Source organism: Pholcus phalangioides, unplaced genomic scaffold (assembly GCF_987345545.1).
Source record: "Pholcus phalangioides strain wild (caught in Gottingen) unplaced genomic scaffold, Ppha-v1.0 ptg000012l_1, whole genome shotgun sequence".
Taxonomy (NCBI): domain Eukaryota; kingdom Metazoa; phylum Arthropoda; class Arachnida; order Araneae; family Pholcidae; genus Pholcus; species Pholcus phalangioides.
In genome coordinates this window covers 9,286,754-9,429,113 of record NW_028301605.1, presented here as the reverse complement: position 1 = coordinate 9,429,113, position 142,360 = coordinate 9,286,754, and the positions used below count along the sequence as shown (strand labels likewise).

Here is a 142,360-nt window from a genome sequence, read left to right as displayed (position 1 = left end):
CGGACAGAGTTTCAATAATGTTCTGGCCCCCTCCCCCCATCCTTAGCTGCTGTATCAGCTTACATATTTGTGCACGTAAACTCAAAAATCATAGCACCAGATTTCATCATGTAGGCCCCTATGGACATGAGGCCCTCGGATATGGGCCCATGGGTTAAGATGGCCCTGGTTCCATTGACAACACTGCTACACTCTTAGTCACATTTTTGCCCTACATATTTCACTTGAAAGCTTTATTCCTTCACAGTTCTCTGTGGCTCCCTTTTGCCACTTGTCGTGGCTCCTTTCATCTGATTTCCTCCCCAGAATATCCCAAGACCACAAGGGGGGCTATATGACCCAAGGTTGAGAAAGTCTATATATAGAACAGCGTGTTCTTCATCCCTTTTCTACATGAGGCCCGGTGAGATTAATAAGAGCAATTTCGTGGACAGGCATAAACGAGAGAAATAATCTGCATATCGGCGAAAATAATAATAGGAAAAAAATTCATAACATGCCAGTTATTGTATTTTATCATTGCGAGAAACATAGATGATTTACGACCCATGCTGCCACCTATTGAAGAAAAACGAAACTGTTTCTTATGATTCTACAAATAAAATTGGTTGTTAGTTTTAACTAGCGAAAAATCTTGGTCAATTAATTTATTCTTTCCCCCCTTTTTGAATGTTTGAAGCTAATAAAACATATTTCCCTGATTAATTTTTTTTTATAAACACAGTCAACCTTCGGTTTGCGTACGATCCGGTTTACGAACAACAAAATTTGATTTCGAACTTGTCTTGGCTTACGAACATGCAAGCCGGAAAAAATTTGACCGAATCCGAAGGAACGATAGAGAAATTGAGATTTCTATATATATATATATGGCAACATGATGATATTTTTTTCAGAAATTCCTTTTTCCAAATACGTCTCCTTTCAAGGGGGGGAGGGGAGAAATTTTTCAGAGATGTTTTGCAACAATCTCTGGCAAATGGTGTACGCGGGGAGTGGGGGGCATTTGGGCCGTGCCATGAAAAAGGAAGATAATTTTGAAGCCCTGGGGCATGGTTCCCCACATGCTATTACAGACCGTCCTTCACGCTGCGATCTTTTGCGGAACCCTTGCCAGATTTTCCACGAACCTCTCCTTAGTATTTATAGTGTAAAAAAGCTAAAAATTATTGATAATCGTTCTGGCTCCCCTGGCTGGAGCCCTGTCAGCCAGTGGCATCTTAAGAGCCCAACTTCCCGAGGGCCTCAAGAGAAGAGAGGCCTCAGAAAAATGAGAAATAGTTGCAAAATCCGAAAAGAATTTTTCGGAAATTTGCCAGGTAGGGAGGGCCAAAAAAAATCACTTGGCCCAAGGGTCCTTGATGCTCTGAAGATGGCCCTGCTGCCATAACCTCACTTGCCCTATGGGCACGTGTTCCATTTGCCCATGTGAGGCCGTGGCACCATGGTTCCTTCCCTATGCATATAGATATTTTCAGAGAAACACTTCACTTAATTTTTCTTCACAAACTTACGCGATCAACCATATTTATCAATGCTGCCCGCTATGGTTCCCAACTTCAAGGCGCGAATGTGAGACGATCTCCCCAGTAAAGAATTTCGACAACGGTACAACTATTCGATCATAACACTTCACTCACAATTTGAGATATAGATGGCGGCACTGAAAAAAAATTATACATGACACTAGATACGAACTAAGATTGCCAAGTCAAAGCCGACTCAAGACAAGGACAATAAGTGATGTGACTTTATCTGTACGAACTCAGGGAATATACTGGGGATACTATATGATCAAGGCTGTAACTGGGGTGAGGCAACTGGGACAGTGTCCCGAGGTCCCAAGCCGAATGGGACCACGACTTCACAAATAATGTACATTTATTTTGCATAATGTTTCCCTTTTATCGGCCTCCAAAACCTGTCTGCCCCGGGGCCCCGAGAAGGCACGCTACGGTCCTGCCTTTGATTGAATATCAGCTCTACATTATATTCTGGTCTGGTCTGGCCTACAACCACACTTATAGTTAGAAAAAGTGATTGCAAATGGCAGCACTGCACATAACAAGCATTACACAGAAACCCACTTAACGTTAGGTTAACAATGCACACATGCACAGCTTCCAGCATGGCCCAACAGCTCTTCTTCTACCACTTACTCTTTATTGAGACAGACCAGCGGGCTATGACTACTGAGCTCAGTGGCTATGACCTGGTTAGGAGGCCTGAAAGAATGAAAGTGCTGCCCGATACATCTTTAGTTAACGTTTCTTGAGAAAAATGTGTCCCGTTCACTGAGCTCTGATAAGTAAAGCTTTCCTTATAGCTCAGTGGTCCCGTATTGGCGAAACGAATATTTCAAACTTATAACAGCAATAAAAGCTAAAAATAGCTGTATAAGAATAGTTAATTGTGTTCATAAAGAATTTAAAATTGCATACAGATACAAAGCTCTCAAAAATTCAAATTTCAAAAAAAAAAAATCTCGGTTACGGATACATTTCTTTACGTCAAATAAATTAAAAAAATACACTGTTTAGTAATTTTTAGTAATAAGAAAAATTACAATTATCTTTTTTAAGTATAAAAATTTAGAAATATTTTATTAAAAATACTAAGCAAAATAAATAAGATTTTTTTTTTAATATTTCCGATGCGGCGGAATGACCACGGATGACGTGTCTGCCAGAAACATTCCCATAAAGTCGGGAGGTCGCGGTGTAAAGCTCGTCGTTCTCACTTCTCGCTAAACAAATTAAGTTGTTGTTTATCCCCCCTTTTTTTTTTTCATTATCAACAGTTTTGGCGTTATCAGTGGCGTAGTAGCTGGCAGTAAATAGCTGTGTTCAGACGAAAGAAAACAACAAGTGTCTTGTTATCGTGCTTCATATACAGTCGTCTACGCCACTGCGAGGGGGAAAAAATAGCCATGTCTAGCTACTACGGTTTGAGATTATTCACCCCGGGTAGATCGTCACTGGGGCACCTAATTAAGAGCAACAACAACAAGTTTTCCTGTTGCTCGAGGCTCTTCGCGACCCAGGATGTCAGGGAACCCGGGACGCCGATCGGCAACAAGCCGCACAAGCTCATGTCCGTCGAGGAGGCGCTGTCCGCAGTCAAGTCAGGGGACACCGTGTTCGTCCAGGGTGCCGCGGCGACGCCCCGAGTCCTAGTCCCGGCGCTGGCCGAGCACGGCAAGAAGGCCGGCCTGAAGAACGTCACCGTGTGCCACATCCACACGGAGGGCGCGGCGGAGTACAACAAGCCTGAGTACCAGGGGATATTCCGCAGCAACTCCTTCTTCGTGGGAGCCAACTGCAGGGAGCCGATCAACTCCGGCCGGGCCGATTTCCTGCCGATATTCTTGAGCGAGATACCGCTGCTGTTCCACCGGAAAATCATACCCGTCGACGTCGCCCTCTTCCAGGTCACCCCGGCTGACAGCCACGGGTACTGCAGTTTGGGCACAAGTGTGGACTGCACTCGTGCTGCGTTGATGCATGCCAAGTACGCCATCGGGCAGGTGAACCCTCGCTTGCCGAGGACCTTTGGGGATGCTAGTGTGCATGTCTCTCATTTTGATGCGCTTGTCGAGGGCGAGATGGATCTCCCCGAGCATAAACCAGACATACTCACTGACGTGGAGATCAGCATCGGCAAGTTGATAGCCGAGAACCTTGTAGAGAACGGCGCAACTATGCAGATGGGTATCGGATCGATCCCGGATGCCGTCCTGGCGAGTCTGAAGAACCACAAGGACTTGGGGATCCATTCTGAGATGTTCAGCGACGGGGTCGTCGATCTCGTCAACATAGGCTGCATCAACAACAAGTACAAGACCCTACACACTGGGAAGATCGTCGGTAGCTTCACCATCGGGACCCGTAAACTCTTCGATTTCATGGACAATAACCCGTTCGTAGTCATGTTGAACGTAGACTATGTCAATCACACCGACAACATCGCCATCCAGCCGAAGATGACTGCTATCAATTCTTGCATCGAGGTCGATTTGACTGGGCAGGTTTGTTCCGATTCCATTGGCACTAGGATCTATTCCGGAGTCGGAGGGCAGATAGATTTCCTCAGAGGTGCTGCCATGGGCAAGGATGGTAAAGGTAAAGCCATCCTCGCCATGCCGTCGTGCACTGGCAAAGGCGAGTCCAAGATCGTGCCTTTCATCAAACAAGGTGGCGGGGTTGTCACCTCTCGAAACCACATCCACTATCTCGTAACGGAACATGGCATCGCCTACCTGTTCGGCAAGAACATTCGCCAGAGGGCCTACGCTCTAATACAAATCGCTCATCCTAAACACAGAGAAGCATTGGAAAAGGCTGCATTCGAGAGGTTGAAGTGCATGCCTTCACCATAATCGCTAGAAAGACACTAACCTTTTATATGTACGTACTACATCCAGGCATATATATACCAGTATTTGGAATAATTGCAGTCGATACCGCAACGAGTTTAGTATGAATTTTTTTTCCCGAAATTAGTTTTAATTACAATTTGATGAAGTTATAATTTTTTTATAAGAATCCCAGTGTCTATTTTATGGCGTCTAGTTTTTAAGGTTGCGAGTGAGCTGTACATGCATTATTTACATTATACGAATGTAGCAGTCGAAATTCTTTTTATTTTATGTAAAACATGCAAAAAGATTATACTGTGTCGTTTATACTTACCATGTGCACATATGTTAGAATCGTCGAATGCGAGCTATATCGTAGCTCTTACTTAGTAAGAAAGATGCCAACACACACACCCGTGACATGATTTAGATCATTTTTTTATCTCGCTGATATGAGTGTAACGAAAATGTGATAAGGCTGTATTAATTTCTTAAAATATTAAATTTTTGGTTTTTTGATTTAGTATTTCATGATTTGCATTTCGTTTTTGAGTTACGTTTTTGGTGTTTCTTTAGAATTGTAGTAGGCGTTATTTTATAGCATAAATAATGATTACTGGTATTTTATACTGTTGGCAGAAAATTTATCGGGGCTTGATAGCGACTGTGGTGTGTGACTGATTGATTGGAGTGAAGGACTTAAACGGCGAAGACTCGGGTTAAAACCCAGCCACCGCTGCCATGATGGTGGTCAGCTGAAGTGGGTTTTCTGTGGTTCTGAACTTTGAGACATGAATGCGAGCCGATCTTCCAATTAAAAAGTCTTGTCACAGGGAGCAACAGGCTTATGACACTGCAAATATTCAAACATCATGCTTCACTCAACAATTTGTAATATAGATGGCTCCACTAAAAATTCACACTATATGCTTTCAGACTGTTAGGTGCACACACTTACACTTCTGGCACAACTCAATCGGTAGTATATTGCCCATGATGATAGACCAGAGTTGTGCTCGGGTTGGATGGAAGGGTTTCATAAATCGGAGAAAATTAATACAGTCCATGCTGCTTGATGTGATCGCATACTGTCGCTAGGTTTCTGATAACGGAATGACAACTGTATCAGAAGTCATGTTTGTAAGTATATCATTTCTTTTTTTTTTTTTAGCAAAACTCAGGTATGTCGCCATGGGCAATTTACTATCTAGTGAGTTGTGTGTGCCGGAAGTGTAAGTGTGTGTACCTAACAAGTCTGATTATATATAGGTGCATCTGATTTTTCAGTGCTGCCATCTATGTTTTAGAAAATTAAGTGTAATGATTGAATATTTGTACCATTTGTCAGCTTGTTGCTCTCTATGGTGCAAAATTTTAACGGGGAGATTGACTTTCATTCTAGTCTCGAACTAGGGAACCACTGTGGAACCGGTGGGTTTTCCTTTTTATATAATTGGTTGCAAAATGCTCAACGATTTCCAATTTTTACTTTATTCTGTTCTGAAATGACCTTCCCTCCCCCCTTTAAGCTAAAATTATGCATTTTTGTTATTCTGTCATTGTGAGGTGTTAGAATGGGAGCTGTCTAATGTATATCATCCCCAAAGCAGAATATGCCAAAATCTGCGACGCACATCACAGAACAAGCAGTGCTGCTGCTGCTACTACTATTATTACTTTTAACCAAACTTTTTTTTTTGAATCCGAGCACAACTCAGGTCTATCGCCATAGGCAATTTACTACCTAGTGAATTGTGCCGGAAGTGTGTGTACCTAATAATCTCAGTGCATATCTAGTATTGTGTATGATTTTTCAGTGCTGCCATCTATATCTTAGAAGTGAAGTGAGTGATGTGTAGTGACTGAATATTTGTACTGTTTGTAGGACTGTTGCTCTCTGTGGCGAGACTTTTTAATGGGGAGATCGGCTCGTATTTGTGCCTCAAAGTTGGGAACCACAGAAAACCAACTTCAGCCGACCACCACTGTGGCGACGGTGGGGCTCGAACCCGGGTCCCCGCGATGCGAGTCCGTCACTATGACCACTCGACCACCACAGCGGCTTTTAACCTGCACCTCTTATACATTCCTCCAAGGAATTTCTCTAGCGAATCAGTACACGGTGCAACACATTGTGCGAGTGTATGTATGTACTTGGCCCCCAACGTATTTATGTTGTTACAGTTGTGTTTGTTTCATGTTCTTTCTAGTGCTGCCATCTGTGTTGCAATCAGTGCTACTGTAGAACAATCTGGAAGAATTTTAAGAAAAGTGTAGAAAACAGTATTATGGGAATTTTTAACGCAGAACATCTCCAGTCAGCCGAGGGCTTGCAGTTTAACAGTGTTAAAACATTCTGCTTTGGGGTATATCACAAATTATAATATTTTATAATTTCATCTCAAAAACAGCTCCACGCGTATGTGGATCACAGCAAATACTACAGACCGATATGTTTTTACGTACAGAAATATTTATCTACATGGGAGGCAGGAGCGAACGCTATCTAGCCTCCTATATAGTCATGCAGCCTGATAACAATAACTTATAGAAAAGCAAGAATGTTTGGTTAAACCTTAGCTTTCAGAATGCGCAAAAGAAAACATTTTTGACTGAAAAAAAAATTTAAAGCATTATCCAAAGTCCCAATAAAACTGTTAACAATTTTTTCCCTATTCCTTACAAAAGTGATAATACCCTAATAATGACATTTTGTGATTTTAATAAGCAGCGTTGGCTGTATTTAGGTCTGCTCCAAAGAAAAGCGGTTTTGAATATTTATTTCCGACTTTTTTGAGACTGTGTGCCTTTATGTTGGGAGACACGTTTGCTGTGGAATCTGAAGAGATTTTGCATCTTCCTTTCTCTCTATAATTTACAAGGTTAAGATTTCATAAGGGAGGTTGCCACCAAATTGGCAATTTTTGATTGCACAATGGTTATTATCCATCTGTGACTCACAATTTTCGAATCATTAGATATGTTCAGCCAGGTCTGTCTCTCTCTCTCTCACACACACACACCCACAGGGCCGTCATTTCAACTTTTTCCGGGGGGGGGGGGCGCAAACGCTTTCCAGGGGGGACAAACATGTACTCAATGTATTTATATAATTTCATGACAAGTGTCAGAAACTGGTTTAAACCGTCAAAACTATCAAAAACCTAAATAAATGCTTTTCGATAATGTTTTGAACGTAATAGGTACATAGCATGATGAAAAACTTACCTTTTTTGCATAGTACAATGTTTTATTTTTAATCATTAATTTATTGCAATAATTAAAATAAAATATTAATTGTAATTTACAATTTTTTGAATCTTTTGACATAAAAGGAGTCTAGAACAGATAACATAGACTTTTATGGTTTATTTATCTTAGCTACTCGTTACCTGTGTTCAATTTGCTAAGCGGAATAGAGCTGCTTATTCGAAATATGTATGATCATCAGAGCATCATTAGGTTTTCAACTTCAGAAACTAAATCAGTATTAAAACAGTTAAAAATTTGTTGTTAATGTTGTCAAATAGTTTTTTTTAACCTAATAGATATGTAAAATAACAAAACACTTAGGCCTACTTTTATGTAGATTAAAGGGTTTTATATTCGGAATTATAATCACTGAGAAAAATATCTATTTTGATATTTTAAATTTTCTGAAATGTCTACAATTTTATTCCATATGAAAATTCTAATGCAGCATCTGTTAATACATTAAACTCATTTATTCTCACCTAAGTTTCTTAGAGCTCAGGGTGTATAAATTCGCAGAGTTTTAAAGAATACTTGCAACCAAAGCAGAGCCGACGGGATTTGATACTCGAAGCATTTGTTTTACACATTTAAATACAGCTTCAATTGGAAAACCATTGCATTATAAATACTAGTAAATGTACCATATCATACTGCAAAAATAAGAATAATCTATTTTTGATTAAGGATAAGTTACGGGAGTTTCTTAAGCTTCATGTACAAGCTAGCATTGCCAAATTAAATAACATTTTAGTCCTACAACTAAGTATTTTGATCTCTTGATATATTTCAATGTTATGCACAATAAGAGTATCATTTTAAGTATCGGTGTTTATCTAAATAATTTAATAACAGAAATCAACATTACATATATGATTATAATAAATTTTTTTAAACACTTATCTGTTGTAAAAAGAGTACATCAGGTGGTTTATATCAATACACATACAATATATGTGTATTGATATAATTTCTTCAACTGCTTATATTATAAGCAGTTGAAGAAATTTTGGAAGGTCAAGAACCATCTTGAATCAGGGAATGTCAAATAATTCCATAGTTTTCCCTCCAGTGTTTGTTATGCTTTATTCAAATTGTATATTTTATAAGAAAAAAATATATTGTCCGAAATAATTCTGTAGAGAGTAGAAAATTATTTTACAATCATATTCAGTATTTATTCTTTGTAAAACATAGTCACTTTAAACATTACATGCAATTACTGTGTGTATTTCCAATGGGAATTTTTATATTGAAAAGCATTATTTGAGGTTTTTGATAGTTTTTAAACCGTCAAAAACCTACCAACCCTACAATGTGCTAATCACACATTAAAACCAGTTTTTCTGTGGGTAAGCTGTGTATTGCTGAGGGTGATGATCCAGCATTAAACAGAGTAGAAATTAAAGACGGTTGTAAAAAAAAACAAAATACTTATTCATATTGAATAAATTTAATTCTAATTCAGAAGATATAGATTGCAGCATTTCCTGAACACGGCATACACAAACCAAGGCATGCGTCACAGGCTCCCCAGTTGAACACTATCTTAAAAATACCTACAATTGTTAGGTATTCCTCAGAGAATGTTGACGAGTTGCATGTGCAATCATTGGGGGGGGGGGCTGTGTCACAAAATCCCAGAAATATATAAAACTAGCCATTGTGAAATACTTTTATTTATATCATAGGTACCTTGGTCACCTTAACCATATAACAACATGCATGCCACTACGTAATTATCTTTTGTACAACAAAATGAATTTAAAAATGCCAGAATTTGGGAAAGTCTGTGCTGGATTTGCCTTTCTGTCAGACAAGATTTTATTCTACTTTGGTTGCCACAACACTAAGTCAATGATGATGATGCCAAAAATAATTTAGTGCTGCATAATAGAAATTATCATTTTTTTTTTATTCGTATTTGGCCTTTGAAGTGATCCAACGCTTATAAAACAATTGTGTGAGAATGAAGTAGGATTCTTGAGCACACACACAGGAAGGTTTATATACCCATGGTATAAGCGCTGTTGATGATGTGTGTATGTTTCTTTTGCTGACCCTTCCACAACTATGACGTGTTGCAATTTTGCAACTTCCTATTGTTTTACCCTAGAGAAGTGATCAAATTATGATGGAAAAATCAAACGATGTGATGTGAATGTTAAATGAGACAATGAGTAGGCATACTCTCAGTGTCGTCTTGATGCGTGGACAAACAGGGTCTCCAAATTTTTATGGCATTAATTGTGTAGTTATATCCTATTCATTGTTCCGGAATGTATTTATTTCATTAATCTTGAATTTCCATTGATTATGAATTTATCCCTTCTATAAATTCTAAATTAGTCCAATTTTATTGATTCTGGATTTATTCCTTTCCAAAAATTAGAAAATTATTTTTTTCATCAATTATATGATTTACTTTATTTCAAATTAGTTTCCTTGATTAATTTTGGACTCATTTTTGTTATTCTAAATTTATTCAGGCTATTGCATTAATTGTGAAATTTATTTATTTAAATTCTGAATTTAGTCCTTCTTTTTATCATCTGAATTTATTCTTTTCATTAAATGGCAAAATTATTTTTTTTCCATTTATTCTAGATTTATTTCATTCATTCTGAATTGATTCTAGACTTATTTTAATAATTATAAATTTATTTCAAGAAATGCAAAATTTATTTAGGCTATTGCAATTATTGTGAAATTACATTGAAACCTCTCCTTTGCGGGCACCGATGGGACCAAAACAAATTGTCCGTTAAAGAGGGGGTTTGAAATGCATACTTTTATTATACGAGGGGAATTATTATTTAAGCAGAAGCGTATTTATAATTTTACCGCCTGTGGGTTATAAAAAGTTTGCTGCCCTTCTCCCATTCTATATTTTTGTTAGGGGAGGCAAGCAGGATTTTACTGCGAACCTAGGTGAGGTTTGCTTCTCTCTCTCTCCCTCTCTCCCCGTGTAATGCTTGTTATAGTGATGCCATCTGTATTTCGAACTACGAGTGAACTGCAATGACTAAATATTTGTACTGCTGTAGGCCTGTTGCTCTCTGTGGTGAGACTTTTTAAAGGGGGAGATCGGCTCGAATCCGCTCCTCGAAGTTGGGAAGCACAGAAAACCCAATTCACGATCACTGTGGTGACAAGTGTTTGGGTCTGCGTGACCAGATCTGGTCAAGCTGAAAGTCTAAAAGCTTGAGCTTATAATCCTTTCAGACCCTGCATGTACAAATGTGTGGGTTTTCCTTTTTCTCACTGAAGAATTTTTTTCTTTTGACTTCAGGGAGTTCAGCCCTTACTTAAAGGATTGTGTGCGTTTTGAGTTAGAAATATATGAACTTTGGGGGGGGGGGAGAGGGGGTGGGCTTTTATCAGAGGGCACTACTTAAAGTTGAACTTTCAGGAGGTTTTTAAGATGGCTTCCCGGAGAAAGTGCCTCCAGGAAAAAGTGTGATTTAGTGATTTATTACATAAAATTGTGGTGAATATAAAAAACCCTGCATCATCTCGGCTGAAAAAATTCGAACAATTTCTTCACAAAAAAAAAAAAAAATTGCTGTCATATTTTATGTTCTTACTGTAATTTTTAAGCATTAAATATTCGAGAAAATCCTGAAATCCTGAAAATTACAAAAAATGAATGCTCGGGTCTGAACGCAGTAATGCTGCCGGGGGAGGGGGGGGGGACACTATAACCTTTGAATTGCAAGGAGATTTTTTTTCTTCAAAGTTCTACCAGCTCGCACGTCAGGCCCGTAGCCAGAAATTTCGTTTGGGGGGGGGGTGGAAGTGATAGGAAGCATTTGGTTACATCACCACCTGTGGACCAGAGTGATAGACCAATAGATTTGGCCATCTTTTTCCCTTTTTTCGGTAATTTTCTCACATTTTGAGGGGGGGGGACCAGACTCCCACCCCCCGCTAAGGCCTTGTCGCACGTGTCCCTTAGTTGGGAAGCCGCGGAAAAACATAAACAAGGAATTATTTCGTGTGGAACAATTCAAACGAATAAAATTATACGGAGGAGAGATTTAATCTCATTATAAACACATCTCTTTCCTCCGTATTTACACAGCGAACAGTTGCGAGGTTCTGGCAAAGAATTTTTACTTTGTACAGCACAGTTCACGTATTGCAGCAGCTGTTTCCAGTAACGAACGCGAAAAAAAAAGCGTCTGATGCCTGAATAAATCAAATAAAGACGATATAGTTTTGTTAACAAAACCGACATATTGTTAGGCATGGGCGGAGATGCCCCCAGCGTCAAAGGTGGAGTCGACTGATCTAATGTATAAATGTATATGACATCATCATCATTGTGCCCCCCCCCCAGACTTCCAAGTCTATCTTCGCGCCTATGTTGTTAGGTAATGCGTTCTTAATTGAAGTTCTTTGTGAACAGAAGCGGATTTATACATATTTTTGCCGCCCTTTTCTAATTCTCGTCTAATCTTCTTGACTATTCGTTCTTCACATTTGCCGCCCTAGGCTATAGCCCGTTTAGCCCCCCGCTCCCAGTGAATAGGCCTTTGCCTCTAAGGCACTCTTATGACTACTCACATGCTTTGATCCCTCACTGACTTGGTCCTTTGCTCTCTAGGTGGCTTGTTTGATCATTTACATCAGTGATTCCCAACGTGGGCGTTAACGCCCCCTTGGGGGCGATTGAATGTTCCGGGGGAGGGGTTGGTGGTAGATGCTACGGGTATAGCATATGATCCTATGGGTTGGGGGGCGGTGGGAGAAAAAAAAATTCTGTAGGAGGGGGCGATGGGACGAAAAAGGTTGGGAAAATATGATTTACATGCTTAAAGGTGTTTAACATTATCACGTGTTTGACATGATGGAGGACAGGGCTGGAACTAGTAAGGGCGCGCGGGGGGGGGGGGAGAACAAAGAACACCATTATAAAATTGCAGAATTGTGAAGTTGTGGGGCGGCAAAAATCCTAGTTACGGCCCTGCCGATGTGGGTGATATTAAAATACACTCCTTTTATTTAAACTGATACAATCTGATTTACATCTTAATCTTAAATTTCACTCCCTCGCTTGTGATTTGCAACCTCACTGTCATTGCGATGCAATTCAAGAAGTAAATAATATTAAATACTTGGGTTTTTAAATGTAGACAGCAATTTAAAATGGAAATCTCATGTTCATGAACTACTTAAAAAACTTCGTTTTGTTTTATATAATTTTTATTATATAAGTAAGAAAGTTTCCGCTAATTTCTTAAAAGACCTATACTAGGCTTGGTTTTATTCACTTATAAATTATGGTACAACTATATGGGGGTGGTGATTATAAAACTAATTTATTGCCTTTATTTTCAATACAAAAAAGGATTTTCAAAATTTTGAATCGGGGTCAGTCTCAATCTTCTACAATTTTTAGAAATCTCAATCTACTTCCTTTACGCCATAATGCTCTTTTTCGTATTATTCTGTTCTTAAACCGTAATAAAGGCTTATGCAGTTTAAAAAGATAATGTTTACGAGCGAAGACCTCATATGATTTATCTTATTCCTACTTTTAGGAAAGAAATTTTTCGTAAACATTTTTATTATTTATCTCCGAAATTATATAATTCACTACTAGAAATACAAAATATCCAATACAAAAATCCAAAATATACCCACACACGCGGCATTTAAAAAAATCATTATTCAATGTCTTTTTTTTATGTTTCTTGCCGTTGCTAGTTGATGCGAAGTACCGAGCACTGAGCTCTCGTCTTCTTCGTCTTGGTTTCTCTACTTAGGTAGAGGATATTGAACAGTCAATGGCAAAATGGTTGCTTAAAAACAACCACCGGTGATTCCTTTTTTAAAAATTATATATAACCCTTTATATATAAAATATTCTCACTACTACAAAACAATATTAATATACTGTTAACAGTTTTCAGGGTTACAACATCTTCTATCCCAGTGGTTCTCACCCTTTTTTTGTCCACGGTCCCCTTTCAACCATTTTTCATTCCTATGCCCCCCCCCCCTCTTGCGAACATGAATAATTTTCTAACCCTTCCCCCGTTTTTCCATTAGAATACTAAAATACGTATGAAAAAATTTTGAATATTTGTTTGAAACATTCATTCCAGAGAAATCACGTGCGCAGTCACAGGGCCGGATTAACCATTAAGCAAAATAAGCACGTGCTTAGGGCATCAGTACTAAAGGGGCACCACCAAAAAGATATCATATGGCATTTTTTTTAATGCGCAATTTTTTTTTCAACATCGATCATCCGATAGAAGATCCTAAAATTTTAAGAATACTTGATTGTAATAGTTGAAGATCATTATCACAAGGATGGCACGAAAGATGAGAATCTAATAATATTGCAAACTAGACTTCACATTATTGCCAAGTTTTTCGATTAGCTTTTCGCAATTTTCATAAAGTATGCCTAGGGCTGTCTTAACATCATCATACGCCCACATACAAAGCGACTTTTCTGAAAGAGGCACTACTACCTATTTGCATATTTACTCTTGAAAATCGGGACCAGATCTGATTGTCACTTGGTTGCCAGAAGTGCCCAGGTTGATCCATGCAGTAAACCAAGTTCTACAGAATAAGGACATGATTTTTGTGGGTCATTAGTGGATCAACTGTGTAGTTTGATCCATAGAAGTAAAAGAAATGCTACCAGGTGTAAATTACGAACTTGAGAATGTATCTAAAAATAAAAAATACCCAATATATAACGGTGATTCGTCAGAAATAAGATACCTACTGGCAGGGCCGCAACTGGATACTTGGTTAGCCGGGGCAACCACTCATTTAGGCAACCCCCTCCCGTAATGCTGAAGGATAGGTTGAATGGTTAAATCTGCGCCCCCTTTTTAATGCACCCGGGGCACCAGACTCACCTGCTCCCCCCTTCCCCCCCTGCTCCCCCCTCCCCCCAACTACTTGCGGCCCTGTCTATTGGTAATATTGTGGCCATTCTAAGATTCAATGGTTTCTTCTTGGAGTGTTGTTACAGCCTTTATCTCATCAACCGTTCGTCGTAGTGGTGTGGTTCTAATTTTAAAAATTTTAAAAATATGTGACCAGAAATTAGCCTGTACGAGTTTTGAGGATGAAAATACAGTGTACACAAAATAAAAATGAAATTTTGTATACGATAATTACAGCATTGATAAAAGTGATAATTCCAAAATTAGTGAAAGAGATAATAAAATTAATGAAAGATAATTTCAGAATGAAGGAAAGAGATAATTCCAAAATTAATGAGATATAATTTCAGAATCAATGACAGAAATAATTCCAGCATTAATAAAAGAAATAATTCCAGCATTAATGAAAGAAACAAATCCAGAATTGATGAAAGCAATTATTTCAGAAGTAATGAAAGAAATAAAATAATTAATAAAGGAAATAATTCCCGAATTAATGAAAGAATATTCAAGAAATAATGAAAGTAATGGGATTCCGGTATTGAATGAAAATAATTTTAATCTTTTTTTCATCTCTCTTTAGATGAGTTCTTCTCTATCTTTTTTTTAAATCTTTAAAACCCAATATTTAGAGACCGAACTGTACATTTCTATGGAAAAATTGCCAGGCGGGAAGTTTGTTTTCACCGAGTCCCGTAATTTCCTTGCATTTGATGTCGCTGCAGTCGCGGTGGCTGGATGCTCCCTCCTGTAATATATAATCTCTGTCGTCTGCTTCTCTCCAGGTTACTTGTTTTGGGCGTCTCCTTGTGTCCTGCAAAAATAACTGAACTGGCAGTTCGAACTTCCAGTTCTGTTTGTGAGCTTAGCTTGCAGGGAACCGACTTCTTCTCTGTCGTCTGCTCATTAAGAGGCTCTTCGTTTTGGACGTATCCTTATGCTCAAATAAAATAACCGAACTTATAGTTTAAATTTCCAGTTCAGTTCACGAGCTTTGTTTATAAGGAACTGAGCGGAATAAAGAATATAGTTTTTTTCACTCTGAACTTCATCATCACCACATGAGTCACTTTTAAATTTGACATTAGATGGCAGCACATTACTATAAAGTGGAGCGTGAAAATTCACTTTTTACGATCTTACCTGTCGTCTGCTTGTGTGGAGGTCCTTCGTTTTGGATGTCTCCTTGGGTCTTGAAATTACTGAACTGGAAGTTTGATTTTTCAGGTCAGTTTATAAGCTTCGTTTATAAGGAGCAGAGCTGAATGAAGAATTTAGTTTTTTATACCTGAGCTTCTCGCCATCACCACATAAGGCACTTCTAATTTTGAAAGTAGGTAGCAGCACCAACAATATTTTTAAAAATCAATTTCTTAAAGTACTCTAGAGTATTAAATTAATTTTAATTCCCTTTTAAAATTGTTAGTGCCATTGTGAATTCGCGGCAAATGCTACAAGGCAAAAAAAAAAAAAAAAAACTGCTATTGGCGGACGGCGTAACAGTTCGAGTCACCCGGTATATACGGATTTTGTCATTGACACGCAGTGTCAATACAACGTACTCTATGCACGTAGGCCAATGGTCTGCGGCCCGAAGAAGAAGGGCTGCTGAACATCGAGATTGGGAGCAACATGATTGGAGCCAAGTGCTGTTTACACACAAGTCTCAATTCAGTCTGGAGTGTGACACCCGCCGTGTTCTGGTATGGAGGGACAGGGGCACTCGAAATAACCCCGCATTCGTTCGTGAAAGGTCACTATACAGACGAGCTGGTTGGATGGTATGGGGTGGAATCAGCATAAGCGGGCGTACGGACCTGCATATCATTCGGAATGGCAGTTTGACGGCCCGAAGGTATGCAGACGAGATACTGCGACCTCATGTCATCCCTTACGCTGGAGCCATTGGAGATTTCTTTGTTTTCCAGGATCATAATGCCCGACCGCATAGAGCTCGTCTGGTGGAGAACATGCTTGAAGCTGAAACAATACAGCGTATGGCAGAGGCGTAGCCAGAAATTTCGTTCGGGGGGGGGACCACTTTCATTTCGGGGGGGGGGACCAAAGTGACAGAACAATAGATTTGGCCATCTTTTTCCCTTTTTTCGGTCATTTTCTCACATTTCGGGGGGGGGGGGACCAGACCCCCAAGTCCCCCCCCCCCCGGCTACGCCCTTGGCGTATGGAATGGCCATCGTGACCTGAATCCAATCGAGCATGTTTGGGACATGCTCGGACGACGCATTGCTGCGCGACCAAGGCCGCCTGTTACTATCCGAGACTTGCAGATTGCACTTCTTGAGGAGTGGAACAGTATTCCCCGAAGTCTGATCGATAACCTCATCGCATCCATGGCAAACAGGTGTGCAGCAGTCTTAGCTGTTCGAGGAGACCACACGCGCTATTAAAACTCATGCATCATGTCTAAACAGTACTTTTTTTTATCGTTTACATGTAACCAAATTGTTGCCCTAAATCATCTTTTCATGTTTTTTCCATATTTTCAAAGAATTAAAGCTTAATTCCAAATTTTTTTACGTCTTTTTTCTGTATTGCGCATTGATACGCGCGTACTATCCATTGTATGTCAATACGTGGCTGTCTCGCACGGTTTTCTTCACTTTTTTGCTTGCTCCTCTAATTGTTTTGAGCAGTGTATATAGATTATCATGTAAATTTTCAATCATCCGTAAAGGAATCACAACCTCTGGATGATAAATATGTTTTTTTAAACTAATCTAAATCTCTGTATGCTGGAAATGAATAAATTTGATTTGATTATTTCAGTCTTTAAAAGATTGTTTCTCGTTGCTATAAATACACGTAGATGGCAGCACCACATTTTCCATGTTTCATTAAAAAAATCCCAGAATCTAATCTAATCTAAAATCCAAGGGATTTCTAAATTGAGGAAAATAATTTATCTTTGAATAGGGTTACCATATCCGAAAACTGAGAAAAGTGGACGCTTACGCGCGCACCCTCGATGACGTCATTTTTCATTTTTCCCCAATCTACACGACAGATGACGCCACTTTTTGCAGCAGCAGCCCACCACTACAATAGTTTTTCCCAACTAAAACAGAACCGTTAAATATGTTCCGGGAATCTGATAAATCCGGTTATTATGCATTATCACCGGCCAGGGCCATAACTACGGGGGGGGGGGGGAGCGAGCGGGTCTCGTGCCCTTGACGCTAGACCCGAGGGGACGCAATTTTCATTCTGAAACCTCTCCTTCAACATTACAAGGGGTCGTCAAAATGCCCGCATGCCCCGGGTGACTAAGCATCTAGTTGCGGCCCTGGAGGCAGGAGTCAACTGGATGGCTAAAGCATCAGACAGAGCAAAATAGAAAAATTTAGAGACCTCCATCCCAGCCGTGGATTGAAAAATGGTTTGTTCTTGATGATAATGATGATACATGTCCTTTTCGGCATGATGGGAATTCATCTTAGGGATCATTCAAGTATTACGTCAGCATCGATGGAGGAGGGGGGGGGGTTCCAATTTGTTGACTTTTTATGACAAGGGGAGGGGGGGAGCGCCAAAAACGAAAATAAAAAACAACCTTTCGATAGTTATTGGGCACCTGAACTAACATTCCACCTATTGATAAGTCCCCTACAGAGCCACTTTAATGATCTCTAAATGTTTCACGGATCCTTCAAGTGCTCCGGAAACGTGTCTGGTGTGCATAAGTGCTATGGGAATGTTTTCGGGCCGCTTATATATATGAGTGCTCTGGAACTGTGCAACGCATCACTCAAGTGATCCGTACTTATGCCACGGATCACTTAAATAATCTGGGGAATGTTCCGCGGGTAACTTGAGTGATGTAGAACCGCACTGGGGGCCGTTTAAGTGCTCTAAAATTGTGCTACATGTCACTCGAGGGATCTCTAAATGTGCCACGGATCGCTTAAGTGTTCTGGAACTGTATCGCGGGTTACTTAAGTGATCTTTGAATGTGCCACGGCCCACTTAAATGCTCTGGATTTGTGCCACTGGTCATTTAAGCGATCTGTAAATGTGCCGCTTAGTTAATATTTACAAAATCTGGTTTGTGGGGGTGGGGGTGTGCAAGCCACATCAGATAATCTTCAGGGCTACATGTGGTCCGCGGGTCAAGGGTTTACCATATATGGCTTAAATTGTGGGTCGCAATGAATTTCTTAACGGGTGGTTCACCACACACACACACACACATGTACCAATTCATTAGAGGTTCCGCAGAGGAATATGGATGAAGTGCATGTCCGGTTTAGTAGTAGTAGCAGCAGCATTGAAATTAACAGAAATCCATTATAACAACATATAATGGTTGTTATTATATATAATGTAATATAAAAATATAATTAACAACAAATATAAAGAAATATCTGTTTTTTCACTGGGGGGGGGCGCATGAGCCCCTATGCCCCTTCCCCCGTACGTTTCTGATCCCATCAACATGCGTTAGGAGGTAGGGGACAGTGCTGACGAAATTGTGCTGACAAGGGGAGGGAGGGGGGTCAAAAATTGCTAAAATTTTGCTGACGTAATACTTGAACGGCCAATTAGATGAAGACATGATAAAACATGTTTTTAACCTTGAAATACTTTCCCGCTGAAATTGTAATATTTCTGTTTGCTCGTTTTAACATAGTCGTGAATAGAGTCCAGATAACATGGACTAAAAAGTGGCGAAATATGCTCCAAAATTATGCAAATACGCCCTGAAAAATGTCGAAATATGCACCAAAAAATGGTTAAAAATTCCAAAATATGTACTAAAACTCAGAAAATATGCATTTGAATAAGTAATTAAATTCAAAGAAGCAAACATGTTTTTAAAATATATATTTTCAATTTCTCAGTGCATAATCATTAAAAAGAATCCTCATACAAATAATTTCTATACGTTTTTAGATTGGAAATTTCTTAGTTTCTAGTGATGGAGGAGTTGGTTACTCTAATAGTGATATATGTCAGGGCCACAACTAGATACTTTTTTAGCTGGGGCAAGACGCATTTTGGTTCCCGCATGTAATGTAGAAGAAGCAGTTAAAGGGTGCATTCCGTGCTCCCGTCCGTGCAGTGCCACAAGACCCGCTGCCCCCCCCCCCTCGAAGTTGCGGCCCTGTGAGTGATGCTCACTATAATTTAATTTTTCTTTACAGAGCGATTGGTCCGTCTCACATTTTTGGATGAAATGAGTAATTTTTAAGGGGATTGAGCAACTGATACCATCAAAGCTCGGTAATTCGCAAAAAAATCCTCTCTCTAAACGGTTATCTTTTACGTAAGATACGAACACTTTTTGCCAATTGCTTATTATTCATGCGCATTTTTAAAAGCAACACTCATTCGGAAAATTATGAAAATGTGATTGAAATTTCGTTAAACTTCAGAAACATGCGCTTATTCTAGAATTTTATACATTTGTACGCATTAACACTGAAAAAGGTCAAAATTTGTAAATGCATGTGCACGTATGCATTTGCATATAATTAGTTAGGGGTCATTCAAGTATTACATCAGCATCGAGGGAGGGAGGGAGGGGGGGGGGGTTTCGGACTTGCTGACGTTTGATGACAAGAGGGGGGGGGGTTTGAAGGTTGCTTACGTCATCAACCACGCCTTTTTGAAGATATGAAATATTCTAAGCTGCCGACGAAGTTTTGCTGACAGGAGGGTCAGTGTTTTGCTGACTTTTGCTGACAAGGGGGTGGGGGTCAAAAATGGCTGAAAATCTGCTTACGTAATACTTGAATGGCCCCTTATGAAAAAAAAGTTATTCGGACTCACCCGATAAGTTGCCAACAAACAGAGGAACAAATATTAATGGTGTAGTAGCTGTTTGTGAAGTAGAACCGTCATGATCTGCAAAAAAGCGATACGTCGCTCCTACAGTTGTCAAGCTTATTTAAGGTTACTGTCCATTGGTTAATTTTTTTTCTCTTCAGAATTTCAGACCAGGCTTAAAGCGGGGGAGTAGGACGATGATGGTCAAAGCTATACAATAGTCTTGGACTTGAAACGTTTTGACATTTTGACACTCATGTGCAGGGCCGTCTTAAAGAGTATCATGGTGGGCCCATGCGTTAATGGGCCACTGCTCATGTGTAGTACAGATATTAGGAGTTGGTGCGAAAAAAAAAAAATAATAACAATCCCGCTCTTCTCCTCGCTTTTAATGAATTGTACCCACGACCTGGTCAGTTTTATTATTTCGTGCCTGGAGCAAGGAGGGGGGTTCAAAAGGTTTTTTTTAAAATCTTATGGGAGCGTTTGCTTTTTTTCCCCCGCCAGAGGATAATAGGATAACTCCCCCCTAGGCTTTAAATGTGATAAATCGGTTATTATGCATACTATCGTCTTGGTAACTTTTGATAAATTTATCACTTTTACCGGCGAATATGCATAATAACCATGTGTTGTTGGTAAATTTGATAACTACTTGAAGTATATCGGCTTTTTCTGTGATTATGAATAATACTCTAGTATAATTTGATGAACATGAAAAAAAAAAAAAAACCAAGTAAGTATAGAATGTCTGATGAAAATAGTGGGACCCCCCCTTTCCCGGATATAACGATAACAAAATTTTACTATCTTACCCCGACATGATGATACAATACGTGTGTGAATTATCATACAAGACGATATATCATATCTACCAACGACGCGACGCTTGGGTGTTTATGCACAATCGGTAATAGAAGTGATTACAGTTTTACCGGTGATTATGCATAATCACCGGTAAAACAGTACTATGCACAATCACCGGTAAAAGTATAAGTACCGGTAAAGTTTAAATATGCATAATCACCAGTCCGTTAATTACTTATAGTATTTACGTTCTCTCATATTTGTTTTTCGCCGGTACATATAATGTTTATGTTTGCTATTTTTCACTGGTCAGCAAGTTTCTTCTACTTATTTTTCCTCCTATTTATGTATTTCCGAGGATGATGTCGGATAAGTCGCCATCTGGTGGCATTGTCAGCAATTCTGAGCTTTGCTCCGACCGTCCATGTACGGCCCCGTTCAGTGCACACGAGCTCCATGGAAAGATTGAGAAATTCGTTGCCTCTCTGTAGTCTAGCGGTCTAAGGTTTTGGAGACCAAATACCTACATAGACTTGGTTGAAGGGTTGCAGAGAAGAGCTACGCGTGTGTTCTTATTGGCCCACTAGGCTTGAGTTATGAAGATAGACTTCATTTTTTGAATATGTTTACATTTGAAGAACGTAGAATATGATCGAAGGGTTCAAAATTTTCAACGGGATGGATAGGATGGACCAACTAATTATTAATATGCTGTCAATCGACTGCTTTGACAAGGGGACACCAATATCGATTGGTAAGGGACAATTCTAGGTTGTGGTGTCGCAGGGAATTTTTCCTCTAATAGGGTTGTTAATAAATGGATTAGCTTATCCACGGAGGTAGTAATATAAAATAGAGGTAGTAAATTCTAACAAAATTGACACGTTTAAAAAGAAATATAGTCGAATCCCGTTATAACGAACTCTAAAAGACCAGGGTAAATCATTTCGTTATAACAAAATTTCGTTATAAAGGAATTCCAGGTCCCTGCATTTTTCCTATGTAAACTTATTTGGGGGATTAGAAAAGTGTTCGTTATAAAACAAAAATTTCGCTATAACGGTGTTCGTTAAAACGGGATTCGACTGTACTATAAATATGTAGGGGCAAATCGAGAAGCTATCCATATATGGATGAGACAACCATAATTTTTTATGGGCAGTATGTATACTTCTATTTCATCATAATTACTGTTTGTTTTTTATTGCTCTTATTGGGTTGCTGTATTTTTGATATACAGTCGAATCCCGTTATAACGAACTCCAAAAGACTGGGGAAATCCCTTCGTTATAACGAAATTTCGTTGTAAATGAATTCCAGGTTATTCCATTGTTCCTATGTAAACTTATGTGGGAGATTAGAGAAATGCTCGTTAAAACGAGATTTTCGTTATAACTGTATTCATTAAAATGGGATTCGACTGTAGTTTGGATATATATACAGTCCCGTTATAACGAACTCCAAGAGACTGGAGAAATCACTTCGTTATAACGAAATTTCGTTATAAAGGAATTCCGGGTTTTTGTATTGTTTCCTATGTGAATTTATCTGGTGGATTAGAAAAGTGTTCGTTAAAACGAGATTTTCGCTATAACGGTATTCGTTAAAAACGGGATTCGATTGCATTCGACATCCATATTTCTTATGGGCATCTTTTCTCAGCCAACTCGTTGGGCATTTTGTCTGGGCATCTTTTAACATTTTTAAGTGCATGTTTGGGCATCTATAAGTGCATGTTTGAGCATCTATAAATGCATGTTTGCGCATCTATAAGTGCATATTTGCGCATCTATAAGTGCATGTTTGCGCATCTATAAGTGCATGTCTTCGCATCTATAAGTGCATGTTTGGGCATCTATAAGAGCATGTTTGAGCATCTATAAGTGCATGTTTGAGCATCTATAAGTGCATGTTTGCGCATATATAAGTGCATGTTTGGGCATCTATGAATTCATGTTTGCGCATCTATAAGTGCATGTTTGCGCATCTATAAGTGCATGTTTGCGCATCTATAAGTGCATGTTTGCGCATCTATAAGTGCATGTTTGGACTTCTATAAGTGCATGTTTGGACTTCTATAAGTGCATGTTTGGACTTCTATAAGTGCATGTTTGGACTTCTATAAGTGCATGTTTGGACTTCTATAAGTGCATGTTTGGACTTCTATAAGTGCATGTTTGGACTTCTATAAGTGCATGTTTGGACTTCTATAAGTGCATGTTTGGACTTCTATAAGTGCATGTCTGCGCATCTATAAGTGCATCACTTCATGCATTTTCAAGTGCCTTTTTCGCATGTTTTCGGAGCATATTTCACCACATTTTTTTCAGTGCACACAATCCAGGCTCTAGTTATCACCAATTTCTAGCACATCTCGTAACGTCTTAAGGGTGGGGCTTTTCTCACTTCACCATTATCATCTTTGTTGCACTTTCTCCTCCTCGATTTCTACTGTATTTTCAGGTCAAGGATTATCAAGGCGTTGGTGGCCGTCGTCGTTGGTTGTTGCAGGACCTGAAATATTTCTCTCTTTTCATGGATTTAACTTCTTCCTTTTAAAGTGTTTCTTATGGAAAAATAAATGATTTCGCCTTTCTCTTTCCTGGGCTGTCTCAAAATATGTTACATCTATTCAATTTTTTAAAATTTAATATTAAGGGAAAAAATAGAGGTATATATAATAAAGGAAGAGAAGCATTGTGTCCATGTAACAACAAACCCCCCTTCAATTATTGCAATAGCCTTTTATTTCCCCCTCCCTTTCTATATTGGAGCATAAGATAGGCGCTTTTTTGGCGCCCGACCGTCAGTGGGTCAAGGCGTTAACTTGTAAAAGTGTTGAAACAAGGAATTTGTCCGCACTTTTTGGTTACGTGCGTGCGTGTTGAAAAATTGTTAATATTAAATTGGTTTTCTCTTCTCTTTTGTGGTTATTCTTCTATGAATGCATCTTGCGAATTAAAAGAGCAGTGACCGCATAACGCGAGGCGGTGATCGTCATATGACCGCCTTTTTCTTGACTGCGAATGTGTGTGTGTGTGTTTGCTTTGTCTGGACATGATAACACCTTTTTCATGCATTCTGTTAGATGCATTGATAGCCTCGTTAACGCAATGATGATGGTGATTGAATGTTGGACGTGAGCTTCCAATTTTTCTGGTCTGGTGCAGAGAACGTCCATGGTTGTTTGCCATTAGTAGAGCCCGGAAGTTTAGGCGCTAAAAATGATCAAAATAGGCAGTCAAAAAGGCACTGAAAATAATTTAAATACTCAGGAAAAAAGACACTAAAAATGCCAAAAATAGCCTATAAACTATAGCCACACTATAAAAATTAGGGCTGGTCCGATTAATCGATTAGTTAATCACAGTTAAATTTTTTTTTTCAATTAATCCACCCGACCAGGCAGGAAAAATTCAGGAAAAGCATTTTTACAGAAAAAAAGTTTGAAAATAGGCAAAAAAAGTCATTTACAGCATTTTGCCTGAACTTTCGATCTCTAATCATTAGACATTTGGGGATGATTGATTTACTAGAAAAAGGCGAAGCAATTAAAATGTTTACGCGACAAATGCAGTAGAATTGTGGCTTATTGGAGAAGAGACCTGCATATAGGTATTGAAAATTATTTATATATAGAGGGAGTTTTGTTTTATGGGAGGGGTGATCTCACTCCAGCATTCGAAAAAGGTATAATAAATCAATATTATAATATCCCTTAGGAAAGTGTTTTCTCATGGGAAATTTCCAAAATCTTAACAAAGCTTAACAGCACCTTATCCAATGTGTCTTACGAAACAAAGATGTTTAGTATGGATATGCCGCATCTATCTAACGTTCTTACAAGTCCAGTATTTACGCGCATGCTTATTAATCCTCATCATAGTTTCAGCATAAACGTCACATTCTCCTTTAACAGTGATAAAAATTTAAGCAAAAACGCACAATTCTTATTAAACGCATACTCAAAAATTATGCGTTTTGAGTGTGAAACGCTTGGTAAATTGACGTTTTCTTAGTAATTTAGCATAAATGGGAAATCCTTATTTGTGACTCCATCATCCATATTCTACGTGTTTATTCGCACAACATAAATGCATTAGTCCTCGTGAACGTCTTCATAGGCTCAGCATTATACAGGGTGTTTCAGAACTCATGGCAAATACGTTAAACGGTGATATAACACAACCAGGCAAGCACAAACAACCATACAACCCATGGTCGGAACTCAAGTGGTTAATCCCTCGAAGGTGGGGGTGCTTCTCAGCACTATATCGATGGTGTGAAGCTTGCGCCACTGTTGCTGACCGCGATTTTGAGCAGTTGCTGTGATGCCTCTGTATAATACAGAGGTCTTCAACCTTTTTCTTGTCATGAGTAATGCCTGCACCCATCATCAAAAGAAGAGCACCCTTAGCGAAAGTTTGACGTGCGGATGCATGAAATCAGGATGATTTCAATCCTTAAATGCGATTTGTGAAAGGTGTTTAATTGGAACGTTGACCAAGTGCTCGCAAGCACGGAATCGGACTCGAGCGCTCTGGATGTTTCAGGGAGCCCCGTGGTGCTCGCGAGCAACGGGGTGAAGATGTCTAGTGTAATGGGAACTATTCTTTGGGAAATTCATCGGTGTCCTTTCATTCTGTCTCTCCTGTCTTGTTCCTCTTCATTTCATAACACACACAGCACGTACCGCCCTCTATTGCTCAACCACTTGAGTTCCGACCATGGGCTTTATGATGATTTGTGCTTGTCTACTTATATTCTATCAACCCTCTCCCCCGTTTAACGCATTAACCATGAGTTCTGAAACACTCTGTATAAACGCATCATCCCCATTCAACATCTTCATAAACTCAGCATAACCTCATCATCTTTTATAAGGTAATCATATGCTCAACTTGAATACATCATTCACATTCTACGTATTCATTCACACAACATGAACGCATCATTCCTCGTGAACGTATTCATAAGCTAACCATAAACGCATCATTTCCATTAAGCGTCTTCATAAGCTAAACATATACGCATTATCCCCTTTCAATGTCTTGATAAGCTCAGTAGAAACGCCTTATCTCAATTTAATGTCATCACAAGTTCAGCATATACATGCGTCATCCCATAATCAACACCAATTTGACACCCATATTAACATACAATATTTTAGTTTAATAACACAAAATTAATGAATGGCCAAAGCCGTCTTAAGAGCATCATCGGCTCCCGGGACAAGTGATTTTTCTGAGGCCCTACCTAGAAAATTCTCGAAAAATTCAACTACTTCTCATTTTTCAGGAGCCCCCTCTTCCCCTGCCCGGGTGGTCCCATGTGTGAAGATACTATCACTCTAACTTAAAAGCTTTTTGTATGTATACGTTGCAGTGTTATCTGAAGAAAAAACAGTTCCCTGAAGAGTAATTTCACTTCTCTCCAAAATTTTAATGGGTCATTTTGTAAGAAAGGGAGTATTTTTTAAATAAAAAACAGAAAACTCTATTAAAAAAAATTACCTAAAATTTGAAGGAGTATTTTCACTCCTGGACGAAATTTAGAGGAGTGACATTGAATTTTATGCGTGAATCATCGAGATGCGTATTGGCGAACACTGATATATTGCTATATTTAAAACTGGCCAGTCCCGTCTTAACCTATTGCTCAGCTCAAACATGTTCAAAAGCACATAGATAGATATATTATGGTAACACTGTGCACAATGAAAATATGATAATATCTACAAAAATGTAATGTACTACATGTTTACTGCAAATTAAGATATGATGTAAATAAAAATGATGGCTGGGGGGTGTCCTCGGCACCCGTTTGGGCCTGTGGGTCTCTCCCGCCTGCCCGTGGGAGCTGCAGGTTGCTCCGGACAATGGGGGTAGGGGACCAGGCTTCTGGCCTGAAGCCTCAATCGTAGGGATCGAGGGCTCGGCGCTTCTGGCTCTCTCCAGCGTGGTCCAACTCTCTAGGGTAAAAGACTTATATCCCTTTTGGGACAGAGCCTGGATCACGTCTGGTCTTACAGTTACAGTACAGTACAGTCAGGGCCGTCTTAAGAGCATCATGGGCCCCCGGGCCAAGTGGTTTTTCTGAGGCCCTACCTGGTAAATCCTAGAAAATTTCAACCGGATCTCATTTTTGTGAGGCCCCTGTTCTCTTGAGGCCCCCGGGCCGTGGGGCCCCGGGTGGGCCCATGCGTTAAGACGGCACTGAGTACAGTACCGTCTTAACTAAACCGGGCTTAGCCAGAGGGGTGGGTTACTCAAGTACAGAGGGGACCTCATGAAAATGAGATCCGTTTAAGAATTTAGATATTAAACACGTGAATCGTTAAGCAGAGGTGTTTCTAGCCCGATGAGGGGCCTCAGAAAAAACAATTTTCCCAGGGGTCCATGACGCTCTTAATTAAGACGGTTCTGCACGTGGCAGGCGATTTTCATCAGCTCTGGTCGTTGAATTCCAAGTAAGAAAAATGCGAGTAAAGTGTCCTTCGTGCACACACAACATCTTGCAGATTTCACGTCACATACGTGAAAAAGAGAGAGAGAAAAAAGAAGCTCACGCGAACTTCAAAGGTAGTGTTTGTTGTTGCAGAGCTCGCGAAGGTCGGGAATTCAAAATAAGCTGAAGTGTCAGGTAGGGCAGAGGTAGAACGGCATCCTTACGGTTATCATTATAATTTTTATTTTATTTCAGGCGTCATCTTTGAGGGATTTTTGACTCTAGAAGAAGAAGAAGAAGAAGGCAAATCCTTGAAGCTCGACATGACAACTCTGTTCTTTATTCTCTGTTCATTCGCGCAATTTCAGATGCAGTGCCCGCGGGGGCGCCGATGGAATGACCTTGCCTACAGCTGTGCGTGTAGGTACAGAATTAAAAAAAAAAAAAAAAAAAGACGTTGTTTGCATGTGTTTATGCATAGTGAAATTATTATTATTATTATTTTAGTGGTTATCACGTAAAAACCCCGAATACTTATATACTTTACGAGGATGCGTAGGCCCGGTCACAGAAATCGAAGGTGTCTTATTAGAGGGGGTAAAGAAAGAGTAGACACATCTAGGCTTTTGTAGCCCTTTTCACGTGGGCAGACGGTGAGCAGAATCATTTCTCTCTCTCTCTCTCTCTTAATGTAACAATTACCTCGAGAACGGCCTCTTATAGAAGTGGGCTAAGTGATGACCAGTCCACGATCTAGTGCGGAAAGTGTTCACACCCTCGACCTTTGTGACTCGTCAGACAAAGACATGACTGACTCATGTGGATTTCCTGTGGGTATTTTAATAACTCTAACTTGCATAGGCCTATATATGATTCAAATTCAATGTGGGATATTCCAGATAGATTGAAATACTTATGACTAGAGGCCGGATGATATGCAAATGCATAAGTGCATATGCAATCGCGTATTTTTGCATTTTTATAGTTGCTGCGTATAAGTGAATAAAATCACCGAAATTATAGAATAAGAGCATATTTTTAGAATTTTATCTATTTAATCGCATTGTATACTTCTTCAAACGTAATCAAATATCTATTTTTTCCTATGAGTATTATTCATATTAAGGGATATTTTTTGGCATTTTTAAATGAATTTTTTGGCATTTTTAAATGAATTTTTTGGCATTTTTAAATGCATTTTTTGGCATTTTTAAATGCATATTTTTGCACTTTTAAATACATGCTTTCTTCATTTTTTGCGCATATTTTTCTTTTCTGCTAGTCCATACTTCAATGCTTTTAGCATGCATATTGTTTTCTTTTTTTTTCATTTTCGTGAGTGTGTGTGCATATTTTTCTTTCTTGAAAATAATTTTTCATTTTTAGGTCATATTTCTGCATTTTTTGATGAAATTTTTTGAATGCGTTTTTTGTGCATATTTTTCATCTTTAAGGAAACTTCACATTTTCAAATGCATAGTTTTTTCATTTTAAGTATACTTTTCAATATTCCCATGCGGGGGAATTGAAGAATTTTTAAAGCATATTTTTTATTTTATGCATATTTCGGAATTTTTTAACTGCATATATTCCGGTATTTCCAAATGAATATTTTGACATTTCCAAATGCATATTTTAGCATTTTTAAATGCATATTCTCTCTGTGCAGAGTGCACCATAAGTTCGTGAATAGTTAAAAAAAATCATAAAAATTGAAGGAATTGGCATATTTGAATGGGGTTTTGCGAAAAAGGAAAAAGTTTTTCCTTGACGGAGCGGGAGTTTTTCTTTCGGTGCAGAATATTTTTAGTTTAAATTTTTGTTCATAGAGGACGCTGCACAAAAGCAAATCTCTGGAAATATGCAAATCAGAGTCCTATAAAATGCAGGGTGCACGATTAACTGCTCATTTCTGGCCGCTTACATGAGGTTTTCGTTGTGATGTTGACATCGGTGAAGTTGTTTTGCCTCGGCCACGAATCGCCGGATGAAGCTTCACGGATACAGAAGAAAATTTCCTGTTCAATCATTCCTTATGGGCTGATTTACAGCGTGCCCTTTGTTGTCAAAAATTTTAACTAAACTTTTTTTTTTCTGTACCGAAGTTACCGGAGTTTCAAGTTGACACTTTATTCTCATACGATATTCCAATCCCAAAAAGTTTTGTTTCAGTTTGACATTTCTAATCCTGATGTCTTTAGGAACTTGTTACTCAATCACATTCCTAATTTGACGTCTTTAGATGTTTTACTCGAGTCAAGTTCTCATTATAACGTCATTTGAGACTTTGCATTCAAATCAAATCTGTATTATAAAGGCATTCGAAACTTAGTATTCAAGTTCGGTTTCTGTCAGTCATTCGAAGCTTTGTATTCAAGTCAAACTCCTATTTTAAAGTTTTATTTCATTTTAAAGCTTTGTATTCAAGTTAGATTTATATTTTTGATTAGTTATGAAGTCAAATTTCTATTTTATAGTCATTTGAAGTTTTGTATTTAAGTTAAATTTCCATTTCAAGACATTAGAACTTTAGTATTGCAGTCAAATTTCTATTTTAAAATCATTTGAAGTTTGTATTGAAGTCAAATTTGTATTTTTAAATCACTTAAAGTTTATCTACGCCACATTTCTGCTTTCAAGTCATTTGAAGCTTGGAATTCAGTAAGTGAAATTTCTATGATACTTATTTGAAGCTTTGTATCTGAGTCCAATTCCTATTTCAGCGTTATTTGAAACTTAGTATTACGGTAAAAATTTCTTTTCTAATTCATTTTTCTATCGAAAAGTCATTCGAAGCTTAACATTAAATTTTCATCCATAGTTATGTAGTAAAAATACATTTAAGAAAGAGAAAAAGAAGCAACACTCGTCGAAAAATTAAAAACATTTTTATTGGCATTTCACAATAATATACAAGAGGAAAAAAAAAGAAAAGGGGAGAAGAAAATACACATGTTCAAGAAGAAAAGAAGATAGATTCTGTTTTTTTCCGAAATTCCATAAGTCGTACGGTTTCGATTTTCACATAAAAACAATTTTTTTTTCTCTTGGAAGAAAAACGAAACCAAACGGTCGAATATGGAACCTAGAGGAAAGATTTCACGACGTCGCTCTTCAGCCAGGAAATTCGGAAGAAAACTTTGGAGTAGTTGTAGAAATGATCACAAGATGGCAGTCAAAGTAAATCTTGGAAACAACCATTGAAGGGGAATATTTCGTCACAGAATTGTAATAAGAACGTGATTCATTATCGGAAATTTCCTTTTTTTTCCAGTAGTAATTAGTATAAGTCTGCGTAAATGATTCAGCATCGAGAGAATAACAGTTTCAGAGCCTAATTTTTTGAGATTTATCGGCAAAAGTCGTGAAATCTTCCTCTTGGACGTAACCATATCAATAAGTTATGTCACCCACTTGGTACCAAAAAATATAGAAAATAAAGAAGACGTCTGATATAACGAAAAAAGAAAAGAAAGTGAACAAGAAGAGAAAACATAGCCGCGTGAACGCATCACTCTATGTCTTTTTTTTTTGTTGCTCAATACAAATATAATATGTACAGTTTTGATACATTCAACCTTCATCATCATCTTCCAGTCCGTGTTTTCGATTGCATCCATCATTTTGGCTTGGAGCTTGGTGCACGATCACCTCAAAAAATAAGTAGAAATAACCTTCGCTCCGTGGTTATCCCCCCTCCCCCCAAAAGTAAACTTCATCGATTCACCACCTTAATGTTATCTTGAAAAAAAAAATCCCAACTTAAAAACCATCACGTAACAATCCCCCAATTCAAAAAAGAAATCAATTATAAATTAACATTTACTATTAATATTGAAAATCCTAAATCAATGTGCGTTTTTCTTCGTTCTTGAACATAATTTTTGAAAAATAATTTATAATTTCTTAGGGCAGTTTTTCTTATCACAGCCGTAAACTCTCTTGAAATACGATAATTATTTTAGTGATTTAAAAAAAAAAAATCTTTCTTTTGGCTTAAGTTACGATTGTTATTAGGTTATTTATGATTATAAAAATTGTTTTCTTGGGTATAAGATGACACGTACAGGGGTTATTTTTTTTTTCCTATCAAGACTCGAATATCGAGTCCAAGGAGTGTTTCCCCCCCTTGAAATTAATTCCATTTCTCAGCATTAGAAGATAATAATAATGAATTCTGATGTCAAAATTATGTGTCATACATTGAAAAAGTCTGGTTAAGAGTTTCGTTTTCAGCATTTGGATACATCCTAAAAAATTCACGTGACGATAATAATTTCCCTAATCAGTGCCTGTATCACCTAATTTCGAAGACTTGGCGTCACTCGTGACTTCACTCCCTAACTTCTGTTCTTTGATTTCGGATGCGGCTGCTTCGTAGTTCGCTGGTGGCGGCGGGCGGTATGCGTTGGTGCCCTTTATGCTGGCGTTAGGGTGGTCTGGATTGTCCCTGTGTGGGAAAACCTGTCGTTGGCTGGCAGGCTGGTGTCCTGGCACTCTGGAGTGAGGATAGTCTGTTTGGGTACCGGTTCTTGAAGGGTATCTACCACCGTGAACTGCCGTCGAAGACGATCCGGGACTGCTTTCGGATAGCAGTTTGGTCTGGGATGCGGAACCTGTTTTGACTCCGCTTGGTCTGGACGGGGTCGAGACTGGATGGACTGATTGCTGGAATTCTGGTTTCGGATAGGATTCCTGCCCACGCTTGTAGCTGCCACCATTGCCGTAGTCGGGACCTGGCTGCTTGACTTTGATCCTTTGTTGGGACGGGGCTGGTTTCTTGACACCGCGGCTGATGGTTGGTTCTTTCGGGGGACCGGCAGCGACTATCGGAGGAGGGAGTTGTTTACGTTTTGGTTCGTACACTTCTTGTTTTACAAGTTCCTGTTCGTAGCGTTCGTCTTCTCCTACAGGTTTTTGTGGTCTTCGAGCTGGTTGCCCCCTTCCGGTTCCTCGTCCAACTGTTTGTTGTGATGGTGGTGTCTTTTTCTCGATTGATGTTGAAGGAGCAGCTGGAGGAGCTGGCGCTATCGGTTGGCTGGGTTGAGACACTCGTACCGGTTGGGGTCTAGGACGCCTGTATCCTGGTCCGCCCTTGACATTTGCGTTGGGATGATCGACCGGACGTGGACGTGGTGCCGGGAATGCCTGTGCTTGAGGTGGAACTCTCACACTTTGAACAGGAAGTTTCTGTTCTGTGGTTTGACTTGGAAGCTTAACTCGACCAGGTGCGGATGGCCTCTTTATTTCGTTGCCGGTTGAAGGTCTGGGAACTTTCACTCCCTGTGGCCTTTTAACTGAAGTCACGGCTGTGGCCGGTGAAATGACTCTGATGGGTTGGCGAGGTGCCGGTGGTTCAACGTATCCGGATCCTTTTATTCCGGAATCTGGATGGACGGGAGCTGGTGGGAGAGGTGGTGGAGGAATGTCCGCTGAACCGGATGATGGAGGTTTGTATCCAACACCGGTAGCGTGTGAAGCTGCAGGTGGCCTGTATCCGGGACTTAACACAGTTTGGGCTGGCCTTTTAACTGGTGGCGGCGGCGGGGGCTGGTAAATGTCTGTTTCTGGAGCTGGAGGTGGTCTCTGGTACCCAATTTGAGAAGTAGAGCCGCTGGGCCTGTGTGATATCCTAGTAGGTTCGTAACTAGGGAGTTGAGATGGAGGAGGCTGCCTGTATCCTGGCCCTCCTTTGATGTTAGCATTCGGGTGGTCTGGTGCTGGTGGGAAAACGGGCCTTCTCGGACGAGACACAGATTGAGGTCTTGCAGGGGGTGGGCTAGGTCTTCTTTGCTGAGTTGTGATGATTGAAGGAGCAGCAGGTGGAGATGGCTGCTTGGGGGCTACTGGTCTTCGAGGTGGAGGAGGTGGAACATATTCTCCGGTTGCCTGCGAAGGTGCTGGTGGCCTGACGTAATCTGGCTTGATATCGACGATTTCCTGTTCTTGTTGAACTGGTGGTGGTACGTATGGCCTCTGTGGAGGAGGTGGTGGTGGCAGTTTTGGTGCTGGTGGTGGAGGTGGTCGCCTAGGTGCTGGAGGTGGTGGTGGTCGCCTAGGTGCTGGAGGTGGTGGTGGTCGCCTAGATGCTGGAGGTGGTGGTGGTCGCCTAGATGCTGGAGGTGGTGGTGGTGGTCGTCTGGGTGCTGGAGGAGGAGGAGGGGGAGGTAGCTTGGGTGCTGGTGGCGGGGGTTGCCTAGGTGCAGGTGGTGGTACGTAGCTTACATCTACATGTTCTTGCTGAAGTTCTGGTGGTGGCTGTGGACGTCTTCCACCGACGTGCCTGACAGGTTCCTGAATGGTAGGTCTTGAGGGATACGATGGGAAGCCAACGTTAATTGGTCGACTTGGTTGAGGTATGCGTGGAGGCTCTGGCTGGGGCGGCCTGTAATCGCTACCTTTGAATTCAGAATCGGGGTGGATTGGTTCTTGCGGAATAATGGGTCTGGTGGGTCTTCTTGGTGGCGGTGCCGATTCAGCTGGTCTGCGCACAACTACTGGATGTTGGACTGGTGGACGAGTAACTCTAGGGGGCGAGACTACTGGTGGAAAAACTGGACGGGGTGATGTTGGAGGTGATGGCCTATAGGGTGTCTGTATAACGATAGGACGTTGAGGTTCATACCCAGAGTTGAGATTCTGTTCGATGGTCACGATTTGTGGTTCGGGCTCTTTCACCCTCGGTGGTTGAGATGGTTGCGGAATCCTGGGAGGCAATGGCTGTTGTGGGGGTGGTGGTGGTGGTGGGGGTCGACGACTAACCGGTGGTGGGGGTGGAGGAGGTTGGAAACTTATTGGAGGTGGTGGGGGAGGTTGGCGACTTATTGGTGGCGGTGGAGGAGGTTGACGACTTATTGGTGGCGGTGGAGGAGGTTGGCGACTTATTGGTGGTGGTGGAGGAGGTCTTCGAGCAACAGGTGGTTGGTATCCGCCACTAGAGATTGGTCTCTGCTGTTGTTGAGGATAGCTAGGGAAAGATGGCCTCTCAGTGTGCTGAGTTCCAATAACCGATGGTGCAGGTCGGTAAACACTACCTTCCGGTGTTTTTCCTATATCAGCATTAGCAGCGTAGAATGCGGCGCTGTCTTGGCAGTTGAAGTTGTACCAGAAATCACACGCAAGAATCTTCTGGTTGAAATTCGTCCCGGGTCCACAAAGGAAACTTTCTTTCTTGCCTTCGTGACAGTTATGGTAAACCTACATAAAAAAAAAATAATGCGTGTGATAATATTGAAATATACATGTGTATACATGAGTGACATAGAGCCTGAAAATATTTTCGGATGATTGACCAATCATATCGGCTAACTACCTGGCAGTTGGTCTCCATATCTGCGTAAAGTCCCGTGCTGTACGGCTGCGCACCACACGAGAAGCTAGTCTCTGGTATCGTCGGGGTCTCTCCTTTGACGTACCCATCGTGCCTTCTTAGTACGTCGTCGAAACCAAGATTAGCGTTGCCAGCTGGTTCGCTGTAGTCTGCTTCGTTGTCGCCTCTGGCGAACCCGTCGAATAAGTCAGCCTGACAGAGACATATATATATATATATATATGATGTCATTAAAATGCAATCTGAATGACACTAATATAAATGCAAAATATTATTCGGAAGAATCATTCAAACCACTTAGATAAAATGTCTACCTTTCATATAAAACTGTGGTACCCAGAATGTGGTAAACATACCTTCACGGGGGTGCTTCGTGAAAAATAGAAGTAGTAATGGTAAGGTAATAAAAAAAGAGCACAACATTAATCATAGCATGCTATATGAGGATGTAAGAGAACATTTTTCTGGGTATATACAAGTCTCCTGTGCATCACAGGGATATACAAGCTTTTACGAATGTCTAAAGGCGTGTATACATTAGCGAGTGGAGCAGCTTGCAAACAGGCTGTTGCAGTAATTTGTACTTTGTTAGACACAAAGGAAGTTTACGTACTCACGAACTTTGTGTGCCCTTTTTTCCCTCTGTATTCGTTGAAAAAACAACCGATTCCCGATAGTTCAATTCTAACGGCTTAAAAATATTTGTTCGCTGTTAACAAGAACGTATGCACCCAAATAAAGAAAAGGGGACACAAAGGAAAGGAATTCTTTTGTGTCCAACAAAGTACAAATTACTATAAGAACCTGTTTGCAAATTGCTCCGCTTGCTAATGTGTACATGCCTTTAGAAGGTCAGGAAATATACTCATTTCTAGAATGTAAGCAACCTCCTATGCTTTTTAATAACTAAGAATATCTTCATGGCATTCCTAGAGGTAAGCACAAGCCTCCTACGCTATTCAAGAGGTAAGTACGTCTTAAGCGCATTTCTAGAGATAAGCAGTGCCCACCTGTGATGTATATTTAGGGGTATCAAGACTCTTACTAATTTCCAGGGAATTTTTGAATCTTGTAAAGATATAGCGGCATATAACGTTCCCTCTCAGTTTTTGTTTAGCAATGCACACTCAATTTTTCTCCGTGCGGCAAGGCGATCTGCCATCATCTGTGCGTTACCACGCATGCGTTGGTCGGGGAGCGCTTAGAGAGAGAGTTGTAAAGAAAATTTCGATGTGGCTACCAGGACATCGTTCTTATTATTAGAAAGGAAAAGCATTTGGTATCAAGTTAAAAAAAAAAACATACAATATTTGTAAAAGAAATAACTTGTGAGTACAGTGAGAAAAATGAAAACTATCGATTATAACTAAAAATACGAAAATAAGACACTAAAACATCTGTTTCGAGGAGAATGTAAACCCTTCTTCGGTGGTAGAAAGTCTGCTGTGTATAGTGGAGACTATTCGCTTGACACATAACACGTGGTTGATATGAGGCGGACGTGCGATGGTGATGATGTCGATAGAGGAAGAGACTTAAAGTGATAATGATGCATACGATTACTGTTGTAGGACAGAGTGTATCGATGATGGAGTGGAAATAAAAATTCTTCTTTTTTAGTAACGATCCATATTTCTCCAATATTTTGGCCCAATTGTCAAAATCTCTCTATCATCGTCCATACACCTCTCGTCCTACAATAGTAATCATATGCATCATTATCACTATCAAGTCAAGTCTTTCCCTCTGCCATCATCATCATCATCACCATCTCGCGCCTGCCTAATATCAACCACTTGTTGTGTTCAAGCGAGTAGTCTGCGCTGTAACAGACTTTCCACCATTGAAGAGGGAGCTACATTAGCCTCGAAACAGTTGTTTGGTGTCTTATTTTCGTATTTTAAGTTATAACGGTTGGTTTTCATCTTCCATATATAGCATTTGGGTGATAGTCGCAAAGACTGTATCTTTGTCTATATCGGAATGTCTGGATGAGAGGAATGGTTACAAATGAGCGGCAACTGGACTTCAGGATCACAGTAGGTCGATACATTCCTGCTGGACCGTAGCGTGCCTTCTGCCCCCCCCCCCGAAAGTGTTTTTATTATGCAAAATAAATGTTTTGGTTGGGGTGGAGGGGGAGGGGATAATTCAGTTCGGGGCCCCAAAGCAGCACCCCGGTTGCCCAGCCTAGGTTACTGTCCTACATCAGCGTCTTTTAAAGTAAAAAAAAAGTATATCGAGATTCTAAATCTCTTGCAAAATCAAGCACTGTTTTGCCCGAGAAAAAAAAGGAAACGAATTGTCAGTAAGTAAAGAAACATTTGATCATTGAAAGCAGTGATTACCAACGTGGGCGTTAACGCCCCCTGGGAGGTGATGGAATAGTCTAAGGGGGCGATAGAACCTACGGATTTAACATGGGGTCTTATGGGTTTACTTGAGTTGAGTGGGGGACGATGAAAGAAAAAATTCCTGAAGAAGGGGGCGATGTAACAAAAAGTTTCGGAAACAATGGTCTATTATAGCATAGTTTCCCAAACTTTTTTGTTCCATCGCCCCGTTCTTCAGAAATCTTTTTTCTCCCATCGTCCCCCAACTCAAGTAAACCCATAAAATCCCATGTTAAATCCTTAGGTTCTATCGTCCCTCAGGGGGCGTTAACGCCCACGTTGGGAATCACTGATTTAAAGGAACATCAACTTCTTCTATAACTAACCTGGAATGCATTTAATCAGGTCGAGAAATAAGATTCGATTGAGGTGAGAGAATTTTGTTATTTTTAAACATATAACATATCACGACACATTTAAATTTTGAGGGCATGCGATGGCTTTATTTGATATCTTTCTGTTTACTTCAATGAGACGATTCTTTCCATTCAGTTTATTTCCTTTTAGTTTTCAAGTTTTAAACTGAACTCAAAATAATTACATCGATTATCTTCACACACACAAAAAAAAACAAACACATGGTATTCTATTTACCGAAATTAAACTTCCCCGATTCAGAGGATTATTGAGGGGGCGTTCTACCGGTCCAAATGAAACTAAATTTTCAAACAACCTACACTTTATACACATGTTCAAATGGGGTGCGTTGCGTGCCTGTAGAAATGCGTAAAACAAGAGCGCTCAACCTTTAGTAGACTGCGGGCCACTTCACTTGTTTGAAAACGTTTTGTGGGGCCACTTAAGGGAGCTGTACATATGCCGCGAACTGCTTAAGTGCCGCGGGTAACTTATGTGATGTAGACTTGCACCGAGGGCCGCTTAAGTGCTTCACAACTGTGCCGTTGGCCGCTTGAATGATCCGGAACTGTATCGCCGGTCACTCAAGTGATATGTATATATTCCGCGAGTACTGAAAAGTATATATGTGCCACGACTACTTAATTGAAGTGAGAATGTGCCGCAAGCCCACTTAAGTGATCTGGAACAGCGTCCCAGGTATACATATCTCGGGGATCTGGGAATGTGTCGTGGACAGCTTAAATAATCCACAAACATGTTGCGGGCCACTTACGTGTTCTGCAGCTGTGCCATCATTTAAGTAATTTTTCAATTTGTCACGAGGGATTTAAGTGATCTGAGTGCGTCACAGGTAACCGAAGTGATGTGGAACTGAAGTGCGGGTCACTTAAGTGATCTGCTAATGTGCCACTTATAGTTCATTTTTACAAATGTAAGTTTGAGGGTCACGGGCCGTGGGTCGAGCATGCATGCATGCTGTAAATTGTATCAGATAAAATGGCTGGTGCCATTTGATTGATTTTTTGATAATCCGAGCAATAATTTTAATGCAAAAAAAAAAATGCATTCCTGATTGCTTAGATCAGCGTTTCCACGGACCAGAGGTGACCTGTGACGATGGCATAGGTGGTCCGTAGGCAGACTTTATAAAATTATTCACCCGTTATAATATGGGTTCAAATAAAACTATTCCTTAAGGCCGGTGGATTTGCGCATACATGCGACTTATTTTCGCTCGTTGTAGCTTCCAGTGGACGACCGGTCTTGTATACTTAGGTTCAGCATACATCATCGAGGAGAATGTCGGAAAAAAATTGCGATTTTTAAATACTGGATGTATCACTGAATTTCGCCAAAAATTGCAATTTATTGCTTTGAATGCAACTTGCTAACTACTGCTAAAGTTGCTGGAGCGTGTGGAAGTAAAGGCCTGCAAAACATCACAGTTAACGAAAATGTGCAGTATTTAACGAGAAAAATATTCAAAGGATCTGATGACCATACGGTAGACTTGGATTTACACTTACACTTGGATTACACTGAAACGTATTAATCCGTAAAATACGGGACATCGTAAATTTTCATCAAGAAACATTACCAAAAGTAGGCACAATCACAGATCGTACTTAAAATTGTTGAAAAATTGCGAAAAAACCCCGTTAAACTTGACATATAGGCTGAATGAATGAACGCCAGGGTATCTGCCACCGGACTTATCCCGTTGCCGAGATCTCTTCCAGCCCAGCTTCGTGGCAGAGTTTGGAACAAAGTGAGTGCACCTAACAGTCTGAGTGTGTAGCTAGTGTTGTGTATGATATTTCAGTGCTGCCATCTATTGCCATTAAATTGTGAGTGAAGTGTAATGATTAATGATAATGTACCTCGCATCGCGAGTCCGTCACTATGACCACTCGACCACCAGAGCGGCTTGACATATAGGCTATGCGAGATGAATATTTATAGTTTTTTCCATAATAATCATATAATTTTATCTTATGAAAAGCTGTGTGTGTATTACACAACTTCGGTAATTACTACAAATTCAAATAAGTACCGGGGAGAAAACGGGACAAATGTTAAAAAAAAAACGGAACAACGCGCGTGAAAAAAGAAATTGCAGATATGTCCCGTAATACGGGACACATGGTCCGCTAAATTGTTCCAGGCATTTTAGTGGTCTTTGTTTTCAGAGAGGTTGGTGGAAACACTAACTTAGATAATAAAAGAAATGACAAAGTTCTTGACTTCAGTCAATTTGTGTACTCACGCATTGTGCGAGGGGTACTTGGAAATGTCCTGTAAAGAGATGGAGAAAAAAGAAAATACATTAGACAAGAATGAAAAGGTTTCACACAATGCAATAATACAAAAAATTACGGCAATAACACAATATATAATTTTTTGAAAATTTATATTTTCATTATAGAAAAGAAAAAAAAACCATTAATAAAAGAAAAATTAAATTATTTTTTCTGTCAAAGGTGCCACTTCTAATGACATATTCATGTTAATTGTACAAAATAGCAGGAGATATTAAAGATAAAACACATTAACCCTCTCACCGACATTGACGAGATATCTCGCCTTTCTTAAAAGCATTTTTTTTTCAGCAATGACAACAAGTCTAAGTGTTTTTAAAGCTGATTTCTTAATTGAACACATTTGTCGACCTGTTATTTTGCAATATCGGAAGAGAGCCTACTTAATTAAAGAAATAATATGACATTTTACAGGAGGTTTAGTGATTTCTGGTGCACCGGGGAAAGAGCTAAGCAATAACATGGGAACGTTTGATTCTCAGTCGGAATTTCAGATTCATTACATCCCTTTCAGAACCTGGTGCTCCAGAAGTAGTGTAAGTTGCTATTTCCTCACTGTAGAAATTTTCGTTTGACCTCAGGGAGTTAAGCACTAACTTCAAGGATTGCGTAAGTTCTGAGTTAGAAATATGAATATTAGGGGGCTTTCATCAGAGGGCAGCACTATAAGTTGAACTTCCGGAGGGTTTTTAAGGTGGCTTATATTTAGCAATAAATTTCTGGAAGAAATTGTATGTGAAGAGGAATACACCTTTCATTATCTTGGCTGAAAAAATTGAATGAAGTGAACTATTTCTCCACAACAAAAAAAAAGAAAAAACTTGAAAGTTTGAAATTTTTTTTTAACAAATAAAGATTTGCTAACGTTTGTGTTTTAATTCCGTTCTTTCAGTATCAAAAATGCAAAAATATTTTGCAAATTCCAAAAAATGAATGCTTTGGTCTGAAAGGGGTGTTTCTTCTTAAATGAGAAATTTAAATTTTTTTTTCTGTAAGCATTAGAACAAGTGTGTTCAAATTTTCAGGCATGGTGGGAAAAATTGAAACTACCCACGAAGCTCGCGGGCCACCAACTCACGTAATTCAGTGAAATCTCAATAAAAGGGGCCAATAGGGACCCCTAAGTTAAACAGCGACAAAAATAATTGAATACTTTTATTTATTCTGACCTTATATCTTTTTTATTAATTTTCAATTTTGATTAGTTCTGAAATAATTTTTTTCACTAATTCTCAAATGATAGATTAATTACTGATTAAATTAATTAATTTTGAGATTATTTTCCTTCTCAATACATCTTGAAATAGTTTCTTCCAATAATTATGCAATTATTCTTTTATTGATTGTGAAATATATTCCATCATCAGAAAATACGAAATTATTCCTCGCATTGATTTATATGTTTTTTTTTATCATTAATTATCAAATTATTTGTTTCAAAAATTCAAAATTTCTTTCATTAATTTTGATTTTCATCAATTTGTTCAGAATTATTTTTTTCATTTATTCTAGAACTATTTCTTTCATCTATTTTGAAAAATTATTTCTTCCATTTATATTCCCTTTATATTCTAGAATTATTTGTCCCGTTTATTCTAGAATTATCTCTTCCATTTATTCTAGAATTATCTCTTCCATTTATTCTAGAATTATCTCTTCCATTTATTCTAGAATTATCTCTTCCATTTATTCTACAACTATTCTCCATTTGTTCTAGAATTATTTGTCCCGTTTATTCTAGAATTATCTCTTCCATTTATTCTACAACTATTCTCCATTTGTTCTAGAATTATTCTTCATTTGTTCTAGAATTATTCTTCATTTGTTCTAGAATTATTCTTCATTTGTTCTAGAATTATTCTTCATTTGTTCTAGAATTATTCTTCATTTGTTCTAGAATTATTCTTCATTTGTTCTAGAACTATTTCTTTCATTGATTCCGACATCATTTTCCTCATTAATTCTAGAATAATCTCTTTTCAATATTTTCAAACCATTTTCTGAAAATGATTGATCGGCGGGCCACGACAAAAAAAGCTCGGGGAGAAAACGTGGCCCGTGGGCCTTGCGTTGAAGACCCCTTTTGTTACAATATTCATCCAGATACCACAAAAGAAAAAAAAAAAGCCAGTTCACACACTCAAAACAATCCATCATAAAAACAGAACAACAATCAACACTCGAAATTCCAGTAGAAAAACCTCAATAATTCAACACGTGATACGAATCACGTAGAAAAGACATCTCTTATATTTCCATATTCAAGAGATACGCCACTGAATTTCATTTCACGTATTCGAGTCTACGCTACTTGCTTAACAAGGAACACGGGACGTGTTTAGTTTAGTTTATTCAGTCCATTCTATTATCTCTTTTTATGCCTCGTCCTTGACATTCGTCTCGTTTTCGCGTGTAAAAGTGAGACAGACGCTATTGTGAAAATGGAAAGAAAAAGGATTCTTATCCTTCATAACTGTTCCTATAATGAGAACTTATCTCTCTTTCTCCACTGATCTCATTTTTTTTTTTAAATAATGATAATACGTGTAACGTCATGTCCACTCGAAAGTGTTAATATCTCGTAATCTCGAAGAAATGAAAAATGACTATATGTCTACGAACAAAAAAGCTTTCAATACGAAGAGATAATTTGAATAAATATATTTTTCAAATCCGATTTTGTAACGGAGCAAATGACAAGGACATGCCGCATGTCACAAAGTAATATAATCAAGGACACGCGTCCATACAATATGTGTAGTAAATACATTTCAATGACATAGATGTTCAAATGTGATAATACGGAAGAAAGAAGACTTTCGGAGAATATTAAAATATTAGAGGAGGAGGTGGTGGTTTTTTGCGTATGCTACGGTGAATGTGTTGAATCGGTTATTATGCATAATCGCCAATCGTCTCGGTAAGTTTGAAAAAATTATCACTTTTAACGGAGATTATGCACAATACACGAGCATCGTTGGTGAATTTGATAAATGATAAAAAATTATCACTTTTAGCAGAGATTATGCGTAATACCCAAGAGCCGTTGGTAAATTTGGTGAATACTAAAAAAATAATTATCACTTTTACCGGCACTCACGCGTAATATCTAAGCATAGTCGGGGAATTTGGACACAAATGCTGAAAAAAACGATCACTTTCACCGAGAATTATGCATAATATTAGTAGTCTGCGTGGTAAGTCTGATAAATGCTAAAATATTATCACTCTCATAGTGATTATTCATAATACGAAGCGTCGTCGGTAAATTTGGTAAAAGCTAACAAATTATCACTTTCATCGGTGATCATAGGCGTACGTAGAATTTTCTCAAGGGGGTTTCAATTTTTTTTTCTTCTCATGGGGCGGGGGGAGGGGTTACGTTTTTTCCTGCAAAATAACACTATAATCTCTGCTTGAGGGTGGGGGGTTAGAACCCCAAAACCCCCCTTTGCGTACGCCAATGTCGGTGATTATTCCTAATACCAAGCGTCGTCGGTAAATTTGGTAAAATCTCACAAATTATCACTTTCATCGGTGATTATTCATAATATTAAGCGTCGTCGGTAAATTTGGTAACAGCTAACAAATCATCACTTTTATCGGTGATTATTCATAATACCAAGCGTCGTCGGTAAATTTGGTAATAGCTAACAAATTATCACTTTCATCGGTGGTTATTCATAATACCAAGCGTCGTCGGTAAATTTGGTAAAAGCTAACAAATTATCACTTTCATCGGCGATTATTCATAATACCAAGCATCGTCGGTAAATTTGGTAAAAGCTAACAAATTATCACTTTCATCGGTGGTTATTCATAATACCAAGCATCGTCGGTAAATTTGGTAAAAGCTAACAAATTATCACTTTCATCGGTGATTACTCATAATACCAAGCATCGTCGGTAAATTTGGTAACAGCTAACAAATTACCACTTTCATCGGTAAATTTGATAAATGCTAAAAAAATTAACACTTTCTCCGGTGATTATGCATAACACCCATGCCTCGTTGCTAAATTCAATAAGCGATAAATTTAGGTAAATTTATCAAACCAACCAAAATATTCGGCGATTATGCATAATAACCGGATCACATTTATCACATCTACAGCAAGATATACACGAATAATGAAATCACGAATAATTGAGGCAACAAGAAAGGTACTAAAGAGGTTCGTGTAAATTATTAGCCTGTGGTTCTGCATCCGGAATATTAAGATGGCCAGGATTTATGACGACCACAAATGATCTGTTTTAACTGAGCTTAATTACTTCATTGACCTGCTTTACATAATATCCCCGCTCCGCATCGCGCGCTTTTCTACGCCGCTGTATTTTATTAGTTTTTTTTGTGGCCCCGATAATAAGAAGTTTCCAAACCACTTACGCAAAAATAAAATAATAAATCAATTGAATATGAATTCTCATTAATTTTTATATGAATTATTTACAAGTGTTGTGGGTGTCTTTAAAAAAAAAATGCGATCATATAATTACGGATATTAAAAATAGTTCCATTTTGCTGGTTATTATTATCAAGCCGAGAGGTGATCCAGATATTAGAATATTCCGCGGGATGGAAATTTTCTAAAAATATATAATATTTGAATCATATATGAAAGCTATTTTATTATGAGATAAAATATGGAGTAAAGTTCAAGTTATTATTTGGATCTGGCTCTATGAAAGGGTATTATTCATTATTTTTTGTTGTTATTATTTTTGGCATTTTTTTATTTTGCACTTTCCGGCATTTTCTTGTAAAAATTTTTTTTTTTGGAAAAATAGCTAGTTTTTTTTTTTTTGAATCAAGGGTGCTGAATTTTTTGGAGAGTGCGTGCCACTTCATTGGTTTGTAAACGTGTCGCGGGCCGCTTGAGTGATCAGGGAGTCTGCTGCGCGCCACTTAAATCATGTGGAAGGGCGCCGTGGACAGCTTGAGTGATCAGGAACTGTGCTGCGGACCATTTAATGATCTATAAGTATGCTACGGATCACTAAAGTAATCTGTAAATATGCCACTGGTCGCTTAAGTGATCTGCACCGAGGGCAACTTAAGTGATCAGTAAGCGTAACACGAATCACCAGAGTGATCTGTAAATATGGCGTGGGTCACTTGAGTTATCTGGAACTGTGCTGTGGGTAACTTGAGTAATGTAGAACTGCACCACGGGCCGCTTGAGTGATCTGTTATTATTCAATATTCCACGGGCCACTTAAGTGATCTGAGAGTGTGCTACGGGTAACTTGAGTGATCTTGAACAGTGCAGTGGATTGATTTGAGTGATGTGGTACTGCACTGCGGGCCGCTTAAGTGCATCTGGAACTGTGCGATACATCACTCAAGTGATCGGTAAATATATCTCGGGTCACTTCAGTGATCTGGAAATTTGTCGCGGGTCACTTGAGTGATCTGGTTACTTGAGTGCTCTAGAAATGTGAAGTTGCTATTTACAGCCGAAAAATTTGTCAAAGGCGAGAAAAGTAAAGTTGCCATTCATGCGGAAAAAAATTGTCAAAGGCAAAAAGGCAAGTGAAGTTGTCATTTACAGCCAAAAATTTTCAAAGGCAAAATGGGAATTGAAGTTGTCATTGTTTACAGCGGAAAAATTGTCAAAAGCAAAAAGGCAAGTGAAGTTACAAATAACATCCGAAAAAAATTGTCAAAGGCAAGAAAAATTAGCTGATTGCAGAAAAAAAAATAATTGAAAGCAAGAGAAGTTGCCAATTGCAGCCAAAAAAATTTCCAATGGCAAATAAAGTTGCGAACCATCGCTAAAATTTCTGAAAAATCACCAACGACAGGAATTAGAAGGCAAGTTGCTATGGGTAAAATTCGCTAAAAAAACGTGGATGTTTGGCAAAAATATGCGAGATAAATATTTTCATATATATATTACTATTTATTTTATAAATATTTTTATACTTTTGTATTTATACGACTACAATTAATTATGATATAGATTATATTATATGGTAATTATGACCAGTCAAAAGATGGCGGAATATTCAAGATGGGAATTTCTAACAATATGCCATATTGGAATTAAAAAGTGGATCAAACATATTTTACGCCGAGTCTAGCTCAAGTTGTTATTTGAATTTGGTTCTATGAAAAAGAACATTATATTATTACTATTATTATTGTTTTGGTCTCGTGACACGAGGTCATACTTTTTTGGAGATTAGTTGGCACGTGATATTTGGTACCTTGCACCGAACTGGGATTTAGAATCAGCTATTTTTGTATTCTTTTGTGGTTTATGAGAATGTAGGGATGACCATAAGAAGAGGAATATATGGTTTTTGAATTGGCTCTTGTAAATGACAATATAAGGCGGGAAATTGCATGGAAAAATAGATTACAACATTTTGATTTTATGGCAAGATTAACTTGGGGGGAAAGGAAAATTTCTCATAGTCTTTATTATAATGCCTGGATTAACAGGGATTACGGCCCATCTGAAGAAAATATAGAAAAGGAATATTTGATGGAAACGAACACACTCGTCACTCTGGATTATTTCTTTTTTCCTGAAAAGAGGTCACAGTGCAAAATGCTGAAATGTTTGGTTGAGTGATTGGCTCTTGTCATTTTAGATTCTGGAAGAATTCGTCTGAACAGACGTGAAAAGGTTTTTAACAGAGACGTTAGAGATTTTTCAGGTTCTTAGTGAAGTCTATCCTTTCAATTTGTTTTATGGGGGGATATTAGGCGGTTCCCGTTCTCTCTAACATTCCCAATAGTGAATTTCTAAGCATGTCGGATATGATGTCTGTTCAATTGTGGAAAGGGATTCACAAAGCTGATAAGTCAACTACAGTGTTTTCGTATGAAATATTTAATGATTCCATACATCACGTATATAAACTATAGACTTTGGTTTGTATGATTGCGTTTTGAATTGGGTTGCTGTATTTTTAGAAATATAAGACATCCATATTAAATAGTTGCATAACGCATTTTGTTATGGGCATCTTTTTTTCTCTCGGCCACTTTGTTGGGCATTTTGTGGCCTTGTATTCGTATTTGAATTTTAAAATTATTCCTGATGCAACTAGTCTCACTGATTCGGGAATCCTCACTGATGGACAACTTATGTTTTCTAAACAATGACATTGTGTCCGACATCAAAAATATACAATTCCGAATGGTTTTGATCAGCTGAACATGAATATAACCATGAAAAAAAATTACTGGCTCTTGGTTTGGAGATAAAACAATGATAAATGTTTAGAAAAAGTGCTTTACGAGTAGCATCGACGGACGACAATGAAACTGTTCATAAAAACATACAATTTCCAACTTTTTTACCCTGTCGTAAACAACCGGAAGAATAATACTAATGTTTTAGTATATACACTGACATATAGAATGATTATAATATTGTAACCATGAATATTTGTATGAGCATATAATGTTTGCTCCCAGTGTGTATTGTATTTATAGTAATGTTTATGTGCATTCCCAATTATGTAAAAAGGGAAATTTATGTTATGTAAATAATATATGTGAATAATATATGTGAATAATTCAAATGTGAATGCCCAGCAATGTGAATAATTCAAATGTGAATGCCCAGCAATGTGAACGGAGGCTCAGTTTGTTTATTCCCGTCACAGTGGAGGCTGTGTTTTCATCTGTGTGTGTATATATTGCATATTCTGTAAAAAACAAAGGGAAGCAAAACTGCTCAGCACTGTGGATGGAGACTTTGTTTCCTCGTTTCCCGTCACAGTGGAGGCGTTGTATATATTTTGTATGTATTGTGTATTTAGATCATTCGAATCTTCTACCTCAACATGTCATCTTCTTACTTGCCATACAAGTCTTCTCCTCACTTCTTTTGAAATCCCAAGCTGCGGTCTCCAGCCCTTATGTGCCACTGGGCGCACGTGCAATATTTCTCCCTGGTCATTGGGTTCAGCTATCAATTTTAGCCAAATGTCATTTCATATATGCGCGCAAGCTGTTTTTGATGTACTTTTTTTGAAAATTTTTCAAAAATTAAGTATAAAAGATATGTAAAATTTTATACCGGCATAGGATAGCATATATAATGAAAAATATGTGAAAAAAATTCTAATAAATTAATGGTTAAATTGTATTTTTAATTATATTTTAACTTTTTCCCATGTTAAGAGGTACGTGACCTCTTAAGTTTTTTCCTCAAGTTTTTTTTCATGTTTTACTCACATTCAACTTTTACCACAGCTTCCGAATAGGTAGTCGAATATTTCCAATAATATCTCAAAAAAATCTGGTTGTATATACATACTTAAAAAAAAAAAGACCCATTAATCTTTTATAGTGAAGACACGTGCGATGAGATGCCAAAATGTTTTCTACTTAGTATTAAATTATATTGTTTCGGATTATTGAGGATAATCAATTACGATACCCGAGCCTAGTCTCGTAAGGCCATATGGGTTCAGGATTATTGAGGATAAGTAATTTTGGGTTAAAAAGAACAAAAGGAAGTAAAATAGAGAAGAGATGCACCCACACGGATAGGATTGAAACTAACACCAGGAAATGCTGAAGGGGGTAGGAATGCCAAAAAATAAAAAATAAAATATGGGTTAAATTTTTATAATTTTTTCTCTGAACTTTAAGAGTGGGGACTAGCAATTTGTCTGAACTTTATCTTGATTTGTTGTTGCTGTACATGATGCTTGACCTTTCAACAAGGAAACTAACTTTAAAAGTTATTTCAGTTTTCTCTGATCGTAACTTGTCTACATGCACTTATATAATTGGACGATAATTCAGAATGTTATCAATTTGAACCGCAAAAGATAATTCCATTTTTGAGTAATATTCGGGGTCTTTGATACTTGGGAGATTAATAATATGAACCTCGATTGTCATTGGAATTCTCAGTCCCGAGTGAAATGAAATTGATGGAAAATATAATATAGCAGGCGCCGCTTATTAGAATTACGGATGATCTTATCGTTCGGATATCGTTATGATTTTCGCCAAGTACGGAACGGACCAATATCATAACAAGGGGGAAAAAATTCATTATGAGGACTTCGATTTATGCTATCAAGTTTTTTTTGTCGAAAGTTTTTTTCTTTTTCATATTTTGAACCACACCAATAAGTTATCGTTATCAATTTATAACTATAAACTGATAGAACGACATACAGCGTTCTCTGAATGTGATCAGCTCCATTCTTAGGAATTTTTTGGAGCTGATTAAAACGAAAAGTAACAAAAAAATTGTTGTTATATCCGAGGGCTGCTTTTTATCGACGTTACAAGCAAGGTTCATTATGGGGAATCAGTCCGGGCCGCCAATAATTGACGTTGTAGCCGAGATGTAGTTAAAACCGAGGTTGTTATAGCCAAGTTTCACAGCATTCAAGACACGTAATAAGGAACGGAAGCAAAAGCCATGAAAAATGTGTCGTTAAAACAGAGTTCGTGGTGATTTCATGGATGCATATAAGCAAGCTTTTCGCACAATGAGCTATGCGAGAAATAATATGAATTCCATTTATGGGAAGTCTTCCTTGCAAATGAATAAATTTTGACATTTATTCATTTGCAAGAAAGATAAAACATTAAGCAACTATGCAGCAAATACAGATGCTTGAGAGAAGCTGGAAACATTGGTGCAATGCATTGCATCAATTTATTCATATATATATTGCAATAAAGTTATATTGCAATAAATCATCATTTTGGAATTTTAACCGTTCTGCGTATAAATACTGAAGTCAATCTTTACAAACTATGCAAAGCGCTTTTTTCTATTGTTTTTGTTTTGCATATTCTTGCATGTGTCATACTTGAAAATTTATATGCTGATTTAAATTTGATTGAAAATATCAAAAATTTGATTGAAAATATCAAAAATTTGATAAAATATTGATTAAAAAGTGTACATATACAATATTGATCACACTAATAAGATAAAATGTAAATGTGTACATATAACTTGCTATTAACTAAATCATTGTATTATATTACATTAAAAAAATTTAAATAAATTCTATAAAACCGTAACTACAAATTAACTAATTTTTGAAAAAAAGTATCGACAGTTGCCGCATGACTAACAGATAATAGACTATGCTTATAGACCTGCTGGAAGAACACCTTAGTCTAGCGGTTCTCAACCGGTGCTTCGTGTGCACTTTTCCAGGAGCTGCGCGGCCACTGGAGGATAATAAAATAAATCAATAAATTTGATAAACAAACAAAAGAGGCCTAAAGGGTACCGGCATATAAATTATATACTAAAAAGGGCTCCTCGAGTTAAACAAGGCTCCGCCATAGAAATTTTACATTGAAAAGGGCTCCGCGCGTCGGAAAAATTGGGAACCACTGCCTTAGTCCATAGTTTCCCAAACTTTTTGTTCTTCACCCTCTTCATCAAAAATTGTTTCCTATCATCATCCCCCCCCCCCCAACTCAAGTGAACCCTTAGGATCCTATATTCAATCCGTAGCTTCCCTCGCCCCTCTGGACCATTCCATCGCCCACCAGGGGGCGATATTGCCCACTTTGGGAAACACTGCCTAGTCCCTTGGGAGTCACAGAGTGAATGTTCCTAATTTATGTTTATTTTTATTGTATGTACGTATTTTTGTTCTTGTCACAGTTTTTGTCTTTTTTGTACTAATTTGTCACGTTGATGTAACAATAAAAAAAAGAAGGTTAATTAACATTACTGCCGTTGTAGCCGAAGTGTCGTTACAACCGAGGTATTTATAACCGAGTTTGTGACGGAATTCCTCATCCTACCATCTTCAAGAGGCACACTTATTGGAGGAAAAAAATAGCGGAAAAACGAGGAAGTGTGCCGTGAAAGAAGAGTCCTAACTCGAGGTTCGAATGCCACCTTTCCACCGAAGCATACATTAATAAAACTGAGTCTTAAGTAGACCGGCCGATGCCCCGTGGGTAGGTTGTCTACCGAGAAGAGAAAACAAAACTTCTTCAACAGGTAAAAAGACTCATCATAGAGGCCAAATCGCGCACCTGCATCGGTTCGAACCAACAAGCCTCTTTCACTTATTATTTTTTACCATTCCCTGTGCAATTACTACGAAACGCATAGAAAAGAGACTTGTGGTCGTCCACACACGCTTCCTTCAAGGAGAGTGAGTAAAAGATGACCCAATGGGCTACTGTTTCGTGTCTGGGAACCATTAGGATGTGTGTAGTAGTATATTGCATCAATATTGCGGCTCTTTCTTCCCCCACCATAATAATTTTCGTCATTTTTCATCTATGGATGAGTCAGAATAATTTTGTATTTAGGTCGGAACTTTTCACTTAAACTAGAATTTTTTTTTTGATGAGATAAAGAGCACTTATGGTGTGAAAGTTACCATTAAATACCGATGTGAGGTCTAATAAGCAACACTGAGGTGGGTCTAGCCCAGGGGTGGTCTTCGAATTTTCTGACATTGCGGGTCAAATTGGAAAGTTCGATGAAGGCTGTGGAATTTAGATTAGTTAGATAGTATCTACATTTATGAAGACTTTAGGTAGGGGTTCTCTGAACCATTTTCACCCGCGACCCAAAACCAACAAAAAAACCAGCTTCGCGACCCACGGGACTGGGTTTTTTTTTTCGAAATGAGTGAAAATTTATAACAAGACTGTAATATTGGATTTGTACGACCCATCTAAAAAACCCCTGCGAATCTAGTTAGGGTCGTGACCCATAGCTCTACAATTCCTGGCTGTAAATGGATTTTTCACGACCCATCTTAGAAACCCGGTGAATCGAATTATTGTAGTGACATAACTCTAGAACTGTCTGTAAATGGATTCGTACAAAAAGATCCTGGGTAATAGTAGATTTGAACGACCCATCTCGGAAGACCTTGTGACCCATAAGTTTAAGAAACCCCGGCTTAAGAGGGTCTCATACCTTTAACATGGTAAAAACTATGCTCAAGTTAGAAATATCATTAGAAATACTAAATAATCACTGATTTATTTCAAACATTTTTACTAATTCTTTGATTTTATATGCTATCCTATGCCAATATAAAATTTTACGTGTCTCTAATATTCAGTTTTTTTGCAAATTTTTTGAAAAAACTGCATTGAATTTTTGAAAATCTGCATAGCTTACGCGCAAGATAAAATAGCACGACATCAATGACATTGAATAAAAATTGATTCAAAAATAAAGAAAACTGTTCAGCTCATGAAATGAAGCAAAAGGTTGAAATTTAATTCACATTATCTTGTTTGAAATTAAATTTTATGAATTTCGAATTTAAAAATTCAAAAAAAAATTACATTTATAATTTCACAAAAGATTGAGTCAATGAAATCTCAATCTTTTGCTTCATTTCATGAAATAAATCGTTTCATTTATATTTTGAATAAATTTCTATTCAATTACATTAATGTCACGCTATTTTGTCTTGCGCGTAAGCTGTATTAAATGCATTTTTTTTTTAAAATTTGCAAAAAATTGAATATTAGAGACACGTAAAATTTTATATTGGTATAGGAAATCAAAAATAATTGTAAAAAAAAACTAGAAATAAATCAATTTGTTAATTAGTATTTTTAATGATATTTCTACTATGCGTCTTGAAACGTGATCCAAGAATCGTGGGGTTCCTTGAATTATTGAAGAATTTTATTTATTCTGAAATTATTATTTTAAAATATTATATTAAAATTATTATTGTTTAATTGCTCTTGAGTTTTTACTTATTGTGAAAATTGATATTTTCAATTGAATTATACGTTTTCGTCAATTATGAAATAATTTCTTCAGCTACGTTTTGAAGTTTTTCTTTTATTAAGCTTTGAAATTATTGATTGATTTTGCGTAATTATTTCTAAAATTAATAAATGAGAAAAAAAATAACTCAATTGTGTTCTAAAAAGTTATTTCTAAAATTAATTATCCAAAAAAAATTATTTCTAAAATTAATTATCCAAAAAAAAATTATTTCTGATTAATTTATGTTTTAATTTTGTTATTCTGATTTTTTTTATATGAAAAAAATTATTTCCCATTTTTTTCTAAAAAAAATTGTTTCTCATCAATTCTGCAAACAAAAAAGAAAAAGAAAATTACTTCTTTTTTAATGATTCTGAAAAAAAATCTATTTCAAAGAAAAAATTCAATAATTAAAAATGAATAATCTTTCAATAATTAAAAATGAATAATCTTTCAATAATTAAAAATGAATAATCTTTCAATAATTAAAAATGAATAATCTTTCAATAATTAAAAATGAATAATCTTTCAATAATTAAAAATGAATAATCTTTCAATAATTAAAAATGAATAATCTTTCAATAATTCTAAAAATGTTTTCAGAGATGATTATGAAATGATTTCTTCATCAATTCTGAAACTTTTCTCTTTCATGAACTATGAGTGTTTACTAATATGAAATTACTTCTTTTACCAAGTTTTCTGAAATTATTCCTTTCATTAGTTCTGCAATTATTTCTAAAATTAATTACGGAGAAAAATATTTTTCTCATCAATTCTGAAAAAAAATTATTTTATCAATTCTGAAATGTTCTATGGAAGTGATTATGAAATGATATCTCTTCCATTAATTATGGAACTGTTTTTTTACATATGAATTATGAGTTTTATCAACTATTGAAATTATTTATTCGACTGATTTTCTAAGTTGTTTCTATCACAAATTCATATAATCTTATTTCTATCACAAATTCATATAATCTTATTTCTATCACAAATTCCTATAATCTTATTTTTTTCACTAATTTCTAAAATTATTTCTTTCATAACTTTCTAAAATTATTTCTTTCATAACTTTATTTCACTCTAATTTCTAAAACCTTCTCTAAGTTTTAAAATTATTTCTCCCTCTTTAACTAATCCTTAAATTTATTTTTTCCGAAAGTATTAAAGCATTGGCATTTTTATGTACGCCTTTCCATGAACGGGCCTCGTCAAGAAACTCGGGACACCACCTAGGGCCCACGGGCTGGTTTTTCAAGACTCCTAATCCAACCAAATCTGTATAAAACAATCTCTACAGAGCTCAAACCCGACTTTAGACTAAAAATACACAAGTGACTCTTCTGATATTAAAGGATCGGATAATGATCCGTGATGGCCAAACCATGGATTACATTAAAAAAAAAAAAATGGTCATAAAAACACGACAAGGACATCATTTGCGTGATATAGTCACATATAAAAAGAGAAATAAATACCTAAAATAGTATTCGTGTGGATAATAATGAGGACTAACAATATTCAAATGGAATCCCGGGATCACGAGATGCAGCTTTTTTTTTTCTTCTTCTCATTCTTCCCGTCTGGGACTTGCGACATCGTGAACATGGATCATGGATACATGGTATGAGAAAAAGAAATCCAAATTTCTGTTGTTATAGGCACAAGGACATTACTATACCGATAAAGGTTAGATGTTTGGGTGGACCCTTAACTTTCACACACACAAGAAAAATAAACTTTTCTAGGTTCTTATGGGTGTTGACAAGGTCGGGAATACAACATTTGCATATTTATCTGTGAATACAAGAGTGGGTGTACCTTCTCTTTGTAAAAAAAAAAACAACCAAACTTTGCATGATTCAGCGTATAATGCCCTGCTATAGGTCAGTTCTCTCACTCGATGTAGCTACTGTTGTTGTTTTTAAAGTGGAACAGTCACGTATGTGGTCTTGAAGAATTCTGAAAGTTGCGAAAGTGTTGGTGTTTTTTTTTGTCTTTGAACACGAGAATTTCGTCATTGGTTTCAATTCGAGACGAAAGTTTTGTTGTGAATTAAAAAAAAAAATAATAATAAAATTAAATTTAGGGCACATTCAGTTGTTTCTCAAAGGCCATTGCCGTTTTTTGAAAGGTGTTTAAAGCTCTGTTTCTTGTTTTTGAAAACTCAATGGAATTGAGAGAAAATTAAAATATTTGATTAAGGTTTTTTTTTTTTTGGGGGAAAATACTTGAATTTTGAGTGTTTTTATCTGAGCCAATGGAGAGATGAAAGCGCTTTCTACAATGACTTAGGTTTCTTTTTGGCTTTACTTTTGATTTTCAAAGATCTGAATATTGCAATATTGATGGAGAAACATGACAACGGATCGAACAGTGCTAAATTTACTTTCGTAGAAATAAAAAAGTAGACACACAGGGGGGGTGGGAAACGGGACGAAGTTGACATTTTCTGTAAAATGATGGGTTATGTTTTGTACATATGCTTCAATGGTTGTAAAATTCTTATTTATCAAAGTTTTCACCGACACGGTCCCGCCCCGCTTCTTTAACAGGAGGCTAAAATTGATTAAAGTTCATAGGCCGTGTTCGGTTTAAAAGAAAAAGAAAGTAACGGATGGGACGGATAGAAATACATATAAAGAAAGGTCAAATCGGAAAAATTTTTAACAGGTAGATGAAACGAATAAAATACGTAAAAAAGGTACAAAAGAATGGAAATTTTTCAACAGCACATTACGAAGTAGAAAAAAGATGAAAAAAAAGACAAATTAAATATTTTTAAAAACATGATCTCTGACGGACGAAATTATGTGAAAAAAAGGAAAGGCGTCTATATATTTTTAACATGTTGGGAAATGTTCAAAATAGGAAGAACGACGTGACAAAGTAGAAATTTCCAACTGCATGTTGGGGCGTACAAAATACAAGGAACGACGGGATAAAGGGACATTTCCAACTGCGTTGTGTGACTCACCAAAATTTGAAGAAGGACGGAACAAAGCACGCATTTTCAGCAGCATATTGGATGTACAAAATATAAGACACGACGATAGTAAGTGTTCATTTTTGAATAGCATGTTGGTATGTACTAAAATTTGAAGAACGACGGGACAAAATGGACATTTCCGACGATATGTGTTGGGACGTACCAAAATACAAAGAACGATGATACAAAGTGGACATTTTCAACAGTATGTTTCGACGTGCAGAATATAAAGAACGACGGAACAAATTGGATATTTTTGACAATTACTCCGCCACATACCAACTCCGGACATATCACCGTACAGAAATTTACTACCGAAGGAGTTCGGTTGGAAATGAAGGCGCCATCTATCTGCAGTCGCTTCGGGCTTGTTAGCGGAAAGAACTTGTTATTCGTGTTCCTCCCCGGGATTAAAAATGCAGACCTGACGTCAATAATTATGGTGGGAGACGAGCATCTTAACGCTACACCGCTCTGGCGCATGACATTTCTGACAGCACGGTGGGACGTATAACATATAAAGAACGACGAGATAAAATGGACATTTTAACAGCATGTTGTGACAGTCAACGTACGAAGAATGCTGGTACAAAGTGAAAATTTTCAACAATATGTTGTGACGTACCAAATTATGAACAACGATGGGACAAAGTGGACATTTTCAACGGCATTTTAACATGCAAAATCTGAAGAACGGCGGGATTTTCAACAGCACGTTGGGATGTACAAAATATGAAGAACAACGAGACGAAGTGGACAGGAGCACACAAAAAACATGAAAAAAACGATGGAGGTGTTGCAGCCAAATCTCAAACTAGTACCATTATACCATCGATCAGCAGCCATTTCTTTTAACATTCAAATCAATTAATACACACTTAAGTTCAATCGAAATTCGAATCGACATTCAATTCTCATGGTGGAAAAAACATGGCGCTATTTAATTATCATTCAAAACTAACGAGCTTCGGAATGATTATAAGAAAGAAAGGGGGGATATAACTTTCATTTCTCCTTGAAACTGATCATTCATAAAACATGGAAATTAACTTTCATTTGCCCAGAAGGGAAGCCACGAATGAAATAAATAAGAATAAAAAAGTAACATTTGATTCCATTTCACTAACGAACAAAAAAACAAAACCATAACAGATCCCTCGAAACCAGTGAAAGTTGACGTTTCCATACAATTAGCCTAGATTAATGTCTGCCCTCTCTTTCCCTCAGTATCAGATAGGCCTTGGGCAAGGCCTAGTTCGACCGTCACCTGCTATCGCGCGAGTCGTGACATACCCGCCGGGCATGTTTAACATGGTTCGTACCCCCGGAGCTATATACACGTCAAGCGTAATGTCTGGGACGCCGTGAGAGATGACATAATGATAAAAGTCGGATAATGAATTAGAATAATTTGCATATAAGTACTTATCTTTAAATTATTTTCTTAAAAGTTTTTTTTTTTTGTTTCTCGAGACAAAAGAGATTCTCCTTAACCTTATTTGGGTTTTGACAAGATTGGGAAGATGTTGAAGAATGTTTCTCCGTTGATACATATGTTGAAACTTCAACTCTAGTTTTCTCAGGAAAATAAATTGGAATTCATAGCGGGACTGATAACAATGTTATCTAAATTCATTCTGAGTGTTTCAGTCGAACTGGTCAAGGATACCTCCTGTCTATTTACATATGGTGGATAAATCATTGATATAAGTGTTGATTTTCCCGATAAGGTCGAAATGTGACAAAATGTTTGATTGTTATTTTTTTCAACAGTCTTCTCATGCAATCTATTAGATTAGGGGGAATGAGAATGAAATATGCATTATATATATTCAATGGAAATTGAAATCGATCAAATTCAAGTTTTTCGTCAAGCTGTGGTCAGCGACTGTCCAGGTAAAATTTCGAAGAATTTCTGAAAATATATTTTGAAAACATTACTCAGCAACAAGTTTTTTAAGCGCTATATTAATAAGAATTGTGTTTGTCGAGAGGCTGCGTGAAGATTTCGGAGGCTCAAGAAAGGGCACGTGTAGACTTTGAAGGCTGAAGAAAGTGCTATAGATGTAGGTTTTGGAACTTCAATAAAGGCACATGAAGATTTTCGTGTCTCAGAAAATCCTAAATATGCAGATTTTAGAGGTTGAGGAAAATATATATGCAGATATATATTTTCCTCAAGAAAATAGGACTAAGAAAATACATATGAAGAGTTTAGAGGCTCCGAAAATACATATGAAGAGTTTAGAAGCTTAGAAAATATGTGTGCAAATTTTATAGGCTTATAAAATAGATATGGGGATTTTAGAGGTTCAAAAATACCTATGCAGATTTAGAGACTGGAAACATATATGCAGAATTTAGAGGATCAAAAATGTCATGCAGATTTTAGAGGATGAAGAAATACACATACAGAATTTAGAGACAGACAAAGTACCTAGACGTATATCTAATTTCAGACGCTTGGTAAATACATATGCATATATATATATATATAATACAAATACAAATACAAATACAACGCCACAACAGGCAAATTGCCCAACGAGGTGGCTGACTTAAGAACATCTTGGATCCCCGAGCCCTACCTACTACTGCTACACCACACATGCACCCGCGGAACCCCCAACGAATCGGTACATGCGGGAATGTGCGTGAACGTGAAGTGAAACCTGACGTGAAGTTTTTTTTTGTTTGTTTCTCTGTAATGCTTGTTATGTGTAGTTCTGCCATCTGCCACCAGTTTTTTTTTTCTAACTATGAGTGAAGTTTTATGATTGAATGATTTATCGTTGTAGGACTGTTGCTCTCTGTGGCGAGACTTTTTAACGGGGAGATCGGCTCGCATTTGCGCCTTGAAGTTGGGAACCACAGAAAACCAACTTCAGCCGACCACCACTGTGGGGTTCGAACCCGGATCCTCGCATCGCGAGTCCGTAACTATAACCACTCGACCACCACAGCGGCAAATACACTATATTTGAAGGACTACCCTCTGGTGAAGGAAAAAATTAATAAATACTAACTATTTTTACTGGACACCAAACTACTCCGGTCATATCGCCATACAGAAATTTACTACCGATCAAGTTTGGTCAGAAATGAAGGCGCCATCTATCAGTGGTTGCCTCAGGTTAAGTAGAGAAATGTTATTTATACTCTTCCCTAGGATTGAACCCGCGGACCAGACGGCAACTTCATGGCGGTAGATGGCATCTTGCCTGTGCGACACTCGGGCGCAATTGATAAATAATGGGGTGGTTCGGAACTTATTGAAACGACAGAACGTCCTTTGATAAGTCGTCTCCAACCGATATAGGTTGAATTCCTAGAGGTATTTCTCTTATTCCCACTCTTTAAAGGGATACCACAGTCACCACAGAACCACGTCAGCCATTGTCACACCCCGCGTTTCTATCCTCATTTACTACATATATTAAAATGCTAATACGACTTTCCCAACAATCCTCACACACACACACAGTCATAGTCATTAAAACTTCAACAATAATTTGAATAATGAAGAAAAGAGCTAACTAACAATAGTTGTTGTGAACCTGGCGCTTAATAAGCACCGCTCGACAATAAACAACAACAATAAGATGGAGAGAGAGAGAGAGAGGGAGAAGACTCGGTATAATAACTAAGTAACGTCCTCATTAACCGAGGTGCACGACGTCACTTATTACTAATCCAACTGGAAATTACGAACCCACGAAAGAATAATAATGAAGATTTCACGAGAAATTATTCCCTTAAGAATAACTCCATAATAAGTTTCGATGTGGATGGAGAGAATATTACATTATTGAAGAGACAGAGAGAGAGAGAGAGAGAGAGAGGAAATAGAGAAGGGAGAAGTTAAGTGTTGAATTCTTCTCTAAATAATTTATCTCGTATAATTTCCTCATTCTCGAATCATCCTCATTTAAGGATGAGCTCTCTCCTTCTCTCTAGAATTCTCCGTTTTTAGGTCAGATAGAAGCACATTCGCATCCCCTCACGTTTTTTACTATAATTATATTAGATGATAATACGAGGGGATTTAAAATATTCTCCAAGGGAGGCATCTATTGTGTTTTGCAAGGTCATACGAAGTTGCTATGTCATAATAACTAGGAGAATCATACATGACCGGAGTATGTGATTATTGAGAAATATTGGCCTGTGAATGTTTTGAAACATTTTCAACATAGTTTGTTTTTTCTTTATGATATTAATATTAAAGTTATCACACTTCATGGAAATTACATTAACACAAAGTAATTGTTATTGTAATTACAAAATACGGGCCCTAATTTACGTGGAATGACTCGAAAGTTCTGGGACTTGGCATAAAATTTCTTACCTTGAATATTGTGGGGTGGGCTTGTGTATGAGTCAGTTTCCACGAGGAGAAAAAATTTCAACATGAGTTTGATCAACATCTCACATTCCCACAGCCAGGGGTGCTCTGATTCCGGCCCGCAAAGTGTGTTACACTCGGCCATCGGAAACAGAACCATCTTTACTGCATTATTTGGCCCTTTCTGGGCATAGCAATACATTGAGACCCTCATACAGGTGGAATACAATGAATGGTAATTGCTTTCAAAAGTCATTTAAAGGCCGCTACACACTACTATCGCCCCTGACCTGGGACAACGTTACATCACACTAGTGCGTATCGTCTTGTCAATAAATGTCACTCACACGTCACAGAATCCCCATTAATAAAAATTCCCCATGTCACTAATGTGACGTGTTCGCAAGTGACGTCAGAGTAGTGTGCAGTGGCCTTAAGGCTCTCGGCATTCACCAAAATACTCTCGGGCAGTGCCAAGGTGAGTTTATGAATTAAGACGAGCCTGAGCGTGAAGGCATTTCCAGATCCGCATGATTTCTTTACACACATATATATTTATCGCATTTTTCTTCTATTAAGACAGTGAAGAATGTGATTAATAAAGTTTATCCTTGGTAGTTTCAAAAATGCTGAAGTTCTCGTAGCTCCTCCTTCGATACCATCCCAAGGAAGCACCCCTCACGGTTTGACAATCCCTAGTGTAAGACCTTAAAATATGTCGACATTCGGACAGGAATCAGGATCTTCAAATTGTGGGTGCCTGGAAATATACCACCACGTGACTACTATTACTAACAAACCATCACCTGCAGTGAAAGAGAAGAAACCGCAATACTACTGTTGAGTCCTTGATACGTTTCAAGGGACCGCTGAGTGGTTGACCATCACTTGAAAATTTTTTTCAAATCCCTAGCATGAGAAAATTCTTTTACGTATAAGTGTCTTAATATGGACCGGATATTGAGAAATTAAGTAAACCGATTGGCAACAGCGTTTTACGAGGTTAGAAAACTCTCGTCACACGTAACCCATATTGACCTGTTGAAACGGTTCCAGGTTTAGGACTCTGGTGACGTTGCAATCGGACTGAGACCCTTCGGCGTGAGGAGCTGGCAGGCATGCGTCTGTACAGCGTAATTACCGAATAGTCGCCTCAGGTGCAGTTAGTATTTCACAAGATGACGAAACCCATCATATTTCGATTCAAAATTGGGAAGAGGAAATCGACATTGTCATTTAACCAGAGGCTAAAAACGACAAGGCCATTACAGTAAACGAGGAAAGTCGCGGTTCTCCTCGTATAAAACATCTACACATATTATCGTCAATGGGAAATAGTTCGCACCATGATGAACCTGAACTGATAACGTCGAGATCAAATCAAATGGCTTCAAGCCAAATGCAATCATCACTCGAGAGATCGGATCTTCCTTAAATTATTACAGCACCGTTTTAGAGGACATCCGATAGGATAAACAACACGCTAAAATAAGCAGGAAGAAAGGTAAGAAATTAGGTCAAGAAAGTAAGAAAAGTAAGAAGTGTATAAACATCCAGGCGAAATATAAATGATCTCCCAGCTATAATTAATTTGCTAACGATCATCAACACGAAAGAAAAGATGCAGGTGTACGACAAAATCGAGAGATTGTGTAGAAATTTCAATGTCATCTCTAAAAGCATGTAGAGAGAGAGAGAGAGAGTCACCTCCTAGATATCACTGTAGATACCTACGTACAGAGATATCTCCAAGAGGATGAAGTAGGTAACTATGTAGAGAGAGAGATACCTTCAAGATATTCAAATGCGATACAAACACGAAAGCCACAACAGACAAATTGCAAAACGAGGCGACTTAAAAAAGCTCATAAAAATATGAATGCCAAATATAACCAGAATACAACAATAGTATCGTCGTAGCGCCGTTGTGGTTGCTGAATGGTCATAGTGACGGACTCGCATCGCGAGGTTCCTGGTTCAAACCCTATCGTTGGTTTTCTGTGCGTTCCAACTTCAAGGAGCGAATGCGAGTCGATCTTCCCTTTAAAAAGTCATGGATATAGGGATCGACAGACATACAAATGTAATTCAGTCATTACACTTCACTCATTTTACTTTTGAAATATAGATGACAGCACGGAAAAATCAGATACAACACTAGATACGCATACAGACAGTTAAGCACACACACTTACACACTTTCGGCACAACTCAGTAGGTAGTAAATTGATCATGAGTGGGCAATAGACATGAGTCAGCACCTCCTAGAGATAAGTCCTCCGCACGGGTTGCCAAGTTTATCTGTAACGTCATTAAGACTACCTATCAAGTTTGCGACATTTTGAACCACAGTATCCTATTTCGTTTCTTCTTATTTTGGCGTAGAATCTTCCTGGTTGGCTCACAAATATTGCATAGTGATTGGATGTAGGGCATAGAAATCGCTAATTCTGAGCCCGATCATTTCTTTAACGCGCAACGATGATACTGGCACGAGCTAGATACTTCTAGATAGCTACATAGACACTTCTAGGTAGCTACATAGACACTTCTAGGTAGCTACATAGACACTTCTAGGTAGCTACATAGACACTTCTAGGTAGCTACATAGAAATATACTCCTAGATAGCATAGTAGATCTACTTCAGAGAGACATCGTCTGGATAACATAGAAGGTGGATTTTATATAGATACGTAGAGAGAGAGAGAGAGAGAGAGAGAGAGAGAGAGATAAACCTTTAGGAAACATAAGTAGATCTACTTCAGAAAGAGACGCTGTCTAGAGAACATAGTAAAACCTCGATATAACGATACTCTGCGGACAAAAGAAAAATGTCGCTGAAGAGGGATCATCGATATATCGAGAGGCATCAGTCAAACATTACAGTATAGACATTTCCAAACACGGCTTGAAAAAACATCGTTGTAGAGGGATTCATCGTTATATCGAGTATCGTTGTAGCAAGGTTTCACTGCATATAGCTACGTAGAAGAGATATCTTTAGATAACATAATAGAAAGGTACTTTAGAGAAAGACACCTTCTCTAGAGATAGCACATAGTAGATAGCTACGTAGCTACGCGGACAGACACCTACAGGTAGCAAAGCGGATAGCTACGTAGAGAAATATCACTTATATAGATAATATAGTCGTATCTAGGATATATGTATATATCGGGTTAACACCTGTCCACATCGAAGACTGTCAACATGATCCCCTGCCACATGAACAGATAGGAATACCTTCTTTGTGTGGGCCAACAGGGATGGCGGAAGGGATAGCTGGGATTAGGAACTTGGGTCAACCGGGAAAAAACCACGAATTATTGATAACCAATCATTTTGAATTTCTATTGTTTTTTAAGGCTTAATGTGACAAACCTCTCTAAGAATTTTGGAAAATCCATCCTTCATTAATAAGAAAACTGAGTGGCCTGTTAACACCGGCGAGTAAATGCATAAAGGGGAAAATTCTGGACTAAAATAATAAATCATAAGACTCTTGTGACTAGATTTTAATGCAATCGGGACATCTGGTCAATTTTTGCTAGATATTGCCTATTTACGACCAAATTATGCGAACAATGTCATTCCGAAAAAACAGAAACCTGGCACCAAGACAGGTCGTCTTCTTCCTCCCCTCTACTAAAAGTTGAATTTGCGTTAAATTCAAAATTCTCACGGCTATAATGAATATACAAATATATTCTACTACGAATGCTATTTTTTTTCAAATGGGCCCTTATAAAAATGACGTGCACCATCAGAAAAGTTCAGCTGGTCACACGAGCAGTGTTAGGCCCACCTTCTAAGGCGGACCACTCCGCTTTCGATTTCGTTCCACTGGCCTAATTATTATCATTATCCCTACCGAAAGTGGAGCGGAAAGTGAAAAGATACACCGAGACTGTTCTCTCATCCTGTTTCTGAAATTCGGATGATACTAGTAGTATCACCTTGACCCGATTCTTGGAAAGTATTTCATCCCTTTCTTATTATACGTGTCTGTAATTGACCAATGGGCCCTCCCCTCACTTCTCTCTCTTTATGCTCATCACCCTTCTTGTCCTCTTATTGTCCTAATGGGGGCGATCTATTGCAATGAAGGTCGAGAGAAAGAAGGAAAGATTGGAGGGGGCATCACACCATCACCAACCATATCTAGGGAAGATGTTCCTCACAATAAAGACTTATGAAGAACCTGCCCAAGGTGATTGAGTACAAGAAACGTAAGGAACTGGTTAAGTGAGATTCTGATCTGGATTGAAGACGGTCAATATCATGGAATGAAACTGAAGCTTGATCGAAAATACGAAGTTTACCCCAGTTATATGAGAAACATATATTTCATATACATGGGGGCAAGTCACGAAGCACGTAGTATGTCGGTCACCTTCCGGTTGATTGAAAGGTCACCATATGCCCAAGGATTCTGAGATGATTCTCTAGAGATTATGAATAGCCTGCCATCAATTTATCAATATTTACACAATGGTGAAGGTGATTATTATTATTTAAGAGCTGCCACATACATATTGAAGAAGATGGATGGTGTGTACGCATATAATGGATGGCGAATTTCCGGATTATGTAAACTTATTTCCTATGGTGTCGATATATGTTTGTGGCCGTTCACGAAAACTGGTGAGATCACTCGAGATCTGCATTGAATTACTAGATGAGTTTTGAATAAGATATATTTCTCAAGGGCTCTATTTAATGAGTTTTGGAGCCCCCAGGGAAAAACATTTTTTTATATAACATATTTTATATATTTTTTTGGGGGGGGGGGGTAAATTGCAGCCCAAAAACTTAACGCATATAGGTCTGCGATTAAAATGTGCAGAAATGAAAAATACCTATACAAAATACACACACGCATAATGAAAAAAAAAATCGATGAAAATTCAGAACAAATAAATTCACCAATGGCGTTTTCTCCGTTTGACTTATATTAGGACTGTGGTACCCCCCCCCACCCCATTTAAGATCGTACTGAAAGCAATTCCCATCAGTTTTAGAAGCGACATCATGTTGACGTTCTTCTTTCATGCGAACAGAGGTGTCCACCCAATACATCCCTAGATACTATCATGTTTTCTTGGGAAGCATTTCTCTACATACTGTAGTTACAGACAATACTGCTACCTATGTGGTATTACTCCTCGCAGCTGATACATTTTTCTATCTAGGAAGTATCTCGGTACGTAACTATTTACGAGATATTTAGAGGATGTACAATTTTTTGGGCAGATCTACAACACCTGTGTTTCCCAAAGTGTGATCGTCAAGGGAGCGATAGAAATTACGGATATAACCTATGGGTTCGCTTGTGTGAGACAAAATATTTCTGAAGAAGGGGATAATGGAACAAAAAGTTTGGGAAACTGTGCACTACATAAGCTAGGAGATCTCTCTCTCTTTACTATGCTGTCTAAAGATATATCTTCGCACGTTGCCATTATGGAGGTATCTTCTACTATGCTATCTAGGAAGAGTCTCTTTAAGTATTATGTTATCTAAGTGTTACGCTATCAAGGAGGTGTCTCTGTAAACAGATCTACTATGCTATATAGGAAGTCTTTCTGCAAATAGATATGTTATTCTATCTGGGAGGTGTCTTCTCTAAGTATTCTATGCTATATAGATATGATATCTATCAACGTTGTTATCTTGGAGTTGTCTCTCCTAAGCTATTTTAGAGGTATCTCTCTCTACGTAGCTATCTAGGAGGTGTTGGCTCAACTCGAAATTCAGCAACACGACTTGAACGAAGTATAGCTATGCTAAACTTATTTTGCTAAACTTGTCCATGTACATTGGTTTGCTTTCGAGCAACTGTTCCACTCACTGAAGCAAATCACACGAGAACAAATCCGGAGCGTGGGCTCATATTAAATTGAACCCCCCCCCCCAAAATATAGGAATAGGAAGTCCTGTAAGTAAATAGTCAACTGATGAGGGTCTTCAAGTTGTTGCACAACAACGAACAGCAGCGTCATGGACATACACAAGGGCCGTAATTAGGATTTTTTGCCGCCCGGGGCAAACATTATTTTGCCGCTCCCCCCATATGTTCAAAATTCGATAATTTTATAACAGTGTTCTTTGTTCCCACCTAAAATTGCCACGCTTGGGGCAGTCCCCCCCCCCCCCAGTTCTAGCCCTGCATAAACTACATTCTTTTGTACGTATGGAAATTGTTTTCTGTGCGGATCTCTCTCAACTCGACTATCGTGATAATACCTTGCATAACACTACATGCAACCACAATACACGCACCCTTCCCCCGCCACCTCGAATCTCAAGATGAAAAGCGAAAGGATAATTTTCAAATTTGTATAATAACAAGAGGAATGATAACACCCTTATACTGTGATTAATAGATATATTCCTTTGAATATCTACCATTATGAGACAATGTGCGTATCGTATTATGGGGAAGATACCATTTCCTGGTCAACCTGAACATATGCACATATGTTTGACCTCCCATCTTGATAGCTAAATCACGCATTCGTTATATCGAAAAACCATTTGCGTTATGGTGAGTGATGATGATGATTGTTATTATGGGACTTGGGAAAAATGGTTCGATAAAAGGGGGTTAATAACGCACACCCATGGTTCTCGTCGCCCTAACACACGTTGGAAGACATTATCGGATTATTAAGTGTTTTCGATGAAAGACGAATTGAGGTGAGGAAAAATACAGTGTTTTTTATATCGATATGCAGCGTTGAAAATATGTTTACGAATAATTTAAGTGAAACGTTGGCGACATTTTTGCATCGCCAAGGGCGGACTGACAACGCCCTGTTTACCAGTTGACCAACAATTACTAGGATGCTAGAACTACCGTTGTCTGAACAGATTTGTATCGTTGAGATACAAGATAATTCGTAAAATTTCGAGTATATTTTCGTAGTAAAATGTAAGGCCTTGCATACAATTTACATTCGCATAATCTAACAATGCATCGTGTAATTGGGAAAACAATTTGCTTCCATGTAATGCTCGAATCAAATCATTCTTTTGTGATTTCTCTGTGTGTGTGTGACATACATAATTCTTTGAAAAATGCAAAGACATCCGGAAAAAAGTCATTGCCCAATGGTATCTATCTACCTTGCACGCTACCGGATGTTTGATATGATGTCCATAACATGTAATTAAAACAAGATAGTAATTTTTGATAGGTGTTTTTTTATTCTTCGTCCTTGGAGTTCGTGTCCTTGTCCGAAACTTTTGCCTCGGGTGAGTTTGGGAGTACGTCTGGTCTTTAATATAAATATGGATTTTTTTTCTTCCCCCTTTGACGGAAGATTTGTTTTTTTTTTGTGTAATATCGACTGATTGTTTCTAGTCTACGTTGTTTCAAATTTTAATCACACCAATTAATGGATATCGAGTATGATTTTTATTGCGTAGGAAAATGACCTCGAATTTTCTTGAGTTGTTGGAACGTCGTGTTCAAACTTTGGTAAACAAACCCAAAAAACGTCGAAGCGAATTTATGTAGAGCATATGACGGTATGTCAAATGTTTACTTCCAGAAAATATGCTTTCAAGCGGGCGCTGCCATCTTTAATCCTCCGAATTCTTCACTATCAATTCACAAATGAAGTTTAAATGTTTAAACTTACACGACACATCAACAACAAACAGAAATGCAATTTTCATTTCGTATCGTCATCTATCAGCAACTAAAACGACGGTGCTAAAACTTCACGGCCCCCCTACTCCCCCCGATCTTTCATGAATAATTGAAGTGTGTCTGTTTAAACCTAGGAGGACATACCAGCAGCATCGCCATCTGTCAACATAAAACCGAAAACGTAACGGCAAAACTTGTAGGGAATGTCAGAAGCCAAGTCCGCAACTGGCAACGAGAATATCGTGATTCTTAGAGCAGATATGGGGGGAGGGGGAATTGTGATAATGTCCAAAGAGCAATACTTGGATTTAATGACATCACATATTTCGAGAGGTCCTTGTAAAGAATTAATCCCGCTTGAGAAAATTGCACGACGAAAGTGTCTCCTTTTCCGAGCATGCAAAAAAGAGCGCAATTTCATCACATGCCATTTCGTTACGTATCTATGGCCTACCCAAAGTACACAAACCCACATTATCTCTCGGTAGCTCTAACATTGGTGCAGCTTCATATAACCTTGCTACATTCCTTGTTCCGATTCTATCTCCATTCACTAAATCAAATAATAATACAGTTAGAAATTCTTCAAGCCTCGCTCATATAATACGTACAGGTGAACCCAAACATCTTAACGTGATATCTTTTGACGTAGTTTCAATGTTTACTGACATTCCCAGTAACCGGTAGTATTAGTTGTCTAGAAAGAGAAGACTTAGAATACACAATTTTTCACAACCTGTGGATGTGAGATATGCAATCTCACATCCACACGTGTCTCACAAACAAATAGCCTTCAGTTCCAATGATAAGTTTCACACTCAGACAAACGGTCTAGCAATGGAAAGTCCCCTCTCCTCCCCGATTTGTTTGATATATATGTGGACGAGTTTGAAATTGGGCTATTGAACGTCGTGCCCTTTTCATTTTATCGGAGGTATGTGGATGATACTTTTGTGCATTGGGACGGTTTCAGAGATGACTTAGAACAACTGTGTTTCTCGTTATGAATGACAGAGACTCTCACATGCAGTTCACAGCCGAATTTGAAACAAACAATGAACTTTCTTTCTTGAAAACCCCACCAGCTGTAGCAGCATCATCCCATCTCTTAAGCTCTTCATCATTCATCAGCAACTAAAACGCGCTTGTTTAAATGACACACCACCTCCAGCAGGAACCTAATCCAACTTCTCTTATCCGTCAACACTAAAAGCGTAATGACTTAATGTTACCAGAAGCAATGTCAACAGTACTTGCCACTTAGGATGCTTTCGTTCGAAGACATCACCATCCTCCAATGGGACAACTAAAATGCAGTGTTTAAACTTTTCAGAATACCCAGCGGGAGCGTCATCCTCCATTCTTCTGAGCTTTTCATCAGCCGTCAGAAATTAAAGCACGATCATTTAAATTTTTGAGACGTCATCGTCCGCCATCAAAACAGAAACGAAACAGTATAAACTTATAAAGCATAATGTAAGGCACCAATATCATTCGCAATCCTTGGGCTCTTATCAACACAAAGTGCGTTGTTTAAACTTAGAAAACGCCTCCATCAGCATCGTCATCCTTCAGTGCAACACCCGAAACGCAATTATTAGGCTCATAAAAAGGAACCAGCAGGAGCAGCATCTCCGTCTCTTGTGCTCTTCATCATCCATCAGCAACAAAAACGCAACTGTTCAAACTTACACAAGATAACACCATCTGCAGCAGCAGCAGCAGCAGTAGTGTCATCCCAATCCAACTTCACTATCAATCAACACATAAAAGCGCAAAGACACGATCTACCAGCAGCAACCTCAATGGCACACGCCAATTTATGTATTTCCTCACACCCCACAAACACGGAATTATAAATCATCGACGATTAAATTCCATCTGACGGACCTAGTGACCGGAACACTACGAAACGTTCATCACCACCTGATTACAGAGGTCAATGGAAATTTATAAAAAAAAGACACTCGAAAGAACATAGGAAGTACGTACGTATGTACTAAAAAACACACTAACAACATCCGAATTAAGATAATTTGAAGAAAACAACAAATTATTCTAAGATTTGGGTAAAGAAACAAGTAAACACGAAAAACGCGTTAATGACGCATATTTCGCTCATTAACGGGGTCTCTGTAAATAGATTTTTTTTCCTCTCTCTCTCTCATATAACGTCTAGAGGTGCTGCCGAAGGACGTTTAAACGCGACAGACGCTCGTTCTTGACACAGTAACCGTACTCTACCTTAATATATCTTACAAACGAGGTAGAAATAAATTAACAAAAAGAGTGTTTGCTTTCATCATTTTCTCCAATGTGCATTTTTTGGTGGTTACACACGTGCACATAGTGCATAACTATCGTGTCTTGCCCTTTTCCCTCAGTCTTTTCCTTTCTAGAGAAGCTGCTACCAGTTTCCTAAGAGCAATTCCGACACGTGAGCAGATTATTGAATCATATATGGCCGGAGTCGGCCATAAGAATTCTTCTATCTGTTCCCGTATGTTACCAGAGTGGTGTGAGAGAAAAGCCTTTTCTATTATACATTCTGAATAGCAATCAGAAAGATTTTTCTTTTTTATCTAGAGTCTTTTTTGAAGAATGTTTCCTTCTTATCTGAAATTAGGTTTTAATAGCGCTTTAGCGTTTCTTTTTAAGAAAGAAAACTTTAAGCACGGCGACCCATTTAATTGCAATTACTGTTTATCTTGGACGCGTGCGCTCTGTATATGAAGGAAATGTTGGATTTTGACACTTTGGGGATGTTCCTTAAAAAAAAAGGAATCAGAGATAGGATTCTCTTCCGTCTTCTTACTTTGTTATTTTGTGATTGAATTGTGGTATATAATAAAACCCTCTTCCGACGGACTACACTTCCCGGTCATCAGAAAATTAGCCCTTCAGGAATGTGAAACTCATGTGTATGCAGGGAAAAATTCCAAGCTTCATAAAATTGGCACAGTTGGGAGGAGGGATTTCTTGAGAAATAATTGTGGAATTAACAGAAGCGTTGGATTCGAAATAAGTTTGTAGACTGGATTTTGGCGGTGCTTTTGGCTACGAGATTTTCAAATTGTCCGATACGATGTCCAAAAATTATTTTTGGTCATTAAAGAAGTTCTGAGTATTAAGTGGGAGCTTTAGCAGCTAGTAATGAACAGCACATCTTCAGGCTGGTGAGCGAGACTGGGAGCGACATGAAACGATAAACGGGTCGCGTGCAGTTTTCTGTAATTGATCAAGATTGATCCTAATTGCACAGAATGTAGGAGAACGTCATCCTCTGATAACGATCTTGGGTAAGTGAATTCCGGTGACAGCACCAGACGAGCGACAAATCCGGCCAAATTTGAATTTTACGCGCGTTTTATTGTTTCTGCGCAGGTGCAGTGTGGTTACTTTATTTTTTCGCAGATATACTCACGCTATTTTTTTTCTCTCTCTCCCCCTCTTGAGATGGAAACTGAAAATTCGATAATTGTCATTCATGGGTTGGGATGGTAAACAGTAATCAATTAAGAACACGAACGTCTTCTTCCAATTTGTGTCAAATATCTCTTTAAGTATGGACTTAGTAAATACAGGTATTCTATAGATATTCATTTCTCAGAAATTTTAGTTTTTTAAGAGATTTCCCCAGACACTCGTCTGCATGGAGGGCAGTCGCGAACTGAGAAGCGTCTAAGGGTCGCTTTCAGTGGACGACGTCAGACGCACCGTAGTCACCTGACTCAATGTTGGCTGTTGTCGCCCGCGTTGCTTGCCGCGTGTTATCGCTTGCAGTGGACGACCAGCATCGATCCGGAGGTCAGTTAAGAGCAAAAGTGCTCAGTGCTTATGCTTGATTTTGTGAGGTTTGACCGGTTCTGTAAGCTATCAGCTTTCATTAACATAAAAAATAATTTGGTGCTATTAGTGAGGATCATCTTACCAGTATAATGGGTCCCTGGGCTAAGCAGTGCATTGGGCTACCCTACTGGCGGCATAGTAATGGTCATTTAAATTGGTTTTCCAAATATTTTAGTAGCATGAATGAGAGCCGGCCGCACATTAAAAAAAACTCACCACTACTGAAACACATGTGCACCTCGTCACATTCCTATTTCTCTGCGGAACTTCTAACGAATTGGTACGTGTTGAAATGTGCATGTAGTGAAACTCATGTGAAGTTTGTTTCTGTGTAATGCTTGTTACGTGTAGGACTGCCATCGACCATCAATTTTTTCAAGTATGAGTGAAGTGCAATGATTGAATAATTGTACCGTTGTGTAGGCCTGTTGCTCTCTGTGGCAAGGCTTTTAAAAGAGGAGTTCGGCTCGCATTTGCACCTCGAAGTTGGGACTTCAGCCGACCACCACTGTGGCGATGGTGGGGTTCGAACCCGGATCCTCGCGATGCGAGTCCGTCCTTATGACAACTCGGCCACCACAGCGACTAAAAGAAAAAGTCACTTCACACCGAGAAGGGAAACCTTTAACATGATACACGAGGACGAAAATTCAGGTTTGAATGTAAATTGCTACTTACAATTTCATTATGAAAGACAGATTGTTAAGAAGTGACGGAAGCCTATCAGGTACCAAAGACCTACCAGCCATACAAGGTTAGCCCGTACGCTAAGACGGTCCCACGATCCTGATATTGGTTTTAACATTAGTCGGAATCACCATATAGGTACTCCTGATGCTGGGTGAGCACACAGCATTCGCAGCTCGAGAAAGGTTAAACGCCCTCTGATTTGAAAAGTCCCTTATCGGCACCCGAAAAGAATAGGTGGTTAATTGTGACCTCTAATGAAGGTTGGTTAGGAAGAGCCTCCAATACTATAGTTATAGGCGTACGAAACATCCGTTGTAGATCCGTAATTTCAATTTGAAAATCCCGAAAACTGACGGTTACCTCTCTGGTTCGTGGCATCTGACCGGAAACCCATCATATTTAGCGGTCCCCTAATTTCCATCTCAAAATTTCGACCTTTTAAGTAGCACATCATGTTAGACCAGAATCGGATTGGAATCTGCATACATCTGGATGGAAGTAGATCACGGAATAAAGGATTCGGAATTTAATGAAAAAAATAAAATAACCGATAGATAGAGATAGGAGAGAGTAAACCATTAAGAGTCAGTAGCACGTGTGCTCGTGGCCAGTTAAAAAAAATAGCCCTATGGGCGTGTCCTTGGGAAGGTAATTTCCTAGACACATTTCGGGGCGAACCGAAAGCCCCTAAAGTAATGCACTGACCGATTAGCCCGATATTCTAGCTCTTTCTTCTTTTTTTTTTTCCATTTCGATATATATTTTTTCATTAACGTGGACATCACGTGCCACGTACCAGCCTCTTCTAGATAACCAGGTTGATTTGACGAATGATTCCCACAAATTGGTCGGTCGGTCGGTCGGCCGGCCATGTGTTTTTCTTTCTTTCCTCTTATTTTTAAATACTTAATAAGGTGTCGCCTCGGGTCATGCTAATGGTGAAGACGGTTTTCCGAGAGAAAAGATAAATTCGATGAAAAATAAATCGAATTAATATTATATCCACAGTAATACACAGTGGAGCGACCAGTTGAATTTCAGAATAACGGTAATGTTCAGTCCACGCGGGGCAGCGTTATTCAATCCTATACATAGGATTTTAACATGGAGTTACGCTTATTGGCCAAGATCACTATTACGTCACTAAAAGACAAGGCGGAGCAAAAGAGGCAAGGGATTTAAAATGCTTTAGTGCAGTGTTTCTTAACCTTTTGTATCTCATGGCCCTCCTATGGATCACATTTTTTTCTCGTGGCCCCCTCTACCCTCATCCACGATTGAGATACTTTTATTTCTTTTTATTATGAATGAAATTTGAATAAATCCCATCAATATCTGGAATCCTGGCTAGGCACGGATTCAAATGGTGGATTATCCTCCCTCCCAGGAGTCAAATTATATGGTCAAAAACGGTCTGTGTAAAATACGGGACGATCCAACGAACCTGCACGATAAATTGACGACCTTCCCAAAATATTAACCATTGCTCTGGCGGACCAGATCCCATATACGTCCCCTCCTTCATTATAGACATGAAGACCCGGGTCATGCCCACATAGACCCAAAGGTTAAGATGCCCCTGATTCTATGGACGGATCTGATGGATTCTGAAAGTAGTAATATTTTTCAATCATGTTTCCCTTTTAAAGCTTTCTATGATCTGTCGTGGATCACCTTTCTTCTGATTTTCTCCCGTGGCCCCCCCCTAGAATATCTCAGGACCGCAAGGGGGTCATATGGCCCCAGGTTGAGAACCACTGCTTTAGTGTATGAACAGTAATGCTACGGTAAATGAGATAAACCGGTTTTTTTTGCATAATCGCGAATCGTTTCCGTAAGTTTGATAAATTTGCCACTTTTATCGGTGATTATGCGTAATACCCAAGCATCGGTAGTAAATTTGATAAATGCTAAGAGACATCATTTTTAAAGGTAATTATAGATTATACCCAGGACTAATTTGATAAATAGTTTAAATTTATCGCTTTTACAGATGGTTATGCATAATACCCTAGTGTAATTGATGGATTTGATAAATGTGAAAAATAATCCCAAATGAGTCTAATATGTTTGACCTATTCCGATGTAAAGGGGTGTCACGACCCCTGAAGCCGATTACGCATAATAACTGGTGAAAGTGATTAATTTCAAGTATTTATCGAATTGGCAAGGTACGCTCGGATATTATGTTTAATCACCAGTAAAAATATTTTTTTTTTAGTATTTAATCAAATTTACCAACGATTCTTGGGAGTTATGCACAATCACCGGTAAAAGTGATAAAAAATTTAATATTGAATAAATTTATGAAAAACAAAATTTGTCAAACTTATGGAGACGATTGGCGATTATGCATAATAACTGATTTATCATATTAGAACTTCATGCCTCGTTAGCCCCGCCTCGTCTTTTAGTGACGTAATAGTGATCTTGGCCAACGAGACTAACCCCATTTCAAAATCCTATGTATAGTGTATAGGATGGTAAACGCGTCCTTGGCAGCAGCTGGTACTTCGAATGACAAATGGAAGGTTTTATGAACGCCCAACGCTGAATCGGAATGCATTGCTGCATTGGAAAGCTGAGAAAAAAATTATAGTTATAAAAAATAATTGGCGTGGCGGCACAAAATTATAGTTATATGAAATGATTGGCATGCCTGCGAAAAATTATAATAGCTATAACAAATAATTAGCGGAGTGGCAAAAAATTATAGTTATCAGCAATAATTGGTGGGCCCAGAAAAAAAATTATAGTCATGAGAAATAATTGGCGTGCCGGTAAAAAATTATAGTTATGGGAAATAATTGGCGGAGCTGCAAAAAATTACAGTTATGGGAAATAATTGGCGTGTCGGCAAAAAATTATAATAGCAATAACAAATAATTAGCGGAGTGGCAAAAAATTATAGTTATCAGCAATAATTGGTGGGCCCAGAAAAAAATTATAGTCATGAGAAATAATTGGCGCGTCGGAAAAAAAATTATAGTTATCGGAAATAATTGGCGGAGCGGCAAAAATCAAAGTTATGAAAAATAATTGGCGTGTCGGCAAAAAATTATAGTTATGGGAAATAATTGGCATGCCGGCAAAAAATTATAATAGCAATTACAAATAATTAGCGGAGTGGTAAAAAATTATAGTTATCAGCAATAATTGGTGGGCCCATAAAAAAATTATAGTCATGAGAAATAATTGGCGGAGCGGCAAAAATCAAAGTTAAGAGAAATAATTGGCGTGCCGGTAAAAAATTATAGTTATGGGAAATAATTGGCGTGCCGGTAAAAAATTATAGTTATGGGAAATAATTGGCGTGTCGGCAAAAAATTACAGTTATGGGAAATAATTGTCATGCCGGCAAAAAATTATAATAGCAATAACAAATAATTAGCGGAGTGGCAAAAAATGATAGTTATGAGCAATAATTGGTGGGCCCCAGAAAAAAATTACAGTTATGAGAAATAATTGGCGTGTCGGCAAAAAAACTACAGTTACGGGAAATAATTGGTGAGCCTAGAAAAAATAATTATAGTTATGAGAAAGAATTAGTGGGTTGGTAAGAAAAAAAAAAAAAAGAAAAATAATTTACAGACTCAAAAAATAGATGAATGGGGGAAATAAATTATTTATGGGCCAGTAAAAAATAGATGAATAGGAGAAATATGATTTGAGGACCGGCAAAAAATAAATAAGAGATAATTTACGGTCAGTGCAAAAAAGATATATAAGAGTAACAATTATATCGAACGGTGTGGCAAAAAATTCTAATTATGAAAAGTTATTTGAGGATCGGTGAGAAAAAAAATAATTGCACACTGACGAAAAATAAGTAAATGGGAAAAATGGCAATTTTTGAGAAAAAAAAAGGTCATAGAAAAAACATCCGAAATCTGTCCGAATAGTGAATCAACCAGCCAAACCCCGAAGTAGTGAGACTTCTCGTCAAATGATCCAATCAATGTGTGAAGTAGCCGGTTATTTTCACTAACTGACCAGATTTCGGGCACTATAGCCGTAATCATTAATATGAATTTTTAGTCCAGTAATTATAAACATGACTATGGATGATAATTATCATCACTTTTGATATTACATATGGTGACTGAAAAAACGCCCTCTAGTGATATCATTACACATTAATATAATATCTCTTTAAAAAAAAAGGGGGGGGGGGTGAAAACTTGTCATTAAAAATGAGAACCGAAGGGGTCAAATGCGCCATTTCCTGTCTAGTTTCTGCGAAGAACTTAACACTTGTGGGTCACGTGGCGAACCAGGTCGTGTATTGGGCGTAACACTAACTCTATCTCTCTCTCCCTCTTTCGGCCATCTCTCTCTCTCTATCCTTACCTTCGATACATACTCAGAGATATACTTTTCTGCTGAGCGTGCTTTATTAATATCGTCATTATTCTCTTTGTTATGTGTGTGTGTTTTTTTAAATGTATTAAAGTGTGTGACCATTACGTTATTTGAAATGCTTTTTGGGTTGTTTTAGCGTCACAATATGAACCGCGACCGTGGTGTGACGGTGACGTGGTACAAAAAAAAAAAAAAAAAAAAAATTCAGGTGGTCCACTTTTAATGAAATTGATCTCTTACAAGTTAATGAGGTTGATTGAAGAGTTTTCTTTGCTTTTTCCGTCGATGTAAGTATCTGGGTGCTACGTCGTAATGACACGATATTGCTAATTATGTTGGAAACATTGACGTCTGTTTGGTTATTTGCACGTGTGGTAATTAATTATCTCCAAGAGAACAGAGAGATTTTTATTTTTATTTTATAGAAACTTTGGCACGCATTGAAATGATACCAGAGTGGTCTTTCGTTCCAACTCATTATCAGTAACGAAGTTTTGACTATAAGTCGATATTTCTCAATTAGCACTTAACCGAGAACGTATGATTGAACACCAGAAGGATCAAGGACCTCCTGCACTCTATGCCATGTCCCAAGGATGGCCAACCTGCAGAAATGTTTCCTTCAAAAACTAATTCAGTTTTGATTTTTCAATCGAAGAATTTCTCTTTAAATTTTGAATGATATATTTTTTTAAATCAATAATAGTGTTTGAAGGCCAAATATATATTTAATATGGTTGACCTTCTTGAAAATATTTGATTGACAACTTTATTCAATGTGTGTCAACAATTATTCAATGTTTTTCCGTTCTTCTTCTTGATAACATCCAATTTGGTCCAATTTCATATTCCCTGGATGGATCATACTGATCCCTTGGGAATACGTGAAGATCACGCTATTAAAAAAGCTGCAATTCAATTAAAAAGGACTTGGTCTCTCAACTGCAATTCGATCCAAAAGGATTGGTCATGATTGGACCAAGCTCCAACTTAATTCAAAAGTATTGGTATTATTTACCAAGCTCCAACTTAATTCAAAAGGATTGGTATTTACCAAGCTCCAACTTAATTCAAAAGGATTGGTATTTACCAAGCTCCAACTTAATTCAAAAGGATTGGTATTTACCAAGCTCCATCTTAATTCAAAAGGATTCGTATTTACCAAGCCACAACTTAATTCAAAAGAAATTGGTCTTTCACCAAACAGCAACTCAATTGAAAAAAACTTGGTTCTCCATGAACTGCATCCCAATTCAAATGAAGACTTGGTCTATAACGAAGCTGCAACCGGATTCAAAAAGATCGGTTTTTCCACCAAGCTGCAACAAAATCCAAACGAGCTTGATCTATAACCGAGGCATAACATCCACAAGGGAAAGAGGGGCTGACTTTTGGGCTGAAAAAAAGAAAAAACAGAAAATGACGAAAATAGTCATTTTTTGTTTTTTCACGCTGTAAATTTACTATAGAGTGACTTGCCGAAGATTCCAGCATACGGGCACTGCTGCAGGTTGTGAGGGGGGGGGGGAGCATGAACCGAGTTGCAACCAATTCAAATGGATTTGGTCTATAACCGATCTGCAACCGGATTCAAAAAAGATTGGTTTGTCATCAAGCTACAAATCAATTCAAAAAGACCTGGTCTTTCACGAACTGCAACCCCGTTGAAGAGACAGCCTTCTCCCTAGATACGATCCCATTCACATAGAAGGACTTGCTCAATCAACCAAGCTGCAACGCGATTCAAAATATTAGCTTTGCACTTTGCACCAACAACCCAAAAAAGGACTTGGCCTATCACATAGCTGCAAATGAGTTCTAAAGGACTTGCAACCTAATTCAAAATGCCTTGGCAACGGCACAACGATGCAGAACGGCAACCTGATTCCAAAAAAAAAAATGGTCTTCCGCCTAGTTACGACCCCATCGAGAAGAACTTGGTCTTTCACGAAATTGCAACCCAATTCGAAAGGACTTGGTCATCGACTGATGAATGGACTTGCATCGTCGACAAGAGTATTATCACGCCTCGGCGGTATTAAACCGTTCAAATCACGCGTAATACTTCATGATTTCAGCAACGGAGGTAAACAAATACGATGGTCAGCATTACATCAACGTTAATGGAGTTACATCATTGTTGATGAAATTACATCAACGATGATAACAACATGAATAATGCGAACATTCGTAAAAAAAAAAACTCGTAAATAAATAACCAATTGATTCATTTTTATGGGGGTTTGTCATTTCATACTCAGCACAAAATGTGAACTTTAATTACTGACGGATCTCATTGAGATAATCTCAAGGAACAAAATAAAGCTTTTATGGCAGTGGTCTATAATACCATTACGGTCACACACGTGACCGAATTGATGAAATGAAGTGGAAAAAACAAAAGCAGAGGGAAAATAAATTGTGTAATAGGCTAACAAACGTATAAAAGAATAGAAATACGAAAGAGAGAGAAAAAAAAATTCTTTTTAGTTATTTTTCCATCTATAAGAGGTTGTATTCTGTTCACGCCTTGTATTCAGTATGCATGACCATGTCTAAGAGATTATGCTTTTCAAAATAGCAAATCGTGCTGTTGCATAAGCCCTTTTGTACTGCTAATCTAAGAGAAGTTCGTTTGGCGGGCAATTAGATCCTAGACCGATAAAAAAAAAAGCGTCTCCCTTCCCCCTTCCATGAGATGATTATTATCGCTCTAACATAAATGAGTCGCTCTTCAATGGCCTGCTCGTGGAACCACTGCTTACAATGAAAACAAACACAAAGGCCTACCATCAATAAATAGATTGTCAATTTGCATCATGTTCGAGTCTTCTTTTTTTTTTTTTAAATATAAGATAGTATTAATGATTGATTACTGAACGTTCAATAGGTCTATCGGATGAACGGCCATCCCTCTCCCATCCCGGAATCGTTGGTCTACACCACGGGAACCCCATTCTTCGAACAGCCTATTCATTCACAATTAAGATGGTGGAAATTAATTTCCCGATGGGTCGGTAGATTATGATTTAAACCAATAGATGGATGATAGGTTTTTATTATTTTTTGTGTTACCCCTGTTCCGTATCTCTATTTATCATTCTTCGTACAAACGTGAATTTGATCGGAACAATCATTATGCAAATTTGATTGAAATTTCTGTTACGTATATGTGATACGATAATTGATATCGGTTCATTTTGCTGGAGGACGGAGCCGAGAGTGGTTGAGTATCTATTATTCGTGTCTTTTTCCTTGGAAGCCTTGACCCTGCTGGCCCCGGTTGGGTGGTGTTTGGCACCAGCTATGCGTGCTTCATTATAGAAAATCATCAAATTTGGAATGTGGATTTCTAGAACGGTAATGATTGCTCACTTAACGACCGATTTGCATGGTGGTCCACAGGGATTGATGTATCAGTATATCAGCGGCTACCACATTTAAGGATCATTGAAATTATGATCATAACCATGTGAGAGAATTTCGATGTAGAAGTCTGAGAGTTGATTGGAAGTGAGAAATCCAAAAAAGTATCAGAATACGAAGACAAGAAAATACAGAAAATCAAATATTCTCAAAATCAATTGATAATATTGTCATAACTTTTCATGATAGCTTGGGGTTTTCACCAAAATACTACCCAATTCCAAAAGGAATTGGTCTTTCACCAAGACCCTATACGATTACCACAGGACTAAGTCTTTCAACAAGACCCTACCCGATTCCCACAAGACTTGGCCTTCGTCAAGACACTTCACAATTTCAAAAGGTTTTGAGCTTGCACCAAGTTATTGACTGATTCCGTAAGGCAATGGTTCTCAAAGTGTGTATCGCGACTCCTAGAGGTGTCAGCAATTTTTATCAGACACGTCGCGGTGAGCAAGAGATATTTATATGTGCCTGTTTGGTACTTTGGAAGGTTCTTTGTTAGACTATTCTGGAGAGCTGCAAATTAACGTTTACCAAGGCAAGAGAGCCGCGAGTAACAAAAGTTTGAGAACCAATACCGTAAGGTATTGGTCTTCCACAAAGACACACCATCCAATTCTAATTGGGCTTGGTTTTTCCACCGAAACACAACCCAATTCTGAAAAACACTTGATCTTTCACCAAGCTAAAGCCCAATTCCGAGAAGGCTTGGTCTTCTCTCACTAAGACACTACTCAATCCCAATAAGACTTGGTTTTTTTTTTCACTGAAACATTACCCAGTTCCAAAAAAGTCTTGGTCTTCCACCAAGCTGAAACCCAATTCCAAAAGCCTTGGATTTTCACCAAGCCAATAATAATCAAGATATTATTGGATTGAAATAGACTCTTTCACCGAGACACTAGCTGATTCTAAGAGGACTTGGTCTCTCATCAAGACACCAACCGGTTCCAAAATGACTTAGTCTTTCACTTAGACCAGAGGTCTGCAACCATTTTCTAGTCGCGAGCACACTGCATGTACTCATCATCAAAAAACGAGCATCCTTATACGGCAAGTTTGATAAGCGAATGCATTAGAATGCAATTGAATGCAATTTCTACAGGGTAAATTTAAATTGGAACGTTGATCAAGTGCTCGCCAGCACGAGCATCGAGCACTCTGAGAGCTTCAGGGAGCACCGTGGTGCTCGCGAGCAACGTGTTGGAGATGCCTGACTTAAACACTACCTAATTTCAAAAAGATTCGGTCTTTAACTAAGCCGTTAATCATTTCTGAAGAAGCTTGGTTTTTAACCGAAAGACACTACCGATTCCAAAAAGACTTGGTTCTTCACGGAGCTGCAACCCGACGCGAAAGGACTAGGCCTTTAATCGAATTAAAACCTCAGTATACAAAAATTTTCATTTTAAAGACATTTACGGTGAAACGGACATTGATATGGCGAACCTTTACATATTTTAAACACTAATTAGATTGAAAAACGCAGCTGTTATGTCAATAATCAAGCCATAAACACTCCCCAAATTGGCTCAGGACAAACAACTGCTGATACACGCACCACCGAAAATGCAATTCCCAGTTCCTTCTACAGAACCGACAAGGAATACAATATTGTACGAAAGTAAACTAACATGAGTTTCACGAATAGAAACAATTTATTTATACGTATATATTTTTTATTATTAAAAAAAAAAAAGGAAAACAATATGGTGGTGATAAATCTTTCATGATCTGAAGATAATAAGTAAAAACATTGGAAGTAGGTTACTGGAAGCCGGTTTGTACGCACACGTTTACTGGTTATGGTAAACTTTTCTCGTGATTTAAACTTTGTTTATTTTTTACGTAGAATTTAATGAAAAATATCTGTGTTTTTTTTTTAGACGTGCGTTGAGGGCTCTTTAGATGTCTTCTATAGTCGCGGGGAAGATCATGAGCACATTTGGTATGTAAATGATAAAATACACATGAAAATTGTTTGTTTTCTCCCTCCGTCTTTCACGTGGAGTAAAAAAAATCGATATTCCTCGGATTAATTTGCAAACAATGAAAGAAGAAGAAGACCTCCATGTATTTGAGGATTCATTTTTCAAGGTTTATCGGTATGATCACATGACATTGAGATCGGTGAAGATGGATGACATTGAATCATCAAATTCTTTTCGGTAAACGTTCGTGTGAAATTACCGGTTCTCCTTGGCTTTCGTTGCATTTTTCATAGAAATTTTGCTTCTTTTGGTGATTATTTACATAATGATTCAGTTTGTAGACTCTCTATTTTTTCTGTGTGTGGTAAATTGGCCAAAACCTGCTGTTATTTCAAAACTTGAAATTTATGATATTTCTGGAATATTATGAAGTTCATGGAAATAGGGAATCTCTCAACTGTAAAAAGTATTTCTCAACTATTTCTTTATCAATAATTTTTTGATTCTGAATAAAACTTTTGTTTATATGAACTCTAAAAAATCGTCTTAATATTCGCAAGATAATTATCCACTATTTAGATATCAATTTCAATTATTAGACATCGATTATTGATTTAGATACAATTGATCAATGCGTGAAATTTGATTGAGTCTGTTATGGAACCAGATTGGAAATTTTATGTATCTATGTGGAAGTCCTCAATCTTTTCACCATATATTGTATTTGGCCCATTTCATTTCCAAGTGGTGGAAGTTGACATTTTTTACTCTTTCACATGCTCCAAAGTCTGAAATATCGAGTAGAATCCGAATATCGCAACTGAAATATTGACTTCAATACCAGATTATCTTAGTGGTGGCACCAAACTACTGCAGTGATTCTCGAACAGCGTGCCACGGAACTTTAGGATGTCTCGAGTATGATTAGTAGTGTAATGAATGATTTTGGGAACAATATTATGCTGATAAATAGGATTAAAAAAAGTGTTTTCCTAATTATACGTGCCGTGTCGATACAGTTGATCATCACCTTTCTGAGTGATAGGCAATGTCGCAACTAAATTCTTGGTCACCTGAGTCTGGCAAGCACTTTGAAGCTCCATTGTAATGCTGAAGAGCAGGTTTAAGGATGAAATTTTGCGGCCCTTCTGGTCCGACGCCCGGGGCACCAGACCCGACTGTTTCGCCCCCAGTAGCGGCCCTGGTGATAGGCACGTGATCTGTCACTGATAAAGTCACCGCACGTCAGTATTTAGTACGGATAGTCAGTATTTTTAAGTTCCTGTCCGTATTTGTACCGTAGTTTACTAAAGTAAGCCGTTGCCGGTATATTTTTCAGTATGCGATATGTCAATATGTTTCAACATCATATTACCAGGGAAGAAAAGGTATCAAATCATGGAGTGTACTTCCCTATATATAGACAAGCATTAAAATTCCATTGGGGGTACGAAGAAATTTTGTGGTTTTAGTGCTATTCTAATGAAAATAGGGTATTGGGAGGCTTGTCTACTTTCAGGAAAGGTAAGGGATGCCCAATGCATATACGCTGATGATTCGTAGGAGCTGCAGCATAGAGCAGTTTGAAAAATCATGCACTGATCCTCTACATTTAATAGACTTCAGTTCAAATTTGAGCTGGTTTTTGTCCCAATTTATCTTGGCCTTTCTATCTTTCTTGCAATACAGCCGCGGTGACTCGATTTTGCACCAAATCGAGTCATCGATCATTCGATGCGTTGAATGAGCTATATCTCGAATTGATTGTGTGATTCTTGTCTTGGCTAATGATCATACCACCCTACATATTGCTCTATAGTGAGTTTACCAATATCAAGAAACACAAATCCTGCCGATCCACAATGGTTAAACAGAGTTTTTTCCGGATCTAATTAATTTAAAATTTAAATCCATTATCTTCCGATACACGCACGCATATCGAAATGTTACCGGATATTAATGTAACATGTATAACAGCCTTTGTTATTTCCTCGTGAAAGTGTTGTAGGCGAAGAAACCTACTTTAAGTGCCAGTCAAGAAACACCAAAGCATGGAAATTGCCAAACGCCGTTCTTTCACACGTCAATCAAAAAGTCGCGAAACCTTAATTTACATAAAGTGATTGGAATTCCGACAGCGTATTCCTTACATTACGAATGACCACCTCCTGGCTACGCCACTGGCTTGATTTCGGTCTTCTTAATATGCAGGACGACACATTGGTAATGGTGTAATGGCAGGCTTTTCTTCTTCTTCTCAACATGAACTGGCCTCCTAAAATACTAAGCTACTTCAACCAGTAACTGGTCTCATGACATATTCCCAGTAAGAAATATTTTTTATTTTTTTTTGCTTTTCTTCTACGTTCTTCTTTCTTATACGAATGTAAAGAAGAAGAAAACAGAGGAAGTGCTTTTTGATAGGGAAGAAGTAATGCCTTGTGTATACACTGCATACACACACGTATATTATATTCGTTCCATGTTAAATAATGCACTATTAGTTTGAATGACAAGTCTCGGCGGAATTGCAATTAAAATCTGCGGCTTGTATTATTATGGATATAGCCTGTAGGTATTAGGGACCTACTAATATTGATGATGATGATGATGACCTGTTAAATGTATTATTTGGGAATTAACATTCGCATTTATTACAGGAGGAAGCTTAAGGTTATTTATAGTCTTCTATTGTATTCAAAAAAAAAACTAACGAGCATGTCAATGAATATGTCTGTGTGAACCGGATAAATACGAAATATATTTTTTAGTCGTATGAATATCAATAAAACGATGCATGCGTTTATTATCAGTTATTATGTGATGTATGAAAATTTTTTGATGATAACTTACCGATCGCGATCAAGAGGAAAACGATGCCGCTCCACGGCATCTTCCGCCGATTTTCCATCGTTATCCTTTCTGGTTTAACGATGGATAAGAGCCGTTTTTGATGTCCACACAATCTGTAAAAGAACAAAATGATTATAATTAAACTTTAAATGATCAGACGAAAAAAAAATCCTTAAAGCATAAAATACTATACAGAAAACCAGCTTTTCGTAGATGCAGCCTCTTCATTGAGGTGCAATAATAAGACAGGAACGTACTGTGTAAACCCCAACGTCGACGTTTCCATGTCACTAATTAGGGTTCAGACCCAGGTTATTCATACTTGAGTTTGGAGTGCTAACCACTCTGCAAAAACTTAATTATCTAATTATCCCTTAATGGCAATTTCATACCCCTTATTTAAGGTAAAGATTGTTTTTATTAGATTCTTCGGTGGTCTAAGAAGTAAAGAATTTCCTTTAAGGAGTTGTCCTCGATTCGATCGATCGATTAGAAAAATTCATAACGATGCGATTTCATTCGATAATTGACAAAATAAAATTAATGTGACACGAGAGAAAAACAGACATTTCAAAAATAAACTACTTAAATTAAGGAATTATGGAATTTGTGCTGGGGGGGGGGGGGTTGGGGTAAGCATACAATAGCACCATATATCGACTGAACAACACATACAATAGAATAAGATTCCAAATAATAAATTCTTCCAATCCGAGTAAAATGGAATGCCATACCTTAACACTCATTCAAAAATATATGTACAGGATTTTAAAATTTACATTAATAAATAATAATTGGTTAATAAAAACTGAAATAGAAATTCAGACAGACGTATTAAAATATATCATGTCTCTAAGACAAATAAAACACTTTGAAAAAAAGCTAATCCTATACAACTCCTATAAAATAATGAACTATTTTTATTGCATTAAAAATACAATGAACGTTATAAATTCCATGTCAATTATAAAAAACTTGAATTTTATTTACTTTAAAAAATGAAAAATATATGTAAATAATATTGGGTTCTCTCACTATTTCCGCCTGAATTTGCTCAGATAAGATTAACGAGCGGAATGTTATAAACCAACTCTACAACAACTCTACCAACGCAGTTGCGTTGTAACTACAAGTATGTGTGTTCATTTTTCTATTTTTTGTTTAAATTGTACCGTGTTTTGCTGTCTACTGTGTTTTTTGTATTTATGTCTGATTGTGTGTGTATTTGAAATTGGAAAAAAAAATTGGATAGACGTAAATTTAATAATTAACATAGATTGATGAATTAACTATGGGAAATTTGAGATTAATTGATACGAATTAATAAATTAATCTTGGTGAATTAATAAACAATTTTCAATAAGAAAGATCAAAATTAATCGTAAAAAAATAAAAGCAATAATAAATTAAATATAATAAATTTAGTTTAATAGAAATTATTACCCGGAAGATACTTTGCCTCGTTCTAATTTAAAGAAATTCTTTGAGATAGAAATTAAAAAAAGAAGAAAAATATAGAACGGAAAGAATTGGATGAAATAAATTGAATGGATATTAGTACGGATAAAATGAAGAAAAATAAAGTAAATAAAACAATGTGAAAGAGAGAGAGAGAGAGAGAGTTAAATATGAAACAAATAAGTTAAATCAATTAAAATAAACTTAACAAATAAATGAAAAAAAATTAAATGAAAACAATTTATTAAAAAGCAAATTAGTCTTAAAATAAAATTAGTCTTAAAATAAAATTACAATGGAATAAAAAAAAAATTAACCCAAGAAATTCATCAATATGTGATCACGTCTTTTAAGAACGTTTTCAATTCTTCTCTTAACATAAGAAATTTTAAATAAAAATAGTAATGAAAAGAGATGGAATATTTTTCAAAGAATTTTTTGTAATATTATTACAAAAATACACAAATTAAACAAAAAATAAAGAAATACAGTATAACGTCTGTTTTGCGGACACCGGTGGAATGAAAAAATTTGTCCGTAAAAGGGGGGGGGTGACCGTTAATCAGCGGTTTGAAATGCATACTTTTTATTATACAAGGGCAAATTATTATTTGGCCGTAAAAGAGGGGTGACCGCCTCTGAAGGGTGTCCATTAAGAGGGGTTTTACTGCAGATAAAGCATAGAAGTAAACTTGTAAAACAATTGAGATAAATTTAAAAATAATTTAAAAAAATATTGCCACAAATATCAATTTTATAAAATAAGTAGTAAATTGGACAAAATCGAGTCATATAGAAGTAATATATACGAAATTAATTAAAACAAATCAACATGAAAGAAATCAAATTAATTAATGAAGGAAATGAAATTTAAAAGGATTAAAATGCATTAATTAAAAAGCAAATTGAAAAATAAAAAGTTAAAATTCATTGGAGAACCCTGCTCCAACTCAACAGCCAATCAAAAAAAAGAATTTTAGTTCATAATCTCAAGTAAATTCGAAACCGAAAGTACATCGTATTTCTTCCGTTATTCAAACAACCCAAAATTCTACTCCGCTTATTAACAATACCAAAAATTTCTATTAAGGACATTCCAAGCCTTTTAAAATAAGAAATTCCAAAGAGGAATGATAGCTAAAAGAGATAGATCAGAATGTAAGATAAAATTTTATTTAAAAAACTAAAAACAAAATATTGACATTAAATTAAGCTATTGAAAAAGATAAAATGAAGTGATTTAGACTAGAAATTGAGACGAATTACAACGAAACAAATTAAATAATTGTGTTCAAAGTAACATTAATTTCTTATGAGATAATATAGATATAGGAAAAAAAATGCAAAATAATTTTATTTGAAAACTTGAATAAAAACAGTAAAATTTTGATTTAAACCAATAAAAAAAATAAAATGAAGCTGATCGATATTAGAAATCAAAACGAAGTGAAGTGCATAAAGATTAATTAATAAATTAATAAAGTTATTGTGGTAAATTAATGAAATCATGGAAATAAATTAATTATGATATAGATGAATTTTGTGATAAATTTCGACAAATTTTTCGATTTCTACAATTCGATTTTTACAGTTTATGCAAATAAATTTCAAAAAATAGAGAAAAATATACAAAATTAATGATAAATAGTAAAACAAATTAAATTTATCACGAACTACATAAAATTTATTAATTTAATTACATAAAATTAGAAAAAAATAACAATAAGTTGATTATAATCAATTAAAAATAAAAAAAAATTGAACCCTAGTTGAAATGTTAAAAACGGAAAAATTAAAATGAATCATAAATAAATAATGATATAAGTTAAATTTACCAAGAATCGCATAAAGTAAATTATAAAGAAATAAATTGGAGAAATAAAGTTAATTAATTTGGAAAAAATGAAATAAATAAATTGTAGGAAAAAAGAAATAAATTAGAAAAATTAAAATTAATAAATTAGAAATAGTTGAAATAAATAAATTAGAAATAGTTGAAATAAATAAATTAGAAATAGTTGAAATAAATAAATTAGAAATAGTTGAAATAAATAAATTATAAAAATTAGAATAGATAAATCAGAAAAATTAGAATAGATAAATCAGAAAAATTAAAATAAGCAAATTATAAAAATTACAATAAATAAATTAGAAAAACTAAAATGAATGAGTTACAAAAAAACTGAAATGAATGAATTATAATAAAAATTACTTATTGAAATTAATTTAAAATAAGAAAACCTGAATCTCTTGATCGAGGTAAAAAGATACACAAAATCAAAATTAGTCAAATAAGTGAATAAGGAAATAAATCAAATTTTCTAAGAATCGCATAAAATAAATTGGAAAAATATTAAAATAGATAAGTGATAAAAAAAAAATTCTAAAAAATTAAAATAAATAAATTAAAAAAAGTTAAAATAAATGAATTGAAAAATGAAAAAAAAAGAGTTGATACCTAGTTTGGATACCGATTAAAAACTAAATTTTAATTCCAATTCATATAACACCGAGTTAACACAAAACCGAAACTAAATCACAGCTCATTCGTCGTTTCAAACAACCCGAAAATTCCACTCCATCAATTAACACCACTAAACATTTCTTTTAAGGACGTTCTCAATTCTTCTCTTAAGATAAGAAAACTCCAAAGAAAGGAGACTAAGAATGATAATGAGAAGAGATGGAATGTAATGCTTAAATCATGCTTAAGATGCATCATCTTCGTGATCGGAAGCCATTAAAAATACATAATTCCAATTCATGCCCGAGATAGAAGAAGAAAAAAAAGAATGCAAAAATTCCATTTTGTTTTTGTAATACGCGTGGCTTTTTTCTGCGTGGAAGTGCATGTCCATTGTTGATTTGTTTTTGACGGATGGCAACCTCCAAAAAAAGTGAAAGTCAATTACACCTTGTTCTTAACCATCTGACGAATGAGGTCATCGAAGAATGTCAGAGAGAGGAGACTGAGGGCAAAAAGAAACATTATTCGTGCATATTGGATTTTTTGTTGTTGTTGCCATTTTGCCTCGGCGCCCAAAAGATAAGTGTGTCAAATTCATCCCCCGTCACTTCCTGGTGGTCAGATTGGTCAGATTATGTAGTATATAAAAAGAAAAATAGTCACTGATTGCCACTATACATTATAGATGGCCTTTTGTAAGAGCTTCATTATTTACACGTTACGTTGAAAAATAAAAAATAAAAATGAATTATTTACTCATTTTTTACGCGTATTAACAAAGTCGACATATGTCCGATTTTTTTCTTTTTTACATAATGATTAGTAATTATACATAATGTAAAAAAAAAAAAATACATCGTGTTTTTGGTATTTCGCGAATTTCAGAGTTCAGGAATTTTTTTGACCTTCACTTGAGGTCACGATTGAATTGAATTCGACACATATTTTACGGCCGGAATTTTCTTTTTTATATTCCTTTTATCTTCAGAATACAATAAAAAATCAGGGTCTAATGGTGGAAAAAAATACATTATGGGCTGATTTTGTGGTTCTTTGCGGGTGAAAAGCTCGTGACAGCTCTTACAGGTCTCGTGATTAGTTCATCTTGTGAATCACTTAGTAGTAAGTGACGTATGTGTGTAATTTTCTTAATCTCTTCGGGAGTTTTCTAAAGATTTCTAGGACACTTATGATGGATATGGATATAAATGGCCGTATAGATCATCTAACGACCATCTACATCAGCCATCTTCACCCAGTTGCTCGCGAGCACCAAGAGTGCTCAGTGCTCGTATACGATTTCGTGCTCGCGATCACTTGATCAACGCTTTGATTGAACACCCTGAAAAATTTTTATTTAAAGATTAAAATTTTACAGATTTCAGGCCTATATACCTATGTCAAAGTTACTGTCAGGAGTGCTCTTTGCTTGATGATGGGCATAAGCAGCGCTCGCGACGCGAGAAAGTTTGAAGACCCTCTGATCTATATGTTCTTCTTTTACGATTCCATTTCATATTTCATACGTTGGAATGTATTTGCAACGTATGACCATTTTAATTGTAATATTTCCCCCCCCCCCCGGGAAAGATCCCCTGCCTTTCCCCACAGGTTTGTCATAGTCAATGTTAGTTGCAATATATAGCAATGTTGCCCCCCCCCCCCCAATGCAAAGGCTCTCTGTCCTGTTCCTCAAAGCTGCCCTTCGCATTCAAGTGCTAGAACCAAAACTTATTTTATGTCTCCTGTTGTCAAGGCTGTTCCAACAGTATCGGGACACCGGGCGAACTGATGTTCTAGGGTCGAAAAGTTTACACAATTATTTTCTAAAGTCATTTTCTTTGATCTTATCATCGTGAGTGTGTCCATTATACCGGGTCCATGCGCTAAGCTACATCACACATGCTCAACCGCTGTCCCGCGGGCCAAATGTGGCTCTCAGAGTCATTTGATGTGGCCCACTTACATCGAACCCACAACCCCTAGAGCAGCGGTTCTCAACCGATGCTTCGCGAAGCCATTGGGGCTCCATGTGCACTTCCCAGGGGCTTCGCGGCGAATCGAGGAAAACAAAATAAATCAATAAATTTGATAGACAAATAAAAAAAAGAGGCCTATATATGCGGGATTCTACCAAAAAAAGTTTATACAAAAAAGGGTTTCTGAAGTCAAACAGGGCTCCGCCATAGAAATTATGTGCTGAAAAGGGCTCCGCGGTTCAAAAAAGGTTGATAACCGCTGCCCTAGAGTGACCCACAACGCAGTTCCAGATCACTAAAACTGTCCGCAGCACATTTACAGATCACTTAAGTGACCCACAGCGCCGTTCCAAATCACGACACGTTTAGTTTTCGTATAGTATCACAGTAGCCCACGACGCGTTTTCAAATCAGTGACCCGCACTCTAATAAAAGTTGAGCACCCTTGAGCTACATGATCTAGTGCAGCTTGTCTCAATCTATGGATCACGGACCTGAGATGATTGGCTCCATCGAATTATTTTAGACTGTTTAGTGGTCCTTGGGTTGAGAAGCGTTGAGAATTGCTGGTGAAGTGGCAGTGTGAAATCACTTTCGCAGGCAAGGCAACCTTCCTACATATTTAAACCAGGGCCATCTAATATACACAGGCCCATCAATGCTCAAAGTTACGCTTTTCAAGGAGGAAAAAAGACCATAACTTTACAGGGGACCAATAATGTTTAGACGGCCCTTCATAGAAGCCTCATAAGAGAAAAACTCACTGAACTCTAACCCAAAAGTCCGGAGATCGTAATTATTTATGGAATTTTTTTTTCACCGCGAATTTGCACAAAAAAGACCTAATAAGAAAAAAGTCTCTCAATTCCTTGATTCCTTGGATAAGCGATTGCCCAGGAAAAGACATGGGGCCCAGAGTAGAAAATATGTCGGAGGAGCCATAGGCGGAAAAAGGTTAAGAAACACTGCTGTGGAGATCTCGCTGAAACTATAATTTTCGTATTCAAATGATTATGGGCACAAATGTATGATGAACCTCAACGGTAATAGTCATTTCTGGTGTAAATAAACCTGAACATGCAGAGCCGTAATTAGGCTGGGGGAACCGGGGCACTGGCTCCGGGCTCCGAGCCAAATGAGAGCCCCACGAAAGTTTACATTTGTTTTACATAATAATAACCTTTTCAAGGGGGGCCCCCCCCCCAAGATGAAGTCTGCCCCGGACCTCGAGACGGCCCTGTAACATGTCTATACTGAGCTTCCGGAATCTATACGAGCCTCCTCGGGCCTTATTTTTTTTCATCATAATACTGTTTAACAAAACCTTATCGATCATTTTCAAGAAAATTCATTCAATCATTTCCAAGAAGATTCATTGAATCATTTCCAAGAAGATTCATTCATTCATTTCCAAGAAGATCCATTCATTCATTTCCAAGAAGATTCATTCATTCATTTCCAAGAAGATTCATTCATTCAATCATTTCCAAGAAGATTCATTCATTTATTTCCAAGAAGATTCATTGAATCATTTCCAAGAAGATTCATTCCTTCATTTCCAAGAAGATTCATTCATTCATTTCCAAGAAGATTCATTCATTCATTTCCAAGAAGATTCATTCATTCAATCATTTCCAAGAAGATTCACATTCAATGATTTCCAAGAAGATTCATTCATTCAATCATTTCCAAGGAGATTCATTCATTCAATCATTTCCAAGAAGATCCATTCAATCATTTCCAAGGAGATTCATTCATTCAATCATTTCCAAGAAGATTCATTCATTCAATCATTTCCAAGAAGATTCATTCAATCATTTCCAAGAAGATTCATTCAATCATTTCCAAGAAGATTCATTCAATCATTTCCAAGAAGATTCATTCAATCATTTCCAAGAAGGTTCATTCAGAAAATTCAAAAGTTCTCACGTTCCCCAAGAAACATTTCACGTCTGCCCGAGAAGGTGCGTCTCGCAGTCTAACAACCCCCCCCCCCCTCTGATCGAAAATCAATAATCTTAAACATCCAATTTAATTTACGTGATTGAACTGAATGAATTTACTCACTGAAACTAACTCGAAATGATTATTTAAACGAGGTTATTGTACTCATAGCGATGACAAGGTACTAAGCATATGAATTATTGAATATTATACAAGGATATTGCACATGTCTGTTTTCCAAAAAACCTTTTGCCCCTTTGGGCTCGCCCTTGGGGTCCATAACATCCTTCCCATATTTCACTTTGTTTCTTGTGCTATATTAGTGACAATATCTTCGAATGGATATCGTGGGATGAGGTGACTAAGAGGTTATAACGAGGTGATTGCCAAATACGTAGGATATAAAAAGGTTAACGGAACTACAAAAAAGTGTCATAAAAATGATAAATATAAGCTAAAAGGAGAACCAGTCATTACGTATTCAACTCGTGTAAAGAAAATACGAAATGAACTAACATTTTCGAAGCGATAAGTAATGAAATAATCGCCAAATTTCACGCCAGAGGATCCAAAAAAATGTTTATTTTGGAATTTAAGGAATCGGAGAGTGTTTATTTTACATAAACGACGAGTATATTAATCAATATTATAAATATTTTGCACGTTTTATTGAAAATAAGAAGAAAAGTGAAATGTTTGGAGCGTTTTAATGTTAAAATATTCTAATTGGTGAGGGTCCGTGAGAGGTCAAACGTTTATCTTTTCAACTTATGCCCGTTAGAGGATAAGTAATAGTTATAATATGCGTCTTTCATTGTTAAGCGGGGATTAAAACTTAAAACGTGAAAACATGTTTTCATACTAAGTGTTTTCTCTCTCGTTTATGAGTGTGATTTGAATACGAATTAACACGTTAATTATATCACAAATGATTACTTCTTTAATGATTTTTTCCTTGTTTTCGTTTCTGTTTTCACACCTTTCACGCGTGAATACTTCTGAAATAATGCCGAGAAAATTAAAAGAAATTAACATTATAATATATTTATCATTTTATAGGAATAATAAAATACTTAGAATTTCATAAAATTTGAAAGTTATTCACTAAAAATTAATATCAATGTATTCTTGTCAATATTTTTGCATTTGATATCATCGGTTATTGGCAATTAAAAATCAGAACCAGACAAATCGTTTAAAATATGAAAAAAAGAACCATAAAAACAATGAATGTGCAAAAGAAGACGTGAAAAATGTAAATTAGGGAAGAACATCATAAAAATGGGAAAACTGATAGTATAAGGCAAAAAAAGAGAAAATTATACATAAATGTATTAAATTACAATATTATTACTTAAAAAAAATGATTGCGAGAAAGAGAAACAAGTGAAATCCAAGAAATAAAGACAAAAAAAAAAACAAAAAAAAACAAAGGGAGAATTGGTTTGAAAAAAATCAACGCATAATATTGAAAAAAGATAAATGAATTGAAAAAATAAATACTCAAAGTTTTTAAATACCGATGAATTATTTTAAGGAAAACACGTTAAAGAAGCAGATTGATAAAAATTGAAATAAAAAAAGAAAATTAAAAAAAAATTGAAGTAAAAAAAGAAAATTAAAAAAAAATTGAAGTAAAAAAAAAAGAAAATTAAAAAAAATATAATAAAGAATAAATTATATAGAAAAAAAATCAATAAAAAAAATCAGAAATACATTATTAAAAATTGAAAGAACATAATAAAACTGAAAAGAAAAATCAAATGAAAAGAAGGAAAGTGTGATTGAAATTAAGGAAAAAAATATAGACAAAATTTGAAAAAAAATGCAAATGAATTTCGAAAAGAAAAATGTGGATAATTAAGAAAAGGAAAATAAATAAATGAAGAAAAAATAAATTAAGGAAAGGAAAAAAATTTAATTTAATTAAAAAAAGAAAAATATAAATTAAGGAAAGAAAAATTCACAAAAATTTAGAAAAGAAAAATGCAAATAAAATTAGGAAAGAAAAGAACAAAAAAAAAAAAAAAGGATAAAACAGATAAAGTATGAAATAGGGGAGGGGGAAGAAAATATATCAATTTAATGAAAGATTAAAAAGAAAAAAATGAAAGTTAATGAGATGAACTGGAAAATGAGAGAATCATTAAACAGTAAGGTGAGGAAAAAATTAGGAAACTGAGACGAAAGTGAACAATTGAAAATAAAAACAAGATAAAATCGGCAATTCTTAGATTTATGTTTAAAATAAAACGAAAATCAATCAAATATCAAAGTCACTGTACAAACTTAGATTCCCAAATGTAGAGCCTTAAGGACTTTCACCTATAGAATACACTTATAAAGACCCATCAATTTGCTTTTCACAGTGATTAGCTTCCGGCGCTAAAATAGACATTGAAACATCGAAATGAATGGTTTTTCTTTTCCGTAGCCATTTATGGGAAAAACAAGAAATGGAAGGAAGGAAAAAAAAACATTTTGTTTTTTATTTTTTCAGAGACAAAATGAGGTTAGTGATGAGATTTACGGATTCGCCCTTGAGGTTAAATGACATATGCAAGGGGTGAAGATTTAAAATACAATACAAAAAAAAAGACCACACAAAAGGGTCAAAAAACGATATTTGTCCACTATTTGATACTTTAGGCAAACGGTAAAAACAAACAAACGTAATTGTGAACATATTCTTTTTAAATAGCTTTCTCGAATACTTTACTTTGGGTCAGTTTGGGTCTTAAGACCCCTAGGGGTCAATTGACAAGACAAAGAAGAGTCCAAATTAGGACGCTATAGAATGGGAAAAAAATAGGAAAGAGGAAACTATTTTATAGTTTGAGCAAGTAATATTTCAGTCGTGGAGAGGAAAATAACGTAATATAATTTTATATACATGTATGTAATAGATGTTACATGTCTAGGTGCAAGAGAATTTCTATCTATTGTCGTCGCGACGAGTTGGAAATGTCTTGGGCACGAAAGGTATCATCTCACTGTTGACAGTCTGTCTGTGGTCTTATTGTCTTTCAACAAGTGATTGCTAAGCGTGGGTGTCCGATAAAGAATGGCGATGTGTCACGTGGTTATTCAAAACTAACATTACGTTTTTTTGTGTGTGTGTGTCTGCGGACTGACGATTCATAATGAGTAAGAAATTACATCGTCCAAATAACAATGGTATTTACTTTGTTGTCGTTTTCCTGTTATGCGCCTGTTGTACCGGGTTGATGATTTTGTAGCTATCCGTTACAGATGGGTGCTGAAATGATATAGATACGGCAATGAAAATATTCATTATCTAAGGAGTGTCATCGACCGATGCAGGGAAGAACATATCTCTTTGGATTGGGCGCAGAACCTCTTCAGACAGCGGGCCAGATATGCGTTATTTTTCCCTCTCGCGGACCAAAAACTTGGTATTTACGGGGTATACCCGTAATTTTTGCTTTCCCAAATATTTTTTTCGTAAAATGTCCCGTTTTTTCCTGTTTTTTTAAAAGGTTTATTTGAGTTTTTGGAATCAAGAATTACGATTATTTTTCATGACTTACGAAGAATATTTTGGTAACTATGACTTGTCATTAGCAACTTTACTTGCCTTTGACAATTCTTTTTTTTGGATGTAATTGACAACTTTATTAGTGTTGACAATCTTTGGCTGTAATTGTCACAGTTCCGTATGGATTCCTATTTCCTGTATGTTTACGAAGGGAAGGAAATATATATTCAATCGTTTAAATATTTAAAATAGGAAATTTTACATTTGCTTTTATGAGGTAACTTCCATTGAGAATATTTCTCTCGAATCCATTTCAGTTGAATCACGTACATTAGTCAGCTTTCATTGGGTTAATTAAAAGCCAATTCGAGATAGATAATTTCAATTACCTTTTGAACTTTCTAGAATTTTAATTATCATTTTGTTTTCATTTCAATTAGGTGTAGCTTTTAGAAGTGTTGACTTCGTTATTACCAACACAGCTGTAACATAAAAGCATGGGAAGTCAGTGGTGTTGGAGTCGGCCGTGCTGTGGGTGCTCGAGCACCCAAGATAATTTATGGTATGGGTCTGAGCACCCACTGAATTGATTTGGAGATCTAAATTTCCTATGAATGATCATAGGAATCTTGATTCTTATATGCGATCAAGACGAGCATTCAGAAGTTCTAAACACTTCCGACGCCCTGTGGGAAGCAAATACATAAAAAAAAATCCTAATATACAATGTTAGAAGCTATTATTATTTTAAATGCTAATATCAAAATACATTATAACTCACCGACTATTGTTCGGATTTAATCCATATTTCTTAGTAAGATTATAAAGAGATTATAAAAATACTACATGCGCATACAGGGGACACTAAAACAAGAGCATGAATGAGAAATCGCTCACTCAAGCGGGACCTCCCTTTTAACATGGTATAAAACATTTTATATAGAAATATTATTTATCCATTGATTTTTATTTGAAACTTTTTTTCAAATATATTCGATTGTGTATGCCATCCTATGCTAGTGCAAAATTAACATATCTCCAATACTTGATTTTTGCAAATTAAAATCAAAAAAGCATTAAAAACAGTTTGCGCACATGATAAAATTGCATGAAATGAATATAATTGAATAAAAAATGATTCAAAATAAACAAAGCTGTTCAGTGTTCATAAAATGATGAAGTTTTATCGACTCAATCTTATTCAAAATTAAATTCTAAATTTAGAAAATTTTTAAACTTTTTTAGAACCCAAACATTTACGAATGGAACTGAAATATTTTTCGTCATTTTATGAACTGATCTTCATTTTGATCCTTTGTTTTGAACCAATTTTTATTCAGTTTCATTGATGCTATATTATTTTATTATTCACACAAGCTGTTTTTAATGCGTTTTTTTCTTTAAAGTTGTAAAAACATAAGTATTAGAGATATGTAAAATTTTCTACTAGCATAGGATAGCACATACAATCAAATAAAGGTGGTAAAAATGTGAAATAAATCAATAGATAAATAATATTTTTAACAATATTTCTACATAAGTTATATTATGTATATTAAATTATTAAGTTTCTTACCCAGTTAAAAGGTGGGACACCCTTTAAAACAGTGAAATAAGCAATTAAAATTGAAAATATGCTTCAATAAAGCACGTTCTGTATGCTGATGTCGTCTGCTATTAAAAAAAAGTACCAAGACCGTGACGTCACTCAGTAGCTCCGAGACCACTCCCACCGAGCCAAGGCGGCATCGCGACTTCAAAAGGGATGAGACAGCCCTTACTATATAGCACCGCATCTCTCTGAATATCCGGCTTTCTGAGATAGACATCTTAGAAAGGTATTGCTGCATATTCAGAACGAAACATCGAAAGCGAATCGATGATATTCTTATCAACTTAATATAGCGATATTCTTCCTCAAAAATCCACAATACTACTAACAAAAAAAAAAAAAATTTGGATTATGAGTTTTAAATTAGAATAATTACACCAAGTCCTATTTAAAGGGCCCTTTATTGTTGAAGAGCGAAAGTGTTCCTCAACCTAGTTTATTTATACATATGCATGCATGCGTACATACTCGTACATACGCACGATATCGACTTAATCGCCGGTTACGCAATGTAGAAACGAGATAATATGTACCTTCACGGGGTTTATTATCCGCTCTAAAATGAATATGCGAATAAAAAAAAAAACATAAATGAAAAGAGGGAATAACAATTATGATTGAAAGATCTCGATGAAATGGAATCAGATCAAGTCTTGTTTTTCTCTTTCATATTCTTTCTTCTTCTGGATCTTTCTTTTTAATAAGAAGAACGAGGAGAAGGTGAGGACACGCCTTACCCTCTGGTACCACGAGGTTTAAAGTATCCGCTCGCCTTAATCGAATTGGCAGGTTTTTTTTTTTTTTTTGGTTCGACCACTGGCCGGCCGATCTACTTGTGGCTGGACCCTGTAAAACAGCTTTTATGGGGGTAAAGTATGTACATACTTTCTCTCTCTCCATGTCTGCTTCCCGTCATCGTGTAACGATCGGGTTTATAGGTAAAAAATTAAAATAAAATAGAAAAAAAAAAACAGCTGCCCCTCGGGGTCAGGCGCCCCACTTCGGCCATTTGCTGTGCCGGTATTCTAAATACCGATCAGAATTTTTTGTTCTTGTTTCTATTTTTCTGTTTAAATTTTTCTTCCCCCCCCCCTTTCTTGTGGATTCTCTTTAATGCCAATGATACAATCTAAGCTTCCTCGTTGAATTATTACGGTATTATGATACCTGAAAAGTGAAGAGGATTATAGTTCTTTAACCTCAAATTGCAATTAATCCTTATTATAGCTTTTAAATGGTTTTCACATGTATAATTAGTTCTTATAATTATGATGTTTGACCATTGTGATTGGATTACGGATAAGATGGGAAGTGTATCCCGTTATCATTATGATGGACGCGTATTTTCAGTCTATGGAAGGGAATAGGATTATTTGAAACTTAATACGATGGCTTTCAAAAGTTAAGCACGCGACGGCTTATATAAAATAATGACACCACCTTAATCTTGTCCCTCTGGATTGGAGGGTAAATGGGACACAAACATGTGGTACTCGGGTGTACGGTCCATTCACATGGAGCCTCCGGCGTACAGAACTGGATGCTGGTCACGATAAAACGTAAATTAGTGTCAATGATGGTAATGATATACAAACAAAACCAGACATTTAGTAGTGATAGCAATATTAATAATCATAAATAATCCGTATAAATTAATTTGTAATAACTTTTCTAATAAACCTTTAACATAGGTTTTTAGATTTATTACACATCACCGATACAACGCAAAAGAAAAAAACAACATGTCAATGATGGTAATGATACGGAAAAAACTAGGCACTTAGTAGTAATACTATATAATTCTCTCTTGTATAACAAATTTATGTTATTGGATGTCAAAGGGCTATAGTGATTTACTAAAAATATGAAATATAAGGTTCGTCGAACTGACTTGGATGCAAAAAATATTCGGGTTCCTTTTTATCACTGTAGAATTTTTTCTTTTGGCCACAGGGAGTTAAGCCCTGACCGAAAGGATTGTGTAAATTTGAAGTTAGAAATATGGTGAATATGTACGAAGTTTGGGCGCATTCTTCAGAGGGCAGCACTCAAAGTTGAACTCCCAGGGGTTTTTTTTTAAAGATTTCTTCAATGAGATAGTGTCTCCGGGAAAAGTGTGATTTATCACATAAATTTGGTAATAATATTAATTATTTTTTGTATGTGAAGACTAATATACCCTGCATTATCCTGGCTGAAAAAATTGAACGAAGGGAACAATTCTTCACGAATTTTTTTTTTTTTAAATTGAAAAATAAAAATTTGCTGACATTTATGTTTTAAAGCATTTTTTGAGCATCAAAAATGCAAAAACATTTTGAAAATTCTAAAAAAAATGCACGCTCGGGTCTTAAATGGTAAAAGCAATGTACTCCGATTTTGGAAACAGTTCCAAGCAAGTAAAACAGTTGTCTAGAGACCTGTGCTCCGAGAGTTATCATCCCCAGCGATGATCGATATATTTCTAGAGTAGTCAAACGGAATTGACCAGCGATTTCTACCACTATTACATAAATTGTTGAAGCATCGATTGGTAAGACAATATCTAACAGTACTGTGCGCCAGAGTACCACGTGTTTGTGTTCCACTTACCGTCCAATCCGGAGGGCAAGATTAAAGTGGTGTCTTTCTTTTTATATAAGTCACGTGCTTAACTTTCGGAAGCTGGTGTATCTTGAGCCGGGTTTGCCTAGGAGAAGGTTCTTTTTGCGTTACGTGTAATGTGAATCTCCCAGCGCGACACGCCATCCATTCGGCAATAGGAAAAGCGATATGCCTGTTTTCCTGCAGAACGCAATTCGCCTCACGCCAGCGTTTTACATCGGGCTGTAATTGACTGACTGCTTCCGGAGGAGTCAAATGCGTCGTGCGCTGCGCGTTTCGGCGATTTCCTCTTTATGTTTGGGTGTGCGTGTGCGTGTGTTGCTTTCTTTCCCTTTCCTACCGACTGGAGCACGACAGCACAGCTGATGCGCCACGCTAGGAAAACACGAAAGTTACACGTTTTTACCACGGGAAAGGGCCCCCTATTCAGTTCACGCTATGCAGAAAAGCCTGCTCCTAGGGAAACCCGGCTTTGACAACGACATAGATATTCTGCGAACGTGATTTTCCAATGGTTCACATTTTCTTATTCCCCTACCGCCTTACTAAGACCTATTGAAAATGAGAACAGAAATCCTACTTAAAAATAATAATTTGCATTTTATAGAGAATTAAATGATTTCTGCTATGCTTGTTAAAGGGTCAACAGGAACTAATTAAAAATAGAGTAAAACATCGCTATGATTCGCAGAAACCTGGTCCTTTAGAGAGGAGGATACTTCAATAGAGGTGAACTATTTTGTGAGTGTAAGAAACGGAAATAGTAGTAATTGATTCTATTGAGAGGATGAGGTTTTTCTATAGGCCTAGAGGGTCGGTAAGAGAGAGAGAGAGAGAGAGAGACCTGAGAGCCTCGGGATAGAATTTTTGCGAATAAGTATGCGAACTGGACAGGTATTTCTAGCCAGTTACTACTTTATTCCGAAGCCAATGATTGCTCTCTAAAATACCATCCAAAGAAGAAGGCATTTTTTTCACAGACTTTTTTCTGGTCTTGAATTTTACCATTTTACCTCTATTCAGGGACTACCTCTCCGAAGGGCCAATTTTCTGAGGATCCGAGGGCTTCTTATTTTACTCCATACAATAGAACCTCTCGAAAAACGGACACCACGGGTCCGAAATTTTTGTCCTTAGTCGGGTGTCCATTCGTTTCTAGCGAATTACATTGAGGCCCTGTCCTACAATCTTCAAACTAGTCCGTTAACGGGAGGTGCATTCTGACCGGGATGTCCGTTATTCCACTGTATATCATTGATTTTAAATAATTATTATAAAGATTATATAATGCCTGCTGGTTAATACACTAATCCACATTCCCTTACCAGTGACGATTCTCTGTATTTGATGGGTATCGTAATGACGTCACGATTTTTTTTTATCCTGTCATAACCTCAATTTGACTGTATTTACATTTCAATCACTCTAGAATTTTAACCCTCTCACCGACACTGACGAGATATCTCGCCTTCTTAAAAGCCTTTAATTTTACCGATAACAAACCCAGATATTTTGTAAAGCTAATTTTTCAATGGAACCCATTTTCCTCTCCCCTTTATTCAACACCTGCCAAGAAAGTCTACATCATAAAAAAAATGTCGAATTTCATAGGAGTTACAGTGATTTCTTCTATGCCGGTTAAATAGTTGAGACATTCCTTCGGACGAGCCGAGGTAATAGCAGAAGCAACCGAATCGCGAACTTATTGACAATGACCTCCAAAAGCCTGCGAAATCATCCGCATATCTTACTGATCGGAATAATTTGAAATACATCCCCGAATCCACGATAGTCATAAATCTTTAGATACCACAAGAAAAGATGGTCGAATACAATGTGAACGGAACCGGGAATCGAAGAATTCGACAAACATCAAAGACGGACCCAAACCTTGAATCTTTTACGACGTAGAAAACATAAAAAAAAGTTCATATCTTCATGAATATGAATTCATTATTGAATTCCTATCTCCGTTTTCCTCCAAAAAAAGTCATTGAAATGCGTTATGTTATAGTGCGGAAGGATACATACATACATAATCATGATAGTTTTTTGTCTGCCGAAAAGGTCTTTGTATCAACCGTCTTATATTCATGAAATATCTACATCCACCTCATTATCATGAATTAAAATATTCGTACGCATAAGTCGATTAATAAGCAGTAATACCCGAAAAACATCGTCTTCTTCTCACTTTTTCTTAATGAGATCTCGCAATTATAACATCGTCACTCGTGAGCCTAATTAGTTGCACGTGAACGACTCGGAAGGCATCGTTGGTATCGTTAAGACTGAATTAATTCCTCGTTAAGACGTTTGATTGATCAGTTTTTGGGGATTCTTTATTCGTCTGACGTATAAAATCCGCGAGAAATGCCTATTCTGAGTAATTGAAGGGAAAAGAATTGTTGAAAATATTTTTGAGGATCTCAATTTTAAATTTTATTTCTTTATCTAAAAGTTATTCTATTTTAAATACAGGTTTTTAGATTCATTTTCCCATCACCGATAAAATGCAAATTAGTGTCAATAATAACAATAATGCAGATAAAACTAGACTTAGTGGATTTATTCGTTTAAATCTTTTTATGAAGTTAATCATTTAGTGTCAATGATGTTAATGATACGGATAAACTATATATTTAGAAGTAATAGTGATAATAATAATTAATTAATTGCATGTATTTTTTATCAAAATAATTTTTGATATAATTAATTATTAAAATTTTGGAATATTTTTTTATAAGTAATTTTTTAAATAAATTTTTAATATAGGTTTTGAGATTTTCTATCACCGATAAAACTTAAATTATTGCCTATGATATAACTATACATATGATAGTTTAATCCATGTAAATTGTTTATTAATTTATTAAATTTTCTAATAAAATTTTAATATAAGTTTTTGATTTATTTTCCATCACTGATAAAACGTAAATTAGTGACATGGAAAAAATAAGAAATATAACAGTAGTGCTAATATTAATGATAAATAATCAGTATGAACTTTTTCAAGAATTTAATGTAAGTTTTCTATTAATTTAATAATTTTTCAATGTATTTTTGATATACGATATCACCGGTAAAACGTAATTACTGTCTATGATGGTAATGATACGGATAGAATAGCTATACATATAGCTTATATACAAAACCATGTAAATTTTTTATTAATTTATTAAATTTTCTAATAAAATTCTAATATAAGTTTTTAGATTTATTTTCCATCACTGATAAAACGTAAATTAGTGTCAATGATAATAATGATACGGGCGGAAACTAGACGTTTAGTAGTAGTGATAATATTAATAATAACTATTTCGTACAATTTTTTTTATGAATTTAATAATTTTTCTAATATCTTTTAATATAAGTTTTCAGATTTATTTTTCATATCCGATGAATTTCTCACTACCGATAAAACGTAAATTGGTATCAATGATGGTAAAATGATACGATAAAACTATACTTTCAGTAGTTTTATCCTCATAAATTTTTTTATTAATTTAATAATTTTTCAATATAGATTTCTATATTTATCTTCCCGTCACTGATAAAACCTAAATTAGTGTCAATGATACGGATAAAACTATAGTCTACATTAAGTAGTAGTAATAGTAGCAGCAATACAGTGAAACCTCGGTATAACGATATTCTGTAGACCAAGAAAAAAGTATCGTTGTAGAGGAAGTATCGTTATAACGAGAGGCAATATAATTATCACGTGTCATAAAATTAATGTTGTTGTTGCCATCTTTTCTAAATCGGCATTGTTAGCACCACTAGAAAATGAGCTTTTATAAATTTATTCACCGAAAAAAATTAATTGATAAGTTGATTAATAAAACTCAGTTAAATGTAGCCTATTGTTCCCGTAAAGTTGTTTACCACGTTGTATTGTAGTGCGCCATACACGGAAAGTAGTGCCATCAATTACTTCCTTAGTGCTTTCGGTGATCCTGTGGTGCAAAATGCCGATGTAATAAGACACATTGAGAAGAACGAAAACAAGGGACGAAGTCAAAATCAAATTCGAAACGATTTTGAGAGAAAATGATTAAAAAAATATCGTTGTAAGAGAAGTATAAAAAAATCAAAAAATATCTTTATAGAGGGATTTATCGTTGTATCGGGAGGAGTTTAGCATTACAATTACAAGTAATTTCAAAGATGATTTGAAAAAAAAAATATCGTTATAGAGGGATTTATCGTTACATCGAGTATCGTTCTAGTGAGGTTTCACTGTAATAATAATAATAATTATAAATAATCCGTATAAATTATTTTATTGATTTAATAATAATAACTTTTTAACGTAGGTTTCAGATTTATTTTCGATCACGATAAAACGTAAATTAGTGTCAATGATGGTAATGATATACAAACAAAACCAGACATTTAGTAGTAATAGCAATATTAATAATCATAAATAATCCGTATAAATTAATTTATAATAACTTTTCTAATAAACCTTTAACATAGGTTTTTAGATTTATTACACATCACCGATACAACGCAAAAAAAAACAAAAAAAAAACATGTCAATGATGGTAATGATACGGAAAAAACTAGGCACTTAGTAGTAATACTATATAATTCTCTCTTGTATAACAAATTTATGTTATCGGATGTCAAAGGGCTATAGTGATTTACTAAAAATATGAAATATAAGGTTCGTCGAACTCGACTCTTTTTCCTATAATAACGGATAACATCCTTAAAGATGAAATCGACCTTGATCTCAAAGATGCTGGAAGAGTTTCGCCTTTCTCTTCCTTTTTTAGTTTTGCCGTTTAAATACTCGTTTTTTTTTTTTTTTATGGCTAAACATTTAATGAGTTTTGAAAGGAGCAATTTATTACCATGTATTTCCACTATACGTGCTAGAAGAGGATGTTTCGTGCCTTAACTCTATATAGGATGATTCTGAACTAATAGAACATTAAGTCATTTAAACTGAGAATTATTTTCGTCAATGTCCATAATTGAACATGGAGATGTTGGTGCTCTTGTTATTTTTGACTTAAACCGTTTGAGCGGCATTGACGAGATATTTCGCCTTCTTAAAAACCTCTTATTTTAGCGTTGACAAGCGCGGTTATTTCGCGAAGCTGATTTTTTTAGTATAACACTTTTTCGCATTTTATAAAATAAAAGGCTTTTAGGGAAACGAGATATCTCGTCAATCTCAGTGAGAGGTGTTAACATTCCGTTCAATCTCGAAAGACATCGAACATAAACAAATCGTGACTTTATTGGCAAATTTCTACGGGGCATTGAAATTAAGTCCTTATTGGGTGAGCATGCTGCCACGGAAAGTATGTGCGTATATTGGCTAAAGCATGAGCAGTGTGCATTTCAAAGACTGTTGTGAGCATAAAATGTTAGAAAAGAAGAAAACTATAAGCACGCATATATATATATATATATATATATATATATATATATATATATATATATATATATATCAGAGTAAACACTAGCGCCCTCTAGTGTTTCACACATCATCTATGGACATCATTCGACGAAAAATCCTTGCTTCGATAAGACTTACTATCCCATCAGGTTCGGTCCATGAGTTGAGAATCACCCTGTATATCCACGTCCATAGTATTTCAAGATTTTGGATAAATATGGTATAAATAAACGAATTATGCTTGAATGTATTTTGTTTTGAGCTTTGCGTATTTTAATAAAATTAAAAATGGAGAAATATAATATTTTTCATAACGAATAATCCAATGAAATAAGCCTAGTAATTTATCGTTTTTTATTCATTTTTCACTGTTTGCAATTTATAGTTCATTCATAATATTTTGTTTAAATTAGTTGTTTGTCAGTTCAACTGTTTTCAGATACAAATATAAACACCACAACAGACGAATTGTCCAACGAGATCGCTGAAGAAAACAAAAAATTCCCGAAAACATATTGATGCCAAATAAACTTAAAAATTTTACAGCTAAAAAAAAAGGAATTTTTATGAAGAAATTGGAAAATACGAGAAAAATATAATACATTGCAAACATAAGAAATTTTGGTCATCATCTAAGTAAGGATATCTTCTCGATTTTTTCAATATGAATATCACGTTTCTCTTTTAAACGCGTCAATTGCCCATTCAAGCATTGGCACCTCTGTTAGAAATTAAGAATATGATATTCCGGTTTGATTCTTCTATAAAAAAATAGGGCCGAAATTTTTGGAAATAAACTTTATTTCGTTTTTTCATTATTTAATGATGATTTTCATGTTCCTAAAAAAGTGGTAGTTAAGTCTTTAACATTTTCTATCTTATTCATTCTTTTTATCTTATTAACCATTTACGGGACTTAATATATTCATCAACTACTCCATATCTTTAAGTTTTCCATAAGTAATAAATGATATGAAATAAAGGAATCGGAATTAAATTTTAAATTAAATTAATATTTAAATTTTTCAGAATTTAATGGTTACTTCTAGAACAGAATAGTTAAAAAATCTTTATTTTATCTTATTCATATTATAAGATTATTTACCATTTTTCGATTTACAGCAATTTAAAAAAGTCAAACTTATTCAACTTTTCTATATCTTGGGGTTTTCCATAAGTAATAATAATATGAGGAAGGAAGAAATACAATTTTCTGAATTGAATTTTGAATTAAAAATAAATTTCGATTTTCTAGAATTTTCATTGATTACTTCTAAAAAAAAGATAGTTAGATGATCTCAACATCTTTATCGTATTCATATTATAAGCTGATTTACTATCTTCCAATTTACATCAATCAAAAAAAAGTAATTTTTTGTTTAAGTTTTCCTTAATTAATAAATAAATAATATGAGAAAAGAAGAAAAAATAAATTTTTGGAACTAAATTTATACATTTAATTCATGTACTTCGATTTTTCATAATTTAATCATTATTTCTGAAAAAAAAAATGTAGTTACGGAATCTCAATATCTTATTCATATTATATTCTTAGTTACCATCTTTCGATTTACGTCAATTAAAAAAGTTAATTTTTCTCAAATATCTTAACGTTTTCCATAAGAAAGAAAAAACATTATGAGGTGAAGGAGGTGGGAATATACAATTTACGGAATTAAATTTTTATATTTTCATTTTCCAGAGGTTAATAATTATTTCTAAAAGAGTCAAAAAAATTTAATATCAGTTTTTATCTTACTAATATTCAAATCTTATTTGCCATCTATAGAGATTTACATCAGTAGAAAATTAATTTTTCTCAACTATCTCAAGTCTTAAGGTATTTCATAAGGAATAAATACTATCAATAAAGTAAGCAGAAATGCAATTCATGAACTCAAATTCACATTTCCATCTTATCTAGATATTAGAAAAGAAAGTAAAAAAAAATCTTAATATCACTTTCATCTTATTCGTATTTAATATCATTTGGTTTATCCTTCAATATTAAAAAACTTAATTTTTTTTATGCTATTTCATTCTTAAAGTTTTTCATAAGTAATAAATATTATGGGAGATGGAGAGGAAAAATACAATTTTCGGAATTGAATTTCATATTAAATTTATTTCCGATTTTCTAGAAACTAAATATTAATTATCATTTCTAGAAAACGATAGTCATCGATTCTCAACATCACTTTTCATGTTATTCATACCGTAATCCTATTAACCATGCAGTAATTCCCACGAATTAAAAAAAAAAAATTATTATCATCGTTAAAAGTCCATAATAAGTAATAGTGGAAATGAGTCGAACATCCAGGAAATAGTTGAAAATTATTTCAATACGAATGAAATAATCGAAAAAAAATATTTACTGTTAAATTAAATCCAATTTATTACGGAGAATACAAATTAAATTCAAACGATAAAAAATAAGAAACACACCGATAAATATCCGAGAAGAGAAGCTTTGCCTCCGCCCAAATCGAAAGTGCAAGTTACGCGAAGGGCCTTTAAAAACTAGGTTATAATAGAATAGGGCCCGGAGAGAAGAGCGCGTAACGGCAACTTACCCGGTCTGGTTGGTGTCCGTCCGTCCGTCCGTACGCACGCAACTTTCTCAAAGAAGTTTCAAATGCGGCACCGTAAAAAAGAAAGTTACTCTGTTCTTCTTTCTTGTTATTTTTTTCTTCCCTTTCCTATTTAACTTTCTACGATGGTTCCTCTGGTTAGCCGAACAAGTTGTTCTTCTCTCGAATATGACTCCACTCGCACTGTCCACTTTCGATCTCTGCTACCGAGTCTTCTAACCGAGTAAGCGTAGGCCACAAAGGTAACAGCGAATCACTGATAGGATAGTTTTTCCTTGACGTAACCAGCGGGCAACCCACTTACTAAAATGCTTGTACAAACCACCACGCAATAGGGGTTTTTTATTTTATTTATTATTTTTCTTCACTTTCTATATTATTATTGAGATTAGTTATTATTTTTTTCTTTAGGAGAAAAAAAACAACACCTATATGTGTAAAGAGTGCTTAGGCCGGACTGATTCTGACGGTGTGTCGGCCTATCGGACTATTTATATGTGTACCATACTTAGGGAAAGTCCCAGATAGGAGGGGACTCAGGAATGTGACGTCAAAGGGGACAACATAAGGATGATAGGTAATTGGCGGGAAGAAATGAGAAAAAAAAATGTATTTCAGGTTTTTCTGTCTTTTTAATAATATTCTTGAATTTATTTCATTTTATTTTTTTCCTTATAACTCTTTCACGAGTTCTTTTCATTGTTCTTTGAAGAAAAAGACACTTCTTAGGCATTTTTTTTATGATTCCTCAAACATGTAGTTTTTCGTGTATGTATTTATCTTTGAAGGAGAAGAATCACATTTTAGGATGTTTTACACGTTAAAATGGATATTCTTATGGGGGAAATAAATATATGTTATGAGAGAGAGAGAACAATAACCTAAGACTGTTATTGATGGAGGATTAATTCGACAAGGTTTTTCCCTTCATTGGTTTTTCTGTTTGGAACTGAAATTAGCATTGGAAATTGTCTGTAGATACGAGAGTATAGATTCGCATGTTTGTTAACCGGTGAGAAACGAAAATCTAGTCGCCGTAATGGATGGGCGAATGCTATCATGTGTCAATTAGGGTTTCCCAAGTTAAAGGACTGAAGCACACATGCTCAAGCCCTGACCCTAGGGACAAATGTGCCACTCCAAATTATCAGATGTGGCCCGTGACCTGAAACCGAATTTTGTAAAAATGAACTAAGAGCGACGCATTACCAGATCGGTTGAGTGACTCACGGTGCAGTTCCGCGTCACTTATTTTTTCCGCGGCACATTTTCGGATTACTCGAGGACCCGCGCCACATTTACAGCTCACTTAAGTTTCCCACGGCTCATTTTCAGATCACTTAAGTGACTTGCGGGGCAGGTCCAGATACCTTTAGTGTCCCGCGGCACTGTTTCAGCTCGCTCAAGTGGCTCGCGGCACATTTTCCGATCACTGAAGTGACCCACGGTGCAGTTCCACGTCATTTAGGTGGCCCCCCTCGACACACTATCAGATAACTTAAGTAACCAAAGGCGTATTTACAGATCACGTGAGTGATTCGTGTCCATGGGTTGGGTTATTTTGTTATAGTGATAATGCAAGTATATAAATATGTAAGCTTATACTTACAGATAAGGACGGGCCCCAGAGTATCAGTTTGCACGACGTTCATTGTTTTTAGACGGTTCTGCATAGACCCCCGTTCTCACTACTGAACTGGAGATCAACTTTATTCACAAAATTTCCCCTCTCTATTTAAATTTGCTCAAAAAGTACATCAAATAAGTGAGGAAGGGTCTAGCTCCCGGAAGAAAAGGAGGTTCTGGATAAAGGAAATTTGAATTTGAAAAAATCGGGGAACCGCGGGAAGGAAGTACTTCTAAAGACGGGAAAAAGATCAGTAACACCGCTCTAAATGGAAATGAAAGTGTCTAAATCATCGGGCACATTCCGATAGGCCCTGGCAACCAAAACTTATAATGATTTGTAACTCCTATAAGGTCACAAAAACAAGAACTTGAAAAACATTTACTTTTCTTTCTCGAAGACGTTTTCTTTATGCGAGGTTTTCCTCAACTGGAAAGTTCTATTAAACGTTTTTGCCATGTACCAGTCTTTGAGGCTCCATACTTGTCGATTCTCTTCAAATTGTCTCTGGTCATACAAACTATATCTTTTAAGGTTGGGTGCACACCTGCTAGACAGGACACGACAAGACAGCTTAGTCACTGTTGTTCACGTAAATCTGCATGGCTCACCGCCATAGTCGGAGATAGACTTGGAAGTCTGGGGGGGGGGGTACGATGATGATATAAATTTATGTATACATATATACATTAAATCAGTCGACTCCATCTTTGACGTTGGGGGAGATCCCCCACGCCCCCTCCCGTACCGCATGCGTACCGCACACCGGTTAGTTATAGGAAATTGAAACGTTGCGCCATACAAATCAATCTAAACAACAATAACTAAGCTTGTCTAAAACTGTCTCGTCTTGTCCAACCGGTGTGCGCCCCACTCTTAGGTGTAAATAAGTTCCGTAAGGCTCAGCGCACATCGGTTAGACACGAAAAGACAAAACATCTTCAGATAAGCTTAGTTATTGTTGTTCCCATTGATTTTTATGAAGCAACGTTTCAATTTTGTCTGACTAACCGGTGTGAGTTGAACCATACAAAACAGCGACTAAGCTTGTATAAAGCTGTTTTGTCGTGTCTAACCGGTGTGAGCCCAGCTTAAGTTGTTATATTGATTCCGAGAAAGCTCTGTAATATGTGATTTTTCAGGTCTTTCTCTTTAGTTCCCAGCCAATACATATCAGCTCGTGACATTTTAGCAAATCTTGCGTATCCATCCTTCCGGGGGCATTTTCTGCCATGAAAAAAGTTTCATACAAATATGTTTCTTTACCACTATTCTATATCATCCGGTTCAATTCTGAATCTTCCCTTCATTATTTTGCAAGAAACCCAGAGATGTACAACAGCCCTGTAGCAATCCTTCCGCTGGTTTTGAATTGCTCGGGTATTCCCGAACAGTGGTTCTCAACTTTTGGCCATATGGCCTCCCTGAGATACTGGGATATTCGAAGGGAGTCGCGGATGAAAATCAAGTCAAAGAGATGTCATGACAGGATTTTAAGAGGGCCACAGAGAGCTGTAAAAGTATGGATATGAAGCTTTCAGGTGGAATATGGTGGGAAAAAGTGTGACCACTTATAGAATCCAGCAGGACTGCCAATAGAAACAGGGTCACCTTAACGCATGTGCCGCTCCAGGAATGGTCAAGAGGACCTCGTGTCAAAAGAGGACCTATATGATGAGATCTCATACTAAGATCTATTACTATGAGTTTCGAGAGCAATACATAAATATGTTGATTTGTTGAAAATTACTTTACCCGCGAGGCCATTACATTGAGACGGCTTTGGATAGAACCACCACAAGAGGGAAGCTATTTGAACTGTAGCCCTGGAGTCTCGAGATCGACCTTATTTTTTACAAATTTACTCCTGAAAAAAAAATTATATTCAATAAGTAGAAATGGTCTTGCTCCTGGATAGGATATATGGGAGCCCTGGATAAGGCAGAGAGACCACGTACTCAACCCGGGGGCCCAATATGTAGAGACGGCCTTGCATAAAACTTCCACAAGATTGAAGCTATTTGCACTCCATCCTAAGGATCGGGAGACCTACCTTAATGTTTTTTACTACAAATTTACTCACAACAAAAAAATCTAATTCAATAAGTAGAACCAATCTTACTCCTGGAAGAAGAGGGAGACCCAGAAGAAAACACACTCGAAATAGAACCATAGGCGGTGAAAGGTTGAGAAACACTAGAAAAAATAAATTCAAATTTTCCATAACTGTCAACGTATTTCAATAACTCAAAAAGCATTTCAAATAAACTCACAAATACTTGTCAAATAAGTAGTCAAATAAATAAAAATAAAAAAAATAAAAAAAATTGTTTAATCAATTAAAATAAATTCTTTGGCTCTAGAAGAAAAAAAACAATTTCAATTTCAACGAATTTTAATTGAAATCGAAATCAGTTATGAAAAATTTTTTCCAACACGTCAATATTTTCCATCATACCACATACATTACAGGTGAAATTTCCAAGAAATTCCCATAATCATATACAAAAAGACCAGGAAATACATATCAAGATATAATATAACTCTCTCCATCTCTCTCTTTCTTTCTCAACATGAATGCGTGGCCTGTGCGTAATGCAACAGGAACCGGACATTCCTTGACTCAACAAGCTCGAGATAAGCTCAAAACAAGTCAATGTTCTTCAAAAAATAAGAAAGGTTATTTCGCCACCACACGTACCCTCGGAACGTATACACATACACGATATTTTATCATTCTTTTGTTCGTTTCTCCAACCTTGATACCATTTCTTACCTTTTTTGCTTGGAGAAAGTGTCTCGGGTTTTCCCTCAGTTTGTGCTATTGTGTGTGTGCGGTTCGGTTTAACGAGTTCTGTTGTATATATCATAAAAAATAATAAAACGTGTCTTTTTATTATTATTATTTATTTTTCTTTCTTACCTTATCATTAAAATGCTCTTCCTCTTTTCATCTGAGAAACGACCAGAAACGACCAGAGGTCAGCGGTTCAAGGTTATCAAGCAAGGGGTTTTCCTTGTCATCTAATAGATGTTGATGAACTCCGCTCTTTTTGTGTGTGTGTGTGTTTTTTAATAGCCTACGGTTGAGCAATTGGAGCAGGTACATAGGGTACGAAATGGATGATGATGTTCATTAATTATTTCTTCATTATGCGCTTTTTTTTTTTTAAGAATTGGCGTCGGCATCCCTTCTTCTGTTACAGCCAATGCTAAATACCACAACACTTCCTTGAAGACTGTAACCTCCACATATTTGTTCGCCGAGGTGCTTTTTGAATTTGCATAGATGTAAATTACGGGGGCGAACTCGTTTTTGTTTTGCATTTTATATTCCTGTTGTTTTGTGCTTAGGTCATGAAATATTTGGATTTGGGAATTTTTAATAGGAACAGTTATTCAGGACTCACGGGTAAAATTTGGCTTTAGTTATTTTGTTTGAGCTAATTTGGAGAATTATTGCGAATGTTATGCACAAAAGTGATAAAAAGGGACTATTGTTATAGACAATATCGTTGTAGATTGTATCGGTGTAGATCGATTCAGCAAATGGAGCAGATACATAGGGTACGCTAATTCCATTACATTAATTACCATAATTATCCAGATTATGGTAATTAATAATTTCTTCATTTAATGCGTATTTATTTATTTTTTTTTTAGCATTGCAGTCATCACCCCTATTTCTATCACTACTGATATGCTAAATGCTAAAACACTTCTTTGAGGATTGTAGCCTCCACATATTTGTTCGCTTAGGTGCGTTTGCATTAGCATAGATGTAAATTCTGGAGGCGAATTGGTTTTTTTAAATTTTATTTTTTCATTGTATATTCATGGTGGTTTGTGTTAATATCGTGAAATCTTAGGGTTCTGGAATTTTAATATAGAGGGGGTGATTCAGAACGCATCGGCAAAATTCGGCTTTAGTAATTTTTTTTTCAACTAATTTGAAGTATTATTTTGAATGCTATACACAACTGACGACAAGGTTGTTAAGAAACTAATTGTTATAGATAGTATCGTTGTGGATTGTATTTCTGTTTGATTTATATTGTTGGCAGATCAGTATTTCTCATCCGTCGGCGGGATGCGGAGCGATCCGTCGTTTCATATTTCTTCCCATATGTCGTGTGTATATAACCGGGCCTTAAACTCACAAAAAAAAAATCCAATAGGGTTGTGAGCTTCTAGAGATTGAGAACTACTGGTGCATATTGTATTGTAGTTAGAATTTTATTGTTGTAGACAGTGTCGTCGTAGTTTGTATCGTTATTTTAGTATTGTTGTCGATTATATTGTTATAGATAGTATCGTTATACAAATTGTGTTGATGTTTGATAAACTGTTGTGGATTGTATCGTTGCAGATTGTATTATATTTTTTTATTGATTGTATTGTTAAAGATAGCATCGTTGTAGATTGTATTGTTATAGATAGCATCGTTGTAGATTGTATTGTTATAGATAGCATCGTTGTAGATTGTATTGTTATAGATAGCATCGTTGTAGATTGTATTGTTATAGATAGCATCGTTGTAGATTGTATTGTTATAGATAGCATCGTTGTAGATTGTATTGTTATAGATAGCATCGTTATAAATTGTGTTAATGTCTGATTTATTATTGTAGATTGTATCTTTATTTGATTTTATTGTAGTTGATTGCATTGTTTGAGAGATTCGTTAGACTTTGTTTGCTGGAGCATTTTCGCAAATTACACTGCAGTCAATAAGCAATTTTTTCTCCGTGAGACCATTGCTGAAAAATCATTTTTGGTGAAAGTGTTGTTCACACCAACACTGCCTCAACACTATTCATCACCCACCACCGTTTATTGTTGCATAAATTCTTTTTAGCATTACATTCATTGAATGGAATTTCTTGATTAGATTTTAGAGTATTTTCCCGAAGAAAAAATAATAAATTATTGTATTTGTATATATTGCACGTATTCAAATAAATTAAGCACCATCGGAATTTAACTTGCATGTAAACAGACGATAAACCAGAACAACACGCAAACGCAAATAAAATGATTCAATGACTTACATAATGCTTATCCAACTTTATTGTTATTATGGACTGAACTGTACACAGAAGAATTAATTGAAAATATTACTTGTGTAAAACACACTGCATTTTGTTGTTTTATTCATTAGGACTCGATTGACCGCAAAAACGAGTTGATATTTTATCCATTATATAAATGTTTGGATTACAATAGATTAAAGAATAACACATTTTAATGTAAATACAATTTCGCAGGTTGATTTCCATTTACAACAGAAACTCAATTCTTCGTGTTTTGTGTACGATAGTTGGCTTTTTAATAGTGGCAACACTGCTGTAGGGACGTTACGCAAAAAGGCCAGACAGTGTCGGTTATACCATAAGTATTCAAGTTAAATATCCAATCTTCCATTGAATAAAACGAGTTTTGCTCATCCTCACTCCATGCATATGCGCAATGATGAGAACAGATATTATACAAATACAACGCCACAACAGGCGAAATGCCCAATGAGGTGGCTGAGAAAAAGATCACCACAACAAATATGGTTGTCATATATTTCAAAAATACAGCAACCCAATTAAACACCATTACGAACAATATATATACTTAAGTAAAGTATTATACAATTCCCATAAAAAATACTTATCGTTGTCTAATTCTAAGTATGGAGAGCTTCTCGATTTACCCCAACATGTTTATCGTATTTCTTTCTAAACGTGTCAATTGCGTTAGAATTTACTACTTCCGGGGGTAAGCTATTCCATTTATTAAAAAACCCTATTAGAGGAAAATTCTCTGCGACACCATAACCTAGAAATGTCCCTTACCAATTGATACTGGTGTCTCCTTGTAAAAGCAGTCGATTGACGGGGTACTAATAATTCATGGTCCTACCTATCCATCCCGTTGAAAATTTCGAACACTTCGATCATACCTCCCCGACACCTTCGTTCATCCAATGTAAACATACTCAAAAAATGAAGTTTCTTTTGCCAATAAGGACACGCGTAGCTCTTCTCTGCACTCCTTCAACCAAGTCTATGTCCCTCTGTAGGTATGGCCTCCAAAACCTTACAGTGTACTCTAGTCCAGGACGAACTAAGCAAAATGTTAGCAGCCTAATGTAGCAGCACAGCCGCGATATTTTTAAACCAGGATCAGTGAAGATGGAACAGAATACGTCCTAGAAATCATGCTGCATAATAGTGTCCCCATCCCCCGTATTTCCGCCCATGAACAGGTCCCAGTTAGCTGCTTGATGGTTCTAGAAACCCTAGAGAATAACGGCTACTCTCACAGGTCCCAGCTGAGCACTGGATGGCTCTAGAAACCATGAAGAAAAACTCTATTCTCACAAGTCCCTATCGGCTACTGCATGGCTCAAGTAGCGTACATGGAGGATAACTACTACTGCTCTCATGCCAGGTCCCTGTTTGCCTTTTCATGGATTTAGAAACAAAGGAAGACATAACTGTTTCTGTTTTGTCTGCTGCAGGGTTCAAGTAAGCATGGAGGATTGTAATCTGCTGATCTCATTGGTCCCTGTCGGTTGTTGCGTGGTTCAAGTAACTTTCTTTTTCTTTTCTTTCAAACCGAGCACAACTCAGATCTATCACCATTTATGGGCGATTTACTACCTAGTGAGTTGTGCCGGAGGTGTAACTGTGTGTGTACCTAACAGTCTGAGTGCATATGTAGTGTTGTTTATGATTTTTAGTGCTGCCATCTATATCTCAGAAGTGAAGTGAGTGAAGTGTGATGACTGAATATTTGTACTGTTTGTAGGACTGTTGCTCTCTGTGGCGAGACTTTTTAACGGGGAGATCGGCTCACATTTGCGCCTTGAAGTTGGGAACCACAGAAAACCAACTTCAGCCGACCACCACTAAGGCGGACCCGGGTCTTCGCGATGCGAGTCCGTCACTATGACCACTCGACCACCATAGCGGCGTGGTTCAAGTAACATTGGTTGATATCTGCCACTCTCTTATAGGTCTCTGTTGGATACTGCATGGCTCTAGAGACTACGAAGGATGTCTCTCACAGGACCTTGTTGTCTACTACATGGTCTTAGACATCCCGACAGATAACTGCCGGTGAGAGCACCGGCTCCTGTTGGCCCCAGCATGGTTCTAGAAACCATGGAGAACAACTGAGACTCTCACTCACGGGTCCCTGTTAGCTGCTGAAGGGTTCCAGAAACCATAGAGAAATACTGCTATTTTTGCACGTCTCTTTTTGCTGTTTCTTTGTTCAAATAACAATGGAGAAATGCATACTCTAACATGTTCCTGTTTTCCGTTTCATTGCTCTAGAAATCAGTATTCTGCCACGAAGCTGGACTGAAGAGATCTCGCCAAGTCCGGTAGCAGAGTTCAGGTGTTCATTGTTCTAGAAACCATTGAAGATGACCACTAATTTTTTGGCTGTTACATGGTTCAATTAACCATGGAGGGTAATTGCTACTCTCACGGGTCCCTGTTGGCTGCTGCATGTTTCTAGAAACATTCCGTAGATTCCGAAAGAATTTTCGACCCAGAAGCCTGACTTGAATTCAGAGTCCGTTTGGGACCATGTGCAGAATAGGCACACGCACTCCATTAAACACGGTGATCCTGTCTGGATTGTGACAGTTGCAGCTGTGTTCGGCAAGGAGTAAAACCTGCACAAGGGTAAAGACTAATATTAAAAATCAGCTTATACGAAGTGATCTCGGATGGCTTGGTAAGGCACAGTTCTACAACCTTATTGATTCCACGAAATCAACGTTTAGCAGCTTCTGTCAAAGTTAGTACCGCAGTACCACACCTGTAGCAGTAGTACCGCGAATTAAAGGCCGGTAAACGAGTACCGCACTCTTCATTAGGTATGGTGGTCATAGTAATTCTGCTTACACAAATACAATGCACACCGAAAGCAACATATGTCTCAAAACACGACCGAGGACTTTTCCCAGAGAGATTCCCCACCTGTTTATATCTTTTCCATTGACGGTAATGAATGCTTATCTCGTTAAATAATGTGACAAAAACTAGACAGCTATACCACCTTTGTTAAGTAAACGTGAAATTAGTGAATTCACGCATATGCACACCAAGAGGTCACATAACTCACCCTTTACAATAATGAACCCAAGACCTTTCTTCATCTTCTTAAGGGTTCTCTTCTTTATTCTCTCATGAGAATTGTAGGCGTAAACACGACTTCCAAACCGGAAGTTTTGCTTCAAAAAATCTCTCACTGAATGACATAAATAAATGACGATGCACAACACAGTATAAGAAATGAGAAGAAAAAAAATATATTCCATAGATATTTTTCAAGAGAAAAGGAGCGGCTATAATTGAGAAATGCGTTATTCACTGTCTTAAATGCCCTTATATTATAACACGCAAAATGTGACTCTTCCCTCTTTTCGCCAATTGACTGAGACTAAATAGAATAGAAGGACCTTAATTTCCAACTTGTCGAGCACACACACACTGTCTCTTCAAGCACAAAAGAGTTTTTAATAAATCTTTTCAATGCTTTGAATCTACGATTTTCGTGGTATTGTGGTAACTGTGAGTGTTGACTGCGCAGGTTAATTGACATGGACATTGAATAAGCGTTTCTGTAATTCGTTTTAAGAACTAGATTCAAAAGTTCCAAGTTTTATGAGTAAGCGTTTCATTTGGAGCAATGATAGCCATTGAAAATTTTGGTGGAAAAAGTCAAATCTGTATTGGTGTGATCATGTGATCATGGCCCCTACATAAAGAAAGGCAACATGGTTTTACCGAGAGGAACGGCACCAACATCTTTAATATGGTCAATTTACTGCATGGGCCGAGATACGGGGGGGTGGGCGGGGGGGGGGCATTGCCCCTCCAGCATCAAAAGTGAAGTCGACTGATCTAATGCATATTAATATGTATAGATGAATCGACATCATCATCATCTTGTTTCCCCCCCCCCCAGCAATAATGACCGTGCCCCCCCCCAGACTTCCAAGTCTATCTCCGCCTAATGATTTACTGGATAGGAGAAACCCTGACCTCGGAAACAACTTCAAACTATTTATTGAGGGTTTTAAATTCCGTCTTTATAGATTCAGCTGGTTTTTCAGCTTTTAAAAGCAATGTATATTTTAAATTTCAGTTCTATACTTGTTTCCTGTAAAAACTTCAGCTATATCTATGTCTTCCCTTACATTCATTCACCATGGGTTATTTCCCAGCCAAATTTGTTGGAAAAACATTAAAGTCTGTGGAATGCGTCCAACACAAACGTTTACCATGTGAATTTCCCATAGAGGGAGAGGTGACAAAATATTTTGTTGTTTATCGGTACATTGATACATCTCCCCATTAGAATGTCTTCCCACAGAGAGCAACAGGCCTACACACAACTCATACAATTATTCAATCATTACACTTCACTCATAGTTAGAAAACTTGATGGCAGATGGAAGCACTACACACAACAAGCATTACACAGAAACAAACTTCACGTCAGATTCACTACACATACACACACATTCCAACTTGTACCAATTCGTTAGAAGATCCGCAGAGGAGTATGGACGAGGTGCATGTTTGGTTCAGTTGTAGTAATAGTAGTAGTACATTGATACAGTATATTACATCGCTAACGCAGTCACTTAGCATCAAAGGAACTGACAGGACTAAAAATTTATAAACATTTAATTTTCCTTTCTACAAGTGTAATAAAGAATAATTATGCATTTCATCTTTATGAATACGTTCCTACCTTCAATTATTGTTACTTTATAATCATATTTGTGTCATTGTTTTGATATTTTATATTTCAATATATGTTTAATATTAAAAATACTTATTATATTATTTATCCTGTAGCATTTGTATTTTTTTTTTGTCGTTGTAATTTTACCCTGTTTCAAGGCGCTTTATATTTTTCAAGGTACAAGACCTCTTGTTGTAACTTGGAACATTTTTGCGTTTTCAAAAATCCATATTTCATTATTACAGTAAGAAAAAACAAGGTAATTCAAAATTTATATGATGTTTCATACAGTATGCAGATACTAAAAATGAAATTAGTGAAATTTTACGGTAAAAATTGACAAAATTAAAAAATTTTTGAAAAAATAACGTGTATTTATAACAAAGTATAACAGTCTCCCCTACTTCATTTGTCTGCATTTTGTTCTGCACAGATGCTGGCATACATGTAATTTGAAACCGCGATTTCGGACACCTGGATCCAAGAAATATGTAAAACTTCAACAATGATTTCACGCCACTTACATCGATAACACACGATTTAAGAGCATTGAAGAAAATGGTCACGATATGGGATGATTCACATCATATAATTTCAAAGAACCTTTTCAATTACACAAAGAGCCTCTTTTTGTTTCCTAAAAACTAGAACTGACATTTTATCTCTGCAGGATTCTTCATTACCCGTTCTCAATAGCATCGATAGTTACATATACTATAGAAAATACCATGACACATATACAGGAATAGAGGAATAGTAAGTAATGACTCGTAATTATCAAATTTGTTACACTCTCGACGGTGAAGCTTCAATTCAGATTTGTATTCGGGGAATACAGTGAAAGTAGTCATTAATATTTTCTTTAAAAAAAAGAATGATATTATTTTTCTTTGGGATGTGTATGTGTTGGTTTCAGGTTTAGAGAATAGTCCATTGTTTTTTTGTTTTTTGACTCTTACTTACTTCCGTAAAGATCAGTTACGAATATCTTAATGAGCACAAGACGGTTAATTAAAGGATTCCTAAGGAAGAGCATGTAATCAAACTACAGTTTTGGAGGTTTCTGTTTCCTCCTCAAAATCCAAGAATCCACAGGATCGACACAGTCATGTACTGACTACAATCGCAATTTTTAGTTTGTTAAAGAGAGGGTGTAAGTCTTTGTTTGACCTTGGCATTAATGTATTTTTTTTTTCTGTACATATTGTGTTATAATATGTTTCAGGTTCACCTTATGAATTTTACATGTCCATTAGCATGAATAAGTTCCCGTTCCGAGGACATATGGGTGGTAAAATCGATCATAAATAGCAACAGTAATAACATAGCTATTCTTGAACACATACCATGGTTCATTATTATATTTAGAGCTCTTCTGTATGGGTCATTATAACCGTAATAGGTATTATCTTTGGCTGATGTGGTGTTCTTGTGCATGCCCTTCTCGTAATGATGAGTTTTTGAAGAATATAATAATAATGGCGATGAAACATGAAACGATTGTCTTAAAATGTTCATACAGTATGAACTTAAATTTTAATTATAACTTCTAGATTTATCTGACATAATCGAGGTTAAATATCAATACCTATGTATTATCTCTGAACACGTATATGTGCTACAGGAAGAGAAGGAAGTCAAAAAAAGTGTCATTTCCGTAAGAGATTCACTAATTAAGAAATTGTAATCATATTATTACTATAATTTGCGTTTAAAAATTCTTTAAATTGAATATTTTCGAGGATGTGACACAAATAAACATGCCAATGAGAATTAAAGCATGGAATCAAGCCTTACGCACTATTACCAGTAAGAACAACTAGATTACGATTGCAAGCTTGAAAAGATAACCATTGGTTATCCAGTCTTGCAACAAGTATTGATACCAAATGTCTAAATGCCGTTGTCTACTTTGATTTGCAAAAGACATTTGATCAGATCCGTAGTGAACGGGATGTAGAGTAATGGTGAACGGGGGATCGATTCTGGAGTGATTTCTTTCAATAATTCTGCATTTTGATTAGTGTTGGAATTAATTTCTTTCAATTATTTTTATTCATTAAGTTTAAAACTTTTATTACTTATGGGACTTTTTCCTCTTCTAAGTTCAAAATTACCTTCTGCGTTGAATTTTTCATTGAAATTTTGTGTTAATTTACATTTAGTTATGTGTTTAAATTTTTTTGTGTATGGATATAAACATTCTGAAATGATAGATGTCGATTTGAACCTCCCCAAGTATATAAAATCGAGGCGAAGGGGTTCTTAAACATTTTTGGTGGTCGAAATTATTGAGATGCTTCTCTGGCCCCACTATTATATTCGCACGGGCCGCGCGTTCCCATTTTTGACTGACAATTCATTTGCACAAAAAGTTTTTTGTTAAAATTTTTTTTTCAATATACTTTTCATTTAAATTTTTCTATGAAGCGAACATTTTCGGGAACTAAAAAGGGTCTAATGAATGTCACAGTATTTTTTAAAATTTGTTTACGAAATGGAAATTGATTTTTTATGATTTTTCCAAAATGAAATTTTCAGAAATTTTATTTCGATTTTCTATCTGAATTTTTTCTTCCCTGACCATGAACAGAGAAGAATGTTTTAAAAATAGAAAAAAAATAATAATTTTCCCACCAAATTTTTTTTTGTCACATGGTACATGCGGTTTCCGAAAATTATATTTATTAATTACTTTCATTGAACTAAGGTAACTAATTTAAATTAATTCGAAAGTTAACTGCAAAGAAAAACCATGCTTAACTGATGAAAACTTTTTTGAAACTTCGAAAATAGGTTGTAAGTAGCCAACCATCATAAAATTGTTAGATTTGGTCACGAATTGTAAGAACGGTTAAAAATCTTTAAGAACGGCACGCTACGGGAGATATGGTAGAGAAATCATAGGAAATCAACTTTATAACTTGAGCACCAGTCTTAAAATAACCCGTAAGGGTGACAAAAAATATCAAATGAAATACGAAGAAAGAATATGGAAGAGAGAATTAGTTGAGAGCTATCAAAAAATGTACCCAAAACAAGTGAAATCAGAATTGGGGCCGCGATTGCAATCCAATGAATAAAAAGAGAATTACAAAACTTCTATTACACGCTTATAAAAGAGGAAGTGATTTCAAACAATCGTTAATAATCATTCCAGAAATAATTTAAAAACAATTATCAAAAAAGTTATTGGGGGGAAACGATTGCTATCCACAGGGTAGTGAATTGAAAGATACCTTTATTGAAAAGAAAGAGCTGGATTTGACAGAATTTTTGAAGAAGGCCATGAATTTGAATCATGTAGAAAGAACTGCCAAAAATATCATTTTTCTGCTTAACCATTATTGCTATTTTCTGAACGGGAATGTAAATAGAGCGTTTAGGTGTGAACTCGCGATGATGGGATTCAAAGCCCCGATGAATCGATAACATTGACAATTTTGATAGATTTGTTTGTTTGTATAGACGCACAATATATACTATAAATAAGCTTGAAAGTCATACGTATCGCGTAATCAAGCATACAGTTTTAATTATGTGTTAATCATCCGAACAAAACGTTCGTGACGTGTTTGGCGTAGCATAACTGCTGGAAATTGCCGTAGCATTTATTTTGGCTCAAATGAAGTATTTTAACGTTGAGGTATTTCTATACAGAGTGAAACAGATAATTCATTGAGTCGTATCTCGGGAAAGTCGCCCAGTGAGGAATTTTGAAGAAAATAGTTTGTAAGAGACCATAGTTTTGCATTTTGCTTCAGATATTATAGTATTTATTACACACGTCGTATCACTATTTCACTATAATCACGTGCCGCCATTCAATAGTGGTTTTTTTAAAAAAACGTTGAAAATACTATTGTGTGTAGCTTCACTTTTTTTTTGGAAAAAAATAATTCTTATATGTCAAATAGAAACGTTACAACGAAAATTTCAAGCTGTTTGGTGTTGTAGCTACCTTAGATCTTCCAGAATTTGCTTGGTTTCCCGAAGCAACCGAAATTCTGCTCGGGCTTTCCCGTAAGCTTGCAAAATCTGTTCGTGCTTTCCTAAAGTTTCAAAATTCTGACTGTGCCTTCCCTGACCTTCCACATTTCCAATTGAGCCTCTTTCCCGAGTATTCAAAATTATACTTGTGCCATTCCTGAGCTTTTAAAATTATGCCTGAAATTAAAAATCATTCTATTGTAAGATTGGAAAAAAAAAATCGTGCTTTCTCCCAGAGATTTCGAAATTCTGCCTGTGTCGTTCCTCACCTTCCGAAATTCTGCGTGCCTCGTTTTTTAAAACTTGAAAAAATTTGCTCGTGCTCTCCCTAAACTTGAAAAATCTGCTCCTGCTTTCACAAAGCTTCTAAAATTCTACCTGTGCATTTTGCCGAGTTTATACAATTCTGTTTGCGCCTTTCCTGAGCATCATACAATTAAGCCTGTGCCTTCGACAATTCTGTTTGTGCCTTTCCCGGATTTCCAAAATTATGTATGTGCATTGCCTGAGCTGCAAAAATTCTTCTATCGTAAGTTTCAAAAAACGCTCGTGCTTTCCCTGAGCTTCCAAAATTCCGATTGCGCCTTTCGTGAGCATCTAGAATTCTGCCTATGGCTTCCCCGAGCATCCAGAATTATTCTTGTGCTTCTTGAGCTTCTAAAGTTCTGCTCACCTCGTTTTGTGGCTCCCAAAACGATGTTATACTAAACAAGTATCAAAATCAAATAAAACCGAGTTTAATTTTTTAAAACATTTTACCCTCTATTTAGCTACTAATAATTTTTAACTACACAATGTACATGTAAATCTTCTCTTGTAAATTAAAAATCATGGCTGTTAATACATTAAAAATTTGAAGTGCAGTATTTGTTTGATATTGCTATTCGTTCAATTATTTCTATAATGTGTTCTTCGCAAACGCCACTGAATGTTATTTTTTTTATAATTCATTGATTTCACTCCTGTTGCAACTCATTTTTCAAATTATTGTTATTATGTGTGCATTTATTTATCTTTTTTTTCTTATTATTATTTGTACTTATAATGAAGAAATATCATGATCATATATTGCGCTTTAAGAGATAAGCCTCTACAACTATATGAATAAAAATAATTACCCTTTAAAAATAATTTGCCAACACCTAACTTGAGCTTCAAATGCCCATTCGCACTTTCTTCGAGCTAAAATTTTGCTTGCGCTTTCCCTGGGTTTTTAAAATCTGCTCGTGCTTTTTCTAGGATTTCAAAAATTTCTCGCGCTTTCTCCTAGTACCAAAAATTTGCTAACGCTATCCATGAGTTGGAAAATCTTCTCAAGGCTTTCCGAAGTTTCTAATATTTACACTTAGTTATCCTGAGCTTCGACAAATTAGGCCACCTGAGATATCAAAATCTTCGCGTGATTTCCGAATTCACAGGGTGTTTCAGGAATCATGGCACGAATACGTTAGGGCAGTAGTCGGCAAACTCATTAGTCAACAGAGCCAAATATTAACAGTACAGCTATTGAAATTTCTTTCGAGAGCCAATTTTTTTAAACTTAAACTATATAGGTAGGTACATTGTTATTAACTTAGTTAGGGTACTCCTAAGCTGGCCTTTGCTAAATACGTCCTCGATCTGATTGAGGTACGTTCGCTGAGGTCGACTCTTTCATCCATACTCGTCTTGTATATGACCGATGTTGGATGCGGATGGAGAGAGGTGGCCACGGGACAGTCATCATGAGAGGTGGTGGCAAAGGAGCGTCGTCTTCTATGATCTAGCCGGGTAGAGGTTGACGTTCCTTTGGTATGGAAAACATTGCATGCCCCCCCCCCTCATGTTCCGAGAGGAGACTCGTCTTCTGCATCTATCTGTCCCCCAGTACCGTAAGAAAAAAGCCTCGTTTTCGACAACTTTTTCCCGAACTTCCTAGTTTCGACCCACCTGGTTGGTCGCAAAAGTATCACATGACAGCAGCGTCAGGCTTTCGGCAAAAGTCCGCGAAAAAGATGACTCACTAGGGAGGGGAAAGGAGCAAGAGCAAAATGGCCAAAATGAGTGTCTAAACCAGTGCCGTCTAAACACATGGGGCCCACCCGGGGGCCTCAAGGAAAGAGGGGCCTCAGAGAAATTAGAACCGGTTGAAATTTTCGAAAATGTCAGATAGGGCCTCAGAAAAATCACTTGGCCCGAGGCCCCATCATGCTCTTAAGACGGCCCTGGTCTAAACATGATTTTTCAAAAGTATAGAGTTTTTGTGCGCCCGCACATGGTATTTTGTTTAAAAGCCTCACTCTAGGGGCCAAAGAGCCGCATTTGGCTCGCGAGCCGCGGTTTGCCGACCACTGCGTCAGTTAGTGATAGAACAAAACAAGACAAGCACAAATCACCATACGACTTATGTTCGGAATTCAATTGGTAAAGGACGCTTCTAATTATCTTCTATAAATTCCCGAGTAGATCATTTCTGAGAATATTTATATATAATTACAGTCAACCCTTGGTTTACGAATGGCTTTTGCGAACAATTCGGTTTACGAACAACACAAAACGATTCCGTTTACGAACACAGAAGCCGGCGAAAAGCAAACAAGCGAAATGGAGTAAATCTCATAAAAGCACATTTTAGATTTCTGTGGTCAAATGCCGATTTCTTTTTTTTCCTGATAGAAAGAGTTGGTCGAATTATTAAATTTCATTGAAGTAAAGCTTCAACCACCAAATATTATTCCTGTTCTCCGTGAATCAACAGGTCATTTTAAACTTCAAGAAGCTCCACGCCAAAGACTTTTTTCAAAGATGTTTTGCAATAAATGTGTGGTATAGAGAATTAACAAACACTCAAAGAATTCTGAAAACCTTATTTTAATACTCTGCATTGCTTGGTTGCTATTGACAAAGCTTGACTTTTTCTTTCTTTCTTCCTTTTTTTTTTCAAACCGAACACAACTCAGGTGTGCCAAACTACCTAATGAGTTGTGCCAAACAGTCTGAGTACGTATCTAGTTTTGTGTCTGATTTTTCAGTACTGCCATCTATATTTCAAGTCGGAGTGTAATGATTGAATATTTGTATCGTTTGTAGGCCTGTTGCTCCCTGTGTCGAAACCTTTTAACGGGAAGATCAGCTTGCGTTCGCGTCTCGAAGTTGGAAGCTGAGAACCACAGGAAACCAACTTTAGGCCACCACCACAGTGGGATTTGAACCCATGACATGCGAGTCGGTCACTATGTTCCTCCGACCACCACAGCGGTTACAAAGTTTGGCTGCAATAGTGTCTTACAGAACCATGAATTTGATTGGCAGAGATTTTGGGGGCTGTGTCACTTAAGGTGCGTATACACTAAGACGCAGATCATGAAATGTAAGCATTCGGAATTTGTTGGTTCTTGAGCTGTGTGAACTGGACTCATGAGGAATTGGTTTTTCAACGATCACAATGGAAATAAAAGGAACACAAAGGAGGTCTGTGTGCCCACGAACGGATTAGAACCTCTTTAGGGAGGATCGTGCGGTACAAGATCGGCGCGCTAATGTATGCTTGCCTTAAGATAAGAGATGACAATGAACATGGACCTGTAATAATTTTCATTTCATCTATTCCATATCTATGATTTTTTTTTTCAGTGCTAGTTTGATGATTTTCATTGGTTTCAACTTTATGCGCCGGAGCTGTTGTAAAAATTCACACCAGAAATTCCCAGGAGTCCCAGGGACGGATTAATTCATTTTGCATCGATCATCACGGGATAAATTGTTTCGTTTTGCGAACAGTTCGGTTTACGAATGAACGTCAAACCGAGGTTTGACTGCATTACCCCTGAGAAGACCCTTCACGTACTTTTGACGGTTAACGCCGTTTTTTTGTTGCTGAATTCTTTTGTTGTAGATTCTCCAAATGCGAGAAAAGAGGGAAGAACTAATGAGAATCTGCCAAAAAAAAAAAAAAAAAAAAATGAGTAAATAAAAGCTGTTAGCATCGTTGTCACCTTGTGCCAGTCATAAATTACAGGTTGTTACAAATTAGGTCAATGGGAATATCCATCATAAAGAAGAAGACACTCATCGTACGCAAAGTAGAAAAAAAAAAGCTCATGAAATCGATGGGTAAGTAATGCACCTGAGAAGTTTAGCAATTTATACAGTCATGGCGATTTGACGTCATGGACGAAAATAACCGAAAAAGAATGCCGAACGTAGGAATACAATATCCAAAATAACCCCTTTTTTTCTTATTCTCATCAAATCTCTCTGTGCAAGGTGTTCTGATTGTGGGTAGATGCTGGAAGGGCGATGCCTGATGATGATGGTGATTCACACGCCAATACACGTTCCACGAAGAACGGCAACAACAACTACTGCTGAGAAGGTTCAAGCAAAAGAGTCTGTGAAGGAACTTGAAGACGCGGAGGTGGACTGGTTCCATATCGGCCGACGCTTCACTCTCTGTCTATCTCTCAAAATGGCAATTTAGACCGGCTCAATTGGTCATTAATTTACGGCGAATGACCAAGGACACGCGGATTACGAAAACAACATTTCTCGTTCCGTAGGTAGGGCTAATAGATGAATTAAGAGGGTTTATTTGATGCTCATCTCCCCTCGTTTTGGGTTTCGATTTGGAATACCTTACCTTTAAGGGGGGAAATCAAGGTTAGATCTTCAAAGAAGAATCGCAGTGAGAACCATTAAAGATAGCTTGTGGTACATCATACCATTGATAAAGTTTTGATAAATTACACCACGTGCGAATCCAAGATAAAAAAAAAATTGTTGTTGTCACTCGATACTATGTTACAAAAATGTCGTACATGAACTGCTCAGGAATCAATTGAAATAATCATCGATCATCGAGACGGAAGTTTCGACGAATCCGTTTGACACAAAATGAATGTTTTTATGGCGCATAGAGTTACTCCTCGGAATAAGAAAATCCTGGATTGACCTTGGTAGTACTGTATTTGACGAGAATGGTTCAAATTTATTGGCTAAGACTCGGGTCGGGAAGAATGAAAAAATTTTCAGCATTTGCGAATTTACCATCGTTTTCAAGATAAAAAAAAACGATCATGGGTGTCTGGGGTAGTGCTGCCTTGGGCAGTATCCGGCGCTCCGCAGATTCTGCGATGCTTCATTTCTGAGCATAAAAATTCCAATTATGAATGAATGCCCGAATATCTCCGGCCCGATGAAAAATTTTATTTTTGTTTGTTTGCCAGCTCCTGAAAAAGTTTGCCCATCACTGGCTTATTGGAATCAATGAGAATCACTGTGCGAAGTGCTTATTGGCACGAGAATCCAATAACCGCGTGCCAATAATCGGGCGTTGATCCAAGACGAAGTTTCGGGAGCATTGTTGTCCGAAAAAATAATTTTGAAGAGTAATTTCACTCTTCTACAGGGGTATTTTCTTTAATTAGTGAGAAATATAGTTCTATTAAAAAATTACAAAAAATGTAGAATTAACTGTTGAGTATTTTAACTTCTCAATGAAATTTGAGGAGTAAATTGAATATCAATGCCCGAATCACGCGTACAGGTGCGAACATTGGTCGGGAGGGGCGAATTGTGTAAGTTTATTGAATTGCCCCGTATTTTACAGGACATACAAGTTTTCCATATTATTCGGCTAATGGGAGGGGCGATAGCTCCTATCAACCCCCCATCAACGATCTGGATTCGTGCCTACGCGAAGAATTCGTGCTTAAGACATCTTCAGCTGCTAATGAAGTGGAGGGAGACATTTTCAGTTGTGAATGAAGTGGGGGCAGGCATCTTAAGCTGCGAATGGAGTCGGAGCAGGCATCTTCATCTACGAATGAGCAGAAACAGATATATTCAGATGCGAAAGAAGAAGCTGAGGTATACATTTTGAGCTGCGAATGGAGTCGAGAAAGTCATCTTCAGCTGTGAATGAAGAGGCGAAAGATATCTTTAGCTTCGAATGGAGTGAAGGCAGATGTCTTCAATAGGGAACGGAGTGGAAACAGACGTATCCAGGGGGATATTTCGGAAAAACAACTTATTGGATAGGTGCATTGGATCATCCCGTAATTTACGGAAGAGAATAATTTCTCCCATATTATTGGGTCCCTCTTGGGAGGAACGATCTCCCACCTTCGGATTCGTGCTTGCCAATAATGAGAAATGCAAATGCTAATCATTCGAGAATCACCCTGTATCTAAGAATTACCGTTCTAGAGACGAACGGACAATTCGACGTACAGCTGGTGTTCGGAACAGTAAATTGTAAGCGTGTAAACCGGAAGAGACCGTATGAAACTCAACATGACCATAAAAAAACATTTTCAGAAAATTTCATAGGTGATTTAGAAAATTTCAAATTCGACAAAAAAAAAACTTAAAAAAAAAAATCTATTTTTAATATTAACCGATATCTGATTGAGGATTGCACTTCCCCTCAGGTCTCTGTTATCATCACCATATAGCCTCTGGCCCTGTATAAAAGGGAATCTTCTAATATTAGGGTCAGATGCGTTTTCTCAAACAAGGTCACACGTAATTGTTATCATTTTTTCCTTTCAATGAGAACGAGGAAGAAGACTCGCTGCTGCCATAAAAAGAAACAGACTTTTTTTTTTGCTTATTCAGGTGAAAGTAACTTAAAGATAACTATTGGACATATATCCGAGACTTATTGCAACTTATTATGAAGTCGTTAATTCCTTTTTTTCCCCTTCGTTTCTTATCACCAGACTCAAAGGAAATACTATCCAAGAAAATTGTTCTAGATGTTATAAAAAATAATAATAATTCGGATACAATTTCCACCATGTTGTTTTGACCGTATGTATCCTATCTCTGGTAGAGAAAAAAAAAAACAAACACAAAAAAACCCTTTCGCGGTTTTTTGAAACTAGAGCAGACATACCCGAAGCGAAACGTGACCTGTTGTGACACTGTGATCTTGTGTGATTTCAGGTGACATGATTTTTTTTTTAATGTATATACATGTGTGTACTATTTTAACACGCCCGAAGTGACTAAGTTAATATTTCATGTTCTGGTTCGTAAATGATAAACATGCATATCGATGATATACATTTTTTTCTTTATTATTATTATTATTATCTTAAAATATTATTTCTCACTGAATATGAATTTGATTTAATGAGTTCTCAATTGTTCCTTCCTATGAATTGAGAACCATTTGATTGTTTTTCCTCAATAATGATAGCTTCTGTCATTGATATTATGGAATTCGATTTTTTTTTTCTTGTGTATGTGATTGGTATTTTTCTTTAATGATAATATAGGTTTCGAGAGAAAGAATGGGGTTGGGCTCCGTAGCGCATGCGCATTTGTGTGTTAATATAGCACGAATACAAATACAAAAACAATAGCCATAATAGGCAAACTACTTAATGATGATAAAAACAACAAAAAAAAGCAATAAAAAAATATGGTGGAGGACAAATAGATTTAAAAATTCATCAGCCCAAAATCAAAGCAATTTTTTTGATAAAACTATATAGTACTCTGCGTACTATATGTAAGTAAACTAATGTAAAGTATATGTAAGTAGTACTATGTGTGTAAAGAAGAAAATGAAATGTAAAATCTTCTTTGAACTGAAATTTTTCTTATTTTGTTGTAAGAAAAATGACGTATTGTTTGAGACGTGAACATGTTTATGTGGAATTCAATTTCACAGTATTTAATTGATTTATTCATCAATTTAATTACATTCGGATTCAAAATAAATAAATTGATTAAGGCGTATAGATATTGATAGGACGTACACGTGTGGTGTGTTATACGAAATACCAAAACAGAACGATGTGTAACAACATCAACGGTGTACGAACATGTAATGATGTGTAATGACATGAACGATTTATGAAAATTGAAATGATGTATAAAGACATCGATGTTTGACGAAAATGAAAGGATGTGTAATGAGATCGACGATGTATGAAAGTGGAATGATGCATAACGGTAAATGGCAACCACGAAAATGAAATGACGTGTAACGACATTTACAATGTACGCAAAGGAAATTATGTGCAAGTACATCAGTGATTTAAGAAAATGAAATAGTGCGTAACACATCAACGGTGTACGAAATACCGAAAGAAAATTATGTGCAACGATGTACGAAAGTGAAAAAAAATGTGCAACGACATCAGCGGTGAACAAAAATGAAATGGTGTGTAACGACAGCAACGGTGTGCTAAAATGTAATGAGTGATGATATAAAAAATTTATGAAAATTTACAACAATGTGTAAAGACATCAATGGTGGACGAAATGAAAATGCAATGATGTGTGAAGACATCAATGGTAGACGAAATGAAAATGCAATGATGTGTAAAGACATCAATGGTGTACGAAATGAAAATGCAATGATGCGTAAAGACATCAATGGTGTACGAAATGAAAATGCAATGATGTGTAAAGACATCAATGGTGTACGAAATGAAAATGCAATGATGCGTAAAGACATCAATGGTGTACGAAATGAAAATGCAATGATGTGTAAAGACATCAATGGTGGACGAAATGAAAATGGAATGATGTGTAACGGAAGAAACGGTGTGCGAAAATAGAATGATGTGAAACGATATCAACGATTTATGAAAATGAAACGATGTATAGTGCGCATCAACGGTGTAGGAAATACCAAAATAGAATGATGTATAACATCAACAGTGTCGCATTGAATGAAATATTGTTCTATTCGGCGAAACGGGGAAAGCAAGTTGTTTGCCATCGGACCAAAAGCGTACGAAAATGCAATGATACTTAACGATATTGGCGGCGCATGGAAACCAAGCAATAAGTAATGACAACATCATTGTACGAAATAAAAACAGTGCAATAAAATCAACAACCAAGTTATAAAAGAAAATAAAGTTATCCTAAACAAAGAGAAAGCTCACTCAATACACCATATTGTGCAATTCTCCATTTTTTCCCCCCGAATTTTTTGCAGAGAAAAATACCCCGATCTTCGACAAAATACTTTCCAAACCGCATTTGGGACAAAATTAAAAAAAAAAAAACAACATTCATTATAGAATTATAGTGACCTATAACATGATGAAATAACAAATATAATGATATAACACGAATGCTTTCAATCGATGTTATCAATTAAAACCATTGCGATTAAATATTCAAGAACCAAGTAATTTTTGAGAAATACACGAATTAATCAAATATGGAATAAGAATAAACAAATCAAGTAAAAGAAAAAGTTAGATCCTCAAGAAATCATTTCATCATATAAAGAATTAAAAATATATAAATACACGTTTCATATACTATCCAATTAAAGAAGCAAACGGAAAACTCAATTATTTATGCTGATCACGAAAAACAATGAGAAATACACACATTCATCATTTCCGAATCCAAAAGTAGAGAAAAAATCCTATAACATAGATTGAAAGATGTTTATCTCAAGGAATTAGTAGTAAAAAGTTGTTTGAGGAAACACTTTGTAACACTAACACGTGACTTGATTTTTTTTTTTTAAATTCTATCTCTCATGTAATAAGGAACCAGGGTAACTTGAAATGACATCCGAAAAAGAAAGTCTCATATTATAAGAAACAAATTCATTATCAGTATGTTTTGGGACGTAGAGTCGCACTTTTGACCTAAATGGCAATATATTTCAGCATTTTTTTTTCATTAGAAAACTTATTTTGCCCTAAGTATGAAATAATAAATGAATTGTCCTCTACGGTTAAGGCCCTCTGCGTGAGAAACATGAAAAATGCGCCCGTTAATACGAAATTTAATATGTTTCATGTCGCGAGAGTGAATGCTTATTTTTTTGTGTATGAGTAATCTTTTATTTTAAAAGGAAGGAAATAACAGGAAACTTGTCTCTCGGAGCATATATTTCACTTGAGAAATTCGGAAGTAATGAATGTGAAAGTAAAATTTTTCTATTTTTATTTTTAGAGCGCATAAAATACGGTTTGAGGTGAAGAAGTTTCTCAAGAAAAATGCGTACGAGAGAATCCATTGCAAAAAAGGTTGAAAAATGAAGTAATACGAGGAAATGGAATCAACGGTAACATTTATTACTATTATAACGAGAAGAGAAAGTATTTTTTACATTCTTACATGATGAGAGGTTATTATCCTCGAGGAGCAATTATAATAACTTTTTTTGGAAATAAATGACTGATTTTATTATTATATCTATTACTCTGTGGTGACTTTTTTGAGGTATTTAAATTATAAAATTTCAAGCACATAATATATACATAGAAAAATGTACATTACATTGAAAAATTAATACATTTTTGTCGAAACTCACCAATATATATAGTATCAGGATAGTTGTGATTAATAAATGGTAAGTTTTCAAATTTATGAAATTAGAAAATTCTCAATTTTACTAATTTTCACGAATTTGAATGACTAATTAGTTAATTAATTATGATTTTAATCAGCATCAAGATCGTTGTGATTAATAAATGGCAAGCTATCAAATTTATGAAAATGAGAAAATTCGCAGTATTACTAATTTTCATGAAAGTTGCTATATGTTAGCATTTACCGAAGTGCTTGGTAAAACCCCGAAATGTATACGAAATACAAGCGTTTCTCGGGCTTTTACCAACTCGACTTGGTAAAACCTGGGATTTACCTAGGATTATTACTTCGGGCGTTTACCGTAACACACACATATATGTATATATATATAGTAGTTGATTACATTTCTAATTGATGGAATAATGAGCAATCAATTAATAAATTAATTTTTTTGAAACGCATTCGAAATTTTATTTTCATGTTCCAAAATGTTTTAAATTTTATTTTGTTAGTACATCCTGTTTGTGTGAACACGTACTATACTTGCATTTGATTTTTGTTCAATTTTTTAGGTATTTTATTTCGATTTAAGTTTTGTCAGCTTGTTTTCTGCGATAATATTTTATTTGAATTTAGTTTTGCTTTTTTAATATTGAAAATTATGTTTTGTTCGAATTTAATACATCTTCTAGAATTCTTTTCTAAAATTGTGTTTCATTAGTTTTCAGTATTTTCCTACAGTTTTCTGAGAACACTTCTTAATTTTTTTTCCGTTTTTAATAAAGTTTTTTCATTGTATTAGTTCTCTTCATTGTATTCATTCTCTTCATTGTATTCATTCTCTTCATTGTATTCATTCTCTTCATTGTATTCATTCTCTTCATTGTACATTTAACTATTTTTTTCAGTCTGTGCTGTTTTATCATTTTCTTTCAATTTTTTTTATAATTCTTTAAGTAAACCATTTACAATATCACTTACTTTTATTTCAATTTCACTTTCTTTTCTTGCAATCTAATTTTTGTGTCTTTCAATAACATTTTCTTTTCTTTCAATCTCAATATCTTAGTTTGTAACGCTTTTCTTTCAATCGCTTAGTTTCTGATTCTTTTCCTTCAATTTTTGTTATTTTACATTCTATATGCAATACCTAAATCTTCAACGCCATTTCCAATATCCTAGTTTTAATTCTATCTTCGATACCTTCATTTGTTGCTGTATTTCCACACACATTGATATTCAATTTTCTTTTAGTTAATTAAATTTCAAATTTTATGGAAACCTCATTATTCTGTTCATTGCGTGGATTGAGATGAGATTAAAATCTGTGTAAAAAAAAAAATTGCGCGTTATGCCATTTTAAACGTTATAAAATTTCTTTGCGGACAAATAGCGATTTTTTTTCTATTAAATTATACTTGATATAAAATATATATATATATATATTTTTTCAAATATAGTTGCTTTTTTTTACTATTCCTGCATTTGATTTTTGTTAAATTTTATTAAATTAAATAAATTTTGAACTTTGTTTAATTTTTATGTATTTTATTTCGATTCGTTTAAGTTTTATTGAATTTTTTTCTGTAATTCTACTTTATTTGAATTTAGTTTCTTCTTTTGAATATCTAAAATTATGTTTTGTATGAATTTAATATTTGTTCTTTTCCAGAATTCTGTTTGAATAGTTTTCAGTATTTTCCTTTAGTTTCCTGCGAGGTCTTTTTAATTTCACGGTTTTTAATTAATTTTTTCTTAATCTATTTGTTCTTAACCGTTTTCTTTCAATCCCTGTTCTTAATTTTTTTCTTTCAATATCACTTACTTTTCTTTCACAATTTCACTTTCGTTTCTTTCAATCTCAATATCTTAGTTTCTTTTTAGTTTTTAATTCTTTTCCTTCAATATTTTGGTTTTCTATTCTTTTCTTTCAATCTCTTAGTTTTTGATTCTTTTCTTTCAATTTTTGTTATTTTAGATTCCATTTTCAGTACATTAATTTTTGATTGAATTTTCAGTATTGATATTCAATTATTCTTTGAATTAGTTAAATTTTAATTTTCATGGAAATTTCATTATTCTGTTCATTGCCTGGATTGAGATGAGATTGAAATCTGTAGAAAAAAAATGTTTGTTATATCATATGAATGGCTTCAAACGGTATTAAAAAGGCTTTGCAGACCAATGACTAGTTTTTTTAAATGGTGGGTTAAATGGAAAGTATGTAGAGCCAAAAAGAGCCGTAGTGGAAGAAGAGCTGCAATGTGCTACATATTGAATGCTATCTTGTGCCCGTTAGCGGTTTCTACTCTCGGTGACAAAGGGCCCATTGTAAAAATGACATTAAAGATTGACTTAAATATTTTTCAGGGGGAAAATTTTTAAAATGCACGAGTTTTTACTGAGTTTGTCTAACCATTTTATTTTATTATGAATCAGCGTTCATAATACTTTTGATATAACGCATTTTCATTAATTAAATTCTTTTAATAAATATCTAAACTGATTGAAGAATATGCATGTTACGATAAATTTGATAAATCGGTTATTATGCGTACCAATCGCCTTGGTAAGTTTGACAAATTTATCAGTCTTACTGGTGAATATGCATAATACCCAAGCGTCGTTGGAGAATTTGATAAAAATAAAAAAACATTATCACTTTTACCGATGATAATGCGAAATTACCAAGTGTCATTGATAAATTTGATAAACACTTGAAATTTATTGCCTTTATCGGACCTCGACATAATGATAACAAATTTTATGATCCTACCTCGATATAATGATACAATCCATTAATCATTTATCATGTTTAGTATATCATATAGCACGATTTATCAAGTATAGCAACAACACGACACTTGGGTATTATGCATAATCACCGGTGAAAGTTATTAATTTCGGTAAATTTATCAAACTTATTAAAATGCTCGGTAATCAGGTATAATAACCGGTTGTTATGTATAATAACCGCATTCATCTCATGCACTGTAACGTGGATATGAGAACTCTCTTATGATTCATATGAATAGGATTTTTTATGACTAAAACACCGACAGAATATGCTCCATAAAAAATGAGTTTATACCCAAAAAAAACTTGAAATATGTCGCAAAAACCTAAAAATATGCCTTTGTAAATAGGTGGACCATATTTTCTCCAGAAAATATTGCGGTAAATCACCAATCACTGTTCAAAATGATGCACAAAGGAACACAAATAAAATTGCCAATTGTTGCCAACATCGCGGAAAAAAAATTCATCAATCACAGCTAAAAACGATGCCAAAGGTAAATAAAATTGTCGGTTATTGCTAATATCGAGGAAAAATTGCCAATTGTGGGAAATAGAGCTAATGAAGAGTAAGTCTGGAGAAAAAAAATCCCACCTCATTGTTCTGCTGAAATATTCAAAATGAGGCTCTACAAGTGTTTCCTAACCTTTTTTGCCCATTGCCCCTTTGAAACTTATTTTCTTCTCATGCCCCCCTGTCATATTCTGTACCTCCATTCACCCCTTATTTAGGAGCAAAGGTGGATTTATGGTTTCGCTGCCCTCTTCATGTTATAGTCTAATTTTCTCTTGACTTCTTACATACTCCCCGAACTTGACGCCCTAGGTTATAGCTCACTTAGTCCCACATTCCATAGTAAATACTCCTGTGTCCATGGATGGTACACATTTATTAACGAATTGATTTTTTTGTGTAAATTTATAGATAACAAATTATATTAATTAGGTCGAACCTCTGGTTTCATTTCCGGACCTCGGGCTTCGGTAAGCTTCTAACTTTGCGAAAGTTCTATGCAAGGCCGTCTGATCATCGTGCCCGACCCCCTCAAAGATAATAATGCTGTAAGACATCATACTTAGCTAGAAGTTACGTTTTACATATTTACATATAGGTATACATACTTAATCTCGAAAACCATAGTGCCAGATCTCATCATCTAGGCTCTCCATCCACACACGGTTCTCGGACCATGCCCGGGTGGAGCCACGTGTGTTAAGAGAGGCTGTGGTTCTATAGGCCTGGTCGTGTCTATAGGCGATAATCCCGGTTTTCTATAGGTTCAACGTGGAAGCTTGATTTTTTTTTCATATCTGAATTTATTTATTTTTTCACAACTCTCTGAGGTCCTCCTCAACCACTCGTCATGGCACTCCTCGTCTATTTGATTTTCAACAGTGCCTCTCCCCCTCCCCCCCAAAATAGCCCAGGACCACAAGGGGGATCATATTATTGCCCCCGGTTGAGAACTACTGCTCTAAAAAATATGAAAATATATTTTAAATTCTGGAAATCATGAAAAAAATTTGCTCTATCACGTAAAAGTAGCGAAACATGCGGAATCCTAAAAAATAGGGAAATCATAGAAATCCGAGCTCTAATGATTACATTGACTCACCACAATGAATAACGGTGGAAATTCAAAGCTTCAGATTTGAATAACATTTCACAACGCATTCCAAATCTGAATGATAATAACAATAACAATACATCAACTCCTTACGATATTTCCTTTTTGAAGTGTATATAATCTATTCTCTCCTTAATTTATATTCCCACCATAATCTTTTATTCGAGCCCGAGGAAAGCTTTTGATTGAGCAAAAATTTTCCTGACATGATTCGACGTCACGTGACCGATACCGATGTGTGGTCTTCATCCCTTTGTATGCATTTCGCTCGAATAGATATCTGTCTGTATGTATATATATGCATATACATATATGATGCAGAGAAATGGGTACGGTTCATGAATACGTGATTAAGTCACATTCACCTCCATCTTCGGAGAAAGAGAGATAGATGCCCGTTACGAGAGAGAGAGAGAAAGAAATAAAGAAGATTGAACGTCTTGAGCAAGTTTCCTTGCCATGAAGGTCCTTGGAAATTGAGAAAATGATGTTTACATTGCCAAGTTGGAGCACTTTTTCCTTTCACGTGCTGTTTCTTACCCTTTTTCTTGAGGCCCGAAGACGCATAAGTGGACGGTAGCTTGAGTCACTGGATGGAACTCCCGTGGTGATGGGTTTTTAGTGAAATAGATGCTATCATTACCCCCGTCGTTTTGATTGCGTAATGGACGTTAGTTACTCTCCGTGCACAATATCCAGGCTGCACAGGTACCAAAACACACTATGATTAACCTTCGTTTTTACTACTCATTTGTCATGCCTGGAATGGAGTTATCAGTTGGATGCCCGATCAATTACAACGGTGATGTTTGCTAATTAGCATTACTGCACCAACGATTGTTTTTAAAAGTGGTATGGAAATTTGGTGAAAAGGCATTTCGTACGTTCCGTACGCTGTATTTAAAAAAAAATATAGGCCTATATATGTGGAGAACATATGAATTCAAGGAAGCAAGCATGATCCATCAGCCTTGTAACTTATAGTATGTCACCGAAATTGACCTATATCGTTGTTGAAAAATTTTTGTGTTAGGGCAAAAATCCGAATCAAAAGACATATTATGCCTTAAGGTTTTTGACATAGTTTGATGATGAGATTGACGAAAATGGACGAGTTCGTGGATGACGTGTGTGTTTTTTGATATGGTATTTCTGTAATTTCGGCCTCGATGTAATTTTTTTTGTTTGTTTGATTTGATCAGAAACGTTTACAATTAGATAAAAGTCTTGTTTTTTTGAAAGATAAGAAACGTTTCTACACTATGAGGCTACATTAAGTTACGCAAGTTATAACAACACACATTGCCACATTGCTTCTGGAAGATGCCAAAAAGCGTCATATTATTGTTATTCTGACGTGTTGCGAAGAAACTTTTTTGGTACCCGACGCATGATCGAGAATCATTGTGTTTCTATTGATGCATTTCGTAACAATTTTGTTTCAGTAACGCATTTTTATCCTGACACATGTCGAAAACTACTTTTTGTGTCGTGTCAGAAATATAATAGTTTAATCGATGAATAACAAAGCCACATACCGTTCCGTTTAAACGGTGTCATAACCCCACAAATTTTGATTCTGAGGTTTCGAAAAACCATTTATTTTTGTGACGCGTTTGACAATACTCTACATTGTGTTACACTGACGCATCTTGGAACTTGTATCGTTTCAGTTAGTCAAAAATCCCCATATTCTTATCCGTAGAATTTTCTTTGTCATGTCAGGAAGAAAACTGTAAAATTTGTGTTTCGATGACGTACAACAAAACAGCACATATCTATATAGTATTTTTCTTCTAAAAGCCGTATTTATTATTTTAATATGTGATACGTTTAATATATAATTTAATATGAAATTCGGGTGTTTTAATGCGGTGTGTCAGGAAAAACTATTTTTTAATGAAGTGTAGCAAAATACGGTATGTTGTCATTCAGTTTGATGCCAAGATGCTGCATATTGATAATTTGGGGTATCAAGAAACGTACAGGTCAAGCCGAACATTCACGGGTCCAAAACACTTCCAACATTCCGGTGTAGTAGTAGTAGGTAAGGCCTCCAAAAAATGGCTCGGGGATCCATGATGTTTTTAAGTCAGCCACCTCGTTGGGCAATTTGCCTGTTGTAGCTTTGTATTTGTATTTTATTTTATTGCATCGTCGGGGTCGTGGAACCTCAAGTATCACTTCCTTTTCACGCATTGTCTGTAGCATCTCATTTCATTTCCGTACAACCATTTAAGACAGTACGTCTGCGTATCGTTGATTTCCACCGGTTTCGTTACGCATAATTAAATTTCCGGACAATTGTGATTTCTTTACTTGTCAATTTTTCGTACAACACCAGTGTCATTACGCATTGTGAAATTTTCGTGCAACATCGGTGTCAATACGCATCATGAAATTTTCGTGCAACACCGGTGTCGTTACGCATCATGAAATTTTCGTGCAACACCGGTGTCGTTACGCATCATGAAATTTTCGTGCAACACCGTTGTCGTTACGCATAAATTCATTTGTATATATGCATTATTTTATTTCATGGCACCACACATAGGGGGATTATTTAAGTATTATTTCACTTTTATACGGTGTATGTCACAATTACTATTGCACTCGTTTTTTATTTCATATCCGTACACCCACACACACAATCATTACAAAGTACGTCCGCGTATCATTCATTTCCATCGGTGTCGTTATGCATAATTTTTCTTGCGTACAACGTATCATTTAACTTCAGCACTAAAAAGGTGTTCTTTCACGCCTCATTTAATTTCGTAAAACACTGGTGTCGTCACGCATCATTTTGTTTACGTTTGACATGATTTAGTTTCCGTACAACACCGGTGTCGTTGCAGTTAGCATCATTCAATTTCGGTAACATTTTCACACCGGTGTCGTACACATCCTTTAGTTTCCGTTCAGCACAGGTGTCGTTACTGTAACGCATCATTCAATTTCGGTAACATTTTCACACCGTTGTCGCACGCATCCTTTAGTTTCCGTTCAGCACAGGTGTCGTTACTGTAACGCATCATTCAATTTCGGTAACATTTTCACACCGTTGTCGCACGCATCCTTTAGTTTCCGTTCAGCACAGGTGTCGTTACCGTTACGCATCATTCAATTTCCCTACAACGCTGATGTCATTACGCATAACTTCTTTTTCGTATGCAGTACATCATTTTTATTTCATACACCGTGGATGTCGTATCACGTATCATTTCATTTTCATAGAACGCCACTAACATTTTACGTTTACGCGTAAATATTTTATTTCATCAGAATCCACCGATGCGCTATGTCGATTATTTCACGATAACTTACTGGTCTTTCCAATATGTAGATGCTCATGGAACATTAAGAGATAGCGATACTTACAAAAACACAGACGTTGCGTATAAACTGTGTTCTAATGGCCAATCAATGATTTCCGAAGCAATTGAAAAAACAAAACAAAACTTAATCCGTAGAAATCCTCAAGCGATTTCAGCAATATTCAAGCTGATTTGAAAAGAAAATGAAAAACGTACTTTTATGAATGAACAACAAAAAATGCGTTTTTTTCCTTAATCAGACAGAATAATGATAATTATCACTTAATTACAGCGTGTTCGAGGTCGATTTAGATGAACATCAGACTTTTTTTTTCTCTCTCTTTCCTTGATTTCACTATCCATCACGCGACCGCTATTCCAACAGCCTAGGGCTCTACGACCGAAAGCTCAGGGGCTTTCACTTTGTGCGACTTTCAATAGCCGATAAAAGTTTTAATCATTTGACTTCTTTTCTCTCTCTCTCCTTCCCTTAATAATTATTACTCGGTCAAGGTTCCATCACTTAATTAAGTTAATTAACGTTACTTATAATCACACAAGGAGGAAATGTTACAAAATTGAAATAAAGAATG

The 142,360-nt window shown here is 36.4% G+C and overlaps 2 protein-coding genes across 2 annotated transcripts; one reads left to right on the top strand and one right to left on the bottom strand.

Annotated features, from left to right (window-relative positions):
* The first annotated feature begins 2,690 nt into the window (after window positions 1-2,690).
* On the top strand, window positions 2,691-4,883 carry LOC149079436 (succinyl-CoA:acetate/propanoyl-CoA:succinate CoA transferase). The gene has a single exon (XM_089240157.1). It carries the CDS (start codon window positions 2,930-2,932, stop codon window positions 4,376-4,378), a length of 1,449 nt encoding a protein of 482 aa, XP_089096283.1. The 5' UTR covers window positions 2,691-2,929; the 3' UTR covers window positions 4,379-4,883.
* Window positions 4,884-30,436: 25,553 nt separating this feature from the next.
* LOC149079435 (uncharacterized) lies at window positions 30,437-108,831 on the bottom strand. The gene is made up of 5 exons (XM_089240156.1): window positions 108,349-108,831; window positions 84,794-84,906; window positions 39,917-39,945; window positions 34,880-35,089; window positions 30,437-34,764 (listed from the first exon to the last, which is right to left on the bottom strand). The coding sequence occupies exons 2-5, from the start codon at window positions 84,849-84,851 to the stop codon at window positions 31,849-31,851; spliced, it is 3,213 nt and encodes a 1,070-aa protein (XP_089096282.1). The 5' UTR covers window positions 84,852-84,906; window positions 108,349-108,831; the 3' UTR covers window positions 30,437-31,848.
* Window positions 108,832-142,360: the final 33,529 nt, after the last annotated feature.

Bases quoted from the DNA above. Each gene is read 5' to 3' on its own strand.
- LOC149079436 (XM_089240157.1), top strand. From the start codon at position 2,930: ATGTCTAGCTACTACGGTTTGAGATTATTCACCCCGGGTAGATCGTCA.
- LOC149079435 (XM_089240156.1), bottom strand. From the start codon at position 84,851: ATGGAAAATCGGCGGAAGATGCCGTGGAGCGGCATCGTTTTCCTCTTG. The intron at 39,946-84,793 runs GTAAGTTATCAT...ATCTCTTTACAG, and splicing joins TTTCCTCTTGATCGCGATCG to GACATTTCCAAGTACCCCTC. The intron at 35,090-39,916 runs GTGAGTACACAA...TGTCTCTGTCAG, and splicing joins AAGTACCCCTCGCACAATGC to GCTGACTTATTCGACGGGTT.